General features: G+C 44.7%; 7 protein-coding genes across 22 annotated transcripts; 3 read left to right on the top strand and 4 right to left on the bottom strand.

The window, feature by feature from the left end:
* Window positions 1-15,040: 15,040 nt before the first annotated feature.
* On the bottom strand, window positions 15,041-22,226 carry LOC123818892 (histone H4 transcription factor). 7 transcript variants are annotated; one of them, XM_045839248.1, is made up of 13 exons: window positions 22,126-22,162; window positions 21,909-22,017; window positions 21,682-21,809; window positions 20,838-20,928; window positions 20,571-20,755; window positions 18,473-18,702; window positions 18,110-18,221; window positions 17,783-17,935; window positions 17,196-17,273; window positions 16,987-17,107; window positions 16,762-16,900; window positions 16,545-16,669; window positions 15,041-16,006 (listed from the first exon to the last, which is right to left on the bottom strand). In XM_045839248.1, the coding sequence occupies exons 5-13, from the start codon at window positions 20,743-20,745 to the stop codon at window positions 15,592-15,594; spliced, it is 1,548 nt and encodes a 515-aa protein (XP_045695204.1). In that variant the 5' UTR covers window positions 20,746-20,755; window positions 20,838-20,928; window positions 21,682-21,809; window positions 21,909-22,017; window positions 22,126-22,162; the 3' UTR covers window positions 15,041-15,591. The 7 variants fall into 7 exon arrangements, with proteins under 7 accessions (XP_045695204.1, XP_045695223.1, XP_045695195.1 ...); XM_045839267.1 differs by lacking the exons at window positions 20,838-20,928; window positions 21,909-22,017 and having other exon boundaries at window positions 15,041-15,252; window positions 15,795-16,006; window positions 22,126-22,143; XM_045839239.1 differs by lacking the exon at window positions 22,126-22,162 and having other exon boundaries at window positions 21,909-22,119.
* Window positions 22,227-38,442: 16,216 nt separating this feature from the next.
* On the bottom strand, window positions 38,443-48,177 carry C2CD2L (C2CD2 like). Of its 2 annotated transcripts, none has more exons than XM_045839315.1 (14): window positions 47,404-48,177; window positions 45,246-45,341; window positions 44,577-44,696; window positions 44,294-44,404; window positions 44,076-44,192; window positions 43,874-43,985; window positions 43,628-43,736; window positions 42,658-42,722; window positions 42,440-42,567; window positions 42,175-42,349; window positions 41,367-41,468; window positions 41,095-41,231; window positions 40,719-41,007; window positions 38,443-39,523 (listed from the first exon to the last, which is right to left on the bottom strand). In XM_045839315.1, the coding sequence occupies exons 1-14, from the start codon at window positions 47,755-47,757 to the stop codon at window positions 39,312-39,314; spliced, it is 2,127 nt and encodes a 708-aa protein (XP_045695271.1). In that variant the 5' UTR covers window positions 47,758-48,177; the 3' UTR covers window positions 38,443-39,311. The 2 variants fall into 2 exon arrangements, with proteins under 2 accessions (XP_045695271.1, XP_045695277.1); XM_045839321.1 differs by having other exon boundaries at window positions 41,095-41,228.
* Window positions 48,178-60,065: 11,888 nt separating this feature from the next.
* DPAGT1 (dolichyl-phosphate N-acetylglucosaminephosphotransferase 1) lies at window positions 60,066-65,198 on the top strand. Of its 2 annotated transcripts, none has more exons than XR_006785627.1 (9): window positions 60,066-60,418; window positions 60,749-60,869; window positions 61,041-61,254; window positions 61,501-61,647; window positions 63,160-63,244; window positions 63,687-63,875; window positions 64,205-64,311; window positions 64,460-64,615; window positions 64,694-65,198. XR_006785627.1 is itself a non-coding variant. In XM_045838702.1 (9 exons), exons 1-9 carry the CDS (start codon window positions 60,258-60,260, stop codon window positions 64,757-64,759), a joined length of 1,227 nt encoding a protein of 408 aa, XP_045694658.1. In that variant the 5' UTR covers window positions 60,066-60,257; the 3' UTR covers window positions 64,760-65,198. The 2 variants fall into 2 exon arrangements, 1 of the variants encoding a protein (XP_045694658.1); XM_045838702.1 differs by having other exon boundaries at window positions 64,205-64,292.
* A 683-nt stretch (window positions 65,199-65,881) lies between these two features.
* LOC123818840 (histone H2AX) lies at window positions 65,882-66,471 on the top strand. The gene has a single exon (XM_045839162.1). It carries the CDS (start codon window positions 65,965-65,967, stop codon window positions 66,394-66,396), a length of 432 nt encoding a protein of 143 aa, XP_045695118.1. The 5' UTR covers window positions 65,882-65,964; the 3' UTR covers window positions 66,397-66,471.
* Window positions 66,472-67,354: 883 nt separating this feature from the next.
* Window positions 67,355-74,507, bottom strand: HMBS (hydroxymethylbilane synthase). 4 transcript variants are annotated; one of them, XM_045839132.1, is made up of 15 exons: window positions 74,327-74,507; window positions 73,512-73,616; window positions 72,115-72,168; window positions 71,690-71,762; window positions 71,285-71,334; window positions 71,139-71,194; window positions 70,682-70,759; window positions 70,369-70,446; window positions 70,181-70,256; window positions 69,339-69,452; window positions 68,703-68,741; window positions 68,363-68,482; window positions 68,074-68,127; window positions 67,836-67,922; window positions 67,355-67,742 (listed from the first exon to the last, which is right to left on the bottom strand). In XM_045839132.1, the coding sequence occupies exons 3-15, from the start codon at window positions 72,148-72,150 to the stop codon at window positions 67,569-67,571; spliced, it is 1,035 nt and encodes a 344-aa protein (XP_045695088.1). In that variant the 5' UTR covers window positions 72,151-72,168; window positions 73,512-73,616; window positions 74,327-74,507; the 3' UTR covers window positions 67,355-67,568. The 4 variants fall into 4 exon arrangements, with proteins under 4 accessions (XP_045695088.1, XP_045695079.1, XP_045695107.1 ...); XM_045839123.1 differs by lacking the exon at window positions 73,512-73,616; XM_045839151.1 differs by lacking the exons at window positions 68,074-68,127; window positions 73,512-73,616.
* A 1,178-nt stretch (window positions 74,508-75,685) lies between these two features.
* VPS11 (VPS11 core subunit of CORVET and HOPS complexes) lies at window positions 75,686-86,092 on the bottom strand. 2 transcript variants are annotated; one of them, XM_045839102.1, is made up of 16 exons: window positions 85,889-86,092; window positions 85,152-85,300; window positions 84,919-85,054; window positions 83,526-83,689; window positions 82,701-82,948; window positions 81,762-81,963; window positions 81,220-81,371; window positions 80,275-80,461; window positions 79,674-79,820; window positions 79,358-79,546; window positions 79,089-79,250; window positions 78,717-78,856; window positions 78,425-78,627; window positions 78,118-78,289; window positions 76,969-77,191; window positions 75,686-76,837 (listed from the first exon to the last, which is right to left on the bottom strand). In XM_045839102.1, the coding sequence occupies exons 1-16, from the start codon at window positions 86,073-86,075 to the stop codon at window positions 76,673-76,675; spliced, it is 2,826 nt and encodes a 941-aa protein (XP_045695058.1). In that variant the 5' UTR covers window positions 86,076-86,092; the 3' UTR covers window positions 75,686-76,672. The 2 variants fall into 2 exon arrangements, with proteins under 2 accessions (XP_045695058.1, XP_045695067.1); XM_045839111.1 differs by having other exon boundaries at window positions 85,152-85,323; window positions 85,808-85,944.
* Window positions 86,093-94,310: 8,218 nt separating this feature from the next.
* Window positions 94,311-106,130, top strand: HYOU1 (hypoxia up-regulated 1). 4 transcript variants are annotated; one of them, XM_045838834.1, is made up of 26 exons: window positions 94,311-94,374; window positions 95,276-95,367; window positions 95,610-95,703; window positions 95,884-95,962; window positions 96,117-96,271; window positions 96,348-96,424; window positions 96,724-96,905; window positions 97,121-97,236; window positions 98,646-98,838; window positions 99,052-99,186; window positions 99,346-99,428; window positions 99,539-99,671; window positions 99,848-100,035; window positions 100,268-100,406; window positions 100,932-100,992; window positions 101,140-101,219; window positions 101,598-101,783; window positions 101,924-102,096; window positions 102,236-102,323; window positions 102,427-102,549; window positions 102,718-102,851; window positions 102,992-103,076; window positions 103,719-103,959; window positions 104,054-104,101; window positions 104,551-104,601; window positions 104,728-106,130. In XM_045838834.1, the coding sequence occupies exons 2-26, from the start codon at window positions 95,283-95,285 to the stop codon at window positions 104,787-104,789; spliced, it is 2,991 nt and encodes a 996-aa protein (XP_045694790.1). In that variant the 5' UTR covers window positions 94,311-94,374; window positions 95,276-95,282; the 3' UTR covers window positions 104,790-106,130. The 4 variants fall into 4 exon arrangements, with proteins under 4 accessions (XP_045694790.1, XP_045694798.1, XP_045694782.1 ...); XM_045838842.1 differs by lacking the exon at window positions 94,311-94,374 and adding an exon at window positions 94,375-94,504; XM_045838826.1 differs by lacking the exon at window positions 94,311-94,374 and adding an exon at window positions 94,381-94,511.
* Window positions 106,131-120,665: the final 14,535 nt, after the last annotated feature.

The following is a 120,665-nucleotide window of genomic DNA, read 5'->3' as shown; positions in this document are numbered from 1 at the left end:
CTAAGGGAAGAAATTCAAGGGGCTGTGGAAATGAAGGGGTGATTGACATCAACCCCTGCCCCCTTGGCTTTGTCAAAGCCTAAGTCTTTGTTCCTAGATGTGAGAAATCCAAGTCTGGCTGCCTCTGTCTTCTGCCTGCAGGGGCGGTGCAGTCCAGACCAGAAACGGTGGACCCCTGAGTGATCAGGCCTGGGACATAGAATATGCAAGATCCTGTGAGATCTGTTTGCTGGAAGATGTTATTAACTTGGAATTTAAAAGCACAGGCAGGAAACCTTTGGAACCTGTAGCCCTTTCATATGTTAAAGACCACAAACCTTGCCCAGAATCACAGCAGGAGTTCTGTCCCCACCTTTGTAAGTTGCCTACATCTTTTGATCTTTTCTGCCAGACAGTGAATCCACAAACTAAGTCTGTTTTCGCAATAAAAATCTGCTTGGGTATGGAGACGGGACACTCTCCCCACTAGAGAGAGAGGGTGGCCATTCTGTCCCTATTCCCCACAGGACCTGGTTGTCTCCGTGTATGTTTTTTTTGGTGTGTTTTGATGAACCATCCACAGCGTTCCGTGCTCACTGCAGGCAGGTGGGCACGCGTCACTGAAACATCCCTTAATGCCACACCCTCTTCCAACCATGTTTTCTGACAAGGTCCGAACGTGGAAAGAGGGAATTCAAGGAATCCATCTTCCTAGAAGAGAGCGTGGCATACAAAGGGGGGCAGTAATTTTCCTGGGGATTGCTCTTAATAATTTCCTTGCTAATATTGATCTTGGTCTTACTTTGTGCCCTGATTCCCATAAGAACAAACCATGAGAAGAAAGAGGCTCGAAAAGAGTCAATGATTGATTTTGAGGGAAATTCTGAAGGGACAACTAGTTCTCCCTAGACTATTGAATCATGCCCAAATTGTTTTAAACAAGGTGTTTATAAACCTGAGTAAGAAATTATCTCCGATCGTTCCCATAAAAGAATTCATGAATCAGTTACAACAGGCTGAATTATTGGCAAACTTTCCCACACCTGTTCCTTACCCATAGATACAAAGGGTCTCTCAAGAAAACAAGAAAAAATTATATAGACCCCTACCACAGCCCAGGGATACCCCTGGGTAGCATATTGGATTAATGGCAAATTATGGTATCCCCCAAGAGGAGCTAATAGTCTCCAGAGGGTTCCAGATTCCCCATTGCCTTATACAGGAGCATATAATGAGGATGGCATTAGAATGGTCAATAAGGATGGAGTCCAAGTGCCTTATAACAGTCTAAATTTCATGGAAAGGCTAGCTCGAAGCAGACCTCCCTTGTGTTTATTAACTAACAAACAAAAACATTTACTGTAGCTGGATTTCCTGTTTATCTCTCCTTACCTGTTTGTTTTGGTGATCCAAAGGTGGTGGGATTGTTAGACACCTGTATTTCAGGTTTATTGATTTGCATAATTCCAATGAAGTTGTATAAAATAATTTCTTGACCAGAGAACAAAATCCCCTCTAATAAAATAGCCCCTAAATGTCTAAAAGTTGTTGAAGTAACAGCCCCGCCTTTACCTTGAATAGGAATATATATCAAGTAGAATTAGACAGGCAAAGAAATAAAAAAAGCTGGTTAACTATTACAAACTAAGCATGTAAAAACAGTTACCAGGAAGTCAGATAACAAATTCTGAGAACTTTAATAAACAATAAGATATTCAAATTCTATACATACAGCTATTTCTAATTGTCTGATTTATGGCTCTCCTGGTCAAAACAATCTTTGTTTAATATAACTGAATCTATGGAAACTTTTGTACTTTTCCTGGTTACCTTTGTATTAATTTTTTCCTGCTTCACCTAATCGCAAATGTTAATCACTATCAAAAATTAAAGTATAAAAACCTGCTTGTACTTGCAATAAATGGAACAGAGCATCACTATTCTCTAAGGCATGTTGTCATCTGTCTCCCATCGCCGGCGCCTTACCCACCTTTCAGGAACCCCTGGACCCAGCTGCGGCCGGACCGCGGCACCTTAATATCCTACAGTGACACTTAAGGGTCCCCAAGGTGGTTTACCTTGTTCCTAGTTCAGAATGTCATATATACCACAATTTTTCTTTCTGTTTTTGAACTCTCATGTGTGAGATCTCTGACTCTTTCATGTATGTAGAGTTCTGATACATATGTATAAAATTAATTGGTAATTTTCCCTTGCTAAACTAACTCACATCTATTTGATTATTAGACCAGCTGAAAGAATCTTGAGGGTAGAGGAAAGTTTCTTCCTCCCCCACACTTGCAATGCTCCACTATAGACACCACAACAGTTGATTTTATTGAGCAAATACTATGAACATTATCTCACTTAATCTTCAAAAAATCCCTATAAAGCAGGTATTACAATCTCTCTTCAGAGATAAAGAAACTGAAGCATAGGGAGGTTAAGCAATATGCCCAAGGGGACACATCTGGTTGGTAGCAGAGTAGAGATTAAATCCTAAACTAATTCTTCCATGGGGCCTCTCAGAACCCTATTCCCAAATCAACTTTCTCCCTCCATTTTCTAGACAGGCTTTTCAGTCTCCGAAGATAATCTCCATACCTCAATGACTCCCCCCTTTATTCTCTGGCATAAAACTTTCCAGTTCTCAGTAAAATGTCTTCCCTTTTATTAAGAACACACACTGTCCCCCATTCCTCCGGACAGGCTCCTCTATCTTCAGAGACCAGTATTTCCAAGTCTTAGATCAGCTTTTTACAATGTGGAGTCACACCTCATGGCCAAGAGCAGTGGTCTTCAGCCTTGGATAAGAGTTAGCTCACTTGAAGAGTTTTAAAAGATGTCTAGATAGCACTCCAAAGCAGTTCTTTCTGATGTCTAAGATGGTTCCAAGACTTAGGTATCTTTAAAAGCTCCCCAGCTGATCCCACTGCATAGGCAAAGTTTAGAGCCACTACCCTAGATGAATATTCCATAACTGGGTAAGAACCCCGACCACACACCCAAAGATTAGATCTTCACATTTGATAAGACATCCATTCCCCATAACCTGAACTTGGAGTCAGAAGTTTTGCATTCTATTTTTTCAAAATATATCTTTTTGATTACGCCATTATAGTTGTCCCTATTTTTCCCTCTTTGCCCTCCTCCGCCTGGTATCCTCCTTCCTTCCAGCAAGCCCCACCACCTTAGTTCATGGCCATGGGTCATGCATATAACTTCTTTGGCTTCTCCATTTCCCATATGATTCTTAACCTCCCCGTCTATTTTGTACCTACCATTTATGCTTCTTATTCCCTGTACTTTTCCCCCCATTCTTCCCCTTCCCACTCCCCACTGAAGACCCTCCATGTGCTCTCCATTTCTGTGATTCTGTTCCTGTTCAGGTGTTTGCTCAGTTTGTTTTTGTTTTTTTAAGGTTTGGTTGTTGATAGTTGTGCGTTTGTTGTCATCTTACTGTTCATATTTTTCATCTTTTCTTTTTCTTAGATAAGCCCCTTTAAAATTTCATATAATAAGGGCTTGGTGATGATGAATTCCTTTAAGTTGACCTTATCTGGGAAGCACTTTATCTGCTCCCTCATTCTAAATGATAGTTTTGCTGAATAGAGTAATCTTGGATGTAGGTCCTTGCCTTTCATGACTTTGAATACTTCTTTCCAGTCCCTTCTTGCATGCAAAGTTTCTTTTGATAGTCTTCTGGAACTCCTTTGTAGGTAATTGTCTCCTTTTCTCTTTCTGCTTTTGAGATTCTCTCCTTATCTTTACTCTTGGGTAACGTAATAATGATGTGCCTTGGTGTGTGCTTCCTTGGGTCCAACTTCTTTGGGGCTCTCTGAGCTTTCTGGACTTCCTGGAAGTCTATTTCCTTGCCAGATTGGGGAAGTTCTCCTTCATTACTTTTTCAAATAAGTTTCCAATGTCTTGCTCTTCCTCTTCTCCTCTGGCACCCCTGTGACTGAGATGTTGGAACATTTAAAGTTGTCCAGGAAGTTCCTAAGTCTCTCCTCATTTTTTGAATCCTTGTTTCTTCATTCTCTTCTGGTTGAATGTTTATTTCTTCCTTCTGGTCCAAATTGTTGATTTGAGTCCCAGTTTCCTTCCCGTCACTATTGGTTCCCTGTACATTTTCCTTATTTCACTTAGCATAGCCTTAAGTTCTTCCTCTATTTTGTGAACATACTCAACCATTTCTGTGAGCATCCTGATTTCCAATGTTTTGAATTTTGTATCTGGTAGGCTAGCTATCTCTTCATGGCTTAGTTCTTTTTGAGCTTTGATCTGTTCTTCCATTTGGGCCATATTTCTTTGTCTAGGCACACCTGTTAAATAATAAGAGATGGAGCCTTAGGTATTCTCCAGGGTGGGGCAACCCACATAGCTGCTTTGTGTCACTCTATGTGGGGTGAGGGGGAATCCAAGAGAGTACAATGCCACTTGCTCAACTCTCGGCTGGCTTTCAGTCACTTCCCCAGCTACCCACAAGCAAAATTGGGCCCTTCTGGTGCTGTTTCCCAGGTGAGTGGGTTTGTGTATGTTCTAGGACCCTGTGGGTCTCTCCAATGAACTCTCCTGTAAGGCTGGGAGTTTCTCCTGCTGTGGCAACCCCCACAATTTTTTTACAGCCAGAAGTTCTGAGGCTTTATTTTCCCACACTGGGACCCTGTGTTGTGCAGCCTATCTCCCTTGGCAGTTGTTCCTTCTGGTTTTTCAGCAGGCAAATGTGGGACAGCCTGATCCTCCAGCACATCCTCTCCACACTAGTGCCTGTCTCTGCCCCTCCTACCAGTATGAAATGTTTCTTCTTTAACTCCTCAGTTATCGGACTTCTATACAGTTCGATTTTCTGGTAGTTCTTGTTATTTTTTGTTTTTAAATTTGTTGTTGTCCTTGTTTTGGTTGTGTGAGGAGACAGAGTGTATCTACCAAGCCTCCATCTTGACTGGATGTCATTGTAGGTCCTTGCTTTTCATCACTTTGAATACTTCCTGCCTGCAATGTTTCTTTCGAGAAATCAGCTGATAGTCTTATGGGAACTCTGTAAGTCACTCTCTGCTTTTCTCTTGCCACTTTTAAGATTCTCTTCTTTACCATTAAACTTTGGCATTTTACTTATGATGTGTCTTGGTGTGGTCCTCTTTGGATTCAACTTGTTTGGGACTCTCTGTGCTTCCTGGACTTGTGTGTCTATTTCCTTTGCCAAATTAGGGAAGTTTTCTCTCATTATTTTTTTCAAATAAATTTTCAATTTCTTGCTCTTCCTCTTCTCCTTCTTACATCCCTATAATTTGGATATTGACACTTTTGGAGATATCCCAGAGTCTTCTTATTCTCTCCTCATTTTTTCTGAATTCTTCTTTCTTCATTCTGTTCTGGTTGATTGTCTATTTCTTTCTTATTTTCCAAATCATTGATTTGAACCTCAGCTTCCTTTCCTTCAATGTTGTTTCCCTGTGGATTTTTCTTTATTTCACTTAGCATAGTCTCCATTTCTTCTTGTATGTTTTTGCCATATTCAAGTTCTCTGGGCATCCTTATCACAATTGTTTTGAACTCTGCATCTGTTAGGTTGGATATCTCCATTTCATTTAGTTCTTTTTCTGGGTTTTGTTCTGTCCTTTCTTTGGGGCCATATTTCTTTGTCTTCTCAATTTGGCAGCCTCCCCGTGTTTCTTTCTGTGTATTAGATCTGCTTTGATTCCCTGTGTCAGCTCACCTGTTAAGTTGTATGGGGCAAAGCCTTAGGTATTCACCAGGGTGGAGCAACTCGCTTCACCATTTTGTGGCTCTACATGTGGAAGAGGGGTCAGAGAGTGGACAATGCTGCTGACTACCTACTAGAGGCTTGCTCAGCACTTTCCCTGCTTCCAGTCATTTCATCTACTTCTTATATGCAACTGGTGCCCCTCTAGCTATTGCCCTGGTGTTGGTTACCAGGGTAGGTGGGTTTGTGTACATTCTAGGATCATGTGAACCCTTTAAACGCACTCATCTGAGAGATTGACATTTTCTTCCACTGCCCCAATCTCCACTGGTTTTTATAGCCAGAAGTTATGTGGCTTTATCTTCCCAGTGCTGGAACCCTGGGCTGCACTGTCTGCCCCAGGGTTGAGATTGCTTAATCCCCAGGTATCCTTTCGAATTTTTATCTACCACATGTGACTCTGGGACCACCTATTCCACCTGCCACTACTACCACCTTGCTGCAGCTATCACACCATGTTCTCTCTGCTCTGGCTCCCTGTCTCCACTCCTCCTACATATCTGGAAGAATATGGCTTCCTTAAATCCTTGGTTATCAAATTTCCATACAATTCAATTTTCTGGCAGTTCTGGCAGTTTTTTAAAATTTGGTTTTGTTTTAAAATTATAAGACTAAGTCCTAGCTGGTGTGGCTCAGTGGATTGAATGCTGGCCTGTAAACTGAAAGGAAGCTGGGTTCTGTGTTTTTGTTTTGTTTTGTTTTGAGGTTAGTTGTGATTCTTCTTATAGTTGTTCAAGGCAGCAAAACATGTCTATCTATGCCTCCATCTTGGTTGATAGTAGAAGATTTACATTCTAACCTTGGAATTATGGCTTACTAGTTTTACGCCCTTAAACAAATGTTTTCATAGTTTTCAGCCTCATCTGTGTAATGAGAGTGATAAACCCTGTGTATCTGTCTCAAAAGGTTTTTATGAGGTTCAAGTACAAACATTTAGCAATAGATAATGATTATTTTTATTCTAAAGAGTAGATCAGATGTTCTTACTCTTCAGGCCAGATTATATGGTTCAAGATTATTTATTTTCCCCCAGAAGAATCTCCCATTTCCTGGGCAAAGAGGGAAAACTATTGAATGCCTACTATATGCCAGATACCCAGAGAGTTATGAACTCTGGGGAAAGGGCTAAGTCTATATCTCCTCATATTCCCAAATCCTGTATTCAGAAAACACACTCAGTAGATATCTGATGACTCAGTGGTTTAACCAATCCTCATGACTTTATGAGGTTGGTATTTTCTTCCCGGGTTTCAGACAAGGAAACTGAAGTTCAGAAATGTTAAGTACGAGCATGACATCATGCAGTGAGTATGATGGATCTAGGGATCCAAATCCAAGTTTTAGTGACTCTAAATCATGGCTTTATCTATTATGTCAAACTTCTTCATTCCCTTGTATTGTCACCTTCCCATTTTATAAAGCAGATCCATCTCCACTCCCCTGACCTGACCTCTACTCATTCTAGGATATATAATCTTTTCAACCTTCTAAGGGTCCACTAGGCCAGATCCTCCCCATTCCGAGATACTCCACCACTCCCATGACATATCCCTCAGAGTGGACCTTTGGTTCCCTAAAACACACACCTTTAACTCTTAGAAAAATCTTGGAACTTAATAAAAATAGTTCTCAAACTTTAGCACACATCAGAATCACCTGGAGGGCTTGTTAAAACAGATTGCTGGGCTCTACTCCCTGAGTTTCTGATTCAGTAGGTCTAGGGTGGAGTCAGAGAATTTGCATCTCTAAGAAGCTCCTGGGTGATACTGATGCTGCTAGTCTGAGGACCACAACTTGAAAACCTTCACTATTCAGTCTAGATTTCATCATTCCCAGAACAAACCTATTTTCTACCATGGAATTTCCCTCAATTTCCAGATGGACCTTTTCCCCAAGTAGACCTCTTCCATCCCTTGAGATTGATCCTCTTCTTTCTCTAGGATCCTACCCAATTTCCTTCAACCACCAAGACAAAGCCTCCATCAGGGCAGGTTCCCTAGACCCAGACAGGTAAGGGTGGATGATAATTGGTTAAGGGGAGCAAGACAGAAGCAGAAAATTCCCATCTTAGCTTAGTACCAGGAGCTAATCTAACAGACACAGTCTGCTCTGGGCAGGTATTTGTGAAAGAAGCAGTTGGTAAGATTTATGGACCTATGGGAAACGAAAGGTGGTAGGGTCCTATGCGAGCTAGGAAGGAATTGTACTAGGGACTTTGGAATTGATCCAGTTCCACTGGCACTATGCCAGATCCTCATACACCATACCTGCCTTGCCCACTGTGACAGTCTGTCATCTTGGGACAAAATGATTTGAATGTACTTGTCAATGGAAGGACCCTCTGCTGGCCACTTGGAGACATGCAGCTAGGACTGGGACTGAGGGTATATGAAGGAGCCTGGAGGAGCCCTCTTCCTCAGGGACAGACAGTAAAGTTGGGCATGGGCACCTGAGAACAGGCAGTAGAGAAGTCCCTACTAATCAGAGACCCTGCTGTTGCTGTTTTAAAAATTGGTATTGTTTTACAATTGCAAGACTACATCCTGGCTGGTGTAGCTCAGTGGACTCAGTGCTGGCCTGTAAACCAAAAGGAAGCAGGTTTGACTCCCATTCAGGGCACATGCCTGGATTTCAGACCAGGCCCCTAGTTGGGGGCATGTGAGAGGCAACACACCGCTTGATGTATCTCTCGCATGTTGATATTTCTCTCCCTCTCTTTTTCCCTCCCTTCCCCTCTCTCTAAAAGTAAACAAATAAAATGTTTTTTTTATTTTTTTTTAAGATTTTATTTTTATTATTTATTTTTAGAGAGGGAAGGGAGGGAGAAAGAGAGAGAGAAACATCAATGTGCGGTTGCTGGGGGTCATGGCCTGTAACCCAGGCATGTACCCTGACTGGGAATCAAACCTGTGACACTTTGGTTCGCAGCCTGCGCTCAATCCACTGAGCTACGCCAGCCAGGCACAAATAAAATCTTTTTAAAAAATGAATAAAATAAAATTATAAGAATATCACATAATCAAGCAATATCAAAGTGTATTTTAGTATATGTGCTGCTGAAGCAAGCACTCAAAGTGTATTTTAAAATTTATCTCTCCATCTCTCCCCTGCTATATGGTGCCATTTTGTTTTTTAAAAGATTTTATTTACTTATTTTTTAGAGAGAGGATAAGGGAGTAAGAGAAGGAAACATCACTGTAAGAGAGAAACATCGATTGATTGCCTCTTGCATGCCCCCAACTGGGGACCTGGCCTGCAACCCAGGCATGTGCCCTGGCTGGGAAGTCATCCAGTGACCTTTAGTTTCACAGGCTGGTACTCAATCCACCGAGCAACACCAGCCAGGACTGCCATTTTCTTTGAATAGGTGAGATGCAGAATGCAGATTGCCAAGGTTCTCTGCCCAACAGTCTCTCTTTTTCTTTGGAATTCCACATACTTCCCTCCTCCCAGTCTCAGTTTGCTACCTTCTTTTCCCTAGAATGGGAATTTCCACCAAGCCCCTTGACCACATCATTTCCATGGAATCAGCCTCAGACCAGGTATTTGCCCAGCTTTGCTCTGTGGTCTATTCCCCTCCTCCTAGTACATGGCCTACTCCACTGGAGAGTGAGGCAGAAAGGCCTCTATTGGTAGGTGTTAAAAATGCCTTATTTTCCTTGGTCTCTTCTACTCCAATGACCTCTGTCTCCACTCAGCAATCCACCTCCCTGTGGACATAGTTTGAACTCCATTTAAAAATGTCCTTTCTAAAATGGAACGGGAACCAACCATAATGGGAAAACATATTTGCCAATGATACCTCAGACAAAGGTTTGATCTCCAAAACATATGAAGAACTCAACAACTCCACACCAGGAAGACACACAATCCATTAAAAAATGGGCAAAGGACCTGAAAAGACACTTCTCCAAGGAGAACATACAGAGGGCCCATAGACATATGAAAAAATGCTCAATATCACTAGTCATTAGAGAGATGCAAATTAAAACCACAATGAGATACCACTTCACACCAGTCAGAATGGCCATCATTTATAAATCAACAAACAAGTGCTGGCGAGGTTGTGGAGAAATGGGAAGTCTAGTACAGTTTTGGTGGGAATGCAGACTGGCGCAGCTGCTGTGGAAAACAGTATCGAATTTCCTCAAAAAACTAAAGATGGAACTGCCTTTCGATCCAGCAATCCCAGTGCTGGGACTATACCCTAAAAATCCTGAATCACCAATTCAAAAAAACCTATGCACCCAAATGTTCATAGCAGCATTATTTACAATAGCCAAGTAGTGGAAACAGCATAAATGCCCATCAGTAAATGATTGGATCAAAAAACTGTGGTACATTTACACAATGGCATACTATGAAGCAGAAAGAAAGAAGGAACTCCTACCTTTCGTGACAGCATGGATGGAACTGAAGAGCATTATGGTAAGTGAAATAAGCCACACAGTGAAAGACAAATACCATGTGATTTCACCTATAAGTGGAACCTAATTGACAAAACAAACAAATGAGCAAAATAGAACCAGAGACTTGGAAATAAAGAACAAGTTGACAGTGACCAGAGGGAAGGGGAAGAGGAGTAATGGGGAAAGAAGGGGAAGGGGCAAGCAAAGGAACACAAATGGAGGACTCATGGGCAGACAATGGGTGGGGGGTATTGACTATGGGAGTGTGGGGGATGAGGTAGAGGAGAGCAATGGGGAAGAAGGTGGGACAACTGTAACTAAACAATAAATTAAAAAAAGCAAAAAACAAAATAAATTTTAAAAATTAAAATGTCCTGACTGCAACCTTTCACTTCTGCCCACCTGTCTTCAGAAGTATCGCTGGAACCTTCAGTGCTTTGATTCTAACTACTATCTTCCAGTCTCCCAAGGCTATGCATGGGTCCAACCTGAATATCATGATCATTCTCCAGCTGCTCTAATTACCCTGTTCCTTGGCCCTAAGTAATCCATGTCCTGGCTGTCAGGCCACAGTTGTGGATCAACCCGGTGGTCCATCAAACTCAGTGGTCTGTCTTCTGCTCTTGCTCCAGAGGTGCTGGTATCTGCTACAAAAGTGTCTGGTTGTGCCTGATCTTTATCTTCAACCTCATCTGGGCTGTCAGATCACCTATCTCACTCCTATATCTATTAACGGCATTTTTTAAACTTGACAAATCTTTTTTTAAAGATATTTATTCATGTATGTATTTATTTTTAGAGGGGAAGGGAGGGAGAAAGGGAGAGAAACATTGATGTGTGCTTGCCTCTCACATGCCCCCAACTGAAGACCTAGCCTACAACCCAGGTATATGTCCTGACTGGGAATCGAACCAGCCAACACTTTGGTTTGCAGGCTGGCACTCAATCCGCTGAGCCACACCAGCCAGGGCAAAACTTGACAATTCTTATAAATCTCCTTAATCTAATAAATTACCCCTCAATAACCTTAAATTCTACTTTATCAATGAAATAGAGACCAGTAGGCATGAAACCACCTTAATGCCTTACACTTTCTACAAACTAAATCCTCATCCATTCCCGTTCATCTCTCCTTTTCTCTAGTAAAAGGGGTCTCTACTCCTTTCCAAGTCACATGTACCTATCTGTTCTCCACCCTCCTTGTCCAGTAAAAAAGTTCAAGATATTTAGAATGGTATGAAGTTTTCATTCTCCCCCAACCTTCCCTGTCAGCCTCAGCTCCCTCTGGTACTGTACATGAAATGGGTATGTTCCTCATTCCCAAAGTACAACCATGGGAATCCATATCTTAAGCAAAATTCATTCATTCATTTACCATTCATTGAGTACCTATATTCACTAGGTCATAATCTTACAGAAATTTTATTCCCCATACCCATTCCTCCTTTTTCTCATTTCAGACAATCATTTCTCTTTTATATCCACTCAGCAATTCTGCGCTCTGAGGTTGTGGACTTGCCCCAAGTCACAGAAAAGAAGCATTAGCTTCCACACTCATGGGTCACCTGCATTTTCTTCCTACTCCCACTCCTTGAAGACAAGGTGTCTCAATTTTTACATGTCTGATCTAACTCATGGTCTGAATCCCAATGAAACTTTAAACTAAGGCAGTCAAATTAGTGTTGTTACCCTCCTCCCTCCAGCAGTCTGCTCCCACCCACCACCAGCATATCCTTCAACAGGTCTGTGGCTGCTTGGACTATATAACCCCTCACTCCTGGTCTAGTGCTATCTAATCCATGCATGCTGACCCCACGATTCCCTCCTCCTAGAGAACTGGAATCACATGTTAGCAGGCCAGAATCTCACAGTCCAAATAAAGTTGGTGTGGGCATGACTGATAAGACTGATAGGGAAAGCCCTCTTCATAGGGTGTAGGCCTAAACCTGAAGGCATTGCTCAACCAATGAATGGATGGCAGCAGTAATGCTGGATTACTAAGTGGCAGCCCAAGTCAATACTTAGAGCATTAAGTAAAACAAAGGCACCAAAATTAAAAGCAAAAAAATTAAGATCCGTTTTTGATATATATTTTTAGATTTTTTAGAGGGAGAAACATCATTTGGCTGCCTTTTGCCCCAACAGGGGACTGAACCCACAACCCAGGCATGTGCCCTGACCAGGAATTGAACTGGTAACATTTCACCTTGCAGGATTACACTTAACCAAGCCACACTGACAGGGTAATATAATTTTTAAAAGCATAATCATGTTTGAAGCCCTTATGTTTCATATTTCCACTTTTGAGTTATATATGGATGGAGCACCAGTCTTTTTAGGGTTTATAGCCTTTAAAATCTTCATCTGGTCTTGGTTAGGTCTTTAGTGAATTGCCTTTAGGGTCTCTCTTTGGCCTTGTTCTATTCAACCTCAACCTACCACTTGGAGACAGCTGTCAAGATGAACAAGGCAAAATTTAAAAGGGACAAACATGAGGGCCTACTAGGTCCAAAGTGACAACTACATACATATTACAAAGTAAAGAAGCATGGATTGGGCAATAGCAAAACATGGAAAATTTAGAGGTTCCAGAGGAGTGATTCACAGTAAGCTGAGAACATGGTGTAACCACCAAAAACACAGGCCCAGAGGAGGTGGGGGTGAGGAAAAAATCCCAAATTACATGACAGGAGGCACAGATAAAACTGAGGGTACTCAGCCCAAAAACGCCTCAGTTGTTCTGGTGAGGGGATAGGGATTACTCATTTAATAGAGGGAGTGTATGGAGGCAAATTTAGCACAGGATCCTAGAGCCTGGAAATGTAGTGGCTTTGCTTGTGGAAATTTTTAATTCCTGTAGTCTCCCTCTTCCACATTGCCATTTCATGAAGAGGCTATTGAAGACACAAAGCAGACATCAATACTGTTTTACTTTTTTTTTTTATTCCATTGCTATAACTTGAAAATCGTTATATTTTGCCTGAATTGCAGCAGCAGCAGCAGCACTCTAACTTGTATGTTTGCAGTCTCACTCTTCCATTTATTGGGTTAGCCAAAGTTTGTTTAGTTTTCTTTCATAGGATGGCTCTAGTAGTGCTCAGCTATCTTTAACTTCATTAGACACAATTTTGTTAGACTGCATTCTGACAGCTGTCATATCAAGGTGCATTTAAAAAATTAGTTAATTTTGTGTGCAGCCATTTTTATAGTGAAGATGGAAGAAAATACACAACATTTTTGGCATATTATGCTTTATTATTTCAAGAAGGGTAAACACACAACTGAAATGCAAAAAAAAAAAAAAAAGATTTGTGCAGTGTATGGAGAAGATGCTGTGTCTGACTGAACATGGAAAAAGTGGTTTGCCAAGTTTGTTGGTACTACTGACATTTTAGCCAAATAATTGTTTGCTGAGGGGCTGTCTTATGCATTAGAAGATGTTTAGCAGCACCCCTGGTCTCTACCCACTAGAAGTCAATGGCAGGAGATAGCCAACATACTCAAAATACCCAAATCAATAAGGTTATTGGTGAAAATGAAAAATGTGTCTTATTTTGTGGAAAAAACTAAACGGACTTTTTGGCCAACCCAATATATTCCCATTATTACCAGAAATCACTACTCTAAAACTTTACATGGTCATTTTGGGTGGTCCTGCCTTCCTTTCCAGTCCTGGCTCTCTCCACGGCCTGATGCCCTCTTTGCCACACACCATAAAGTACCCCTTTAGGTTTGTTTTACAGACCTATTTTCTTCCATCAGGAATAACTTGCCCACCTCTTTGGAATGGTAGCTCTAATCACTTCCTTGCCCACATAATACTGTCTACACTTGTATTTTGAGCCTTTTATTATTGTTTCTTTTCTTGTTTTTATTTATTGATTTTGGAGAGAGGGAGAAAAACATCAATTTGTTGTTCCACTTTTTTATGCATTCACTGGGTGATTCTTGTATTGAACCTGCTACCTTGTTTTATCAGGGCCACACTCCGAGCTACCCAGCCAGGGCTATTTTGAACCTTTTAAATAAACCCTGATAGGCTTCTATCCCTCTACTTATTTAGATCTTTCCTTGTCTCTGTACTGCAAGTAACTCCAGGGCAGGTCCTGGTTTTATTCATCTTAGCACCTATCACAGTGCCTGGATCATAGCTAGAACTTAGTGAACAGCTGATGGAATGAAGAGTATTTTCTTTGTAAATTTCCTTCTGCAATGAGCAGTTTTTGTTATAAAAATTAAACTTGGTCTTTTAAAAAGGTCTAGAAATTAGAGCTACTTGAGAATATTTTCTTGACCTCCCCAGAGCAGCAGAGACCCTAAGAATGGACACAGGTTACTGTGAAGTGGTTGGACAGACCCAATTCTTATTTTGGAGGGTTTCAAACTCTTTGAGAATTTAATGAAAACCAGACCCTTTCCCCAGGAAAATGCACTCACACCCACAATTTTCTACCTTGGTTCCTTGACCCCAAGTAGCTACCAGTGTCTAGGGCATCCAAATCCACCTTCCACTGCCAGCTTCCTTCCCAGTCCCACAGGTAAAGAACCCCCTACCGCAGAGGCACTGGGTTCTAATCAGAACTCAAAGAGTGTAGGCAAGGTCTGGTACTGTATTTTCCTGGTTAGCCCCACTCATCCATTCTAGAGTGCTGCTAAAGCAAACTCATGACCTATGCCTAAGACCTCCAGGAAGATGGTAGATGCTGAAAAGAAATGAAAGTTTCACTAAAGAAGAGGAAGGCGAGCAGGAAACAAGACAGTTAAAAAACAGAAAACAACCCTAGCCACTAAAAGCGGTACAAGCCTAATTATTCAGTTTCTCTTCTGGGTGGCTACATCTCATTACATAGTTAACAGCCACCAAACATAAGGAAGAAGAAATGAGTAACAGCAGAAGCATTTCTTTTATTACCAAAAACAAGTGCTATACACACTCAGTGCCTCCAGCCTCATCCCTGAGGATCATATGGAAGTCCTTAGGTTGTAGGAGGAACCATTCAGAGGAAAATGAGTGCCTGGTTCACAATGCCTTGGCTGGCTATGATGAAAGGGCCATTGCAGGGACTAGTTACATGTCATCCCTGGGCTTGAGTAACCCTAAAGATGAGAATGGATGCAAGTTGACTAAGGATTTTAATCACTGTTCCAGCATTTCTAGGGGTTACGATTAAGCCTGATACTAGCTCTCTCTACAAGAACACACACAACTAGGGTGTCCCCCTCTAATGAAAATTCCTCAAGATCCCAAAACGTGGACCGGCAGAAAAGGAAAGTCCTTAGAGTCTGCTAACATGCAAGCTGGATTCAGAGTGGAGCACACTGCTTTCAGCATCACTCCAAAAGACATCCATTGGCAAGGGTTTCCCAAAGGGGCACTGTCACCAGCCTGGATGAAACCCTAGAATCTGGGTTAGGAATGGTCAGGCTCTAATGCCTTCATACCATCTGGACTTCTGGCTCCTCAGCTATTCCCTGAAGCTTTTCCATGATGCACCCTGAGGGGGACTTAGGGGCCTGGGGGGACTCTCCCAGGGCTTCAGATAGCACATAGTAGACAATCTCTTGGGCACTGGTCTGATTCACCACATGGATGATGGGACTCGAGGTGTCCTGAGAGGCTAAGAGGGCTGTCCCCTTACCACCTCTGCCTTCCTCTTCCTCTTCAGCCTCTTCCTGGGGTCCTGATTCCCCTGGCACTGTTTCTAGAATGATGCTCTGCAGGCTGCTCTCATTCAGTGATGCTCCCAGGCCCGATCCCTCTTGTGGTTGCTGTAGAAGTTGCTGTGTCAGCTCTACACTTTCATAGCGAACTAGCTGTAGCCGCATGTAGCCATCTTCATGCTCCTTGTACCTGGTGAAGTAGAAGTGCAAAGGTAGCAAACATGGGCAGAGGGCTGCAGGAATGACCTGCAGCGTGGCAAAGTAAGGAACAAATATAAGGAGTAGAAGAAGGCCTGGGAATATAAGTGATGGGAGTTGAAGACAAAAAAGGTCTTTATCAGAACATGAAAGGAAAAGCATCATTACTCAAAATGGAAATTTTTATGTAGAAACCAGAGAGGGCGGTGAGAGGAAGGGGAAAGAAATTATTTGTGGAGGGTGGGGGGTCACAGGGCTATGGACCTGGACCTGTAGGCTCTAGTTCTAGTTTTGGCTACAGGACTTTGGACACCATTAATTTGGTTCGATACTGTTGTGCCTTGGATTCAAAAATCAGAAAACCAATCTTTGCCCCACTGTTATTCTTTGGAGTTCCTTGAGCCTAAATGGAGATGAGACATCAAAGCACTGTCAAATTCAACCATTTTAACTTGTTGAAATAATATGGATAGAAAATGTTTTATAAATCTAAACAGGGGGTGAGATGGGGAGGGACAGTTGAGACATACCGAAAACGGGGGTGCCCTGAGGGCCACTTGAACTGGTGCTTCTTGCGAAGATGCACAGTGAGGTTATTGCCCCTTGTGAAACATTTGTCACACACATGACATTTATACCTTGGCTCTGAGTACCCCTGATGGAGAGGGGAGGGAGAGTGAGGTCAGCTTTTCACCCTGGGCTCCCCCACACTTCTGCTAGCCCTTTCCCACCACAAGCTCCACTCACTTCATGTACTTTTCGGTAATGGGACTTGATAGAGCAGAGAGCTCTGGCACTGAAGCTGCAGTTCTCAAAATCACACCTGTAGGCTGGCTCCTTGCTGTGGGTATCCAGGTGTTTCCGGAGGTCGATTAGATTCTTGCAGCTGCCAGGAGAGGTCAGGAGAGGTTGGAGGGCATGAGGTACCCTAGAACACGAGGCCTGTGATTTCTGGCCCCCGGTTCCCCTTACCTGTAGTCACAACAGTCGCATTTAAAGGGCCGGTCCTCGCTGTGGCGAAAGCGCATGTGGTTACGGAGGGAGGATGGCAGTGGACAGGTCATATCACATAGAGGGCACTTATAGTGGTTCACTGGGAAAAGCAGAGAGAAGGCTGTGATCTGAGGGCCAGTGGAACCTCGGAGGGTGGGCAGGGAGGTTGGTGGCAGCCAGCTACTTACCATGGTTACGCATGTGGTCCCGCAAAAGCCGCTCAGTGGCAAATCTCTTGGAACAGTGAGAGCACTGGAAGCGCTGCTCTGAGGTAGGGCAGGCAAAAGAAAGGGTGGACTGTGGAGGATGGAGGAGAGGTAGAAAGAAGGAGTCCCAGAGAGGGGAATCACCCAAGGAGACAAGGGCAGTTTAGGGAACTATGGATGGGTAGAGTATGAAGGAAAGAGCATAGGACTTGGCAATTGAGAACTGAATTAGAATCCCAGCTTGATCACTTATCCATGTGGTCTCAAGTAAGTGATTTTAAGCTCTCTTGAGTCTTTGTTTCATCATCTGCAAAAATGGGGGCGACAAACCTACCTCATGGGGTTGTTGTAAGGATTCACTGAGATAACGATAGGGCACACGGTAAGCCCTGAATAACAATGTCTCATAAGGCATTGTTACAAGACATTGAGTCGGCAGACTGTGGCAGATGATTGAGCCCTAAACGCAGATATAGCCAAGCTGCAGACACCTTCAGTAGACCCCTCCCCTGGGAATATGCCCCCAACCAGAACAGCCTGCACCCATTCCCCTTCTCCTGACAACTTACGATCCAATGAGGTCTGGCGACGGATGTGATCTAAGAACTTGGTGTTGTTGGCAAACATGCCCCCGCAAGTTGGGCAAGCTACCACCTTCTCCTGGGTATGGCTACGGAGATGTTCACGAAGCTTACAGTGGTCCTTGAAGGTACAGGTACAACCTGGGAAGGAGACCCAGTTCCGTTCCAGCAACAAACTCACAGAATAGGTTCTGGTAACCCCAAGTTTCTCCAGACAGCAGCCAACTTTGCCCCGCAGGCCCCATCCCTAGCTGCTCTAGCCCCTCAGCAATCCCAAGGTTTCTTTAGAGGCCAGAAATTAAGGAGTGGTCCTACCTTTCCAGCCACACAGCACCATGTGGTTGTCTTTACCAACTGCTTTGTATTCACAGCACAGGCTGTGCGCTTCTACATGCCGATAGAACCACTCAGGATTGTCGAAGGAGCTCTGTGCCAGGAGCAACTTGGGGTAAGGATTGAGGGTAGTTGGAGGGACTCAACCTATGTGTCCAAAGGGGGCTTCTTGGCTCTCCCAAATTAACTTGGTGGGGATGGGAACATTTGAGCAAGGGAGCTACCCAGAAATAAAGGAGAGATACTAGCAAGAATCTTGGGAATACAGGGGACTGTAGAGTCAAGGCATCTTGAGTTAAGATCCGCAACTTTTTTCCACCCCTATTACCAGCACCACCAACTGACCTCACAGTGCTCCCACAGACACAGGAAGTGGTCAGGGATGTCAGGAATGATGTTGCGGCTGTGGAAGTCCAGGATGCAGGGGCTGAGGTCAGCCTGGCTCTGCAGGGCCTGCAGCCCCCACTGCTTCAGCTTGGTGTGGTAGCAGTGGAAGTAGACATGGCGGACAAGATCAGCAGAACTGTCCAGAGAACAAAAGCCACACTCCTGCCATAAGCAGGAGAATTCTTCCTCTGTGGAAAGAGGTTTAGAAAGAAGAGTGATACTTTCCAATGTTCAGCTCTCCTTCCACCTGTGGTACTTAGCAGTAAGTGAGGAGGCTGGACTCTGACCAAATTACCAGGAGTTCATTCAGCAAATATCATGTAATGAGTAAAGAGTCCCAGTCTTTGCCCTTACATAGCTTTCAGCCAGGGAGAAAAAAAAATGCTAATCAAATAATCACATGGATAAATATAATACTGTAACCAGTCGTAGCAGTCGTATTACGGGGAAGCGGGGCACAGACACTACAAAATAAACAGAACTAATTTGAGCTAGACAGATGTCTTTACATGCCTGCGTTAAGATCTGAAGGGTGAGCATCTATAAACTAGGAAGGGAAGTGTGGTCTGTGCAAGATCCAGTGCCAAAAACTCAGAGGCAGCAGGTATGACAGGCAGGCACTATCCTGGCCCAGCTTCTACTGTTCCCTTAGGAGGATGCTGCCTCCTAACCTAACTACAAATCCTCCTTTTCCCCATATTCTATTCAAGATCTGTCTTCTCCAGAAAGGCCCATCAACTATTTCAATCCACTCCCTATCTCTCTAGCATCCCTCTCTAGGCACCATATTTTCAATCCTTTTTATGGGCATACTTGTTTTTGAAAAGTAAGCGCTTTTTAAAATAGAATAATCCCCTAATTTCTCTTTTGTGTACATATTATTACTTTCAAAACTATTAGTTATGTTGTTCAATCACTAGACTTTAAGCAGAATTTGAGGAGAGCTATCTCTGTACTTTCTATAGAACAGTTTTTCAAACTGTGTTGTGACCTATTAATAGGTGGTGAAATCAATTTATGGGATTGCAAACCACTGTTTTTCTTTTAATAAACACTTCAGAGAGCATTTAATAATAGGTAAATATTTTTTCAAGTACTTTTTAACTTTCGTGTACAGGGTTGTGATGTAAAATGTATTCCTAACTGGAGATCACAGTAAAGAGAAAGAAAGGGAAGAAACACTACCAGGGAATGACAAAAACAGTTACGAACATCTTGTACAATATAAACATAAAAGCAGGCACGAAGATCAACTGCTATCACAAACAATGCCATGACTCTCCAGACCAGGAAGTTCTTGACCAACAGACTACTTCAGTGGAAACAAATGGTCACTGACACCCTTCACCCTGGGAAGGCAACCTAAGACAGAAATTCAGAGAAAACTAGTCACCAGATGTCATCTTTTGTGTTTTGTTTTAGAATCCACTTTGGTGGTGACAAGACAACTGGTTTTGGCATGACTTACAATTCTTTGGATAACACAAAGAAAACTGAATCCAAACATACACTTGCAAGACAGGAAGCATGAGATGAAGGCCTCAAAAAAAACAACAACAGAGAAAGGCATGCAAGAACAGAACGAAGAAAGTTAGTGGACAGTAAAGATCCATGTTAATGCTATAAAAAGAGAGCTGGAGTTTGGACAACAGAAGGAGTAAAGATTCTTCAGTGACTTTAGTTGTGCTGATTATGCAGATTTTCATGAGAGGATTAATAAACTAAGAACTTTTATGTGTCTGGTTGTTTAAAATATTAAAAAAATAAAATCACAGTTATCTAATTTATGTATATACATACACGTAGAGGTCAAAAAGAATGTTCACAAAAGTACTGTCAGTAATTGCCTTTTGATAGGAAGATTGACAAATTCACTTTAAAAATCTTCGTCAAGTGAGTTTTCTATAAGAGGCCTATGTTTCTATAAGCAAAAAAAAAGCACAATTAGGAAATTAAACCACCACTCTCCCAGGCTGCCTTCTCCCTCTGCAGAAAGGAAAGTCAGATTTTCCATCTTCCTTGGGCTCTTTCCCCTTCCTATATCCTGCTCCCTTACCCAAGGGATCCTCCTCCTCTTCCTCTTCCTCCTCTGAGTTGTGCAGGTACTTCTGCAGGTGTTGAGTGACATGCTCACAGAACTCCTCCATGGCTGAGCACACAAAGGAGCAGGACCCCCACTCACACTGTAGCCCCAGTTTCTCCTTTCGGGGAACTTTCCCAGGGGGCGGCATGGCCTTCACCCTAGAAGAGGGGGAAGAAATCCACAGCTGCATGGATTATACCCAACTGTGGCTAGGGGTAAACACCTGGGCAGGCAGCCTACCTAGAACCAGCAGAGGTTCCTCCAGTGACCCATGAGAAATGCTGTGCTTTTTCAGTAAGGATGGAGTAACAGTTCTGCAAAACCCTAGAAGCTGTGTATTGGTTTTGGGAAAGGAGAGCACACACTAACATTATTTATAGCATGTGCCAGGTACTAAGCTAAGAATATGAAGAGACATTTTCTCATAAAGCTTCAGAACATTGTTCCAAGGAATTATTCATATGGGAGGCATAACAAAGCCCAGGTTCAAAGAGATGGCTTTGGAGAAGAACCAGAATTCAAAGTCAAGACTCCTGGGTCCACTACCTACTAGCTGTGTGGCTTAAGCCAATTAGCCCTTCTACTCCTGAACATCGTCAGCTTCAAAATGCGGTACCAAAACCTTTTGTTTTTAATTTCATACTACTACATGCCAAGCACCATACTAAACATTTTATTTACATTATGTCATTTAATCACCCTATGAGGTAAGCATTATTTTAACTTTAAACGCCTCAGATTCCCATGTAGCATGGGAATAATTATGCCCATCTCGTTGAATTGATTTATGAACCAAACATATTAAAATACTTAACACATAGTACATATTAAAACCCTTAGCATAACACACTGCTAGAACTCAACATGTGTTAGTTACACGTATCCACGCTTCTTAAGGTGAAATGATTTAAGCAGTAATTCTACAAAAAAGGTCAACCCGAAGGATCCTTAACACTTCATCAGGAATCATAATAAACAATCAGCAAATAGTTGAGTACACATAGTACCTCCAAGCACCGAATGAACCCTGAATGGTACTCAAGATTAAGGAGGGACCCAGGTTCTGAACCTCCTTAAGACTCACAATTTGGCTGAAGAGGTAAGACTCTGATGTGTGAAGACAACCACCAAAACAAAGCACCCAATGAGGGAAATCAGAGGAGAAATCCCAGTGGGCAGGCTAAGACGTAAAGGCTGGCCGGGACCTGGCCCCTAGAAAGACGGGTAGAGTTAAGAGAGAAGGAAGGAGACCGTCCCGGAAGGTAAACCCTTTTCCTCGCAGCCCCTCAGGCTTCCCGGGATTCTTTCTACCTAAGGTACCGCGGTGACCGACGAAGACCCAGAGGGAAAAGCAAGGACGTCCGAGTCAGGGTAAGGGACCCGGGACGCAGCGGGCGACAGGCCGACCAGCGCGATCAAGCTGCAAGAAGAAGCCTCGCTGAGACTACTCGGGAAGAACCTGGACTTGAAGCCAGCCCACGGATCAACCCCAGACGCAGAAACACCAAAGCCCGAACAACCAGCTTACAGGCGCAAGTCTCATCAGGTCTCCTTCCACTTTGCACCATTTCCGGAGGACGCTTGAGCGACATCAGCAACAGCCAATCGCCGGTCTTGTACCCCTCTAACAGCCAATGGCCGCTGCAACGGAGGAAACCAGTGAGAGCCAAAACACGGAAGGGGTGGGAGTAAGGGGCGGCAGTCGCCAGGAAAAGTAGCCTTGAGGCTGCTGCGGATTTCGCAGCAAAGCTCACGCAGGGATCAAAAGGACCGAATTCCCCCAACAGCGCATACTCAGCGCTGGGCCCCACAAGGGACAGCCGCAGAACTCCGGCTAACTGCAGAGTGGGGTCTACCCTCCTTCTCTGGCTCACTGAATGAGATGGCTGTGTGGGCAACGAGGACTGGTTTGCGAGCTGGGTCCCCTGTGCTGCCAGCCGTGCTCAGCCGAAACAGCATCCCACCTCTATCCTTCATTTTCTCTTAAATACTGGTATTCCTGTGCCAGCCTCTCTATGCCCCAACAACTCTGCCTCCTATACTAACAGGCTCAGTGAACAACTATGTTGTTCTCAGTGAGCATTCACCTGCTCCTTCAAGTCAGAAACCCGGCAGTCATCCCTGATTCCTCCCTTAGCGGTCACATCCAATCCATTATCAAGTCCTGTGAATTCTACCTTCTCAAACACTGGATCTCTCAAATTCATTCCCCATTCTTCATCTACTCTGTCTCTCTCTAGTTTAAATGAACTAGAAGTAATGTCTATACTAACCTAAACTAGCTCCTTTGAGCGCACTCTTGCTTCCCTACAAACCAGTGATTTTCAACTGGTATGCTGCAAGAATTTTTAAAATGTGCATTACCTGACTATTTAATTAGGGGCATTGACCTCTTTTCCCTTAGATTGTTAAAAAAAAAAATAATAATAAGACAATAGCTGCCCTGGCTGGGTAGCTCAGTTGGAGCAGCAACCCAATACACCAAGGTTGCAATTTTGTGCCCAGTAAGGGGGCATACATGAAGCAACCAGTGACTGCACAAATAAGTGGAACAACAAATCCATGTTTTCTTTCTCCCTCTTCTTCTCTCTCTTAAAAAATTAGTAAAAAATAACAGCCAACACAATAGCCACCTGGTGTGAATGAATCAAAATTAAACCTATTTTTGGTCAGATAGGCAAAAAAAATTACATTTTTTGGTGTGCCACAGAAATTTAGTGATTGTTTATGTGTGCCATGAGATAAGATTGAAAAAGATTGCTCCAAATGATTTTTGTTTCCCATTTCTATACTTGTGCCTAGAAATATGACAGAGATCTGCCCTGATTGTTCACCTTTGCAAACAAAACTTTGAAGCCTAAAGAAACTATATTAGGCCAGTTCTTTTTTTTTTACTAAATATTTTTTACAGATTATGCTATTACAGTTGTCCCATTTTCCCTCCCCTTTATTTCTCCCTGCCCTGCACACCCCCTCCCACCCACATTCCCCACATTTAGTTCATGCCCATGGGTCATACATATAAGTTCTTTGGCTTCTACACTTCCTATACTATTCTTAACCTCCCCCTGTCTATTTTCTACCTATCATTTATGCTATTTATTCTCTGTACCTTTCCCCCCTCTCTCCCCACCCACTCCCCTGCTGATAACCCTCCATGTGATCTCCATTTCTGTGATTCTGTCCCTGTTCTAGTTGTTTGCTTAGTTTGTTTTTGTTTTTGTTTCAGGTGTGGTTGTTAATAACTGTGAGTTCATTGTCATTTTACTGTTTATACTGTAATCTTTTTCTTAGATAAGTCCCATTATAACATTTGATATAATAAGGGCTTGGTGATGATGAACTACTTTAAGTTGACCTTCTCTGAGAAGTACTTGATCTGCCCTTCCATTCTAAATGATAGTTTTGCTGGATAGAGTCATCTTGGATGTAGGTCCTTGCCTTTCATGACTTTGAATACTTCTTTCCAGCTCCTTCTTGCATACAAGGTTTCTTTGGAGAAATCAACTGACAGTCTTATGGGCACTCCTTTGGAGGTAACTGTCTCCTTTTCTCTTGCTGCTTCTAAGATTCTCTCCTTCATTTTAATCTTGGGTAATGCAATTATGATGTGCCTTGGTGTGTTCCTCCTTGGGTCCAACTTCTTTAGGACTCTCTGATTTTCCTGGACTTCCTGGAAGTTTATTTCCTTTGCCAGATTGGGGAAGTTGTCTGTTATTTGTTCAAATAAGTTTTCAATTTTTTGCTCTTCCTCTTCTCCTTCTGGCATCCCTATGATTTGGATATTGTAACATTTAAAGTTGTCCAGGAGGTTCCTAAGCCTCTCCTCATTTCTCTGAATCCTTGTTTCTTCATTCTGTTGTGGTTGAAAGTGTAGTTCTTCCTTCTGGTCCAAATCGTTGATTTGAGTTTCGGTTTCCTTCCCTTCACTGTTGGTTTCCTGTGTATTTTTCTTTATTTCACTTTGCATAGCCTTCACTTCTTACTCTATTTTGTGACCATACTCAACCATTTCTGTGAGCATCCTTATTATCAGTGTTTTGAACTGTGCATTTGATAGGTTGGCTATCTCTTCATTACTTAGTTGTATTTTTTGTGGAGATTTGATCTGTTCTTTAATTTGGGCCCTTTTTTTTTTGTCTCAGTGAGCCTATTACATAGTAAGGGGCGGAACCTTAGGTGTTCACCAGGGCAAGGCAACCAACAAAGCTGCATTGTCACTCTATGTGGGGGAGGGGTCAGAGAGGGAACAATGGCGCTTGCTCTGCTCTCTGCTGGTTTTTCAGTCACTTTCCCCGCTACCCACAAGCAAATCGGGACCTTCTGGTGCTGATTCCCAGGTGGGTGGGTTTGTGTACATTCAAGGACCCTATGGATCTCTCCAATGAACTCTCCTGTGAGGCTGGGAGTTTCTCCCGCTGCCAGCTCAACTCCCACAGTGTTTTTTTTAGTCAGAGGTTCTTGAGGCTTTATTTCCCTGTGCTGGAACCCTAGGTTGTATGGTCTGTCTTGCCCCCCAGTTGTTCCTCCAAGTTTATCTGTGCACGAATGTGGGACCACCCGCTCTGCCATCCGCCACCTTGCCTGCCCTGGTTCTCCAGCTACTGCCTTGCCATAAGTCCTCTCCACCCAGCTGTCCATCTCCGCCCCTCCTACCAGTCTGGATGAGTGTTTTTTCTTTAACTTCTTGGTTGTTGGACTTACATACAGTTCGATTTTCTGTCAGTTCTGGTTATTTTTTGTTTTTACATTTGTTGTTTTTCTTTTGGTTGTGCATGGAGGCACAGTGTGTCTACCTACACCTCCATCTTGGCCAGAAGTCTCCAAATGATTCTTGATACAGTACTCAAAGTGATCTTTACAAAGAGCAAATCTACTTTGAACACTCAAAGACATTCTGTTGGTGTCAGAGCAAAACCCCAAAACCATACTGAGGCTTTCCAGACCCTTCAACATCTAGGTCCTGCATGCTTCTCCAGCATGTGTCTTGGGTCCTTCTCTAACCCACTTCTTGCTCTCCAGACCCAAATTTCTTTCATTTTCTCCAACACATTTAGCTAGTTGCCTCTTACCTCTCCTGCCTTGTAATTGCTGTTTCCTCTCCCTGAAACAACTTCCACTTCTCCCCTTCCCACATGTACTTTTCTGATTCCTATTCATTTTTAAAAATTTATTTTATTTTTGTAAAGATTTGTTTTAGACAGAGGGGAAGGGAGGAAGAAAGAGAAGGTGAGAAACATCAATGTGTGGTTGCCTCTTGTTTGTCCCCTACTGGGGACCTGGCCCACAACCTATGCATGCGTCCTAGACTGGGAATCGAACCAGTGACCCTTTGGTTTGCAGGTCAGCACTCAGTCCACTGAGCCACACCAGCCAAGGAGCCAAGGCAAGGTGCTTCTTTTTATATATATGATTTCTATTTTGTCCTTTTTAAAAAAATTTATTTGCTTACTTTTGGATAGAGGGGCAGGGAGGGAGAAAGAGAGGGAGAGAAACTTCAATGTGTGAGAGAAACATCTCTTGGAATCTGCAACCCAGGCATTTGCATTGATGGAGAATCGAACTGATGACCCTTGCTTTGTGGTACAAAGCCCAACAATCTGAGCCACAGTGGCCAGGACAATGAAGATGCTTCTTTTTCCAAGAAGTTACCCTTGACATTACTTCCCTGTATTTTCCCATTACTGCTCTATTGTTATTGTAAAACAGTCAGTCTGAGCACCAGGGAAATCTCTGCCCTTTGGCCAGTATGGCAGGGGGAGATTCTTATACTGAGCAGGCTGAAAGTTAGAAACAAGATTGGACAGGGCAAGCACAAGCTACAAAGATAAATGGATTAGGAGGGGGAAAAAACAACCCCCCCTTCCTTTTGAGAACTGTGGGCTTGAGCAGGAAGATTGAGGTGGCCTTTGAGACAGGAATCCACTATTTCCTAGGCTGTGTGGCACCTGAAGAACCTCTTTCCTTTTGCACCCCACCCGCCTCACGAGTTTGGCTTTTGTGGCAACAGGCAGCCGAACTTTGGTTTGTTTTTCTTTTTGTTTGGTAACAGTTTTGGTAACTCCCAAAGGGACGGAATGGACTTCAGTAAGTCCTGGAGGGCCCAGGCTTGTGACAGGCCAACCCCAGGAGACTGGGACTATAGGGATTTCCCAGCATCTACCAAGAGCTTTTCTGGGGGAGTTTCCCTGTGCTCCTGTTCAAGGCACCAGCCACTACAAAAACACCTGGCTGGTGAAACAAAACAGGCTGGGGAAGAGACAGACTCTAACAATGGGTAAGTCAAACTGGTGCACAGACTTGGATATCCTCTACCCCTGCCACTTGGGCCTTGTGCAATTTGGGTTTTGTGCCACTAGGGTCCAGTAAGGACCTTTTGCAGTACCACTTGGTTGACTATCCCTGCTGCTTGGGCTTTGTGCCATTTGGGCTTTGTGCTAGTTGGGTCTAGTTAAGACTATTTGCAGTACCAGTTAGTAAGCTATTCCTATCACTTGAGCTTCGTGCCATTTTGGTCTGATTAGGACCACTTGTGGCATCATTTAATAGGAGATAAGACAGTAAGATTTTCTTGTGAGCACCCATTTGGAATAATGGAATTGTGGATTCAAATTTTGTTTACATGTTCCCACTTTGTCTGGGGTCTTGTCATGGTTATGGTTTTGGGTTTGTATTTTCATGCCATCAGGGATTGTTCTGTTTTGACTCCTGAAGGGAGCCCACTGGGCCAGATTTTAGCAGATTGGTCTATGTACAACTATTATCCAATGTCTAAGAAGGAATTGGTTTTCTATTGTAACACTGCTTGGCCTATGTATATTTAGACTATGGGGAAATGGCCCCTAAATTGTTCCCTAAATTACTACACCATCATACAATTGGAATGTTTTGACCCTTGTTTTACCAAAGGTCAGGGAAATGGGACAAAATTCTTTTTATCCAGGTGTTCATGTCTTTACACAATAAGGATCTGACAAAGAAAGGGAGTCAATTAATGATGTAGAGAAAGATAAATTGGCTTCAAAACCCCTCTGCAATAGTAAGACACAGGAAGAAAAGGAAAAGGAGTAAATGAGTCTCTTTCAGGCCCTGAACCCAGGATTAGCAACAGAAAGATTTCCCCTACCACCACCCCAGCTGCTATATACCCCTGAAATAAGGCCCAGAGGGGCAAGAGCCCTACCCCTATATGAAGGAATGGTCTCCCCTTCAAAGACCCACAAGGGCACCCAATTTGGCCAGGGAGCATCCCTATCAGGAGCAGGACAATTCCCTTTGAGGCTATACCCTATAGGCCAGGTGTGTCAAATTCATTTTCACTGGGAGCATCAGCCTTGCAGTTGCCTTCAAAGGGCCAACTGTAATTTTAGGACTGTATAAATGTAACTTACTCCTTAACTAGGAGATAGGAGCTCAGCACCGCTGCAGGGTAGAAACAAGGTGCCGGGCTGGATAAAAGAAGATGGAGGGCCGGATTTGGCCCTCGGGTCTTGTGTTTGCCATCTGTGTTATAGGCGAAATAAACCAGGAAATACAGCCCATTGGCTACCATGGGACCCATACTCCATTTTCTACTTCATATTTACTGAATTGGAAGAACTCCAAGTTTTCATACAGGGAGGATCCTCAGAAAATGGCAGGTGTTATCACCTTCATTTTTGCCACTCATCATCCAAACTGGGCCAATGTACAGGCTCTCTTTACATCCTACTGACAGCAGATGAAAGGCAGCTGGTTATAAATAAGGCTAATGAAGTGGCCCAGTGTCTCCACCAAGAGAATCTCAACAGAATGCAAACTCAGCTGGAGTGACTCCCTTGAGAGATCCCAGCTGAGACCTGAATAGTGGGGATCTAGCCTTCCTAGAATATTACAAAAGATGCGTATTGGAAGGGCTTCAGAAAGGGGTGCCTAAACCAAAAAGCTTGAATATGACAGGCCGTTCAACAAAAAACAAATGAAGATCCTTCTGAATTTTTAGAAAGGATCTATCAGACCTATCAAAAGCACACTGATGTTGACCCAGAGGCACCAGAAAATGTCCAGATGGTAAACATGACTTTTATTGAGCAAAATGCTCCAGATATCAGAAGAAAGCTCCAACATTTAGATGGGGCATTGGGAATGAATCCCTCCTAGCTGGTAGACATTGCCTTTAAAATATACCATGCCTGAGAAACAATTGGCTGGTGGCAGGGTGCATGGGAAAATGTCATGCCATTTTATTAGACAACCCAAATGTTACCTTACAAATCACCACTACCTTAAACCCAGCCACTCCACTCCTGGACTCTGAGGGAGGCTCAGACCTCCAGCATGATTGCTTGGAAATCATTGACCAGGTTTATTCCAGCAGACTGGATGTATTGGACCAGCCACTGACAGAACCCGACTGGAAATTATATACAGATGGGAGCAGCTCCATGGAAAATGGTCAGCGATGAGCTGGGTACGTGGTAGTCACTATAGACAAGGCAATATTATACAAGCCCAAGCCCTTGCCAGAGGAACCTCAGCACTAAAGGCTGAACTGAGAGCCTTCATCAGAGCCTTAGAAATATGCCTGGAAAGAATATTAACATCTACACTGACACTAAATATGCCTTCATGGTAGTCCATGCCCATGGAGCAATATGAAAAGAAAGAGGGCTCTTAGCCTCTGGGAATAAGGACATCAAACATGAAAAAAAAATTTTTTAATTGCTGAAGGCAGTGAATATACTGACCCAGATTGTCATAATGCATTGCTCAGGATACCAGAAAAACAGTTCCCAAACAAGTCAGATAAATCAAACTGTCAAGAAAGCAGCAAGACAAGCCAGAGGAGGGCCACCACTTCTTGGGGCTTTAATTCCACACCTGAACTTATCAGAAATTAAACCCCATTACACAGAACAAGATGAGGGACAGGATTGTGAATGGGGATTCTCTAACACTGACCCTAATTCCACATGGAAGATCGACCCACATGGTATGATCTTATTCCCCCTAAAGCTTTAGTATATCCCATCCTCAAAATACTATATGAAGGGACCCATTATGGAAGGGATGCTATAATGGACCTCATTAGACCATGTTTGAAGGATCCTCATTTACAAGGTATCATCAGAAGATTATCCAAGCCTGTCAGATATGCACCAAAAACAATTCTAAGACAGAACATGCCCCAACAGGAAAGAAAGTACAATATAAAGGGATATGCCTGTTTAAGGACTGGCAAGCTGACTTTACACAGATGCCTAAAACCATAGAAAACTTTAAATTTTTGTTAGTTTTAGTAGACATTTTTCTGGATGGGTAGAGGCATACCCCACTGGAACTGAAAAGGCAACAGAGGGAGCAAGACTTCTACTCAAAGCAAGCAAGATAGCAGCACAGGCACACATGGCTTGCCTCTTTCCAACCATATCAAAATGACAACTAAAATACAGAACAACCATCACTCAGAACCATTAGAAATCGAGTTGAATGGAAGTCTGACAATTACAGAATTAAAGAAACCATATCCATCTAGATGGGTAGGAGGAGTGTAGCTATGGAATGGGTTGCTCCCACATCTATGTGTGGTGGGTAAAAATTCACAAGGGATGTCGTGGGAGCGAGGAGTCCCAGCCTAACAACAAGCCCCCTAGCCTAGTGTTCCAGTTCCAGGAACTTCTGGTTTCAAAAACCAGCAAAGATTCAGTCAATGGAAGAAACTGCTGGAGTCCCAAGGAGTTTCTCTTAAAGAACCAACACACGGCCATGGCTGGTGTGGCTCAGTGGACTGAGTGCCAGCCTGCGAAACGAAGGGTCATTGTTTCAATCACCAATCTATGGCACAAGCCTGGGTTGCAGGCCAGGTCTCCGGTGGGGAGAATGCAAGAGGCCACCGCACATTGATGTTTCTCTATCTCTTTCTCTTCCCCTCTGTCTAAAAAAAAAAATAAAGGAACTCCCACATGGACTCACCTACTCATACCCACTCCCTCTGAGCATACCCACTTACTCTAAGCTCCAACACTGGGGTATCATCTTGAAAGGCACCAGTGGCATACAGGGAGGAACTAGTGTTTGGCATCAAGGCGAGCAGAGACCATTGTCTCTTTTCTAAACCCTTCCCGCACAGAACTGGTAAACTGGTGCCATATCTGAGATTGGTGTTGGAGATCCCCAGAGACTCTGCCCCACCCAACTCATGGGCCCACCCATGCTGTTTTTCCATATGAATAGCTGGTTTTGGCTTATGCTTCACAACTTCCTAAATCCTATCAAATAAGCAACAGCTGGCCTCAGTGAGACCCAGGCCTGGCTGGCACTAGCAGCAGCCAGCTTAGATTCACAGCTTGGCTTCACATGGAAATCTCAAAGCCCAGCATAAGTAGAAGCCATCTCAGATTGCTTTATAGCTCAGGCAGAGTGCCCCAGGCAAAACTCAGGGGAGTGCTGAACTTGGTCTGCATCATCCAGGAAACCCTAGGGCCAGCGCACCCAGTGGACAGTGGTGGACCACATTGGAGCACCACCACCCTGCCCCTGCACAGCTGATCTTCCATGGAGTGTGGAAGTTGGTTATCAGTGGTCACAGCCAGTCCTTGAAGCTAACTGGCCTGGGTAAATCCCTCCCATTGACCTGCCAACAGCAACCAAGGCTCAACTACAAGAGGAGGATGTACTCAGCCCACACAAAGGGTGCACCTTGAATACCCAGCTTGGGTGATAGGGAAAGCTGTACCACTGAGCCCTACAGGACACCTACTACATTAGGCCACACTACTAAGACATAGAGTCAAAGAAGCTCTACTTAATACATAGAAACAAACACAGGCTGCCAAAATGAGGAGACAAAGATACATGGCCCAAATGAAAGAACCCATCAAAACTCCAGAAAAAGAACTAAGCAAAATGGAGATAAGCAATCTATCAGATGAAGAATTGAAAACACTAGTTATAAGGATACTCAAGAAACTTAGTGAGGAACTCAACAGCATAAAAAAGATCCAGTCAGAAATGAAGGATATACTGAAATAAAGAACAATTTACATGGAAACAACAGTAGAGTGGATGAAGCCGAGAATCAAAACAATAATTTGGAACATAAGGAACCAAAAACAACCAATCAGAACAATAGGAAGAACAAAGAATACCAAAAATGAGGATAATGTAAGCAGCCTCTAGAACAACTTCAAGAGGTCCGACATTCTCATCATAGGGGTGCCAAAAGGAGAAGAGAATGAGCAAGAAATTAGAAATTTACTTGAAAAAATAATGAAGGAGAACTTCCCTACTTTGGTGAAGGAAATAAACATGCAAGTCTAGGAACCACAGACTTCCTAGAGAGTCTTTCTAGAGAGTCCCAAACAAGACAGATGCAGAGGCCCACTCCAAGATACATCATAATTAAAATTCCAAAGGTTAAAGATAAAGAGAATCTTAAAAAGCAGCAAGAGAAAAGCAGAGAGTTACTTACAGGGGAATTCCCATAAGACTGTCAGCTTATTTCTCAAAAGACACTTTGCAGGCTAGAAGGGATAGGCAAGAAATACTCAAGGTCATGAAAAACAGGGACCCACAGCCAAGCTTGCTCTATGAAGCAAAGCTATCATTTAGAATACCAAATGTCTAGTATTCTCAAAGGACAAATAAAGAGCTTCCAAGACAAGAAAAAACTAAAGGAGTTCATCATCACCAAACCATTATTATATGAAATGTTAAAGGGACTTATTTAAGAAAAAGAAGATCAAAATTATGAACATAAAATGTCAAAAAATACAAATCTATCAACAATCAAATCTAAAAAACAAAGTAAGCAGATAAGAAGAACAGAGACAGAATCATGGATATGTGGAATGTTTTGATGGTTGCCAGCTGGGAGGGGGTGTGGGGTAATGGGTGAAGAGGTGAGGGATTAAGAAGTACAAATAGGTAGTTACAGAATAGCCATGGGATGTAAAGTACAGTATAGGAAATGGAGTAGCCAAAGAACCTATATGTATGACCGATGGACATGAAAAATGGTGAGGGGATAACCTGAGGGAGTGGGGCGTGCTTGGTGGAAGGGAGCAAAGGGGGAAAAATTGGGACAACTGTAATAGCATAATCAATAAAATATAATTTTTAAAACTATTTTTATTTATTTATTTTTAGAGAGGGGAAAGGAGGGAGAAACAGATGGGGAGAAACATCAATATGTGGCTGCCTCTCATGCGTCCCCTACTAGGGACCTGGCCCACAACCCAGGCATGTACCCTGATGGGGAACTGAACCGGCAACCCTTTGGCTTGCAGGCCAGTGCTCAATCCACTGAGCCACACCAGCCAGGGCTCAATAAAATAAAATAAAATAAAAAAAGAAATAATCCATAGGTTTGCACTCCCTTATAGCATTCACATTCCCATGGCTATTCTGTAACTACCTATTTGTACTTCTTAATCCCCTCACCTCTTCATCCATTACCCCACACTCACTCCCAGCTGGCAAGTGACAGTGGACAAACATTCCCTTCAGAAATCTCCCAGAATATAGGACTGGCAATACAGATTCAATAGAAACTACATGCATCTTGGAGACATCAATCTAGGAAAGACTGAGAAAATGAACCACACAATAAAGACGACCCTGGTGAAAGTATGCCAAGAAACACATTTGAAATGGGATCAGGCACTCCCTATTGCTTTGCTCTGGATTAGGGTAGCACCTGAAAGTGTGCTTAAGTTAAGCCATTTTGAAATAGTTTATGGGAGACCCTTCTAAGTTTCTGTTTTAGGAACACCCACTTTAGATTTAGAACATGAATCAAAAATCAAACCATATGTATAACCTCTCAGGCAAATATTAACAATTTTGCATGTTTGCTCATTGCAGGGCCATCTACCTGTCTGACAAACTCTTATATCCATTCCAGCTATGAAATTGAGCCTTACTAGAGACCTGGAAGACTCAAGGTCCTGAACAGCAGCTAGCTGAGCAATGGGCAAGCTCCTATGATGTCCTTCTTACAACATACTCTTCCCTAAAGCTCCCAGGAATCAAGCCTTGGATCTACCATACATGGATAAAATGGGTGCCATCTGAGAAGGACTTGGATCTTGCTGCTGCTGTTGATACTGCAAGGGAAAGTTGGACCTGCACTCCTGAAGATATAAAGTTCCTCTTTTGGGAAGTGACTGTGCCTCCCAAAACTAAGTGACAATGTTTCCTTTTATTTTTTAAAGAGATTTTATTTATTGTTTTAGAGAGAGTGGAAGGGAGAAAGAGAAAGACAGAAACATCAGTGTGTGGTTGCCTCTCACATGCCCCCTACTTGGGACCTGACCTGCAACCCAGGCAGGTGCCCTGACAGGGAATTGAACCAGCAACCCTTTGGTTCGCAGGCCCACACTCAATCCACTGACCTATACCAGCCAGGGCTATTTCTTTTTATTTTATTTTAATTTCCCAGACAGTGACTTCCTCAGCAAATTTACTCTGCTATTGGGTGTGCCACCACTCAGGGTTAGACCATAGGGATCCTTTAGTCTCTCCAGTTTCTGATTTCACAATTCCCCCTGCATTACTAGACATATCCTTCACTAAACACTTATTTTTCTTTACAATAGGTTTCACTTTGGAAGCCCATCTGCAGCACCATTTCTTGAATCATGAAGTAGTCTATCACCTTTGCTTGTTCAGCAGTGCCACCCTTGAGACACCTCACATGCCACCTTCCAAAGACAGCAATCCTTCTCCTTCACATAAAGGCTTCCCTTCATTCCTGACTCCCACTCTGTTAGACAGTGAGAATCTCTGGACCCAGAGATAGGCAAGACTATGTCCTTTGCCAGCAGGAAGTTACTATAGAAAAATGTCACCTTTGTCCATTTACCCTTGTAATATTACAAAGGTTCAGAATTTTGAAGGGGGAGATTGTTACTGTGAAACAGTCAATTGGAGTACCAGGGTAGTCTCCACACAGTGGCCAAGATGGTAGCAGAAGGAGGTTCGTACACTAAGCATGCTGAAAGCTAGAAATATGAATGACAGGGCTCAAGCCTGTGTGAAAAGTTAAAAAGATAAATGGGCAGGGCCCAAGCACATCAGAAGCTAGAAAGATGGACAGGGATTGAGTATGTGGAAAGCTAGAAAGATAAATGGATAGGGTTACGAGCACAGGCACCAAAAGGTAGAAAGATAATTGATTTAGGAGAAAAGCCTTCCTCTCCCTATCTATCCCTATAAGAACTGCAGACTTGAGCAAGATTCAGATGGTCTTTGGAACAGGAGTCCACCATTCTCCCAGGTTGTGTGGCACCTGGATAAATCTCTCCTTTTGCACCAGCACCTGCCTCACCAGTTTGGCTTTTGTGGCAACAGGCAGCTGAACCTCTGGGGTTTTTGTTGTTATTGTTCAATAACACTATCATGTATGGTATTTGCCTATTTACTTGTCTGCAGTCTGCACCAGACTCAGTTCAGTGAGGGCAGGGATGATATGTATTCTTTACCTTTATAATTCCATCACTTAGCCTAGTAGCTATAACTCAGTAGGGCTCAAGATATGTTCATTAAATTCTGTACCTTAATAAAGTTCATTTGAATTAATAGCTATTTTATTGTTATATTTTTCTAACCTAAAAATAAACCTATATAATTTATATAATCAGAAAACACATTAAATGTTAAAAATAAAATAAAGATGGCCTTGTCAGTGTGGCTCAGCTGGTTGGAATGTCACCCCATGCACCAAAAGGTTGGGTGTAATTCCTGGTCAGGGTACATACCTAGGTTGTGGGTTCAACCCCCTAGTCGGGGTGTGTATGGCAGGTAATCAATTGAAGTTTCTCTCTCTCTCTCTCTTTCCCTCTCTAAAATTAATCAACATAGTTTTAAATATTTTAAATAAATGAAATGAAGTGAAATGAAATAATAAAATAAAGATGCCATTAAAAATAGCAAAGTCAAAGACTAAGGTTGCAGATTTAATCCCTGGTCAGGGGACCTACAAGAATCAACCAATGAATGAATGCATGAATAAGTGGAACAACAAATTGATGTTTCCCTTTCTCTCTCTCCCTAAAAATAAAATAAAATAAATAAATAAAATAAAATGACAAAGTCAAAAATAGCCAAGTTACAGTAAAATCAGGAATTTGTACATGAAGTTCATTAACAACAGTGAATTATAGCTTTGTCCTTCTTTTAAAATATAATTCAATAATAAAATATATTTCATCAACTTTATTAATTCAAAAGTATGGTTATATTAATAATTCACAAGATACCAATCTTATTTTATCTCAGATTTATACCACTGAAGATGACTATTAGCTTTAATTTAGACATTTTGTGAAGAAAAATTTCACTCACAGAATTGTGTAGTCTCAATTTTTACAGAGCAAAAATTTCGAGATAGTTCTGGGATCCATGTTTCCTAAACTTGAGGCAGTGTTTTGCTGCCTAGCATACTTGAGTTCATCTCAATCTTTTTTTGAAAATAAGCCTCAGTTTTGGCTGGGTAATTCATATACATTCTAACATTTGTTCCTTTAAAGCTGCCACAAAAACTTAAAGTATAATTGACACTCATCAAAGGCTGTGGATCTGTTCTAAAAGTGTAAAATGAATAAGTTAGTTAAATTGTTTTCTCTATCTTTTGCATTTATTTTTAAAATTCCAATTTTTGTGATCAGTCTCTTCTTCACTACAAAATATGGGTTCCATTGATCTCTGGGTAACTCAGCACTGGAAGCTGAGTACAATTTCCAGTTACCACCCACTCAACCCACAGATCCAGTGGAAATCTGAATACCTGCCCTTCTATCAACAACTTTCTTGTGAAATTTAAAGTTCAGTGTGTCTGGCTGTCTGTCATATGGGTAAACAAATTGTTCCTCTGTGAACCACTGGGAGTTGCATTCCTTACATCAGGGGAAATAGCTTGATATATCTGAGTTTTCATGACTTAGAGTTGAGTATATCACTATATTCAAATTAACAAAATATCCACACAATGCCACACTTTCTAAATATCCCATATTCTGTGACCCGTATGAACAGCGTTATGGGGAATATTAATAGTTCCATGCTGCCTCCCAAAAGCATTTGCCATGAACCCCCTGTGACGTAGATAAGGTTGAGAGTGACCTGAATGATTATCTAGGCCACCCATCATTTTAGAGCCAAGGAAGCTGAGGACCAGAAAAGTGGTCTGCTGAAGGTCATGTGGTGTGTCTGTGGCACACTCAGGTTTTTTGTCCCTGGTCTAGTGCTCTGATATCCTGCAGCAGCTTGCCTGTTTTGAGTCCTGTGTAAGGTCCCAAAGAACAGGAACTGGGGACATAGAGTTTGCTAGTATCCATAACTCCCTGAAACTGGCCCACATTTAGAAAGAATTTTTATTATGACAAAACCCTTATAAGACTTCCTACTCCTGATTGCCAACTGAGGCTACCCCTATGGAAAACAGTATCCAGACTCCTCAAAAAATTAAAAATAGAACTACCTTATGACTCAGCAATTCCACTTCTGGATATTTATCTGAAGAAATTCAAAACACTAATTCAAAAAGGTATATGCATTCTATGCTCATTGCAGTGTTATTTACAACAGCCAAGATACGGAAGCAACCTAAATGTCCATTGATAGGTGATTGGATAAAGATGTGGTACATATAGACAATGGAATGTTACTTGGCCATAAAAGAGCATGAAATCTTACCAGTTGTGACAGCACTGATGGACCTATAGGGTATTAGGCTAAGTGAAATAAGCCAGACAGAGAAAGACAAATACCATATGATTTCACTTACTGTATTTTTCAGATTATAAGACACACTCCTCCCCAAAAATTTGGGAGGAAAGGGGGTGCATCTTATAGTCTGAATATAGCATTATATTTACATTGGTGAAATTTTATTTATGTTATTAAATATTTTACCACACTTTTTGTTTTAAATTTTTTTCCCTATTTTTCTCTTCTAAAACCTAGATGTGTCTTATGGTCCAAAAAAATATGGTATATGTGAAATCTAAGGAACAAAATAAGTGAACAAACAAAATCAAAACAAATTCATAGATACAGAGAACAAACTGATGGTTGTCAGATGGGGGGTTTGGGGGGATAAGATGAAAAAGGTGGAGGAATTAAGAAGTACTGATTGGTAGTTTCAAAATAGTCATTGGGGTATAAACCACAGCATAGGGGATATAGTTAATAATATTATAAGAACTATGTATGGTGCCAGGTGGGTACTAGACTTATCTGGGGGACAACTTCATAAATTATATAAATGTCTAACCACTATGCTATATACCAGAAACTAAGATAATATTGTCAACTGTAATTGAAAAATTTTTAAAAGACTTCCCCCTTCCAATCTGTCTCTTCTGAGGTAACAGTTAGTTCCTTCTCATCTACAACTAAATAATAGCTACTATTATCACATTACCCACTTTATCGATAAGAAAACTGAGGCCCTCTGAGGTTACACAATTTGCCCAAGGTCACAAAGGTAATTAGTGGAAATGGAGTCAAATCCAGGCAGCTAAGATCCAGAGTCCATGCTCCTCTGGACTCTCATATCCTGGAAGGAACAGCTTGTTCAAGAAAGGGAAATGAAGATGAAAATGCCTGTACTAGCCAATTTACTTTTTTCTTTTTTACTTTTTACTTTTTTTACTTTTTTTTGCTACAACTTCATCCTTCAAACACTCTTTCCATCCTCTTTCCACATGTTGCTTCCTCCCTGCAGGAACTTCTTAGCAGACCCAATATTTGTGTCACCTTCCCCATATCACTATATGGGCCCTATGTCTGATCCTCCCACTCCATCAACACCACAGCCTCGCTGTCCCATTGTCTTTCAAAGGATAAGCAGTTGTCCAGTTTATAAACTCCAATTTGACTTTAATAAATTAAATTCCAAGCCATCAGACAGCAATGGACATCATCATCTCCCAACACACCAAGGTGCAAACCTGCTCATGCTCCATCATCACACAGTCTTTACATAAAGTCCCCAAAGCCATCTGCCCAGGGAAGGATTCCCACCAGGCCCCTGAATCCCTCCTTCCAAAAGAGCCACTACTCATGGAGAAAGCATCAAGTACAAAAATGATAATAAAGGGGAAAGAAGGGATGAGGAAGAGAAGTGGAGGCAAAGAGGTGGGGAGTACCTGCCCCCCCATCCCGGGCACTGGCCCAACTTTGTATGAGCTGGCAGCATCCTCAGAGGGAGACACTAGTGCTGGTCAGAGTAGGGACCTAAGGAAGGTGTGGGAGTCCCATCCCAAAGGGAATTGCCTATCCTCTTGAGACAAAAAAGAAGAGTCACCTGGGAGAGATGCCCTCTTATCATCTGTTCACAGAGGGCCCTGAACCATACATATAAATAGAAAAGAGAATAAATAAGGGAGGAAGGATCAGCTGAGGACTTAATCACCCTGGGACTCTCTAAAGGGCCAGTGTCAACAACAGGCAAACAGTTCTGAGGAATGCCCACACATGCCAGGACAGAGCCCTCCTCTGATTCCTAGCCACCCACTCCATATCCTCAGCAACAGGTGCTCATCTCTCACATGTTTCCCACTGCAAGTATCCTTCCAACTGGCCATACAGCCCAGGATAAACAGGGCTTCCTGGAACCCAGAGGGTTTCCCTGGCCTAGGATGTTGGGAATGCAGGAAGGGGAATGGAATGGGATATGGGGAATGGGCTCAGAGGACTCCTGCCCTCTCCTAGCTGAGATGAGAAGGGCCCTCATAGCTGGGGGCTGGGGTTGCCATTGGCCTTGGGTTTGGATTTGAAGGAAAAGCGCTTAATAAGGCGGCGAGAAAAGCTGCCAGCCTTCTTTCGGACACTGGGTGTGGTTGACGTGTTGGAGAGGTCATCATGTGATTGGCTCAGACCAGCTTCCTTCTGTCGATGCCTCCGTCGGAAGATGAGCTTGGTGCCACTGCGCAGGAAACTCACTGTGGGGGAAGAGGGGAGGTTGAGGCACAGAGAGAGGGGCACGAAGGGGCTGTGGTGAGGTAGGGAGCACAGAAAAGACCAAGCATGGAGGGGTCAGTGATACAGAACAAAACAAGGCCCTTAGCCTAGAAGCCAGGCTTCCTTAAGAAAGAAAGAAAAGACAAAACCTATCCTTTATCCTTCCTGAGGAAAAAATGGTGATGCTCATGGGATTCTGTGTGCATTCCTGCCTACTGGCTCTGTGGAGAAATATCATGGGGCCAGCTGCTCTATGAAGATGGACTGAAAACTGGTCCTCTTTGAAATTGAAAGACAAAGGCTGAGCAGGGGGTGTTTTTAAAAAGATTATCTTCAGAAGCAGGCATGAAGAAACAAGGTTGGTTGAAACTGACTTACTGACAAAATTCCAGGATATGAGCAGGAAGGGGTGTATCTGAGAAACTTCAAAGAGGTAAATTCAAACCAATATACTGAGAAAGGTGCTTACACAGTAGGCTTTGAACTTAGAAATCACATAATCCCAGGAAGTGATACAGGCTTAAATCATAAACAGTTAAATACATTCGTGGTTGATAGACTCATTGACAGAGGGATGAAAATGTTTGGGGGCAAGCACTTCATCTTTAGAAGTTAGAAGAAGTACCACAGCTACACAAACTGTATCACTGCTAGATGGACACCCCTAGGGTTAGCCCAGGGTAGGATTTCTTATACACACAGAGGAAAGAGTATATAACAAAAGGGAAGAAAGAAAAGAACAAGGGAAGGGAGATATACACTTAAACACAGGGGGAAATGGTAAATGATGCCATAGGACCCAAAGCATCAAGTTCCCTCTCTCTAATTTAGCTTGGCTAAAACAGGCTAGGATCTCTGACAATACCTAAGGAAAGGAAGAACAAGGGGCTTGAGGCTTTCATGTTTCTAAGGGTACAGCAGGACCCAGGTCATGATACTGGGTATAAAAGAAGGTGGGGGAAAGCCCTGGCCAGGTAGCTCAGTGGGTTAGAGCATCATCCTGATTTGCGAAGACTGCAGGTTCAATCCCCAGTCAGGGCACAAACAAGAATCAACCAATGAATGCATAAATAAGTGGAACAACAAAATCCATGTTTCTCCCTCTCTCCCTCCCACTCTCTTTCTAAAATCAATAAAAATAAAAAAAAGAATGTGGGCCTGCCAATATCTCCCCACCTTTGTGATCCTTGAGGCTGCGGGTCTCTAGGGCACCAGTAGATCCTGTTTCTGATTCAAAATCATCCACAGAAGGCCTCTCAGAAATGTCCGAATGTGTTGTCTCATCTGCTTCCTGGACACTTGTGGGACTGGAGAGAACATCTAGGGGTACTGGAAACATGGCTGGTGGGTCATCTGAGGGAGGCGAAGAGGGACCTCTGCTGTTCCCTGAATAATCCTGCATTGAGGCTTCCAGAGATGCCGCATAGCCCAGGGACAGTGCCAACTCATCCTGAGCAATGGGCACCTGGCAAGAGGGACAAGTTTCAATGGATCATGGTGACCCATTAGGGCTTTCTCCCTGTCCCAGCTCCTTTCCCCAGAGGCCTGTTACCTTGGAAACACCAGAGATAATGAGAGTGCTACGCTTAGTAGGTGTCTTCTTGGCTGCTCGCCCACTGGGTTCAGTCAGCTGGCGAATTGCTGTCTCTGCTACAGGGTCCAAGCCGTTGGAAAGATGACTTTCCCCTGCTGGGTATACAGAGGGTAGACAACCTGACTCTTCCCTAGCTCCTTCTTGGACTTGAATTCCTGTGGCCTACCCAAAGTTTTTGACTCTGGGGCCCCAGTACCACCAACATTTACAATTCCCAGTTCCCCACTCACGGCTGCTGCTGTGGGAGGTATTGCTAGGGCCACTGCTCTCACTCAGCACAGTAGTAGTCTTCTCAGTCACCTCCACCTTGGACGGGGAGCGGGAGGGGGAGTCTGGTGGGTGGGGGAAGGTCAGTGAGCTGGGAGGTGCTTAGAGTGGCTCCCGCCCAGTCTTTTTTGAGATGTAGACTTTGGTGACTCATACACAGGGCAGGGGTGACTAAAAGATGATTAATCACAGGAGTGATTAAGACGATGCCATGGGGACAAAAAGACACCACAGAAAACAATGGGAGTATGTGAAAGTGCAGTGGGGCCCACTGAAGGTTTTGGGGAGATGCTATAAAAATACCGAGAGGTGCAGAGAGGGCAGGGATAATTCCATGGGACCCCTAGAGACAGGAGAAATGTCATGGAGGGACCCTTGGAGTAGGAGAAATACCACAGAGGCCACTGGGTGTGTTGTAGGATCCCACAGGATACTGGAAGGTTGAGGGTAGAGTGAGGGATGATTAGGCAGATAGGGCTGGAGAAAGAGAGGGGCACAGACCTGTGAAAAGACAGAGGGAACCCGTGGAGATGGAAGTGCGAGAGTCACATGTGAGGGGTTGGTGGATCCAAGATTGAAGTGAGAGGGGGAAAAGTTGGGCAAATGGAGGGATATAAGGGAAAGTTTGACAGAGACAAAGATAATGAGGAAGATGCAGAAAACCAGGGGTAGGTGGAATTAGGGCATTCCTTTGCCCATTCCCTGTCCTGCCATGGATCTGCAGTTCGGGGCCACTAGCTGGAGCTGGGCTCTCAAGCTCTTCCTTGTTACCTAGTTTGCCATCTACACGAGGCCGGGACTGGACAGTGGTGACTGTGGTGACAATGGTGCCATCGGGCATGATGGTCCGGTCCAGCTCAATCTTCTTGGTGGGTGTGATACTGGGGCGTGGAGTGGAGGGGGTGGGAGCACCCAGGTTCTGGGGTGAGCCCTCCTCATATTGAAGCTGTCAAGGGGTAGAAAAGCAAAGAGGTCAGGCCTCAAAGACTGCCCTCCCCTGTCTCCTCCCACCTTCCCCCAGGAATCAGGTTCTTACCTCTACTGCCATGGTAGCTGCTGTCCCCAGGGCTTTCCCTGGCCCAGGGGTGAGTGGGCAAACCTGTCTTCGAGACAGTGGTCTGGAAGGGGAGCCCACAGGCAGTGTGGCCTGGCCTAGAAGTTCAGCTAGGGAAAGGGGCAGCACTATGAGCTTGGCCCACGACCACACTCCACTCAGCGCCCACCCACAGGTGCTCCATCCTGCCTCATACTCACTGCCTCCACAGCTGCTACTCCTCAGCACTTTGAGGGCCAGCTCCCGGCTCTGGGGGCCCAAATCCCTGTGGCCAAAAGAAGGGGGGGGGGGCAGGGAGGGAGAAGGTTAGCAAAGGGAATCCACCCTGGAGCTGATCACAGGACAGAGGCAGAGAGAGCTATACATAAATAAGATGGTACAAATTTTCCAAACATTAATTCCTGCCCTCCAAATACTTTCTCTTCCAAGAGAATGGGACAGGGCTTGAGTGGAGGGCATTCTCCCCAGCTGGGCATTCAAATCTTCCCTGGTCCTGCCCCACCCTGCCTTCCAAGTCTCTCTCTGTATGTCAAACCACCATCTTTCCTTTGCTCAAGCTCTTCCCTCTGCCAGGAACACTTGTCCTCCTTCACAGTCGAAATCCTACTCTTATTCTAAGGTGAGGTTTTTGTGGGCTTTTAAAGTTGATTTTAAAGAAAGAAAGAGGAAAGGGGAGAGGAAGAAAGAGAAATCGATTTGTTGTTCTACTTATTTATGGTTGATTCTTGTATATGCCCTAACCAGCGATCAAACCAACAACCTTGGCGTATCAGGACATCGTTCTAACCAACTAAGCTATCTGGCCAGGGCTAAGGTATGGTTGAAATATCATTTCCTACATGAAGCCTACTCTGATCCTTATTCCCCTACAGGAATTAATCTCCCCCATGTAAGTGCTCCCATGAGCTTTTTGTAAACCTCAACTGGAGCACTTACACCATCTTCTCTACATATATCTGTCTCTGTCTCAAGACTGAAATCAAATCAGGTTGAGGAATGTATCTTGGTCATGTTTGTATCCCCAAAACCTAGGTTGGGGTCTGGCATATAAAAAACATACACCAAGGTTTAGTGAAAACAGCTGGTTCATGCCAGGGCTATGCTGGAACAGGGTGATTCTCAGTCTGCCCATAGGAGAGCCGGGGTGGGGGCGAGGGAGTCACTCCTTACAGTGCCAGGTCCTCAGTCCATTCCACCTCGGGGCCAGCCCTTGTGGGCTTGGTCCACTTCTGTTGCACGGGGTTGTCGAGCTCAGCTACACAGCACAACTCCCCTGTGCCTGTGAGAAAACAAATTAGATGTTCAGACCAAAGATGGGAAGCCTTTGAGGAAAAGAGAGGCCATACACTTGGCAGAAGGGCATGGAGCACCAGCAACCATAGCCTTGGCAGTCCCCCAGCCACTTCTAGCTCTCACCTTCCAGCTTGTTTCCCAGGTGTGATGCTCGAAGCTGCCGTAGGTATAACTGGGTAGGTCTAGGGGTGGCTGGCTGGGCCTGGTATACCATGGGTGGCTTCTTACTATGTAACTAAGAGAAGATGTAGATAAGATGTGAATTCCAACATAGTACCGTAGAGACAGTATGCCTGCAAATTATTTACTTTGAGGGCCTACTCACCAGACCTCCAGGGGCAGAGCAAGCCCTGAGGTTGACCATCATGGCTGGCTGGGTGCTGACTATGGCATCCTCAACCAGTTCCTCAATAGTGGAGAGCTCTACTTGTTCTTCACCTCTCTGCAGTGAGGAGAAAAGGAGAACAAATAGGTGGGGCCCCCTAGCTCTCCTGCCCCCTCCCTGTTCTGCCTCTCCCTACACCCCTAGCCCTGTTCCCTTACCTCTGTGGCCTGCAGCTTGGGAAACACTTTCAGGCTGAGATCTGGGCGATCACTGAAGGCCCAGGATATAAGCAGCCCCTCGCCAGAGATTTCCTCCAGATTGACTTCCAACTAGGGACAGGGACAATGGGGTTAAGTTGCTTTGCTTCAGTCATCTGACTATTCCCACTCCCCAGGACCCTCCCATCCCAAATTACATCTCAGAAAGGAACCAAACTGAAAAGGCTGAGGCAACTAAACCACCCCCCTACCTAACTCTGTTTCCTATGTCCCGCCCCCCTACCTGTGTTGGTAGCAGTGTCAAAATGATGTGGTAGGTCTCCATGGAGACAGCAGCTGGTGACTGTTGGGTCACAGAAACTGGGAACATCACCTCCTCAGCAGAGAGCTGGCAATGTAGCACCTGAGACAGGCAAGGCATGGAGGCAAAGAGGGTTAGGCATGGAGAAGGGATACTCAATCCTGCCCTGCAATGGGTCAGCAGACCCCCTCTCCACTTCAGTTGTCCTTTTTCCTTTTATATTTTATTAAAATTTTTTCATTGATTTTAGAGAGAGAGAAACAGTGACTTGTTGTTCTACTTATTTACGAATTCAATGGTTGATTCTTGTATGTGCCCTGACCAGGGACTGAGCCCACACCTTGGCATATCAGGACGATGCTCTAACCAACTCAGCCACCCAGACAGGACTCAGTTGTTCTTGAGACTTCACTTCCTGAGGCTACAAGTCCATAAATAAATTATATAAACACCAAAGCAGAAAAATGCATATATAAACACATGTACTACATTTTGCATGTAATTTTAGTGGGGTCTCAGACCTCCTGAAACCAATCCTTAGATTCCTACATTATTCATCAACTTCAGGTTAAGAATCCTTTGGCTAAAGGGAACTCTTGGAATCATCCCCCTATGAGACCCTAAAGAAAACATTGCCCATCAGACCCTTACCATGGTGTGCTCTGATTGGTCTACGCAGGTCACATGACTAATGTTGGCTCTGGATGGGAGTTGGGGCACCTCCTCAAAGGCGATTTGGATGGAGCTCTGAGGGAGTAATGTGGACACAGGATCAGGTCTCTGGAGTTATCCCCTGCAGGGCTGGCCTGCTCAGTTGCTGCCCAGGCCCTGGCACTGCTGAGGTCTCAGCTGCAGGCTGGCTTCTGACCCCTCCTTGGCTCAAGGCTTTAAAATAGGAAGTGTTCTCAAACCCCACATTTTCAAGGGGCCTGCAACTGCTAGGGATAACCAGGAAGCTAGACCATTCAAAGACTAGATCACCTTGAGCAGAAGACCCTATTTTCCTCTTGGAATACCAGGAGCCTCCCTCTTCTTCCCCCAACTTCTTCATCCTCTGCCCTATGCCCAAAGAAAGGGATGCATAGATGCACAAGGTCCCCAGTGGGGGCCACGTGAGAGGCAACCACACACTGATACTTCTCTCCCTCTTTCTCCCTCCATTCCCCTCTCTAAAAATAAGTAAAATCTTAAAAAGAAAAAGGGATGCATAGAAAAAATAATACAGGAGTTGATTGCCACCTATTTATAACAGCTGGGCAAAGAGAGACTACGCTGAGCTAAGGGTAAAAGCAATAAGGCCACTTACTCAAGACAAGCTGAAGAAACAAGGCTAAGCCTTCTTCCAGATGAATGGGATACGGATGCACAAGACTATGATTCTATCTGTATTTCTTGGAGATGAAGACAGCTCAGCATTGCATTGGGAAACTTTACCAGAGCGACTGGGGAGAAAAGCAAGCTCAAAGGGCTAAATTCCTCAAGGCAGACAGCAGGGTGGGATTATGAGCAAATATCTGCTTAGCTTAGGTCTTGAAAGAGCTTCCTAATTCTTCCACAGCACTGGATGCAAACTTACTGTGGCCTTATCTGGAGGGCAGGATGGAAAGAACTGAGCAGGGGGCACAGACTGAGCTGACAGCTCTTCCTTGGGTCTTGGGATGGGAGAAAATAAATAAGCTCCACAGAGCTTATTTGCCTGGCAAACCAAGGGAAGCCAATTTCACTGCTCCTGCAGTTGTCTCATTTGAAAGACAGAACCAGGGAGTCTCCTCACCCCCCGCCACGAGGAAGGCCAATGTCCAGCTGAGTCAACTGCCCTAGGGAGTCACTACTGACCCAGGAACAATGTACAGGGTGAGCCTGGTGGAGGTATGAGTTCAAGATGTAGATTGAAAGATGCCATCTGGGTTTTTGCTGGCCAACTGGACAGGAGAGAGAGCACTTGTTTCCAGGCATCTGGGGAGCTAGTAAAGCTCTCACACTAGCTGTGGCTGGAAACAGAGAACCTTCTGAGCAAGGGGCCTGATAGATTTGATGGCAAAGGGAGATTATTAGGCCAGGATGGGTGGGGACCCCATGAGAGGAAGACTTCTATCTCCCAACCCATCTCTCAGTCTTATGACCACACTTCCTGTTCCACTTCCTGGGAGCCCAAATGCCCATGGTGCAAAGGGAGGAAGTAAATTAGGCTAATTTGTGACTGATTCTCAAAGGGCAACTCTAGTCTCATCTACTGGGAGGAACATGGATTGCCAACCAGCTCTCCACCTAAACACCTTTCCCTCAAGACATGAGTGAGGAAAAAGATGTGTTGGATCTTGGCAATAAATTACTGAAGGGTGAGGGTGGGAGGTAATTAAGACTCCTGGGGAATCTACCTGATCACACCAGGAATTTGGGGCACAAAATGTTAACTGGGTGTGGTAGCAGGAGAACCAGGCAAATTTCTTAGGAAGGTGCACCTGTCCCCCTTCTACATTTGCCCCCCACCAACCAAATCTGCACCGGCTAGTCGGAAGTGCCCACAGGTACAGGGATTAGCGTTGCTATGCGAACAGCAGTTTGTGCAGGGGTTTGGAACAAGAGTACCTTGACCACAAGAATAGAGAATTTAGGACACAGCTAGATTTCTACCACCCCCAGCCTCACCTGCACCCTTCTCTCTAATCCCGGAAAGGAAGAGTGAGTAGCCATGAGGTTCCCCAGTTGATCCCCACCACCATATGGACCTCCTGGTATGAGGGAGCAGTCCTCCCCTGGAAGGAAAGGACGAGTGAAGGGACCACCTAGGTGTTCCAGTCCAACTCACCCCGTCCCTGCAGGCCTGCTCGTTGAGCGCTCGCACCCAAGCCCGCTGCCAGTTCTCCCGGAAAGACTTGAAGGCGAAAAGTGACGCCAGGAGGCCCCGGACGCCTGGCTCCTCCGGGAGGCAGGCCCGAAGGGCCCGCAACCTTAGCAGCGAGCGCCACACGCCCAGCTTCCGCAGGGAGCCCACAGGTTCGGCAGCTAAGGCGAGTCCCGGGCTCTGGGCCCCGGGGGCCCACAACAGACACAAGCCCCGGGTATACTGCAGCAGCCAGCCGAACACCGTGAGCAGCGAGGCAGCGAAAAGGATCAGCAGAGCCGCCCAGCCCAAATCCCGCTGGCCCCAGCCCGGATCCATGCTCCGTGCGGGCTCTGGTCCCAGTCTCAATCCTAGCTCGGGCTCAGCCGCTGCCCCGGGGGAGCATGGCCCAGGCGGGCCGTGCGGCAGGGGAGGGCTCCCCCGGGGCTGGGCGAGCGGGCTCTGGAGCTCTCCGGGTCTAAGGTACCCAGGACTGGTGGCTGCCACAGATCAGTAAGAGGTGGTCCTGGGGGTTGCGACGCGGGGATCCTTCTTTCCGTGGTCAGGTCACTCCTCGGTCCAACAGTCCGACTTGGATTAGTCGCTGGCCCGCGCCGGACTCCTTCAACCCAAGGCGCGGGCCCAGCCGGACCACGGTGGGGAGTGGGGAGTCGTCTGCAGAGACCAAGGGGCTCCGGGCCGGCACCGCTCCAGGAGAGCTGCGTGCGCAGAGCTGACACTGACAACACGGCCGGCGCCCCGCCCCCACCCGCTCTTAAAGGCCCCCCCCCACCCGGGCGGGGTGGGGCTTGGAGAGGCCCAACCTAAAGCTCAGGACCAAAGCGAGAGAACAGGGCTGGAGCGGAGGTGTTTCCCCGCGTTGAAAATAGGCGGGATCTTTGACCACCCCGCCCCATCCCGGAAAGGGAGTACTCCCTGGTCCCTGAGTTCACCCTAAGAGTAAACTTTAACTTACGTGAGATGCCCCTCGGCTTTCCCCCTGTGCTTCTCAGATTTCTATAGTTTAAAAGCCTGTGGGGTTAAGAAGGTGACTCCTGTGGACTGCATTGCTCTTTCTCCCAACACCCGCCCCCCGCCCCCCCAGCAGCTTCTTGGTTGCTATTTCCTGGTCGAAGTTAGGCCCGGGGTATGTAAGTGCAGACCACCTTCCTATATAGAAGTGCCTGGAAGAGATCCAGCTGATAACGACCAGAAGGCAGAACCTGAACCTTGTAGAAGTTGAGAATAGAACGTGGAATATTATTCCCCTGCTACCACCTCCATCCCTCTTCCCCTTGGAGCTAGGCCACAGGAACACTCTATTAACCTCCTTGCTGGTGAGAGCTTGTTCTGGAGATATTTCCAAGCCTGGACTTGCTTGGTTTTTATTGTTGTTTGAAGTATGAGGAAATTTTGTAAAACTAATTTGAGAGAGAGAGAGAAAAGAAGAGATAGAGAGAGGCAAACATTGTTTTTGCTGTTCCACTTATTTATGCATTCATTGGTTGCTTCTTGTATGTGCCCTGACTGCAGATCAAACCCACAATCTTGGCATATCTGGACAGTCCTCTAACCAACTGAGCTACCTGGCCAGGGTAGGACTGCTTATTTTAAAAAAAAATAATGTATTTCTGCCCTGACCACTGTCGCTTTGTTGGTTGGTTGTCTTCCAGCAAAGTGAAAGGCCATTGGTTCAATTCTTGGTCAGAGCACATGCCTGGGTTGTGGGTTTGATTTCCAGCTGGGGTGTGTAAGAGGCAGCCGATCAATGTTTCTCTTTCACATCAACGGTTCCCTCCCTCTCTTTGTCCCTTCCTTCCCCTCTTTTTAAAAATATATAAATAAAATCTTTTAAAATAATAATAATAAATTTCCATAGTAAAAGCTCCTGCCTATGGAGCATGTGTATAGGGACTCATAATAAGTGGGGATCTGGCAATGTAGCACTGAACTATCAATAAATTTAGCTAGAGGACCTGCCATCCAAATATCTAATATCCCAATAAGCACCAAAACTGGTTTTACAGGTACACCTTTTCCTAGAATTAAGAGAGTGGATTCCAGCCCTGACTGGAGTGGCTCAGTGGGTTAGATGTCAGACTCCTGCAAACCAAAAGGTCACTATTTCAATTCCCAGTCAGGGCACATGCCTGGGTTGCAGGCCAGGTTCCTGGTTGGAGGTGTGCCATACAGCCAAGTAAGAGATCAGTTTCCTAATTCAATTATATATCATTATATGGATGACATTCTAATTGCAGCTCCCTCACAAGATATTTTAGCAAAAAGCACTTCTTTTCTCAAGGATTCTGTAGCCTCTGCTGGACTAGTAATTGCTCCAGAAAAAATCCAGCATTCAGAGACTTGGAAGTATTCGGGCTACATCCTTTTTAATAGGACAATCAGGTCTCATACCCTTCGAACTAATCCTCCCAAAGATTTAACCCTTAATCGCCTACAACAGCTTTTGGGAGCAATCAACTGGGTGCAGCCTAGCCCTGGAATACCTTACCCAACAATTGACTAATTTATTTAACACCCTTAAAGGGGACTCAGATCTTAATTCCCCCAGAAAGTTATCTCCTGAAGCTTTATAAGAATTGACTATAGTAAATCAGCATATACAGCAACAACAGCTAACTAGGATTAATCCTCAGTATCCTGTCAGATTTTTCTGCCCCGAATTCTCCCATGGGATTGATTGGACAAACAATACCTCACTTAGCTATGATAGAGTGGATTTTCTTGCTCCATCAGCCACAACACACTATCACCACCTATGTGACTGTGTTGTGCCATCTTACTATAAAAGGACATGAGTGAACGCAACAGCTATTTGGATATGATCCTGCTTTTATTCATGTTCCATTAACTCAAATTTATTTACAGCATCTAACAGCTCAGTCTTTAGAATTTCAGTGTGCCACAGCTGACTTTGTGGGAAAACTAGAAATTAATATGCCCTCAGATAAATTGCTCCAAAATGTTCCTTTTCTTCAAATAAGGCTAGCAGAAAAAGTCAGCCCCACGCCAATAACTACAGCAAAAACTGTGTTTCTTGATGGGTTCAGAAAAATCAGAAGGGCTGCAATTACCTGGCAAGAAGGAGAAACTTGGAGGAATTTTGTATCTTCAGGACATTCCTCTACTCAAAGGGCTGAGCTTTTCGCTGCGATTATGGCTTTGCGGCAATGGCCCCAAGAGCCTTTGAATATAGTTTGTGACTCAGGATATACTGTTTATACTGTTCCGCATTTAGATCAGGCATTAATTAAGACTTCTATTGATTCTAATCTATTAAATCTGTTTTTAACTTTGCAATCCCTTCTGGATAAACAGGAACATCCCCTGCAGGGAAACGGGATAGGGGGCGCATGCTCCTGCGTCCCAAAACCCAATTGGAGCTTCCAATACAGTTACCAGCATCAGACAACTGCCAGCATCAGAGAGTGCAGAGAAATGCAGAGTCTCAGACCTTCACACTGCCACTTTTGGGAGCACAGGGCTGGACTTGTTCTCCTCTGAACTCCTCTTGAAGGAGCAGGATCAAGTAATTGTAGTTCCCACTGGAGTTTGGGGACCTTTACCCCAGGGAACAGCTGGTCTAATTTTAGGAAGATCCAGTATAACTATTAAAGGTATTTTTGTTCAACCAGGAGTAGTTGACTCAGATTATCAAGAAGAAATTAAAATTATGCTCAAGGCATCTGGTTATCATATTATTCCAGCCCAAACACGGATTGCCCAGCTTCTCCTCCTCCCCTATGTAACCCCTAAGACTCAGAATGTGGAGAGAGGTGAAGGAAACTTTGGTAGCACAAATGATCAGTCCATTTTCTGGACAGAATCAATTAAATTAAATAAGCCTATTTTACAAGTAAAGATAAAGGGTAAAGCCTTTCACAGCCTCATAGATACAGGAGCAGACATCTCTGTTATATCCAACCAGTTTTGGCTGCCTGATTGGCCTTTAATGGACAGTGGGACGTCTGTCACGGGCATTGGAGGAATTTCTCAACCTCAGATCAGTGTGTGGTCTTAGATGTTATGGGCCAGAAGGACAGATAGGAAAAATTCGACCATGTTTTACCAATGCCCCTTAATATTTGGGGCTGTGACCTTCTCAGTCAATGGGGAATGCAAATCTCTCTGCTGCATTTTCCCTAGTGGCTACTGTTGTTATGAATCCCCTACCCCTTACCGGGCTTTTTAACACGCCAGTATGGGTTGATCAATGGCCTCTTAAAGGGGAACACTTTGAACAAACCTGCTTGTTAGTTAAACAGCAGTTAGAAGTAGGTCATATAGAACCTTCCAAGAGTCCTTGGAACATGCCCATCTTCGTAGTGCCAAAGAAATCTGGCAAATGGAGGCTTATTCATGATTTAAGAAAGATTAATGAATCCCTCCAGCCTATGGGCCCTCTCCAACCAGGTATTCCTAATCCTGCCTGTATTCCAAAAGACTGGCTACTATTAATTACTGATTTAAAAGATTACTTTTTTACCATCCCCTTAGCAGAAAAGGATCAGGAGCGTTTTGCATTTTCCCTCCCAGTCAGTAACAATTCCCAGCGTTTACAAAGATTTCAATAGAAAGTTTTGCCTCAGGGTATGCTTAACAGCCCTACATTGGGAGCCAGCTGTCGCGTGCTCAACGGCCTGCAGTGATCAAGGAACGCTGCAGATGGCTTGTCGAAACACGAGAAAAACATACACAGAGACAACCAGGTCCTGTGGGGAAGTAGGGATGGAACGGCCACTCTCTCTAGTGGGGAACACCCCATTTCCATTCCCAAGCAGGTTTTTATTCAGAATACAGACTTAGTTTGTGGATTCACAGTCTGGCAGAAAAGATCAAAAGAAATAGGTGACTTTCAAAAATGCTGACAGAACCCCCGCTGTGATTCTGGGAAGAGTTTGGAGTTTTATCATATGAAAGGACTACAGGGCTCAAAGGGCTAGTTTTGGTTTCCTGTCTGTGCCTTCAAATTCTAATCTGATAACATCCTCCAGCAAACACATCTCACAGGACCTTGCATATTCTATGTCCCAGGCCTGATTGCCCTGGAGGTCTGCCGGCTCTGGTCTGGGCTGCACCACCCCTGCTATTTCCGCAGGCCTGAGTGGGGCAGAGGAGACAAAGGCAGCCAGGAGACTTGGATTTCTCACATCTAAGAACAAGGACTCAGGCTTTGACAAAGCCGAGGAGGGGGCAGGGGTTGATGTCCATCACCCCTCCATTTCCATAGCCCCGAGTATCTTCCCTGAGGCCTCCTCATGACCATGCCTGTCTTAGACGATCCCCCCCAATGGGAAATCTTACCCGTCATTGGCTAACTGATTGAGCCTAGGAGGCCAGGCACAGAACAAGCAGTGTTCATACCAGGGGAATAAGTTTTGTCTCTTTAGTGGCTCCTGGTCCGGAGGTCTTTCACTCAGCCTAAGTCATGGGGGGTTACAGCTTCCTGAGACCAGGCAGGGTGTTCCCCAACAGAGGTGTGCAGGAGGCAGCTGATGGGTATTTCTCTTGCATATCAATGCTTCTCTCCCTCTCTTCCTTCTCTCTAAACATAAATAAAATATTCAAGAAAAGAGAGAGTGGATTCCATCCATGTCATTGCTTTCTGGAGGCAGGGGAAGGAATATCCTACAAAAGGAGTCAAAGGACTCACTATTCCCTAAGTGGATCTTCTTCTCCACATACATATTGCAAGGAATTTAAAAAAATTTTTTTTAAGATTTTTATTTATTTTTAGAGAGGGAGAGAAACATCAATGTGTGGTTGCCTCTCATATGCCCCACACTGGAGACCTGGCCTGCAACCCAGGCATGTGTCCTGACTGGGAATCTAACCAGCAACCCTTTGGTTTGCAGCCAGGGCAGCAATGTCCTTTAAAGCGAAGAGTTGCAGAGCTAGGCAGAACCTGGCAGGTCAGCAACAAGGTACCTGAGCCTGGGGCATCCCTGTATTTCACTGTAAGGAATGATGGGGGTGAGAGGTAAATTTGTTGTGACCCTGCCCAAGCATCATTACTGGACTCCAAAAACAATGGAAGATTCTTAAGTGTGGGTTTCTACTCTTAAGGGAAGGGGAAGACATGAAATGAAGGGAGGAGAGAATTCAGGGCCAGAACCTAGGGATGCAGGAGGGGGCAATCAGTGGCAGAGCAGTTAGGGATAGGGGAGCAGGTTCCACAGGAAGTTATCCAGGTGCAAAGTTTCACTACGAAGACCCTCTTCTCCCAAGAACCTTTCTTCTGAAAACTCTGACCTTCCAGTGGTCTCAGTTCTCTGAGACCTTGGATTTATTTCAACTCCTCCACTGAGCACTTGCTCCTCTGCTACCAGATACTGCTTCACAATCCAGTCTTCCATGAGTCTCCCTAGTTAGTTCCCCACTCTTCCTTTCATTTGTTATTTAGACCTGTAGCACTTATTTCATTCTGCCTTTTAGTCTAGCTGTTTGTTTATATGTATGCTTCTCCCACTCACCAGGAAGCTGCTTAAAAGTGGGGAACTGTCTTAATCATCTCTCTTCCCTCATATTCAACCTAGGTGATTTAATAGGCTGAAATAGACTCCTTGAGGGAAACAACTGCATTTAGATCACTTTGTATCCCCATAGTACTTAAGAGTTTCCCATTCACATAGTAGGAATTAGCAAATTATTTGTAATTTTTTGAAATCTAATAGAAAATATTTCAATATACATATAAAACTGAAATTTTCTATATTGTTTCCATCTTTTGAAAATTCATTCACATTATCCCAGTGGAATAAGAAATCTAGGGCTTGATTTTAGCTAACAGTTTTGAAAAACTGATATAGGGGAGGTAGGAAAAAAAGGAAAAAAGAGGACTTCTGGCCAAGATGGAGGTGTAGGTAGATACACTTTGCCTCCTTGCATAACCAAAAGAAGGACAACAAATATAAAAACCAAAAATAACCAGAACTGCTAGAAAATTGAATTGTATGGAAGTCCGACAACCAAGGAGTTAAAGAAGAAATATTCATTCAGACTGGTAGGACGGGTGGAAACGGGCAGACCAGGCAGAGAGAAAGCGTGGCAAGGTGGCCTATGGAGGACCAGGGTGGGTAGTGGATGGCTGGTAGACCAAGTGGTTCCACATTTGCACGTTGATAAACTGGGAGGAACAACTGGTGAGCATGACAGACAGCACAACCCTGGATTCCAGTGGGGGGAAGTAAATCCTCAAAACTTCTGCTGGTGAAAACCTGTGGGGGTTGAGGGGGCAGGAGAAACTCCCAGCCTCACAGGAGAGTTCATTGGAGAGACCCACAGGGTTCTAGAACATACACAAACCCACCCACCCAGGAATCAGCACCAGAAGGGCCCAATTTTGCTTGTGGGTAGCTGAGGAAGTCACTGAAAGCCAGCCAAGAGTGGAGCAAGTGGCATTGTTCCATCTTGGACCCCTCCCCCAAAACAGTGCCACAAAACAGCTATGTGGGTTGCCCCATGTTGGGAAATACCTAAGGCTCTGTCCCTTACTGCATAACAGGTGTGCCAAGGCAAAGAAATATGGCCCAAATGAAAGAACAGATCAAAGCTCCAAAAAAAGAACTAAGCCATGAAGAGATAGCCAACCTACCAGATGCAGAGTTCAAGACACTGGTAATCAAGATGCTCACAGAAATGGCTGAGTATGGTCTCAAAATAGAGAAAGAAGTGAAGACTATGCAAAGTGAAATAAAGGAAAATGTACAGGGAACCAACAGTGATGGGGAACCAACAGGGAACTCAAATCAACGTTTTGGACCAGAAGAAAGAAATAAACATTCAACCAGAACAGATGAAGAAACAAGAATTCAAAAAAATGAAGAGAGGCTTAGAAAACTCCTGGACAACTTTAAACATTCCAACACTGGAATCATAGAGGTGCCAGCAGAGAAGAGGAAGAGCAAGATTTAAAGACTTATTTTAGAGGAACTTACGGCCAAGATGGAGGCATAGGTAGACACACTATGCCTCTTCGCACAACCAAGATAGGGGCAACAACAATTTAGAAACAGAATTACAACCAGAACTGACAGAAAATTGAACTCTATAGAAGTCAGACAGCCAAGAAGTTAAAATAGACATGTTCATCCAGACCAGTAGGAAGGGCGGAGTCGGGCAGCCGGGTGCAGGTTGAGGCACAGAGAGCGTTGGGACCGGGTGCGTAAGGCATCCGGGGTGCGCAAAACCGCAGTGGGTGGACCCTGATCCCGCAAGCAGCAGATGGCAGACCCCGGCCAAGGGGTGGCAATCAGCAGACCCAGCGAGGCAGGGATTGTGAAACAGGGCACTACATGCAACCCAGGATCACAGCACTGGGAAATAAAGCCTCAGGACACTGACCGAAAACACCTGTGGGGGTTGAGGCACAGGGAGAGACTCCTAGCCTCACAGGAGAAGTCCTTAGAAAGTCCCATGGGGTACACAAGCCCACCCACACAGGAATTGGCACCAGAGGAGACCAGTTTGCTCGGGGGAAGCAGCGGAAGAGACTTAGGTACAACGGAGAGTGGAGCAAGCGCCATTGTTCCCTCTCGGACCTGGCCCCCAAAATACAACGTCACAACCCAACGACTGGGTGCCCCACCCCGGTGAACACCTACGGTTCCGCCCCTCATACATAACAGGCGTGACCAAACCAAAGGAAAAAAAAGATGGCTCAAACAGAATTCAAAGCCCCAGAGCTACTACTTTTAAGCGACAAAGAGATAGCCAACCTATCAGATGCACAGTTCAAAGCAGTGGTGATCAGGATGCTCACAGAATTGGTTGATTTTGGTCGCAAATTAGATGAAAAAATGAAGGCTACAATAAATGAAATGAAGAAAAATGCACAGGGAACCAATAGTGATGGAATGAAAGCTGGGTCTCACATCAATAGAGTGGACCACAAGGAATAAAAAAAAAAACATACAATCAGAAAAGAATGAAGAAATAAGAATTCAAAAAACTGAGAAGAGGCTTAGGAACCTCCAGGAAATCTTTAAACGACCCAACATCCAAATTATAGGGGTACCAGAAGGAGAAAAGGAAGAGCAACAAGTGGAAAACTTATTTGAACAAATAATAAAGGAGAACTTGCCCATTCTGGCAAAGGAAATAGACTTCCAGGAAGTTCAGGAAGCTCAGAAAGTCCCAAAGAAGTTGGACCCAAGGAGGAACACACCAAGGCACATCATAATTACATTACCCAAGGTAAAAATGAAGGAGAGAATCCTAGAAGCAGCAAGAGATAAGGAGATAGTTACCTACAAAGGAGTTCCCATCAGATCTCAGCTGATTTCTCAAAAGAGACCTTGCAGGCAAGAAGCGGCTGAAAAGACGTATTCCAAGTCGTGAAAGGCAAAGACATACATCCCAGATTGCTCTATTCAGCAAAGCTTTCATTTAGAATGGAAGGGCAGATAAAGTGCTTCTCAGATAAGGTCAAGTTCAAGGAGTTCATCATCACCAAGCCCTTATTTTATGAAATGTTAAAGGGACTTATCTAAGAAAAAGATAAAAACATGTATAGTAAAAGGACAGCAAACTCACAATTATTAACAACCACACCTAAACTAAGCAAACAACTAGAACAGGAACAGAACCACAGAAATGGAGATCACATGGAGGGTTAGCAACAGGGGAGTGGGAGGAGGGCGGGTAAAAGGTACAGAGAATAAGTAGCATAAATGGTGGGTAGAAAATAGATAGGGGGAGGGCACGAATAGTATGGGAAATGTAGAAGCTAAAGAACTTATGACACATGGACATGAACTAAAGGGGGGGAATGTGGGTGAGAGAGGGTGTGCAGGGTGGAGGGGAATGAAGGGGGGGATGGTAATGGGACAACTGTAATAGCATAATCAATAAAATATATTTTTAAAAAGTAATGAAAGAGAACTTCCCCAATCTGGCAAAGGGAATAGACTTCTAGGAAGTTCAGGAAGCTCAGAGAGTCCCAAAGAAGTTGGACCCAAGGAAGCACACACCAACCCATGTCATAATTACATTACCCAAGAGTAAAGATAATGAGAGAATCTCAAAAGCAGCAAGAAAAAGGAGACAGTTACCTTCAAAGGAGTGACCATAAGTCTGTCAGCTGATTTCTCTAAAGAAAGCTTGCATGCAAGAAGGGGTTGGAAAGAAGTATCCAAAGTCATGAAAAGCAAGGACCTACATCCCAGATTACTCAATCCAACAAAGCTATCATTTAGAATGGGAGGGCAGACAAAGTGCTTCCCAGATAGGGTCAAGTTAAAGTTCATCATCACCAAGCCCTTACTATATAAAATGCTCCAGGGACTTACCTAAGAAAAAGAATATCAAAAATATGAACAGTAAGGCCCTCGCTGGCATAGCTCAGTGGATTGAGCTCGCACTGCAAACCAAAGTGTCGCAGGTTCGATTCCCAGTCATGGTACATGCCTGGGTTGCAGGCCATGACCCCCAGCAATCGCACATTGATGTCTCTATCTCTCTCTCTCTGTCTCTGTCTCTCTGTCTCTCTCTTTCTCCCTCCCTTCCCTCTCTAAAAGTAAATAAAAATAAAATCTTAAAAAATATGAACAGTAAAATGACAACAAGCGCACAACTATCAACAACTCAACCTAAAACAAACTAAGCAAACAATCAGAACAAGAACAGAACTACAGAAATGGAGATCACGTGGAGGGTTATCAGTGGGGAGGGAGAGAGGGAGAATGGAGGAAAAGCTACAGGGAGTAAGAAGCATAAATGGTAGGTACAAAATAGACAGGGGCAGGTTAAGAATAGTATGGGAAATGGAGAAGCCAAAGATCTTATATGTAAGACCCATGGATATGAACTAAGGTGGTGGAATGCTGATGGGAGGGGTGGTGCAGTGTGAAGGAGAATAAAGGGGAGAGAAAAATGGGACAACTGCAATAGCATAATCAATAAAATATATTTTTTAAAAAGCAAAAAGAGTAACTCAGCTGCCCAGAAAGAGCCATAGATCTGGCCCCGCAAGTGTCATAACCCCTGCACTATCCAAAGCTTTTTCATGGACTTTTTAGGTGCACACACACAATACTAGAGAAATAATAAGTGTTAAAAATTTGCTAAAGTAAATCGCTGAGCTCACTTCATGTATATAAAGTATATGGTTTTTTGTTGTTAATTAGAGCCACCTGCAAGTAGAAGAGATATTTGTATGAAACACTAGTTTTGAAAGAAGGTGGGGGCGGGGGGATGAAGGACTATCTTTGCTCAAACAAAAAAAAGTCAACCTGACCCTTCCTCCTCGAACTAGTCATATTCACAGTAGTGGACAAAGTGCCAGGATACTTGAGTCTTCCAAACTCCCTGGGGGTGATTTTCCTCCCAGGAATAGAATACATTTGTCGTCTAATGGGTGAGCCTGTGGGTGAGAGGAAAAGAATGAAGATGTTGGTGAATGGTTATTTGCAAGGAAACAGGTGCTGAGAAAAAGACACGGTGACCTGAAAGAAGAAACTGGACTTGGAGTTCCTCAGGCTCATAGGCAGCCGCGTATAGTTCTAGCTCTCCTGCTTCCTTAGCTATTTCCAGCGCCTCAGTCTCACCTCCCGGGCTTGGTAGCTGGGCGCAATGCAGTGATCTACGACCAAGGAGTGTCAAGTACCGGGTTAAATCCATGACTTCAGAACATTCCCACCCCCTTTGGCGGTAAATGCTAGTTGCCCAGGAACTAAGTGCCACCATAAGGGGCACAGGGTGGGTGGGACGCTTAAGGAAAAGTACTAAGAGCAAGGACAGGAAAAGCATGGAGACCCTGGCGGGTGTGGCGCAGTTGATTGAGGGCCAGCCTACAAACTGAAAGGTTGCGGGTTTGATTCCCAGTCAGGAAACATACCTGGGTTTGCGGGCCAGGTCCCCAGTTGGGGACGTGGGAGGGGAAGTGATTAATGTTTGTCTCTCACATCGAGGTTTCTCTCCCTCTCGTTCTACCTGCCTTTCCCTCTCTCTACAAATAAAAAAAAATTATAACAAGAATATTTTATAGGCTTACTATATTAAATACTGGAATTTATTAATTTTTTTTTAAAGAAAGAAAAGCACGGAGTAGGATGGGGCTTTTTAAGTCTACCCTTTAGAATTCACATCATATTCCAAACTGTAGCTGCGTTTCCGGGAACTTAGTTGTATTTACCTTGGCTTCCGACTACAGTAGGTACAGGTTTTCTACGAGGAGCAAATGCTGCTCTACATTATCGTCCCTCCTGCCTTTTCCCCTTGCTTCCAGTAGCCGTCTCCCCTACTCCAGAGGTATCCCATAGTAAGCTCAGGTTACTGGCCCTTTAAACTTGACCTGCGGAGACCGAAGGAACTAAAACTGACGTGGAACTTAGAGTAAGTGGAGTCAGACACGTGGTCAAGAGTCGTTCATCTTGGAACCGGGCAAGAGTTTTTCCGCTTTAGTTTTTACATCCTTAATGTGATAGGAAAGTACCTGCTTTTGCCTTTAATTGCTTTTCCAGTATCCACGTGATGACTCAGTTCTCGAGTAAAAAACGTAGTTTGAGATAATTCTATCCCAACTCTGCTGCCCATATTAAAAATGGCCACCTCCGCCTTCAGCAAGGATAGTTGCTCTGTGAACACGACCCGGGCGGAAACAGTGGGCTTGTAAATACAATAGGGCGGAGCTTAAGTTGCTATATAGAGGCCTGCGGGAGTGGCGAAGGAGACTCTTCAGAATTGTTGGGTTTTGCTCAGGCAGGTGTGGGAACACCAGCCTGTGGAGAGCGTCCTCTCCTCACTGCTGGGGGCTCAGGACTTCTTCCCTGCTTGAGCATTAGCTGAGGAGGCAGCAGAGTGGACCCCCCTGGTCCGTCACTATGAGGGCCTTCCCGGAGTTGCCAACGCCGTTGCTGGTGAATTTGATCGGCTCGCTGCTAGGGTTCGTGGCCACAGTCACCCTCATCCCAGCCTTCCGTGGCCACTTCATCGCCGCCCGCCTCTGTGGCCAGGACCTCAACAAATCCGGCCAGAAGCAGATGTGAGCGGCGGCACACGGGTCCCGGGCAGAGGACAAGGGCTGTGGCCCGGGTGGGCAAGGCAGGTGCTGGGACTAGGGTGTTTGACCGCGTGCGGAGATGCAGCTCTAACCCAACAGACACTCCCACCCCCACCCCCATCGGGAGGTGAAGGACAGAACTGCAAAGGGATGGTTAGTGAGGGGAAAGGGCAAGCTCCGGGGTATACCAGGGACTCCAGCCAGGGGTGCGTGCTCCCCACCCCCAATTAGGTTACTGTGAAGCATGGAGGAGTGAGTGACCACGCCCCCTTTCCTCTTTCCCCTCCACACCTCCTTGCTGCTGGGACACAGCCCCGAGTCCCAGGGAGTGATCAGCGGTGCTGTTTTCCTTATCATTCTCTTCTGCTTCATCCCTTTCCCTTTCCTGAACTGCTTTGTGGAAGAGCAATGTAAAGCTTTCCCCCACCATGAAGTAAGTGGGTTAGTGGGAGCGGTTGTCTGGTTGGGGCTGGGAGCTACTTGAGAGTTGGGGTTATTTGGGTTTGGGAGGAAGGGGCTGAGGAACGAACAAAAAGAGGAATTCTTGAAAGCAATGGTGAAGTGGGAATCGGGTTGAGCTGTGACTTGCCCGAGCCTCCCCCAGTTTGTGGCCCTGATAGGTGCGCTCCTTGCCATCTGCTGCATGATTTTCCTGGGCTTCGCGGATGATGTCCTGAATCTGCAATGGCGCCATAAGCTGCTGCTGCCCACAGCTGCCTCACTACCTCTCCTCATGGTCTATTTCACCAACTTTGGCAACACGACCATTGTGGTACCCAAGCCCTTTCGACCGATTCTAGGCCTGCATTTGGACTTGGGTGAGTAGCCCCGCTACTACTGCCCCTATGTCCCCTACTTCAGAGCACCCTTATCCCGTAAGATCCTTCCTTCCTGGTGCTCCACATTCTCCAAGTGTCCCTGATTTGTCTGTGTTTTCTCAGATCCTTTCTGTTGGCCCTTCATCCTATCCTTTGTCCCCACTTTTTTTTTTTTCCAAAAGAATATCCTTAAATCCTCACTCTATACGTGGTACTACTTCTTTTCTTACTATCTTCACCCCCCAGGGATCCTGTACTATGTCTACATGGGGCTGTTGGCAGTGTTTTGTACCAATGCCATCAATATCCTAGCAGGAATTAATGGCCTAGAGGCTGGCCAGTCACTAGTCATTTCTGCTTCCATCATCATCTTCAACCTGGTAGAGCTGGAAGGTAAGTGGGATTGGGGGTAGGAATAGAGAAGTCTAAGTGTTAAGGGAGTTGCCTGATATCTAGTTTCGGAGAATTTGGAAAAAAAGCAATATGTTAATAATTATAGACAATAAGGAAAGGGATTTACTTTGCAAATAACAACTAGGATTTATTAAATGTAAGAAAAAGAGCAGCCCCGACCTTTATAGTTAGATCAACTCTAATAGGTAGCCCATGGTCTTTTCTTACTGAACATAAATAATTTCACAGAACCCCCAAATCACTCTGTCACCATGATAAAGACATAAACCAGACCCTTCTGTTACTAGGTCTGAGCATAAACAAAAACCACAAGAACACTCTGAATTCCACAAAATGACCAAGATCCCCCTCTTCTAGCTAACATGAGTGATTGCTTCTTACTTCTAACTCAGTTCCTCCTACTTAGATGAAAATTAAGACGCTCATAGAATCACTCCTGTTGACAGCACCCATATGAGGGCAGAACTGCCTCCTTTTATCCTCAGAATTGCTTTTTTTTTAAGATTTTATTTTATTTATTTTTTTAGAGAGGGAAGGGAGGGAGAAGAGAGAGAGAGAGAAACATTAATGTGCGATTGCTGGGGGTCATGGCCCACAACCCAAGCATGTACCCTGACTGGGAATCAAAGTTTTCCCTTTGCGACACTTTGGTTTGCAGCCTGCACTCAATCCACTGAGCTACACCAGCCAGGGCTTAGAATTGCTTTTTTAAAAAATACATTTTATTTGTTTATTTATTTTTAGAGAGAGGGCAAGGGTCTATTTCAATGTTTGAGAGAAACAACGATCAGTTGCCTCTCTCAAGCCCCCAACCCGGGACCTGGTCTGCAAACCAGGCTTGTGCCAAATGAGAACCAAATGAGCGACCTTTTGGTTTGCAGGACGAGGCACAATCCGTTGAGCCATACGAGTCAGGACCTCCTCAGAACTACTAAAACAAATTCTATAACAAATCCTCTTATACCCCCTTACCAAGGAATCCCACAGTTCCCATGATATGTGGTTTCCAAAAGTCTCCTGTGTCACAAGTCAGTAAATCCAGCTTTGATGACAGGTGTGTTTCGTGGGTCTTTAGCTAATAGACATCAATAAGTGTTAAAGCTAAGCACTTTTAAAGCATCTCATTTAAACTTTGTAATAGCTCTCTGTGGTAGGTGTTATTAACTATATTTTACAAATGAGGAAAAGGAGGCTTTAGAGAGGTTAAATGTGTCATGATAAGGTTAAACAGTTCAGAAGTAAGCTCATATTCATTCAAAGTGAGGTCTGAAAGGTTTAAACCAATTTAAGACAAATAACTAGTTTAGGAAGGATTATGAAAGAAGTGGAATGTTGAGAATTGCCTGGGTGACATAAAAGGGGTAGTGAGTTTTTTAATGTAACTTGGGAAGGGTGGACAATAATAGCTTGGGATATAACTTAGAGACAGAAACAGGGTATGTAGCGGAAGTGGCTGTCAATTGTTCCTTTCTTTTCCCCCTGCTTCCAAAGGTGATTGTCGAGATGATCATGTTTTTTCCCTCTACTTCATGATACCCTTTTTTTTCACCACCTTGGGATTGCTCTATCATAACTGGTAAGTAGGCATATGGATAGAGGGACAGTTTTTGAACATGTGGCAAGTATGGTCCCGATCATGACGCATTTCCTGATGGAGAGGCTAGGCCTATGCATACCTGTTGAGTGTTTTCTGGGTCTTCAATGTATAGTATTCTTAAGTTGCTTTTTTAAAAAGTTTAATCTTTATTATATTTTTATTTCCATTATTATTTAGTCCCCTTATACCCTCCTCCCCCCTTAAATTGCTTTCTACCCAGCAGTGGTTGGGGACAAATGCTGTGGTGCCCCAGGAATAGATGAATTCAGGGCCTTGGGTCCTGGTGAGTTTCTGGGAGAGCTGCATGGAGTCTCAGAGTCAGAACTAGGGTTAGGGCTAGCCCTGTGCCCAAGATGTGTGATATGACAGAAAAGATTGGTAATGCCTGTTGCCACTAGCTTGGATCTTCTCCCCGACACAGGTACCCATCACAGGTGTTTGTGGGAGATACCTTCTGTTACTTTGCTGGCATGACCTTTGCCGTGGTAGGCATCTTGGGACACTTCAGCAAGACCATGCTACTCTTCTTCATGCCCCAGGTGTTCAACTTTCTCTATTCACTGCCTCAGCTCCTGCACATCATCCCCTGTCCTCGCCACCGTGTGCCCAGGTAGCTGTTTTGGGGCTTGAAAGGGGCATCATAGCTTTTTCACTGTAATGCATAAAGCAAGGCTTACACATTTGCTGTGCAAAGTGAGTGGGCCCAAAGAAGAGCTGACTGTTTCCATGTGATTAACATTTTACAAATTACAGAGCACATTTACTTACATAATCTCATTTACTGTTCACAGCAGCTCTGATCACAGTAGTAAGCAGCAGAGCCAGAAATATATCTCAAGTTGTTTGACTCCACATTCAGTGCTCTTCCATTACATAACAACACTGAGGATAGTTCTTTAAGTAGTGGCCCAGTTACATAAAGCTCTCTTCCCCCTGCAGACTTAATACCAACACAGGCAAACTGGAGATGAGTTATTCCAAGTTCAAGACCAAGAGCCTTTCTTTCTTGGGCACCTTTATTCTAAAGGTAACAGGGGAAAAAGGAGGTAAGGCTTTATAGGTCACAATCCTGAAATCAGGGAATGGGGAACCTAGGCTGCATTAGATCCAAGGGGAGTTTGGAAGCATTATGTAGATCCTCATTCAAAAAGCATAGGTATTAGCTGAAGTTCTCTCCACCTCTGGCCCTTCCAGATAGCAGAGAGTCTCCAGCTGGTGACAGTGCGCCAGAGTGAGAATGAGGATGGTGCCTTCATTGAGTGTAACAACATGACCCTCATCAACTTGCTACTTAAAGTCTTTGGGCCCATGCATGAGAGAAACCTCACACTGCTCCTGCTGCTGCTACAGGTACAGATGGGAATGGCATTTACACCTTCTTGTCTCCCTTTCTCCATGGTTCTCACTCTAGTCCATTCTACCTTGCAGATCCTGGGCAGTGCTGTCACCTTCTCCATTCGGTACCAGCTTGTCCGACTCTTCTATGATGTCTGAGTCCCTGGTCATTGCTCTTATTTCACATTTCCAGGATTCCTGACTCAAACCAACCTCATTCTAGAACAAGATTGCTTCTCAGCCCAGGCCCCTCCCACACCTCATTCTTCTTAGCATTTCCTTTCCCCTGTGGTTATTGACATACTGGCCCTTTCTTGCCCTCCAGTGACTATTGATTGGATTTTGCCTGTAGTTTTCTTCAGCTTACCACTCTCCCTATCCATCACATCTTTGCAGCCCCCTAGGTTGGAAAACTGCATTGACTTTCAAGGAATATGTTGGGCCTGGGGATAGAACCCTGGCTGGTAAGAGGGACACAGGCTCGAAGACGACTTCACATTAGACTATAAATTAAGTATTCTAATTAGTAAAATCAGGTGGGGGGTTGGGGAGACAGGTGCTCCTAGTGATAACAATAAAGTATTGTCTTGTTCTTGTAGGTGTGTTTACTATATGACCATTTTAGGGTAGATTGGGAGGGTTTGGTGGAGGCACTTCCTCCACGAAGATGCCTATCTCTCTGCTCTGGCCAACCCCCCCGCTCAGTACACCAGGCCCCTTCTAGCAAGATGTGAGCAGAACCAACTGAAACCAGACAAGATGTTTAATAAATATTGAAATCCCGATACTTAAAGTGGCATGAAGGGCCGTAAGATTGGAGTTTTCTCTGATATGGGATCGAAACTTTCAGAGGCTCTCATTTCTTTCCTTTTTCAGTCTGCAGGATAGGAAGAGGGAGTGACAAGACCTAGTAGGGGAGGCAGAGGTGGTTGTAGTACTAAGCCTTTTCCTTTACAAATCCCAGGCCCCACACATTTCCCAAAGCTTCAGACTCCACCCTCTTTGTCTTCTGGTTTAGGCCGCAGGCTGTAGCGTTTAAATCTCGCGCGCTTCCCACGGATTGGCTGGATGAGGGATGGTTAGCTGTTAGGTAGCCGCTGCTCCTCGCCATTTTCCCCGGGCAAAAGGTTTTCAAATTTGGCCAATCAGCTGTCGCGCTCCCTCAGCTGCACTACGTCACCTAAGGATTAACCGCAACCAACCAGAGGCATCTTTAGAGACAAGAGCCAATCAGGAGGGTAGGGAGGTGTGCCCTGGGGGCTTATAAGGACAGCCCTTGGGCGTTCGCGGCAGCAGTTAGACTGCAGCGAGCGGCTGGGTGTTGACGTTGTCAAGGCTGTCAAGGCTCTCTTAACTCGCGCACTATGTCTGGTCGCGGCAAGACGGGAGGCAAGGCCCGTGCCAAAGCCAAGTCGCGCTCATCGCGCGCAGGCCTTCAATTCCCAGTAGGCCGTGTTCATCGGTTGCTGCGGAAGGGCCATTACGCCGAGAGAGTGGGGGCCGGTGCGCCTGTGTACCTGGCGGCGGTGCTCGAGTACCTCACCGCGGAGATCCTGGAGCTGGCGGGCAACGCGGCCCGCGACAACAAGAAGACACGCATCATCCCCCGTCACCTGCAGCTGGCCATCCGCAACGACGAGGAACTCAACAAGCTACTGGGCGGCGTGACAATCGCCCAAGGAGGCGTCCTGCCCAACATCCAGGCCGTGCTGCTGCCCAAGAAAACCAGTGCCACCGTAGGGCCGAAAGCGCCGGCGGGCGGCAAGAAGGCCACTCAGGCCTCTCAGGAGTACTGAGCGGCGCCTGCTCTGCCCCCGCGGGAGCCCGAGCCAACCTGTGCTACCACAAAGGCCCTTTTAAGGGCCACCACAGCCCTTATGGAAAGAGCTGAGCCACGGCGGCCCGCTGCAGTCCCCGCCACCCCCCCCCCCCAACACCTGCCACCAGCGGCTGGCTGCCCTTCCCCCTGCGCGTGTTCGCGGGTCCCGCTCTTGTTTTCCACCGAGGAGCAACCGTTGAACGCCGCTCGCCCTGGTTGTCTCCGGAGCTGTGACTCAGCCATCCTGCCTTTTGAGTGGCTGATGGGCTGCGGACCTTCTGGAAGGCCAGGCCTGCTGCTCTGACGTAGGCTCACGTAGGCTGAGGTGAGCGGCGGCAGACCGGGAAGGTGAGTCGCCGGCAAAGCCCCCTCAGATTCTTCAGCTCGGTGCTTAGGTCGCGACCTCAGACATGGCTGTTGACTTCCAGGCTTTGGTGGAGTACACTTTGATCCTTAAATTTGTTCAGGCGTTCCCTTTACCACCTCCATCTTAATTGTAGATCTGGGCGGTGCAGCCAAGACAGATACCGGAATGTGCCCGCCTTTCCCCAGAGGTGGGAGCCTCCCGTGAGGATGGGGGAGGTGGGCAGCGACCGTGTGGACTGCAGGGCTTGTGCGCGCACGCCTGCAGCTGACCTGCAGCGAGGCCTCCCCACTCCAGCCGCACTGCTCAGCACCTAGATGTATACCAGCACAATCCGGTGACCCCATCTGGACCCAGTCTCCGTGGGCTTCTGAACTGGAATTTAGCATCTAACCCATTCAAGAGTAGTACCTTAAGTATTGGGGAGTTTCAGATGGACTAATTTTATTAAAGGATTTTTTTAAAAAATGTGTTGTTTTTGTTTTGCCCCAAAATATTAAAGGATGACTTTTAGATTGTTCTTCTAAGGGTAAGTGTAGTGGGGGAACTATCAGATACAAGACTGGCTAACTGGGGAAAACAAACTATAGGATTTTTATTAGTAGAGTTGGTTACATTCTAAGACTTGGACTCTCTGTAAAGAGTTGAAGCCCCCAACTTACTGAGCAGGCAAGGCAGTTCCTGGTAGTTAAATCCCCTGGGGTAATCATTGCACAGACAGGTACTGAGGGCTGGGGTGAAGGCATTGGACGGTAGCAACCAGGCACCTGTGCCCCATAGACCAGTTAGTGGGCATCGTTAAGCTGCCGTGCAACGTCTAAAATGTTCTTGGCTCCTTTGTTCAGCAACAAGTTGGCCAGGCTGATGCCCAGGTTCTCAGCAGCCAGCTGGGCTACTCGTGGAATATTCTGGGCAGTGATGCTCACCAGCTGTGGGTCATCTTCAGGGCCATCTTCATACTGGGTCAGGGAAGAAAGTAAGATTTGGTGAGTACAAAAGGGGAGGTGAGGCAGACTTGTTTCTTACCCTTCCCCTCACCCTTGTCTTGGCACCTGGGCAGAGATATGGATGGTGGCCTGCATGGTCTCTTGCATGCTATCTGAGCCATCCAGACTCCAGACTCCTCCAGTCAGGTATAGCTGGGGGAAAAAAAAATAAGTTACCTCAGCATATTCTGGGAGGAAACTTTAAAAACCTGGGCTTTTCTTGCTGGCAACTCAGGATGAACAGGGTGAAGCTACCACAGTCCTCCTTTCCCTACCTACCCTTCCACCCATCTTCCCTGCTTACTTGTCCATCCTTTATAGCTGTATGCACTGCTACTGGTACGCTGCAGCCTCCTTCCTGCAGTGAGAAGTTCTCCCTGTGAGCTCCAAAAACCCTTAACTACCCTGTGACCAGAGTCCTCTGAGATCCATAGGTCTGTGAGGACATAACTGGGCTAGGTGCCCAGGCCTGGGTCTTCTTTGTATACAACATTCAAGAATGAGTTACCACTAAATATAGAGCATTAACTTGAGAAATCTTCCCACTACCCTTTCAACTCCCAACCCCTCCACAGGTGGAACACAGGCCCTACCAGATGCTTCAGGAAGGCCCGTTCAGCGATGCAACAAAGCAGAGTCTCAGGGTCGTGCAACATACCCACCAGATCCAAGATGTCCTGATCCTTGGCTCGGACTTCCACGCCCAGGGCCCCCTGATGGAAGAACAGGCTAAGGCATCAGGCCCAATTTTTTTCCAACCAATGAAGCTAAGGATGGGAACCAGCCCACTTCCAATTGTTCCCCAAGGCCTTTTGGTATAGTAGGTTCCCAAGACTTGCCCCTCCCTAGGAACATTCATGCTAGGGGAAGCAGATGTACAGAAGGTTCTGCTTCTTGGACTTATTAATACATGGCTTCCTTGGTCAAGCATACCTGACCCACAGCATACATGCATTCCTCAGGACGCAGAATCTGTGGATGCACAACAGGCAGAAGCAGTGAGATGGGGCTTCCCTATCATGTAAAAAGCGTGGAAAGGCAAAAGAGGGATTCTGGCCTTTGATCACCAATCTTCCCACCTGGGACTGTTCCAGCTTTGCAGTGTTAGAGATGGGGTGTTCAAGAAGAGTACTGTATTTTGCTGTGTATAATGTACACTTTTTGGTCCAAAATTTTGAGGGAAAAATAAGGATGTGCATTATACATGTGTATAACAATTGCATGCCACAGGATAAAATAATCCCATGTATAATGCACACAAAACATGGGTGCACATTATACACAGCAAAATATGGTATATAGGCAGACCCTGACTGGTGTTGCTAGGTTAAGTGTCACCCCACTTGAAATTGCCCATTGATTCATGGTCAGGGCACATGCCTGGGTTGCAGGCCTAGACCCTGGCTGGGGCACTTGTGAGAGGCAACCTATTGACATTTCTCTCACACATTGATGTTTCCCTCTCTCCCTCCCTTCCCCCTCTCTACAAATAAATCTTTTTTTAAAAAGAATATATATGCAGGAAAGGGGATAACGATTAACTGGGGAGGGAAAAGGGGCAGCTCCTACCTGCCCTATACGGTTCTGCCAGCCCATGCGCTGCAGGCCAGCTGTAGCCAAGATGATGGCACTGAACTCTTGCAGCTCATCCAGCTTCTGAAGCCGTGTGTTGAGGTTTCCTCGCTGTCGAGAGATGCTAAGGAGCACTGTTCCCTCTACCTGGAACATTCTCTTTCTAGTTGACTAACTTCTCATCTTTTTGCTTTTCAGCTTAATGGAAACAGGTAACACTTCATACTACATGCCAGATACTATTCTAAAGTACTATTTAATTATCACAGAAACTCTATGAGGTAGATTTTATTATTATCTACATTTTACAGATGAGGAAAATGACAGCTAAAACACTTGCCCAGGGTTTCAAAGATCTCTAAGAACCCTTCCTTGCCCTCGAAGTCTGTGTGTACATGTTCCAGTTAGAAGGTTCCCCACTTTACATATTGGAGCACTTAGCACATACTATTTTATTTTAGTTTTATAAAACATACTACATTGTTATAAAAAATCAAAACTATATAGAACATAAAAATAGAAGTACCTCCATCCTTCTCTTCACCAACTCCCAAAGTATCACTCTGTATTGTCAATGCCTGTTTGTCTCCCAAACCAAAACATAAACTCTGTATGAGTAGGGACAATGCTGATCTTTGTCAGCATTATCCTCAGTGCCAAGCTGAGAAAATATGAAAAGATTATGAGTGGATGATGGATGGGAAGACAGACAGCCCACTGCCCCTATGGTCTACTTCCTCTGGAAGCCCCTTTCATTTTCAGGATTCTCAGGACCACTCTGGACCTCGTCTTCCACCCAGGCTGCTAGCTGCTGTCCCCTCCCTTCCCTTAAAGGATACAATACTCTTGAACTCCAGATGTGGAAACTTTCTCTGCAGCTGAGCTGCCCTCCGAAGGGAGCTGGTTCCTACCACACTGCTCAGAAAGAAGATTTAAAATGAGATTTAACCCTAGTCAGATACTTTTCCTTTCCTCCTCCTTCCAACCCTCCATCTTCCATGCACTTCCCTACCCAGGCCTCACTCACCTCTTTTCTGGCAAGGTTTCTAGCGTCTTCCCAACAAATTTTGGGTGAAAAACAACAGCATCATGGGGGTTCTCTCGTCTAAGAGTGGAAGAAAGGTTGTAGAATGAGAAATCTCAGTTAAGGTCTCTTCCAATTTCTCTTGATAGCCAACTAACTGGCATTTTCGGAGTTTTTCCGCCATGCTTAATACTCTTCAGAGCAAGGGAGACAAAACCCTAGAGGCAGAGGGCCAAGTCCCAAAGGGAAAAGCCAAGGTTAACATTCTGCCTATCCCCCCACCCCCAGCCCAGGCCCAGACTCAGAGAACACTTACTTGCAGATGGCTCCAATGGTGAAGCCCGGAGGAAGCACAGTGGGCAGGTCCTTAAGGGAGTGAACCACCAGGTCCACTCTAAAAGATGGGATAGGGAGGCAAGGAGAAGGTCTCTAGGCAGCAAGCCTCCACCTCTTCTCATCTACCTACCCCTGCCTCTATTTTAGTGACAAAACTAAAAGCAGTTCTAGAAGCAGGCCTCTCTCAGACCTCAGGACCCTGAGATCTGCTCCCTTTCTCCCCACTCTCTTACTTTCCCCCAATCAATCTTTCACTCCAAGGAAACAGATGGCTCAGAACCAGGACATTCTTTTTCTGACTCATGAAAAACACATATGACTCCCCCTCTAGCCTACCCAAGGGTTTAAGCCCAGCAGCCTAGCTGATACACAGGTCTGATGTACACTCGGGTCCTAGTAAGAGGCTGGGAGGGCCCACATTCTCCTGTCGAACTTACTCTTTCTTCTCTAATGCATGTTCCAGCTCCTTGGTAAACAGGCTCTTCTCTCCAATCTGCCATGCAAGAAAGAGCATCAGAATAAATCTCTTGGGGGAAAGAAAAAGGAGAAGGACTAGGATTGGGGGAGGGGGGTGGAATGTTACCTTAGAGAGTGCAGTATCAAGAATCCTGTCACCTGTGGTGGACATAGCAACTGAGGAGAAAGTCAATCACTCGATCAGAATTTATTGAGCCTCTGCTAAACCCAGCACTGTGCTAAGATTCAAAGTGGACACAAAGGCACATAAGCCCCAGTCCCTATCCTTTGGGAATGTACTATCTAGCAGGAATAGCAGACACCCTAAAAAAAAAACACCCAAAGCAGAATACGTTAAATGCCAGGCTAGCCCAGGTAGAAGAGGAAAGGGCCCTCCAAACTGGGAATAGCCAAGAATTCTTGGAGGCAACGGGACCAGGCTTTGGCCCTAAGCAAAGCCAGAAACACTGATCTCCCCTCCAGAGGGGTTAAGAACTTCCCATTAGCTTTGATTCCTGTATGGAAAACTCACTGATTTCAAACTGCAGGCCTGGGTTTAAGGCTTTCAGCGTTGCCACCACACTGTCCGTCTGTATGCGAGCCAGCTGGAGACAAAAATTTGGATTAGTCCTGTCTTTCCCCGGACACTGCTCTGAGCTCAGACACTCAGGGTTAGGGCAATCCTGAAGGGACTAGAATTCAGAGAGGGGTTTGAATGCCCACCTAAGAAGGAGAGGGGTCTGGTCTGGGACTCCTCTGTACCCCAACAACTTTCCCAGCCTAGAGACTATCTCTCAACAAATGCAACCTGCCATTCTGCATAAAATTCAACATACAGCCACCCCATTTCCTTCATTCCCGAGCTGCTGGGAACTAACCCTCAGGGGCCCCCCAACTTATAATACCGTGAGCACAGACTCTTCCAACAAACTTTCTCCACCTAGTACCTGCACTCACCTGGCTCTTGCGGGTACCCACACGAATCACTCTCATGTTTGGGCTATTTTCCTCCTGCCCAAAAAAAAAAAAAAAATTCCTTGGGTCACAATCCCCTCTATTCCTTGTGTTTCTTAAGACCTTGTCCAAGAACCAGAATCACTGGCTTGGAAGAAAAGAACCTCAGCCCCTGGCCTATGGCAACCTGAGTCTTGGAGGGAAATATCCCAAAACTGGTCCCTTTACTTTCCTCAATACCTTCTGCCCTCCTCACAGACTCAGAGAAGCAGAGACCAGAGGAAAATGATAGTAGGATCTTCTACTGCTGCAATAAACAGGACACTGAGCTCTTAAGCCCATCCTAGCAAAGGCAGTGGGAGTGCTGTACATAGCCAGGTGGGTAAAAAGATAAGGACTATCAGCCTTGCCACAAGCAGGGCAGGGCCTGTAGCAGGCAGGGGCAGCTGGGGCCACACAGGGGAACTTACACTGAGACACTGAGGACAAGTTCAGCATCCACAAAAGAGCAGGCTTCATGCCTGCTCTTAAGGAAGCTTCATGCCACCTAGGTCCAAGAGCTACCACACTATAAATCCCCTAGTCTTGCAGAATTGATACCTAAAGGACTGGGGACAACAGATCTGATATATAGTCCTGCTCGGCCTCTTGGTTGGATGACCTGGAGCACATCATCCCATGAGTACTTACTAGTTCATCTATAAAATGAAGTTTGGACCCAAATATCATCTGCTTTTGATGTTCTATAAGACTAAGAAGCATTCACCTAGAGTGGTGCCTCTGGTTTAACTAACAAGGAAATACTGGGACATCAAAAATCAAGCCAAGAACTCAAAAAACTCTGCCTCTTCCCAGGACAAAGGCGTTCAGTGCTAGGCAAGTAGAACTGGGTTCTTCAGTCTGAGGTCCTATTTCATTCTAGATCTGACAGTAGCCACTATACAAACTTTCAACTTCCCCTGTTCTGGCATCTTCATCCCATGGAGCTCTTTTGCAGGCAGGCATCTGAAGAGAAGGTGACAGCTGGTTTCTCCTGTACTCTAGTCTATTCCATTACTATCACTCCTGGGGGGTGATAAAAAAAATAAACCCAGGGGGGCCCTGAGCAAATTAGGCAAGGCTCGGAAAGCTAAATATGGCCACTAAAATTCTGGGCCTCAGGAAGACCACAGATGGCTTCTAGAAACTGCTGGGTTCAAACAACCCTTTCATTTAGTTGCTTCTGCACAGCATATTCAAGTCAAATTGTTCCATTAAAAAATTATTTAGCCCATATATACTAGAGCTATCACTTTTAATCTTCATAACCACCTATCAGGTAGACAGGGCAGGTATCTTTGGGACCGTGTTACAGAAGCACAAGCTGGCTCTGAGGGGTGAAGTGACTTGTCCAAACTCACACCACTAGTAATGGGCAGAGAACTGGAGCTGGAATCCAGATGATTCTTCTAGTCCAGTGCTCAGGATGTCTGCAATGTCAAAGAATCCCTCTCCTCACAGGCAGGCTGGACAGGGAGAGATAAGCAGCTGCTCAATCTCTTTATCTTAGGATGGCAGTGGCCTCCACCGGCTCTGTAGTTTGCATCTGCACCAAGCCAGAGCTCCCGCGGAGCAGGCCAAGAATAGGAAGATCCGAGGGTTTTCCCCACTCTTACGGTAGTAACCCAGTGGTGTTTCACCTGGAGATTTCGAGAGCAGGATGGGCCTGGGTGACTGCTAAAATGGAAAAGGGGCAGACGATGCACTTCCAAGATGTTTGTGTGCAGTTTAGAGACTTGGAGGTATGCTCTCCTCTCTGGATGCTAAGTGGAATATTGACCCAAGATGGCGAAATCCCATCTCAGCCCTGTCTCGTGTGAAAGGATCTCGGGAAATAGCACCTTGTCTTCTGCAGATGAACTTTCCTGGGCTGGGTCACTAAACCTAGAGTCTTGGATACCAGCCCTGGAGGAATCCCATCCAGATCCCCGCAAGAATGGGGGTTCCGTTCAAGATAATCCTTCCCTTTTTAACCCCATCCGCACAGCTCCTGGATTTCTTCTACAAATACTTCTAAAGGGGAATTCAACTACTGGCCCTTTAAAAGGTATTCGGAAGGGGAGAAAGACAGATAAGAATTATGACCAATAGACGACAGAGGGTGGCACCCCGGGGCCAATCATTGCACCACTAGCCCGGAAAAACCGAAGTTCTGAGTCACCAGTTCAGGACTCACCGCCCTGGCGGCCGCGTTGCCGTTACCGGACATGGCTGTGTTCGGGGAAGTAGGGGCCTGCCGCAAGGCTTCTGACTCCGGGAAACCAGAAGTACCAGCTGGTGGACACAGGGACCTCAAAGGGCGTGAGCTCCTCCGGCACCCTGCCGGCTCTGGGTCCAGCTCTATGTCACTTCCGGTGTCTGACCTCAGAGGGGCGGTAACTCTCTCCGGGCGGGAATTAAAGACAGTTGCAATAGACCCAACCTTTCATTTCCTGCCCCCTACTGTGCCTGACTGACGCCGGATGGGAATTTCTCTGCCTGTCTGCCTGGTTGGGACTCAGGCCTGTGCCATGTTCTGAGCCAGCTGTAAACATGGCCAGTGGCTAAAATACCTCCCCAAATGAACCCAGCTGCTCCCCTTGCAGTCTCCTCCTACCACCAGTCAAATGGATAGTCAATTAAGCCAGTTAGCCGCAAGAAAAGGAGACCACATTAACCCCAAAATGCAGCAGTGGAAGTAGAGGATCCTTGAGCAATTTACAGTCCCCTAGGCTGGATTCAACAATTGCAAATAAGAGTGCTCTGTAAAGCTAGTCAGCCAGAATTTTACAGCTTTATCTCCTTAGCTGTGGCACAGGTAATTAGTGTAGCTTAAGTGGCACTTCCTTTGCTCTGTTCAAAACAGCTCTGCTATGACCCTGAAGTAAGCAACTTTTCTATTTTTAACTGAGGTTCAGAGATTATAGATGATGCCTGAATACAAGTAACTGTGAAGTGGGAGTGCCAAACATATGGAGAAGGGATTTGTTAGAAAAAGTGCATTACCCACTGTTACTACTGTTCTTTTTGGACTATAAGATGCCCCCTAGCCCCGCCCCCAATTTGGGAGGAATAATGGTGGTTAATGCTACTGTTGTTTACATTTACACTGGTGAAATGTTATTCAATATTTTACATTATTTGCTTCCAAATTTTTTTTTCCTATTTTCCTCTAAAACCTAGGTATGTCTTATGGTCCAAAAAATACAGTAAGCACCTGTAGTGAGCACCCATGTGCTAATCACTATACAAAGAACAAGACCAACACCCCTTCGTGTCATAGGCCTTCATAGTAGCCATAAAACAAAGATGTTATAATTTCTAATATACAGAGAAGGAAACTAAAGTTCAGAGAAATTATGAGTATTTCTAAGTCAAACTAGGATTCAATCTCAGGTCAGCTGATTCAAAATTTTAGCCACTTCTAAATACTACCTTAAACCACAATGTCCAAGTTGTTTCCTTCAACTAACCCCATAGGAGCAATTTCTGACAGGCAGTGTAAACCTGAATTACATGCAAACACCGACAACATAAACTTCAGCAGACAACTTGAAAGAGGGAAAAAAATGTTTTAATACAGGCCCTTTTATCCTATCATCTGATATTGAAGACAGCAAGACACCAGCCTATTCATTATGCAGGCAGTAGACTTAGGCTCAAGGATCCCCATCAGAATATGTCTCCTGCCTAAACGCTTCGTCCAAGAGCCACAGTATAGACTTGACTAAAGAACAGGAGCTGTTTGGGGATCTCGGGCCAAAAGGCTCTTGGAGATCAGGCATTAGGTCTTTGAAGAGTTCACTACGCTGAACTCTATTTGGTGCTATAGGTCCCATCCATTCCTTGAATGAGGTCAAATCAACCTTGCCTGGCCAATGTGTCTCAGTTGGTTGGAGCACCATACTGTAGATCAGGAAGTCACTGGTTTGAATCCCAGTCAGGGCATATACCTAAGTTGTGAGTTCAGTCCCTGATTGGGGCATGTGAGGAAGGCAACCGACTACGATGTTTCTCTCGCATCAATGTTTCTCTCCCCTCCCCTTCCCCTCTCTCTCCCTCTGGAGTGAATATATAGGTATATATATATGTGTATACACATATACACATACCAATGTGACCTTTAAGGAGCTCTGTAAGGGAAGTGGAGCTCTTAGGGATGCATGCAAAGAGAGAAGTACACTCTACAGTTAAGAATCATTGGCAGGTCCCCAGAATAAATTTAACAACCCTAAAATCCTATCATTTTATTTAAAGACTCTAGGAGCAAAGACCCAACCACAGGGTGGTACTCCTGGATAGAAGATAAAGCAGCTATTGTCCATACTCAGAAGTGCTGAGGTGCCCTCCCCCACTAGTCTTGAATAATCTACTGTTCAAAAAGTCAACAGGAGAAACAGTGGACTGGCCAAAGAGAAGGCAGGAAAAAATCTTTAGTCCTGAAAACTATAGCATCAAATCAGAGTGGAGTCCTGCACATGTCTGCCTGATTCCCGTGTTCCTAATGCTGTGGCTCCACCATCACACCCCTTCCATGAGCTGCTTAAGTGCCCCTCCTGGAATGCACAAGCAGGTCCCGCTGCAGCCCGGACTCCAGACTTCCAGTCAGCCTGACCATGGGAGGGTCGGTCAGCAGAGTCAATTTGTTGAAAACACCTCGACCAAAGTAGTCAGCAATCACAGAGAAGCTGTCATTGGAGCACTTGAGCTGCAGGGAAAGAGGAGAAGTAGGAATTAGAACTGAAGTGCTAGTTTCCTCAAATGAGGGGAAGAGAAAAGCCCTACAGTGTCCCCCTGACTTTCTGTGAGTGAGTACTCATCTATCCAACTCTTCCCCACCTGGTGCTGGAACTGATCATGGAGGTCTCGCTTCTGTTCTTGGGCCCGGATCATATCCATGACCTTCCGGTTTTCAGGGAGGCAGGTGGGGCAGTCAGCATCACTTTCCGAGTAACTCTCAAAACAGTGTTGGTGGAAGGAGTGTCCACAGAGAAAGTGGACTGAGGGCAACTCCAAGGCACTGTTACAGATGCTGCACTTGGTCTTCTGGAAAATCTTTGGACTACAGGCAAGGGAGACCAGAAAGAAGTGGCAAACAGTGAGGGCAGGGCCGGTAGCCAAGTGAAAAGAGAAAGCAGCTGGAGTCATTAAGGAGAGATCCAAGGCCCTGCTCTTCTTACAACCTAAAAAAGGTCAGAAGAGGACAACAGCACTGGGCTTACAATGAGTCTCAGTATGCTTCCAGAAAGTCCTATTAACCCAGGGGGATATGGTTCTATTTCAGTTTTCACAAGTGCCATAAAATTGTCTTTCAGGTTTTCACTCAAATATGACTCTTTCAGAGAGGCCTTTCCTGAATACCTTATAAATTCTCTCTCTCTCACACACACACTCCTCACCCTACACCCCTTCCTCAATTAATTTTCCCCTTAGAACTCATCACCATCTAATATACTATATTTTACTTATTTAACACGTTTACTCTGTCTCTACCTCTACAATGTAAGCTCCATAAAGGCAGGGCTCTTTGTGTTAAGAACAGTGCCTAGGATATAATACGAGCTCAGTAAATGTTTCTGAAATTATTGTTCTCTAATAAATACTTTACAATGTTAAGGGCAGATAAGACTTAAGGGTAGGCATTAATGTCTGCTATACATATGCGTAAATTCTCCAGATTTTGTATTTTCTAGAGCAAAATTTTTACCTCTGAATGGCCTGTAACCATACAATTTAGGTGTGTGTTTAGAAAATATAAAATACAGGCATATACAGAAAGAAAAGTACCTGCCCTAGATAATACCCTCCAAAGCCCAATAAATAATGATCTATATAATAAACTCTTCTTTAGAGTTTCTCTTTAAAACAGATCTTCAAGCAGAAAATGCTCAAACACACTCCATCTTTTGTCTTTGAAATTATTTAATGACACAGTGTAAAGAACAAGGTTATCCCCTGGATGCCTCCACTTAACAAGATGCCAAGTACCTCGTCTTGAGCTCCAGAATCTCCTGGCGGATGCGGGTGGTTTCCTCTCGGTACCGCCGTACCCGGAGCTCGTCCTGTGCAATCTGCTGGCTCTGTTTCTGCAGTTTTTGGATGAGGTAGTCCCGGATGACAGACAGGGTGGCTGTGGAGTTGTGGGCCAAGGTCTGCACCACTGAGATTGGGGTCCAGGAGGAAACAAAACAATGAACCAAGCAGTGCCCTCTAGACAGAGTTGAAGGGCTCCTACCCTAGAGCCCCTGATTTTTAGCAGCTGACACCTGCCCACCCACCCTGTCCTTCCAAGTACCTAGAAGGGGTGGCATGAGGTTCTTGTTCTCAATATGCTTGAGCACAGCTGCCACATACTCCTTGCAGTCCTCCTCCTTGCGGGCAAAGTAGCTGAGTGCCTGTTCCCACAGGGAGGGTTCCTGCTCCCCATGGCACTCACACACAGCGATCACCTGCCGGTACTGCTCATGCTGCATGTGGTAGTGCATAATCTGCTGATACCTAATACCAAGGCAAAGCAAACCTCACTAGCTGCTGTTGGAAAATTACTTGGATCCTTCCCCCTTCCCTGAAATTCCCCAAACCCTTACAGCTTCCCCTGCTCATAGAGGTAAAGGACCCCATCCTGGAAGTCATGCATCTGGCATAGGACCAGGGCCTTGTCAAAGACATCACAGAAGCGGCCACTCTTCAGAAGGGAGATAGCCTCTGCATGAAGTTTCTCTTTGACCTAGGGAAGGAGGAGAGTAGAACTGCTGGACAGAAGAACAAAAACAATCACAAGGCCTCTTTGGACAAGGCAAGTCAACTATCTCTTCCCCTCAGTCCAATTTCCTCTTCATTGAGGACATTTAGGCACCAACAGTGAGATGTTCTTGATCTACAGAAGGCAGCAAAAAAACATATAAGATGGAAGAACTGTCTTTTCTCCAGTACCTCCTGCAGCTTTTTCCAGGCCTCACCTGTGGATCCTTCTCATGGGCCCAGTTCTGTAGTCGTAACTCAAGAAGTGTGTCATAGATGCCCTGTGGTGAGTTGGGCTGCACTGCACTCATGTGCTCTAGGAAAGCTTTCAGCTCTCGTGGATTGTTGGCAAAGATGGGGATAAACTCCTCTGAGTTGGCCTAAGATGGCAAGGGAAGAGAGAAAAGGCCAAGGGAGAGGGCTTGGTATCCATGAGGCCCGTATGGTGATCCCTGGTGTAAAACAGGCATTTTCCCAGAGGCCTCACCCTGCAAACTGGAGCCTCCTTGTCACGCTGGCCTTCCGGGCTAGGCTGATAGTTGGTACAAAGTCCCTTCAGCAACTGGGTCATCTGCTCTGGAATATGGTGCATGAGGATCTTGCCATAGCGTTTCATATTGCTTTCTGCCTGCTCAAAAGGCAGCTTGCCAATGTACCTAAGGGCTTCCTGATAGTTCTGTAGAAAGGTAAAGAGCAGAGTAAAAGTGCATGCTGCTGCCTCACCCATCAGGAAGCACTGTCATCATTCTAGGATGCCCTAGGAAAAAGAACAGAACTCTGAGCCAAGGTAGAGTCTCCTCTACCTTGATGTCCTCTAGCTGGATCTTCAAGTACCACTCATGATGTGCATGGTCCTCGGCCAAATAGAGGGCTTGAGAGTAGTAGCCAGCCTGCCGGAGGACCTTGATGGCTGTCTCCACATCAAAGTGGACTTCACTCTCACTCTTTGTCTGCCAGGGAACATTAGATAAAATCATTCAGAGAGGTTATGGTTAAGGAAGGGAGAGAAAAAATGTGGCTGATTCTAAAACCACTTTATTAAGATAATAATAAAGTCACGCTTTTAAAATGTTATCTTGACTCTCAGAAAGTTTCTAAGAGCCAAAGTCTTCCTCTGTCCCTACTATTCCTTCCCTCTACTATTTGGAGGGACTCCTCTGAGGACAAAGGGCTACCCAAATGCTACTTCCCTGGGCTTGGATACCATGGGAAGTTCTGGCATCATAAAACAAAAGGGGATATGGGAGAGAACTAATGGGAAAGGCTATTCCTCTTTCTAGTTTATAAACCAGAGGGTCCAGATTCCCAAATAAGGTCAGCTTTTTCTTTCCCTGCATCCTGCTGAAGGGCAAGCCCTGGTGAAGCTGCCTCAAGGAATATCCCACCACCACTACCACCCTGCACCTTGATGAACTCCTCCAGCTTCAAGCTATCCTTGAGCTTGGTATAGCAGTTGAGCAGCAGGGTGGTGTGGTCGGCATTGGCCAGGGATTGCCGATGCAGAGTCTGCAGGTAGGCAGTCAGGTTGTGGATACGCTGGGCATCCAGAAACTTGCGGATCACATATGATGGCTCCAACTTCCCGATGGTTCTAGGGAGACATGTACATAAAGAAGCATCTGGATTAGTGCACTTTTCAAACTGTCATGTGCATGGGAATCACTTGCAGTTCTTAAAATGCCAATTCTATTTCAGCAGGTATGGAGTGAGGCCTGAAAGCCTGGACTTCTAACAAAGTCCCAGGTGGTATTAATGCTACTAGACTGTAGACCACATGAGTAGCAAGCCTCCAGAGAACTAGTTCTTTTTTTTTTTTTTTTTTATTGATTTTAGATAGAAACATCAATTTGTTGTTCCACTCATTCATTGGTTGATTATTGTATGTACCTTGACCAGGGATCAAAACCCACTACCTTGGCATATCGGGATGACACTCTAACCAACTAGTCTACCTGGCCAGGACCAAAAAACTGGCCCTTAAAGTTGGCTTAAAACAGGAATTGTAGAGAGTTAGGGAAAAAAGCTAGAAAGGTTGCTAAAATTCCCAGAATTAATATCAACGAAAGAAAATGTGGAAGTATTAGGTCAAAATGAGTAACAGGGGTCAAACTATAGTTTAAAATAATGGGTATTCATTAGTTCAACTGCATACTGGTCATTAATATTTGACCCTGAACATTCCCTTTCCAGTAAGGTATACTGTCTTCTCACTCAAGCCATCACAGTTTCTGCAGAAAAAAAAGGACAGTTGCTGGTGGAGTCCACTCCCTTCCCCAAGCACAGGTTTTAGCCTCTCTGGTTGCGTGTCTCTGCATTAAGAGCTACATCCTCAAGCACCTCCAGACTAACCTGATATACTGCTGGACAGCCCCATCATGATTACCCTTGCTGTAGAGATGATCCCCATACTGCATGAAGATATGGGCCAATCCATCACTGTCCAGGTGCTGGCTCTTGGCCAGGTTAATTGCCATCTCAAATAGGTTCTTCTTAAACAGCATCTGGAAGCAAAGAGATGAGAAAATTGGTAGATGCAGTCCTGAGGAGACACCTTCCCAGAATGAACCCACAACATGCCCCACAGTCCTAAAGTTTCAATCTGACTATATCCTAGACAGGGTGAGACCTCTCAGATACCCTCAAGACCAACATCACCTTACCTACTAGGGTTCTCTGCAGAGTGGACCCTGAGAGCGGGCTCTGGCCCCCAGGCATTACTTCCCTCTAAGGCTTCATGCCAGACCATTTACTTTGTAACTCTACTCTAAGGGAGCTGAGTAGGGCTGTGACCCAAAGGGAAGGATATAATCTGGCCAAGGTGACTTGGGGAGCCTGTTCCTACAGCTCTGTCTGGGTGCATATGGCCAACTCTGGGAATCTGGTGGCCTTGCCTCCAGTTTGGTCTGTGTGTCCTTCTCTTGCAGTGCGTGGACCCGCCCATCCCGCGTCAGCACGTACAGGGAGCCCCATTCAGCAAGCACGTCCACTATATCCTCAAAAACAGCACTATAGGCTATGAACTTGTTACACAAGTCATAGATGTTGAGAATCTGCTTCTCAGAGCTCTGTGGGTCCCCGCTGGTAAACTCTGACCTGTATGGGAAAGAAAAAGCACCAGATATTGTACCCCCTCTACCTCAGCTTCCCCTTTATTTCTTTTCCAATGACAACTTTGGAGCTACCCATTTCACCCAAAACAAATCACCTGTTGGCCCCTCTAGTAGCTCAGCCCATAATATGCAGCATTGTGCTGGCAATTGTAGAAATAGAACATATAAACCTGACCTTACCCTATAAGATTCTATAACTAACACAAGCAACATATTAAAAAATTTAGTACATTCAAACATCCATTCATTTAACAAATAATCAGTGCCTGGTGTATGCAGAACATTGTGCTTAGCACTGAATGAAAACAAGTTAACACCTGACAGGGATCACTTCGACCATGCAGAAGACCCTACCACCTCTTTCAGGTGGCTCAGAAGAAAAATACTGGGTCCTGCATTTCCCAATTTCTCTACTACCCAATCCCTTGTTCCTCTGCCCCAATTTATTTTGACTAAAGAGTAAAAAAAACAAAAAAACAAAAAAACAAAAAGCAATACCAGGTTCAAATTGCCTGGAGTGTTCTAGTGCATCAGGGCTGCTCAACAAATGTCTGTAGCAAAACACATCTTCCAGTAAAAACATAATTAAGTCTATGCATAAGCCAAATCTACATAAAGTCAAAGCAGAAGATTGACGGGATCCAGGCATTAGGGTTTTAAAATCAGGTTAATTCTGGGAAACAGGTCCAGCCCTCTCCCTTTCCCTTTTGGAATCCTTACTTGGGAGAAACCTTCCGGTCACGAGAGACAATGACAAGGTAGCCTCTAAACCAATGAGCAATGAGTTTATGGCCCTCAAAGGCGAAGCAGGGCCCACGTTCATCAGGCTGGTACAAGTAGACACACTCATCCCCGGCCACTATGAACTGTAGGTCCTGAGAAGGGTCACTTAGAGCTGAGCATCGTAGGCCACAACCATGAGTATCCAACTCCACACGAGGGCAGTCCTTTCCAGAAACTATATAGGACTAGAAAAAGTAAGAAAGGGTTATCAGGCTCCCTCTGAGGAAGTGGTATCTAAGACTTCACAAAAGTATTCCCATCTCCATCTTAACTCTTTTTAATTCTTAGCACCTTAAGACTTTTCCTGGCTGCTTGCCTTCTCCATTAACCACCACCCATCTACTAAATGCATAAGCAGGGACCACATTTCTCTCCTCTGTACATACTAACACTACCTACTATAGGAATTCTGCAAGTAAGAAAAATGCAGTGACCTTATATTACTTTATAAAAAGACTATTCTTGAGAGTAGGCTGTTAACAGGACCAACAAGAACCAGAGAAGTAAAGCAACTTATCCAATGTCACCGATCAAGTTAAGGAAAAAATTCAGGTCTTTTGCTACAAGTCCAGTTCTTTTCCAAACTCAAACTCTTCCCAGTCTCCTAAGTGAAGAAATAAAATATTAAGCTGAGCAAATGATTCAAGGGTATGTGATGAAAAATGTGAGAATTCTACCTCTCTTACTAGTTCCTTAAGCTAGCTCCCTAAGGAGAAAGAAGCGTTTCTTGCTCACCCGTATGAGTGGAGGTCCTGGTCATACCTGAACATTCTCTGTTGTCACAACAAACAAATGAGTGGTCTTTCCTGCTTGGCGGAAGGCCAGTCCAGTAACAGGATAGTTGCCCTTGTGCAAAATCTGGGTCTTGCTATGCCGGTCCCGAGTGATGTCTCCTTTGTTCAATGTAACACTGCCATCTGTGAAACCTGTACAAGAACAGGAAACAACACTTAATTGAAGCTGAAAATCAGGAAGCACAAAATGGCAAATGGCCATTTGAAGTATTCATTAGAAGTGACACAATTCCTCCTCATACGCAAATTCTCCAAAGGTTAATATGAAGATAGGTACTTACTGACTCGTTTTCAACGAACAAAACTAAATCCTAACTCCAAATTTAATAACCCTGAAAAAATGGTCTCATGAGTCCAGGCTGGTGTGGCTCAGTGGATTGAGAGTGGGCCTGCAAATCAAAGGGTTGCTGGTTCAATTCCCAGTGAGGGCACACGCCTGGGTTGCAGGCGAGGTCCCCGGTAGGGGACATGTGAGAGGGAACCACATGTTGATGATTCTTTCCCTCTTTCTCCTTCCCTTCCCCTCTCTCTAAAAATAAATAAAATCTTTAAAAAAGAAGTATAAATTTTTCTAAATGGTCTGATGAAAACAATGAATGTAAGCTGAAGAAGCAACTCTCGAAGGAATCTATAGCCCTAACTGGTGTAGCTCAGTGGATTGAGGGCTGGCCTGTGAACGAAAGGGTCGCTGGTTCAATCACCAGTCTATGGTACAAGGCTGAGTTGCAGGCCAGGTCCCCAGTAGGGGGTGCAAGCAAGGTAACCACACACTGATGTTTCTCTCCCTCTCTTTCTCTCTCCCTTTCCCTCTCTATAAATACATACATACATACATACATAACTTTTTTAAAAAAAGAAAGAAAATCTATAAAGAATTCTGGAGCTACCCTGGTTGGTGTGGCTCAGTAGACTGAGCACCAGCCTGTGAAACAAAAGGTCACCAGTTTGATTGCCAGTCAGGGCACATGCCTGGGTTGTCGGTCAGGTCCCCAGCTGGGGGTATTCGAGAGGCTACCAATCAATGTTTCTTTCCCACATTGATGTTTCCCTCCTTCTCTCTAAAAATAAATTACCATGGGGAAAAAAAGTCCTGGAGCTTTAGTTTTCACTTTCTTTAAAAAAAAAGATTATATTTATTAATTTTTAGGGAGAGGGGAAGGGAGGGAGAAAGAAAAGGAGAGAAACATCGATGTGTGAGGGAAACATTAATCAGATGTCTCTCACATGCTTCAACTAGGGGCCTGGCCCCGCAACCTAGGCATGAGCCCCAACTGGGAATTAAACCAGCGATCTTTCAGTTTGCAAGGCACTCAATCCACTGAGCCACACCATCCAGGATACTTTGCCTTCTTTCTGCTTACCGATGGCCATAAAGTTGAGATTTTCATGGACAGTCAAACAAGACACAACAGTCGGCTCTGATCCTGGAATGGCAGGGAAGATTCGAGTACAGAGTGGATTGCCACCATCTCTCTTCTCCAGGTTCCAGATCTTCACCTGTGGGCAGACCTCAGATGGGTGAATGCTAGTCTCCCTCCAACAAACAGCCATTCCCAGGCTTCTGGGTCTTTCCTGTTACCTTTCAAGGACTCACCAGGGGGTTGATGCCCTGTTCGTCCTCACCTACGGATGCTAGAATATTGTGCTGCTTCAGTTGGTACAGGTGTGTCACCCGTAGTTTGTAGGCTTGGAAACCTGAAAGCTGTAGGGAGCGTGGCAAGAACCAGATCTGGCCTTCCATATGTGTAGAGTAGTCAAGGAGCCTCCTTTCCAAGGAGAGATACTTATATTTAGACCACAACCCAGATAACAACATACATTTAAATTTTGCACAGATTTTCCCACACATTATTTCCTGGGACTCCATATCTTAAAAAGAGTGAAAAACAAACAAGCAAGCAAACAAACAAAAAAAGGCCCAGAGTTTAGAGCCAGCAATATGAAAAACAGAGCAGCAAACTCCTGGTTTCATTTACCTTGTCACCCACAATACTAGCTAGAGGAAATAATGACACCTTACATATGCAACTTTTAAAGTCAGCTTGCATTCTTTATTTTGATCTTAAAATAACCCTACTACGAATTGGTATTTTATTACGTAAGAAAACTGAAGCCGGGAGAACTTAAATGAATTGTCCAAGATTACTTGGTTATCAACCAAGTTATCTCTAACAGGTTAGAGAATAGACTTCTTTCTCTCCTGTGACCCAGTGGGCGTCCATCTAAAAGAAAGTGGCATGTAACACTAACCCCTCTGACGGAAAGATTCCATCTCAGGAGCATCTCTTCAGGGATCCGGAGAGGGAAGAGACAGTTTCAGAGCAAGGATATCTCCAAAGACTATGCTCCCTCGGCCTGAGTCGCAGACAGTGATGCCAGGAGGGAGGCAAAGGAACTTGGAAGCAGCGGATCCAGAGTTAGGCGCGGCCCCGGGAGCGGGACCATCATTGCTCAGAGGTTCCTTAATCGCCTCCTTGTCGAAGAAAACAAAGCGACGCCATTGAAGGTAGGCCGCCATCTTGGTCAAAGGTCCCAAGTCGCCCAGTTAGAGGTCACGTGAGAAGCTCTGGGGATCACGTGACTCGACAGCTTCCCGGAGCCTGGTTGCACCTGCGCTCTACAGTTGGGGGTGACGGCTTCCTGCTGCTGGGAGAGTAGGCGGGGCCGCGTGAGGCACGCCTCCCCCGCCCATCGCTTGCAATGTAGTTTGCGAATTGGCTGCGTCAAACTGGACTGGCTAAAAAGGTTGCAAGAGCAGGGCCCTTCACCTCTTTGAACACCAGTTTTCTTCTTTATTTAAGTGTACGGGCGTTGAAGGATCACGGTGAAGACTGTCACGCGCTTTGAACTATAACCTGCTGTGCCTTAATTATGTTGTCACCTCACAGTACTGTTTTGAGGCATAAATGAACCATTTGTATAAAACTGTTTTTTCAGTGTAGGAGAGAAAAATAAAATCGGAAGTTTGTGTCTTCTTCCAGATACAGACGTGAACACAGTCAGTATCTTATTTTTCGTGTCCGTCTGTTAGAGTGTGTGGCTCGTAACAGATATTTAAAATATGTTTCTTGAAGAATTTGGGAAATACCGATAGGGAGGGAACTCCCAAGAACCTGGGCTTTCTCTCTCTTTTCATAGCGGCAGGGTACGGGGCATAAACACAACACAGCAAAAAGCCTGGGAGTGGCAATTCTGAGAGCTGAATGATTTAACAAGTGTTAAGTGTCTAAGCTATTCTTTGGCCACCCACAATCCCCAACTATGGCAAAACCAACTGTCCACGTGGAAAACCGTAGGTGTGTTGTGTATCACAAGGAGCTATGTACAGAAGTGACATAGTCATTCTGAGAGTATGTGCAAAAAAGTGGCCATATGGTATTTGTGAAGTTTATTTCTGCACACGCGCGCACACACACACACACACACACACACACACACTGCCTTTTAGTTTTAGAATATTTTACTCATTCCTACCAGCCCAAGTTCCCAGAGAGCAGGGGCCCTGTCTTGTTTACCATGAACCAGGCCTAACAGGGCCTAGTAGTTGCTCCATATTTGATTGAAGGAATGAATGTGGATGATTTTCCTCTTATCCCCTCCTCTCTTCAATCTAGTTGACAGGAAAGGTAGTGTCCATTTATCTAAAGAGCTAAATGAGGGGAACAAATTGGCCACCACCAGTCATACAGATTTTCTAATTTCCATTCCAGCTTCTAGTTCTTTTATCACGCAGGTATTGGAGCTATTTCAGGATCTCAACCATAGGCAGAAAGCTCAAATGGGGAGTAGATTGGACCCACTTTCACCTGCTGAGCATACTCTGTACTACTCATTAGAATTTTTAGATAGTATGTCAGTTGTTAAGACTATGAATGTTAAAAGAAGCAATATGAAAACAGATGTGAACAGAGTGGCATCTTTGTTGTTGACTTGGGTGTCTCCTATACTGTCTAGTGGCAGGGACCCAGAGTCTTCTGATGTGTGAATCTGGTAAGGCCTGTGCTCATTGATGAGGGTACAAAAGCAGAGATTGACCTGCCAGAACAACTCACAACATCTCTTCAGACCTACTGCCTTCCTTCCTTTCCTCCTTTGACAAAAGTATATTGAGTATACACTATTGCTGGAATTGTATTAAATGCTGAGAATATAAATATGAGCAAGACATGATTCTTGCCCTTTAGGGAGCTCAACCACCACTAGAATGGGCAGACATAAAATGGACTGACAGTAACAGCCCTTAATTTCATGTAGTGAATTACATCTAACAAAGTGCTTTCACTTTTTGTGGACTCTTCATAGGAACCATCTGCAAAAGTGTCATTGTCTTTGATGAGAAGTGGAGTGTCAGAGAATTTCAAGTGACTCTGGGCAAAAACATCAAAGTTCTTTGGAAATAAAACAAGTTCTTCAGTTCCTTAACCTTTAATTGGTTTGCTCGGATGTAAAGTTAGGCTGTATTTGTCAGAACATACACCATGGTTTTTCTTTTAGCTATACTTGTCTGAATCCAGGAACTTCAGGATAGTGAGGAAGATAAACAGTCATATCACACAGAAAATGATTATGTGTACAAATTTATTTAAAACTGCATATTAAGAACTCAAATTTGAAGGGACTAAAGATATAGAAGCAATTCAAATCTTTAGCTTGAAACTAGAGATCACAATTCTGAATCAAGAATTACCTAGCAGCCCTGGCTGGTGTAGCAAATGAGTGCGGGCTGCAAACCAAAGGGTCATTGGTTCAATTCTCAGTTAGGGCACATGCCTGGGTTGTGAGCCAGATCCCCAGTGGGAACCATGTGAGAGGCAACCACACATTAATGTCTCTCCCCCTCTTCTTCCCTTCTCCTCTCTCTAAAAATAAATAAATCTTTTTTAAAAAATTGCCCAGCAATCCCTTTTTTCCTTTCAGCAAATTGGTCCCTTGTGATGTACAACAGTCATATCCATTGGAGCACTTCTTGTTCCAGCTGCAAACTTTTATTTTCTATGGTTGTGTTTTTTTCTCTTTTGGCTCCCTGAAGAGAAACCATTTTCTAAAATAATGAAAAGCCTGGGTTTTTTCTCTTAGCTCCTCAAAAGGGTAGCAGCAGTTTCCACTTTAGGAGCAAGATCAACCTAAAATAAACTCAGGGGTCTTATAGTGTAAGCGAGTCCAGGGACCCAAGGCTACAGGGAAAATGGAGAAACAATTTGCTGGTTTTTGATTGTGAAAATCTGGCCTACAAAAAGGACATAAATTTCCCATGAACTTATCAAAGCATGTTACATGCTTTTAACACTGTAATATCACCTTTTAGTTTTACTTCTCTAATGACAAAAACAGTGTTAAGTAGGGTGTGTTTAGTGCTTAGTATGTCCCATGCACTGTGCTAAGCATTTTACCCTTTTTAAAAATGTTTACACCAACCTTGTGAAGATATACTAGCACACCTCTATTATTGATGTGGAAACTGAAGCTCAGGAAAGCTAAACAACTTGTCTGGAGTCACAAAGGTAGGAAGTGGTGGAGTTCGTAGGCAAATTCATGCCTGTCAGACTCCAAAGCCCTGTGTTCTGGGTGCTCAACTTAATTTCTTCTAGAATATTGAAGTCCATAAACTTGTTCTAAGTCTGAATGCTTTTCTGTGAATTTTCAAGAACCTTGAAAGTCTTGTTTTCTCTTTTGGACACACAATAATCCCAATCTCAATGCAAGCTGGGAAATGTTCCCAGTCCTTTGGCTCCTCACCCCCCACCCCATATCCTACTCAAATTCACAAGAGTTTCAAAATGTTCTAAAATATCCTAGTGTCATAAAAGATACCGGGGCTGTCACACTGCTTTTGGGGAGTGCATATTGGTAAGCCTTTCTGGAGGGCAATTTGGCAATGACTAAAAAATTAATTTAAGCCTGTATTTAACTTGTAGAAATTTATCCTAAGTAGGCTATAAAGGATTGATTTGCATAAAGAGTTATCAAAAAAAAGCATTTATTGCAATTTTATAATAGCAAAAAGAAACAACCTGTCAAACAGCAATTTGGTAAATTATTGTACTTTTCTATGCTACAATTCCATAAATAATGCCACTGAAAATTCTGTAGAGGAAAATGATATAGGAAAATTTTTGCAATAAACTAAATGAAAAAGTCACAAAATATCATCTCCATGAAAGTTGAGTTGAAAATTGATTATATCACAATGCTAAAAGTGATTTAATCAAGAAAATGAAATTCTGGGTGTTTTTTAAAATTTTATTCTTTTTTCCCCTATATTCTTCCAGTTTTCTTCAATGACCACATATTTCTTCTGTAATTCTAAAAACATTGTTGTAGGAAGTAAAAAAAAACCCTCATGCTGGTGCACCTTCTCTCCTGCCAAAGAAAATGAGTTTTCCCCTAAGTTTACAGCAAAATCACAAATGCAAAATACTTTTAAAAAAGATTTTACTTATTGATTTTTAGAGAGAGGGGCAGGGAAAGAGAAAGAAAGAGAGAGAAACATCAATGTGTGGTTGCTTCCCACATGCCCTGTACCAGGGACCTGGCCTGCAACCCAGACATGTGCTCTGACTGGGAACCAAACTGGTGACCCTTTGGTTCACAGGCCCACATTCAACCTACTGAGCTATACCAGCCAGGGCACAACAAAATACTTTTTTTTTTTAAGATTTTATTTATTTATTTTTAGAGAGGGAAGGGAGGGAGATGAGAGAGAGAGAGAGGGAGAGGGAGAGAGAGAGAGAGAGAGAGAGAGAGAGGGAGGGAGGGAGGGAGGGAGGGAGGGAGAGAGGGAGAGAGGGAGAGAGAGGGAGATAAAGGGAGAAACATCAATGTGCGGTTGCTGGGGGTCATGGCCTGCAACCCAGGCATGTACCCTGACTGGGAATCGAACCTGCGACACTTTGGTTTGCAGCCCGCACTCAATCCACTAAGCTACGCCAACCAGGACAAAATAATTTTTAAATTTTTATTGAAGTATAATATATATACAAAAAACCTATATACTACAAGCTGTTGAATTTTCACAAAGCCATGGCAACCAGCACTGTAAACAGAGTACTGCCAAAACCCCAGAAGCCTGCATTTATGCCCTTTTCTACCCACAAAGGTAAGCACTATTCCAATTTGTCACTACAGCTTAGTTTTGCCTGTTTTTAAACTTTATATAAGTAAAACATACAGTGTGCACTCTTGGCTCCTGAGATTCATTTGAGTTATCAAATGTAATAGACCATTCATTTTCATTGCTACATCAAATTCTATTATGTGAATGTACTGCAACTTATTTGTCCATCCAGCTATTGGTGGGCACTAGGTTAGTATTAAATTTTGGCCATTATGGATAAAGATGTTACAGTCTTTTGGTAAACATATGTATACATTCTTTAGATATAAATCTAAGAATGAGGCTGCTGGGTAACAACTAATTTTTTTTTTATTTTTCAAGATTTAATTTTTTTTTAGCACAGGTGGCAAACACAAGGCTTGAGAGCCGAATCCAGCCCTCCACCTTGTTTTATCCAGCCCGTGGCACATTGTTTCTACCCAGTGGTAGTGCCAAGCTCTCACTTAACTGTTAAGGAATAGTTATATTTATACAGTCCTAAAATTACATTGGGCCCTTTGAAGGCAATCGAGAGGCGGATGTGGCCCAGGGTTGACAATGAGTTTGTCACATCTGTTTTAGAGAGAGGGGAAGGAAGAGAGGGACAGAAACATCAGTGTATGAGAGAAACATCAATCTATTGGTTGCCTCTCACAGGCCTCCAACTGGAGACCTGGCCCGCAACCCAGGCATGTTCCCCTAATGGGGAACTAAAGAAATGACTTTTTGGTTTGCAGGACAATGCCCAACTCACTTCGTCACATTTCCCCATTTTTTATAACTCGTTTTTGTGAAATACTGTTCTCTGGTCAGAGAACAAAACAGGTGACTGCCTGGAACACTTGCACCTGCTGCACCTCCCACAGGGACAGATACACAAGTCAAAGCTGTAGCTGCAGCAAAACTATGCTCCCACCAAGAGTATTCCAGGATGAGAGCTCATTCAGGAACAGGGAAGACTAACTTTCATAGCTTCCCAATTTGCAGTCATTCAATAGGTTTTTAATAAGTGCATGAAACCATTAATATACAGAATTCGTTTCTGGACAGACTGACTTCTCTGAAGGGCAAAGTCATCCCCATCTCTGTAACCCCAGCACCTAGAACAGTGCTTGCATGTGACAGAGGCTCAATAAATGTTAAAATGTGTATGCTGGTCCTGGCTGGTGTGGCTCAATGGACTGAGCACTGGCCTGCAAATCGAAAGGTTGCCAGTTCCATTTCAAGTCAGGGCACATGCCTGAGTTGTGAGTGGGTCCCTAGTTGGGGGCAGGGGAGAGGCAACTGATCAATGTTTCTCTCACACAAATGGATGTCTATCTCCCTTTCTTTCTCCCTCCCTTCCCCTCTCTCTGGAAATAAATAAATAAATTCTTAAAAAAAATGCATACTCTAAAATGGATGGTAAAAAATCTACCCTACAGGATAGATGGCCAAAAGTAGACAAAAGTAGACTTAGTCATTGAGAAACAAAGTCTTTCTCTGTAGAACCAAAATGACAATTTATATGTCCATCATTAAGCTAAACAATACCCATGCTATAGAATGCTCTATGGCTGTAAACAGCAATGAATTGAATCTTTACAATAAATTATGGAAACACTGCATGATTTATTATGTTACCCCACCCAAAAAAGGTCAAGTTGAAAAAAAATCTAATTGTATAACATTTTATCATTTATAAAAAGGCAGTAACCTACATGTTTCAAGAGATGTACATGACCCTGCCCAGGTTGCTCAGTTGGTTACAGCATCATCCCAATACACCAAGATTGCATGACATCAATGAAATCTGGCAGCCAGGGCGTGGACTGAAATGCACATGGGTGAACAATGACTTTACTGTATTAGTCAGTGGGGGTGGTAAACACCCTTAGTGAGTATGTGTACTGTGTGGCCATCGCATTCAAAATGACTGAGCAACTACAGCAAAGAACCTACATCCAATTCCGTGTTAAGCTTGAACATGCTTCTAGTGGAAACTATTCGGATGATTCAGAAGTCCACAGCTATAAGGCAACTGATAGCTTCATCACAACACCACGCCCACTCACGCATCACATCTGAAGAGTTTTTTGGCAAAACATTAGATCACCCAGGTAACTGAGTGACCCAGGTGTGGGGGTGACTTGGCCCCTCTACAGCCCAGATTTGGCACCATGCGACTTCTAGTTTTTCCCAAAACTAAAATCTCCTTTGAAAAAGAAGAGATTTCAGACCATCAATGAGATTCAGGACAATACAATGTTAGCGATTGGGAGAACTGTGTGAGGTCTCAAGGTGTCTACTTTGAAGGGGTCTGAGGCATCATTGTCCTATGAACAATGTTTCTTGTATCTTGTTCAATAAACGTCTCTATTTTTCACATTACGTGGCTGGATACCTTCTGGACAGACCTTGGATATGTACACTAACGCAAAGGAAAATGACTGGAAGGCTTCACACTACACTGTTAACAGATACACACTTGCAGAGGGGAGAGTGAGGTTGCAGATGGTATCAAAGGGATTTAGCTTAATCTAGAATATCTGAATGTTTTCAAAATTATATTTGTGTAATTAAATTGTTAAAATTTTAAGTGAATTTCTCTTTATTTCTAGAAATTTCTCTCCTACCTTAAGACTGCATTATTCTTAAAGGAAGAAATATAGACCTCTCCCTGGTACTCCCAGTAGGTTTATCTTCTAAGCCTAGATACCGGACTGCATTCTCTCCTTAAACATTACAAGAAAGTAGGGAAAGGAACAAATAGAAGTTCCTTAAACAAGTCCTGGATGTCACAGCTGGGTTCTTCAACAGAGCGTCTGTGAAGGAAGGCTCGGAGTCAATACCAGAAAAGAGGAAAAGGGGGATTCATTTCCACATTTAAGAAAAGCGTGCTCATCTCAAATACAACTGGAAAAAATAAATGTGAGCTCGCTAAGGGCTGTGCACATTTCGGTGAGGTTGTAAGGGTCAGAGAAGAGAGTGAGGACAGCCAAATACCTGCCCGACGTGCTTTAAAGTACAAGATTTAATGAAACATTAAATACATATGAGGTGGTGCATATATGCTCAACTAATTACAACCTCACAAATAAGCGTCTTGTGTGTAGGGCTTTGCAATTTGGAATACCCTTTCTTACAAATTGGGTTTAAGTCAAATTCTGCCACTAATACAAGTGTTATTATCTCCAACCCATCCGCGAACATCTCTTGGTGGTGGTCTTTTTTTTTTTTTAACTGCGTCCCCCCCCTTGGTGAAACAAAGGGAACTGGGATGGATTAAGCCTGAGGCACAGCCATTCTCCTGATTTCAATTCAAAACCCAGGGGAGTTCAATACCAACCAGCATACAAGCGCTTGGCGCAGCTAAGATGCCGGTCGAGAGTCCACCCGTCTCAGGCACCCTCACTCCCTACCTCACCAGTAAAGTATTCAGCACCTCAGCCACCAACGTCCCGCGAGCGAACCGGGACCGGAGCCCCAGTGATGTAGCCCCACCTTCTGCGGGTGCCCGTAGAAGTTTCCCCCCAATAGAGGATTTGCCCCTCCGCCGCAGTCAACATTCGAGGAGGAGTAGCAAACTGAGACTGAGGAGCGATGGGCATAGCACGTGGCCCAATGGGAGCGCGCCCGAGCGGTGGGGGCGGGGCTGGAAGCGCAGCGCAGGGCGGGGCAGCGGAGGCTCCAATGAGCGTGCGCCGCGTCCGGAGCCGGCGTGTGCGCGAAACGCCGCTGAGAGGTTGGTAGCTAATGTAACAGTTTGCAAAACGGAGGGGAGTTGTGAAGGGCGCGGGTTGGGGTCGTGCTGCTAGCCTCCTAGTTACTCCTGCCACCGCGTTTGTCTCAGAGCTGGTGCCACAGAAGCAGAGGCAAGAGGTAGAGGGGGTGGGGATGGCGATGGGAGCTGTCCTTCCCTCCTAGAGGGAGGCAACCTGCTAGTTCTGGGCGTGGGTCGATAGTGGGAGTGAGGGCCGTACAGACACCGGGACTCTCGGCTTCCCGCAGCTTGGTCCCGGGGCGCCTCCACGCCTTAGGGGGGGTTGGGCCGGGACCCATTTCCGGGAGTGGGAGACGCCGCCTTTGTCAGGTGAGACTTAGGTGAATGCCGGGCACGCCGTTCTCGCGGGGCAAGGAACCTTACGTTCCCGATATAGCATCTATGTAGACAGCAGAGGTGGGGGCACAACCCAAAGGGATGTCGAGAATTAGACAGGCCCTTCTTCCATTCCAGCCTCCCCCGGTATCACCATCTTTCAGTTCCCATCCAGGCCCGGCCTGGCCTGGTTTTCCGTGCGGGCCGGGGAGCTCTAAGTGTGGGGAGGTGGTTGAGCCCTGGGCGGGCATCCATGGCCACAACCCGAGTATCTGACAGAAGGACCCAGTGGTGCGGCAGTTACTGCCTGTGCTATAGGAAGTGTCTGGTCCCCTTCTCCTGTCCTTGCTGTTTCACCTGGGCCTTTGTGGGGGCACTTCCGGGGATAATTCGAGGCTTAGTTTCTTAAGGAGTAGGCGAGAGATGTAGGCTGCTCTGCCCTGGGTGAGAGTGGAGCAGGTATGAATCTTAAAGCTTCTCTGTTTTGGGATGAAGTTCTGTCTCTCACTCATGGCATCTAATTAACAAGTGTTTTTCTCCTCCCCAGGGGCACAATGGCAGCCACTGTCAGGAGGCAGAGGAGGCTAGTCTGTTGGACCTTAATGGCTGTACTCTTGGCAGACCTGTTGTCGCTGAGTGGTGTGTACTCCAGCAGAGGGGTGAAAGGAGGAATAAATGAGTGAATGATGAATGATACATGATGGGAAGAGGCAGAGAGTCTTTTGATTGGAAGCCTCTGGACTCTTGATTTGCTGGACTCTGGGCTTTTTCTTTGTCTTTTGCTATCTTACCTTTACCATGGAAAATGGTATATTTTGATGAGAGGAACCTCAGGAAGGTGGGGAAAGAGGGGCTAATTGACAGATCTATTTCCTCTTCAGATATGCTGGCAGTGATGTCTGTGGACCTGGGCAGTGAATCCATGAAGGTAGCCATTGTCAAACCTGGAGTGCCCATGGAAATTGTCTTGAACAAGTAAGGGCAGCCACAGTGCCAGGGGTGGGGAAAGAGGGAATCTGGTCTCCAAGGTGCTGTGTGCTCTTGGAAGTGCCCACAACAGACTTTGGTGTTTGGGTGATGGATTATATGTGTGGTGTTGAGGCTCCTGGGTCCATATCCTGCCAAAGGCACCTGGGCCCAATGTCTCTTCCTCAGGGAATCCCAGAGGAAAACCCCAGTGGCTGTGACACTGAAAGAAAATGAAAGATTCTTTGGAGACAATGCAGCAAGCCTGGTGAGCTACCAGCCCACCCCCTTCCCAGATGCAGTGAGCAGAGGAAAGGAAGTGACAGACCCAGATTCTGTTCCCTTATCAATCTCTTATGTAAGAGGTAGGTGATGGTGGGCTTGGGAGTCTAATCCTCTGTTCCTTCTTTCCATCCTCTCAGGCCATCAAAAATCCAAAGGCTACTCTACGTTACTTCCAGCAGCTCCTGGGGAAGCAGGAGGATAACCCCTATGTGGCCCTTTACAGAGACCGTTTCCCAGAGCACGAGTTAGGCTTTGACCCACAGAGGCAGACTGTGTACTTCCAAATCAGTCAGTGAGTGCTCTGCTGGAGAAATGTCCTTCCTTTAATGCCTGGGTTTCCTTGCCTCTAACTACCTCCCTTCCCCCAGGCAGCTGCAGTTCTCACCTGAGGAGGTACTGGGCATGGTTCTCAATTACTCCCGTTCTCTGGCTGAAGATTTTGCAGGTGAGCAGCCAGGGTGGAGTCAATGGTGGCCAGGTTCCCTAGAGTATCAAAATGGGGGAAATTTTACCTCCAAGGGAATATTTTACTGTGTCTCAAGACATTTTTGGTTGTCCCAGCTGAGGAGCTGCTATTGGCATTTAGTGAGTAGAGGCCAGGGGTGCTGCCAAACATCCTGTAATACACAGGACAGCACCTAACACAGAGAATTATCTGGCCCAAAATGTCAAGAGTGCCAGGACTGGAAAGTCCTCATCCAAGGTATGGAGCAGGTGGGAACCCTGTCCTGTTGTCCTCTGTAGAACAGCCCATCAAGGATGCAGTGATCACTGTGCCAGCCTTCTTCAATCAAGCTGAGCGCCGAGCTGTGCTGCAGGCCGCTCGAATGGCCGGCCTCAAAGTGCTGCAGCTCATCAATGACAACACTGCTACTGCCCTTAGCTATGGTGTCTTCCGTCGGAAAGATATCAACACCACTGCCCAGGTGAGCCAGGGAAGAACTTCTGACCAGACTTGCAGGGTGACTTGTTTTGAGGATGGACACCACTTGGCTCATTTTGCATCTTGTTGGCACAGATCGCCTCCTCTCAGCCCATGTTGGAGCCATTGGGCTTTCAGTTGAGAGTTGGTGCAGCCCCTTGGAAGCAGCAGGCAGCCTGGAGTTGAATTCCTGTGACAATTAATTTGATGTCTCTACAGCACATCATGTTTTATGACATGGGCTCAGGCAGCACTGTGTGCACCATTGTGACCTACCAGACAGTGAAGACTAAGGAGACGGGAATGCAGCCACAGCTGCAAATCCAAGGAGTGGGGTAAGTGGGGGTTCAGAGGAAGGCTGCTTGCTGAGAGAGACCCATAGATGGGGATGTCTTTTTGGAGGGGCAACTGCCTCACTTTCCCACTCCCTGCAGGAATGCTGTCCTGGTTAAAGTGCCATCAGTTATTGTAGTGTACTTCTGCCAAAAAGCAAGGGGAAGATGGGGGGAGAAGACAGTTTGGGAATATTAAAAGGCAGGGAACCTACTGAACTTCTAAGAAAATTCACAAGACTACAGACCATATGTAGGATTTCAGATTCAGTCTTTTAATTCACTATCTCATCAATTCCAGTTTACTTAAATAACTTATCACTGATATTGTCTTAGTTCCTGACCCCATCCTTTTCCATCCAACTCTACTGCTACCACCCTAGTTAAAGTTACTATCACCTCTTACCTATAGAATTTCAAAGATCTCTTGCTTCCAGTGTGGTCTCCCTCGAGTTCTTTCTCCACATTGTAGCCAGAGGATTCCTTTCAAAATGCCAACCTGATCATAACCAGTTTCTTTCAAAACCCTTCAGCACTCTCCCTCCTGGGAGCATGCCCTTACCCTTCTTCCTTCTCAGGTGTGTATTTCCTAAACTCTAAGGGCCCCCATGAAAATTGCAACCAGGGAAGCAATGGGCAGTGGCAGCTTGTCCCAGGCTAACCTCCAGAACCTGTCTCTAAGGCCTCTTTTCTCTGACTTTTCAGTGAGCCAAAGCAGCCCTGACTAGGCTTATTTCTTTCCTGTAACGTTTCTGGAGAGCCAAAGCATCCCTGCCTACACTCTCTCCTGTTGCTTCTGTCTTAAACCCTTCTTTGTTTCACTATCACCAGCTTTAATAAACATACTCTCAAAATAATAAATACTCTTATAGGCTAATAAATAGCCTATAAGGCTGTGCCCATGTGCTTGTCTCTAATCCTGAGCCTCTTGCTTTTTGAGCTTCAGCCATACTTGCCCTCATTTGGAATATACCATGCTTTCTTTCACTTCAGGAGCTTTATACATATTTTCTCTGTCTAGAATGTTTTTCCCTCTTCACCTAGTTAACTCCAACTCATCCTTCAGGTTTCAGCTTAAGTACCCCATCACAGAACTTTCCCTGACATCTGTAAATAGCTGAAACTTCTCATGTATAGGTTCTAACAGCATTGTTTACGTCTCCTTTATAACACACGGGGTGGTTAAAACTTTATGATTACTTGATTGCTAGATTGTAGACTCCTTATTTTTTTTTTTCCAAAATTGTATCTCCAGGGACAATACAGTTGATGCCCAGTAATTACAGTTGAATGGGTGGGTGGATGAATTGTCACTGTGAGGTGTCACCATGTGGGATGAGAGTCAGGTTCCTGTGTAGGTGAAGGGGCTCTATGTGTTCCTTACACTTGTCCCTGTTACCTTTCCTAAACAGGTTTGACCGTACCCTGGGGGGCCTGGAGATGGAGCTCCGCCTACGTGACCACCTCGCCAGGCTTTTCAATGAGCAGCGCAAGGGCCAGAGAGGGAAGGATGTGAGGGAGAACCCCCGTGCCATGGCCAAGCTGCTACGTGAGGCTAATCGACTCAAAACTGTCCTGAGTGCCAATGCTGACCACATGGCACAGGTGCCCACATGTCATTGGTTGAGGGCAATATTCCTCAACCAAAGGGTGGAGGACCCCAGTATCCTGAACTAGGCTACTCGGGCCTGGTGTGGCCCATCCCTTCTTCCTGTTCCTCCTGCCATCCTTCTGAAGTCCTGTTCTCTTGGTTTCTGGCCTGCCCTTTCAGGGAGCAGGACTTGGGTGAGAACTCTGACACTCTTTATCCTCCCCCAGATTGAGGGCCTCATGGATGATGTGGACTTCAAGGCAAAAGTGACTCGAGTGGAGTTCGAAGAGCTGTGTGCAGACTTATTTGAGCGGGTGCCTGGGCCTGTGCAGCAGGCCCTCCAGAGTGCCAAAATGAATTTGGTGAGTGGTAGTCAGAAGTGGGCTCAGGACAGGAGACAAGTGGGATAGAAAGAGATTACATGGCAGGAGGAAGGAGCGGGAATGTTAAAGGAAGAGTCAGTGCTGAGGAGGAGGGTCAATTACATGCTGTTCCATCTCACATTCTTTTTTCCTCTGCAGGATGAGATTGAGCAGGTGATCCTAGTGGGTGGGGCCACTCGGGTCCCCAAAGTTCAGGAGGTGCTGCTAAAGGCTGTGGGCAAGTGAGTATGGGGGCTAGGACTCCAAGGCTGAGCAGCTAGATGGCTGATGGGAGGGAGGCCAGGCTGGGAGCTACAAAGTAGTCTGTGCTAAAGCTTGGAACTTTTAACAGGGAGGAGCTGGGGAAGAACATCAATGCAGATGAAGCAGCTGCTATGGGGGCTGTATACCAAGCAGCTGCACTCAGCAAAGCCTTCAAGGTGAAGCCCTTTGTAGTCCGAGATGCAGTGATCTACCCCATCCTGGTGAGTTAGCCTGTCTGATCAGGTGATAAGTTCCCTTTACCTCTCCAAGTGTGATCTCCCCTTTTGTCTTCTCTAGTCTGTCTCTTTTGTCTTTCTGCCAGTTGATGTTACTCACCCACCCTTACCCCAGAACCTGTTCTGGTTCTCCAGTGTGCCTCCTTTGCCTTGCTGTGTAGGTTGAGTTCACAAGGGAGGTAGAGGAGGAGCCTGGGGTTCACAGCCTGAAGCACAATAAGCGTGTTCTCTTCTCCCGGATGGGGCCCTACCCTCAGCGAAAAGTTATTACATTTAACCGCTACAACCATGATTTTAATTTCCACATCAACTATGGTGACCTTGGCTTCCTGGGGCCTGAGGAACTTCGGTGAGGGGGTAGGGACGGGCAGGATGGAACTCCAGGGAGGGAGGAATTGGGGCCTACAGGGCTAACCCAGGAGAAGCAGTGGGTGGGGTTGGGGTGGGGTAAGCATCTTATTTAGAGGGTGCTGCCCTCCACCTAAGGGAGGGCGTCAACACCTCATGCCAGAAAGCTGTGTAGTCAAGTGCTAGGGGCATACTGGGTGGGTTCCTCTGAACTCCTCTTTTCTCTCAACCAGGGTATTTGGCTCCCAGAATCTGACCACAGTGAAGCTAAAAGGTGTGGGTGACAGCTTCAGGAAGTATGCTGACTACGAGTCCAAGGGTATCAAGGCTCATTTCAACCTGGACGAGAGTGGTGTGCTCAGCTTAGACAGGGTAAGCTCAGAGAAAGACCCTGTGTAAAGGGCAAGGGCCCAGGCCCCACCACCCTTTTCCAGAACATGAGAAATGAAGAGGGTTTTGAGGTTGGATAAATCTTGGCTCTAAACAGAGTTAACCAAGGATTTGTTGTGGTCCTTCTTGTAGCCTGTAAATGCTTAAGAACATTGTAAATTTCAGGAACCTTACAATGGCTGAGGAACCCAATTTTGAAGAACAGTTCTGAGGATTAATATCTTTTAGAGTACAGTCTTGGAAATAATGGCCCATTCTATTTTGAGTAGAGAAGTACAGGGCTCTGAGGTAAAAAAGGAGCTGTGATCTTGTCCTCAGAGGGCTCATAATCAAAGGAGAGAGGGTGACTTGATCCAAGAGCTTTTAGAAGAAGGCAAGTGAGAGAACAAGCCAACACAGCTGGGAGTTATGTGGATGTGCATAAGCAGACCCCACCATGGCTGGAGGTTTTCGGTGAAAAGGTGAGTTTACATGTGCATTTCTTCACCTTGAAACTCTTGTTTTCAGGTAGAATCTGTGTTTGAGACACTGGTGGAGGATAGCCAAGAGGAAGAATCGACTCTGACCAGTAAGATGCGCATGCATGTGTGTGTATGTGTGCACGAGAGAATATACTTGAGTGCATACTGAGGAAGTGAGCAGGCTTTGCCTTTGAGTTAGGAGGTGGAGTCACCCCTGGGATCCTGTTTGAGTCTTTGGGCTTTCTTACCCCTAGAACTTGGCAACACCATTTCTAGCCTGTTTGGAGGAGGGACCACACCAGATACCAAAGAGAATGGTACCAACAACATTCAGGTAAGCCCAGAGTGGAGCCAGGAGAGCCTAGAAGATGGTATGTGGGGGCAGAGAGTTGGGGTGGGTGTCCCAGCTGCCTAAGATTTAATAGATCTTCCTCTCGGTCCACAACGAGTAACCTTACCTTCCTCTGCACTCTGAGCTACTCCTGTGCTCGAGGTTCAAGGCCCATTCCCCTTATCTCCAGACTCTTCTTTTTTGCCTAACTAGACTGCTGCAGTCCAAACAACCCACTGCCCATTTCTGTACAGTTGCCTTCTGTCTATCTGAAAGCTGTTAGCCCCTTCAAAGCAGAGCCGCTGGACCTGGCCTTGCTAAGCTGGTCTTACTACATAGGTCCTAACCATCCCCTGTGGTGTGTCTGTGATTGTGTCCCAGGAGGAAGAGGAAAGCCTTACTGAGGGGAGTAAGGATGAGCCTGGAGAGCAAGTGGAACTCAAGGAAGAAGCTGAGACCCCAGTAGAGGACACCTCTCATCCTCCACCCCTTGAGCCTAAGGACGATATAGCCCCTGAGGGAGAAAAGGCCATGAACAAAGAAAATGGGGAAAAGTCTGAGGCCCAGGTAAGCTATAGGCAAAATAAGGCCAGACTGGACACAGGCTAAAGAAACAGATGCCTGCCTTGTTTCTCATCCCCTCAAGCCCCTCCTGTGGATAAGAGAAGGACCTAAGCTTTTCCTGACATCCTCATCTCTCCACACAGAAGCCAACTGATAAGAGGGAGGCAGGGTCTGAGGATGTCTCTCCAGCCTTAGAGGAAGAAAAGAAGCAGAAGCCTTCCCGGAAGCAGAAAATGGTAGAGGAGATTGGGGTGGAGCTAGTAGTTCTGGACCTACCCGACTTGTCCGAGGACGAGCTGGCCCATTCAGCACAGAAGTGAGTAAAGACTGTGAGGGTGTTTGTGGGTGTATACATATAAATGTATATATGTGGAGGGTGGCGAGCAGGATGCACAATGGTACCTCTGGCTGTGCATTCCCTTTCCCTCATGTCTGTCTCTCCTTTTGTCCCACAGACTTCAGGACTTGACAGTCCGAGATCTAGAGAAGCAGGAGCGGGAGAAAGCTGCCAATAGCTTGGAAGCTTTCATCTTTGAGACCCAGGTTGGTAGAGTGGAGGCACACTTGCCCTGGGACCTGTGTGTGACTCTGTGAGCCTTGCCCATAGGGGCTCGCTGCTTGCTTTTGCTTGTATGTACCTCCCTAGGACAAGTTATACCAGCCTGAGTACCAGGAAGTGTCCACTGAGGAACAGCGTGAAGAGATCTCTGGGAGACTCAACACTGCTTCCACTTGGCTGGAGGATGAAGGTTTTGGAGCCACCACAGTGGTGAGGGGTGTCCCAGTATATGGTGGGTGGAATGGGAGCTCTCTTCTAGGATCAGAGAAGGTGAGAAGAGCTGGGGTGTGAGGCCCTAAAGACGATTGCAGGGCTGGCTCCAGGGCTGTCCTGTTATCCTTTGAATTCCTCTACATATTCTCATACTATATCCATCAGATGTTGAAGGAAAAGCTGGCTGAGCTGAGGAAACTGTGCCAAGGGTTGTTTTTTCGGGTAGAAGAGCGTAAGAAGTGGCCTGAGCGGCTGTCTGCCCTTGATAATCTCCTCAACCATTCCAGCATGTTCCTCAAGTGAGAAGCCCCTTACCCTTTCTTTCTTACTCAGTCTTGTCAAACCCACCAACACTCATTCCTATCAGCTTCCCATTCCCCATACCCACACCTCAGACCCCACTTCCTCCTGAGCTGATTGTCTCCCCTCTGGCTTCCAGGGGTGCCCGACTTATCCCAGAGATGGACCAGATCTTCACTGAGGTGGAGATGACAACATTAGAGAAAGTCATCAATGAGACCTGGGTAATCACTGTATAGATACTTAACTAGATACTTACCTGGCTAAGTGCCATTTTAGGTAGCATGGGAGATGCAGAGAAGTGGAGACTCAACATGCCTCTGCCTCCTGGATTAGCAGTTAATTGGGATGGCAAAAGATGTTTGTGTTTGAGGCCATGTCTGATTAGTCCCAAACAAGGGTCAGAGCCTTGAGTGGTCAGACTGGAGGAATAACATCCCTGTGAGGTTAGAGAAAGATGCTTTGAGAAGCTGGGACATGAGCTGGACTCAGAAAGTGGCCCAGAGTTTGGATAGGTGAGAATGATATGTCATGTGAAGTGGAAACTTTTGGATGTGAGGGGGCATTTTTAAACCAGAGCTCAGAAGTGGAGAGACAAGAAGGGAATGATCAAGAGGTTCAGCTGTATTTAGTCCAAACTAATAGAATGTCTATCAGAAACTTGTAACTTGAGACTCCCTTGTGGAAAGCCTTGAATACAATTCTGAGGAGTTTTCTTACCCCTGTGGGGCTGATGACTGGAGGTTGGAAAATAATTTGAAGTCCATGGGAAGAGTCTGAGGCCAGTTGGGGGTGAGTTTCATCTGGGACAGAGATGTCTGCTATCTCCATTGTTAGCTCTGAGCCTGTGCTATCCTTACCCACAGGCCTGGAAGAATGCAACAATAGCCGAGCAGGCCAAGCTTCCCACCACAGAGAAGCCAGTGTTGCTCTCAAAAGACATTGAGGCCAAGATGATGGCTCTAGACCGTGAAGTGCAGTATTTGCTAAATAAGGCTAAATTTACCAAGCCCCGGCCCAGGCCCAAGGACAAGAATGAAACCCGGGCAGAACCTCCACTCAATGTCAGTGCCAGTGACCAGGGGGAGAAGGTCATCCATCCACCAGGTGAGGGCAGGGTGCCTGGCTCCAGGTGCTACTGGGCAGGAAGTATGCCTCCTTTCCCTTCTGGGACTACATTTTACTCCTGGTTTCCCTTCAGGCCAGAATGAAGATGCAAAGCCCATCTCAGAACCTGAGAAAGAGACTCGTGAGTTGGGGAAACTGAAAATATGGACATTGCTTAGCCTAGGGCAGGGGTGTCATATTCATTTTCCCCAGGGGCCACATCAGCCTCACAGTTGCCTTCAAGGGGCTGAATGTAATTTTAGGACTGTATGAACGTAACTACTCCTTAACAGTTAAGGGAGAACTCAGTGCTGCCACAGGGTAGAAATAAGGTGCCCTTGGGCCTTGTGTTTCCCACCTGTGGACTAGGGGTTGGCAAACTGGTAGGCATAGCCTGTTTCTGGACAGCCCATGAGCTATGAATGATCTTTACATTTTGGAGGTATTTAAAAGAAAAAAAGGATATGCAGAGACTGGATGTGACCCATAAATCCTAAAATTTTTACTCTGACTCTACAGAAAAAGTGTGCCAACCTCTCTAGTCCCCGTCTTCCCTTCTGCAGACACTAAACTATTCCTTCCCAAAAGCAGAATCTGGACCAGCAGATGCTGAACCTCTGGAGTTAGAAGGTCCTGGAACAGGTGAGGGTGGAGCTAGGGGTATGATGTGAAGCCTAGTAGGGAATGGGGGAACTGTCTGCACATAATTGGGGCCAGGTGCCACCATTTTACCTGTTATTGTTTCTTTGTCTCCTCAACTCTCAACAGGACCTGAACAGAAGGAGCAGCCAACAGGACAGAAGCAAACTTTGAAGAATGATGAACTATAGCCCTTGCCTTCCAGTTCCCCATTCCTTTCCACTTCCTTCTACCACCTCTATTTATTAAACATCAAGGTTTGGCAGGAGGGGTTATTCCTGCCCTCAGAGGCTTGAGTTCCTTTTCTCTCACCTGTGATTGGATGTGTGGATAAGGGGAAGGGACAGCTTACCAGTTTCTTCCATAGTACTGTGGTTAAAACTGGAATTGTTCTGTTCCCACTTCCATCCCCTGGTTCTGTACCTACCCAGGCCATAAATTGGGAAGAGTCACTTCTAGGTCTTAATCTTTGTGGGTAAATAAGAGGATGTCCATCACTGATTGGCAGACCTGGTAGTAGGAAGGATGTCCTCTGTTTTTAGTCTCCAGTTTTCTCTGGTCATCATCCTTTTCCTCCTTTCCTCTTCCACATGAAATCAATGTCACATACGAGCCAGTGTCTACAAAGCCTTGGCTACCAGGTTTGATTTCTGAGTGCCTGTTTATGTTATTTTTTCCTCCAAGCTCTTTCCCTAAACCTCCGTCCTCATTGACTCCTCTTCCTATGGGTTTCCCTGGTTTGCTATTGTAAGTTAGCCTCTTGCCCAAAGCAATTCCATCTGGACTGGCTGAAGTAAATCAAAGTTGATTCATACCCATCCACACAATGTCTAGTGGCCAGAGTAGACAGAGAAAGTGAAGAAAGTCCAGCCACTTGTCCAGGAGTAAGCTATGTGAAATTCTACCTGTGGACTCTTGGCCCAGGAGTGTCATGTGGAGTGGCTGGCATGGGGTGCCAGCATCCTGCAAGCGCTATGCATTAGCCTAGTACTCCATGTCCTTGTGACCACCCCGTTTCTCTCCTGCTGCTCTGCCCTCCCAGACATCTTCTTCCTTACCCCCTGACCCTGGGCTGACCAAAGTGTGCTTTATAATTTGAGACTGTAACCCATGGCCATAGGAGAATGAGAGAGCATGGTATGAATGTAAAAATGCCACTTCACTTTGAGGCAGGCCATGTGGGTAAAGGAAGAGGCTGGCTTACCTTCCTGCATTGTTCTGCTAGGATGAGGGTCCTGCACCCACTATGCTGATGTTGGGGAGGCTGTCCTCCAATATTCTGCCTGTAGCAGGAACCACAGCTGCCACCCCAGTTCCTAGTGTAAGGGGAAGCCTGTTTGTGTTTTTCTTCTCTTTTCTTTTTCTTTTTTTTTTCCCCACATTGGCAGAAATGAGACCTAAGGGTCCCCGTCCTGTTCTGTATGTTTGAGTTCTTTAAATAGCAGTTGAGACTGGTTGGGCAGGTTTGAGTCAAATTGTACTTTGCTCCATTGTTAATTGAGAAACTTTCAATAAAATGTTATTTTCTAGTTTTTGTGCTGTGGCCTTTAAGAATTTATTTCCTGAGTATAAATAATAGATATGAATTCTAAGCTATTTTTTTCTTTTGTCAAATGTGATTTAATTCTCCCAGAACTTTTTTTTTAAAGATTTTATTTATTTATTCTTAGAGCTGGGAAGAGGAGAGAGACAACTTGGATGCCCCCCATTGGTGACCTGGCCTGCAACCTACACATGTGCTGTGACTGGGAATCAAACTGGCAACCTTTTGGTTCACAGGCCAGCACTCAATCCACTGAGCCTCATCAGCCAGAACAGGGTCTTTCTTGTATAGAATTTGGAAGATAGAAGTTTGAATAATAAATAATAATAAATTTGAATTACCTCCCTGGCTGGCATAGCTCAGTGGATTGAGCGCGGGCTGCGAACCAAAGTATCACAGCTTCAATTCCCAGCCAGGGCACATGCCTGGGTTGCAGGCCATGGCCCCCAGCAACCGTACATTGATGTTTCTCTCTCTCTCTCTATCTCCCTCCCTTCCCTCTCTAAAAAATAAATAAATAAAATCTTAAAAAAAATAAAATCTTTAAAAAAAACAAACATGCACTTTCATGTAGGACAACTCAGAAAAGTATAGTGAATGGATGGAATCTACTGTATGATAAAAATGTTACAAATACCATTTAGTTGCCATCCATAAGAAATTTATTTGTTTTATTAATTATTTTTTAATCCTCACTGAGGATATGCTTTTTTATTGGTTTTAGAGAGAGGGGAAGGGAGAAAGACAGAAAGAAACATTGATGTGAGAGAAAAACATCTACTGGTTGTCTCACATACATGTCCCCACCAGAAGTTGAACTCACAATATAGGTATGTGCCCTGACCAAGAATCAAATCTGCAACCTTCCTGCATGGGATGATGCTCCAAACAATTGAATGACCCAGCCAATGCAGAAATTTACTTGTTTTTAAAAAATTCAAATGAGACCCTGGTCAGGTAGCTCAGTTGGTTAGAGCATCATCCTGATACACTAAGGTTGTGTGTTCAATCCCTAGTCAGGACACATACAAGAATTAACTAACAACCCCTGGCTGGTGTGGCTCAGTGGACTGAGGGCCTGCCTGCAAACCAAAAGGCTCCCAGTTTAATTCCCAGTCAGGGCACATGCCTGGGTGTGGGCTAGGTCCCCAGTTCAGGGCATGAGGGAGGCAACCCATCAATGTTTCTTTTCCTCTTTCTCCTCCCCTTCCCCTCTCCCTAAAAATAAATAAAATCTAAAAAAAAATTTATATTAACTAATGGTTACATAAATAAGTGGAACAAATCAATGTTTCTCTCTCCCTTCCTCTTTCTCCCTTCCCCTCTTCCTCTAAAATCAATAAATAGCACTAATTGGTATGGCTCATAGTTGGTTGGGTGTCCTCCTGCGAAGCAATCAGGGCATATGCCTGGGTTGTGGGTTTGGTCCCCAGTTTGGGGCTCTTACAAGAGGCAACCAATTGATATTTCACTCCCTCTCTTTCTCCCTCCCTTCCCCTTTCTCTAAGAATAAATTTAAAATATATATTTTAAATAAAATAAAATCAATAAATACTTTTTACAAATCCAAATGCCTACATTTCCCAGAAATTTTTTTCTTTTTTAATATATTTTATTGATTATGCTATTACAGTTGTCCCATTTCCCTCCTTCACTTCCCTCCATCCTGTACACCCTCTCCCACCCACATTCCCCTCCTTTAGTTCATGTCCATGTGTCATAAATTCTTTAGCTTCTACATTTCCCATACTATTCTTGCCCTCCTATTTTCTACCTACCATCTATGCTACTTATTCTCCATACCTTTTCCCCCTCTCTTCCCCTCCCACTCCCCTGTTGCTAACCCTCCATGTGATCTCCATTTCTGTGGTTCTGTTCCTGTTCTAGTTGTTTGCTTAGTTTGTTTTTGTTTTGTTTTAGGTGTGGTTGTTAATAATTGTGAGTTTGCTGTCCTTTTACTATACATGTTTTTTTTAATCTTCTTTTCTTAGATAAGTCCCATTAACATTTCATAAAATAAGGGCTTGGTGATGATGAACTCCTTGAACTTGACCTTATCTGAGAAGTACTCTATCTGTCCTTTCATTCTAAATGAAAGCTTTGCTGGATAGAGTAATCTTGAATGTAAGTCCTTGCTTTTCATGACTTGGAATACTTCTTTCCAGCCGCTTCTTGCCTGCAAGATCTCTTTTGAGAAATCAGTTGACAGTCTGATGGGAACTCCTTTGTAGGTAACTGTCTCCTTATTTCTTGCTGCTTCTAGGATTCTCTCCCTCATTTTTACCTTGGATAATGTAATTATGATGTGCCTTGGTGTGTTCCTCCTTGGGTCCAACTTCTTTGGGACTTTCTGAGCTTCCTGGACTTCCTGGAAGTCCATTTCCTTTGCCAGATGGGGAAGTTCTCCTTTATTATTTGTTCAAATAAGTTTTCCACTTGTTGCTCTTCCTCTTCTCCTTCTGGTACCCCTATAATTCGGATGTTGGATCATTTAAAGATGTCCTGAAAGTTTCTAAGCTTCTCATTTTTTTTAATTCTTACTTCTCCATTCTTTCCTGTTTGGTTGTTTCTTTCTTCCTTCTGGTCCACTCTATTGTTTTGAGTTCCAGTTTCCTTCCCATCACTATTGGTTCCCTGTGCATTTTCCTTCATTTCTCTTATTGTAGCCTGCATTTGTTCATCTAATTTGTGACCAAAATCAACTAGTTCTGTGAGCAACCTGATCACCAGTGTTTTGAACTGTGCATTTCATAGGTTGGCTGTCTCTTGGTCGCTTAAAAGGATGGGTTCTGGGGCTTTGATTTGTTCTTCTGTTTGAGCCATCTCTCTCTTTTTTTTTTCCCTTTTGGTCTGGTCACACCTGTTACAGTAAGGGGTGGAACCTTAGGTGTTCACCAGGGTAGGGCACCCCAGTCGCTGGGTTGTGACATTGTATGTGGGGGCGGGGTCGAGAGGGAACAATGGCAGTTGCTCCTTTCTCCGTGGGACCTCAGTCCCCTCTGCTGCTTCCCCCAAGCCAACTGGGCTCCTCTGGTGCCAATTCCCATGTGGGTGGGCTTGTGCACACCATGGGACCCTCCAGGGACCTCCCCTGTGAGGCTGGGTGTCTCTCGTGCATCTCAACTCCCACAGGTGACCTCAATCAGTGTCCCAAGCCTCTATATTTCCCAGCACTGGGATCCTGGGTTGCGTGCACTGCCTTGCTTTACAATCGCCGCCTCACTGGGTCTGCTGGTTGCCACCCCTGGGCCAGGGTCTGCCAGCTGCCACCTGCGCATTCAGGGTCCACCCTCTGCGGTCTTGCATGTCCCGGATGCCTTATGTGCCCCCAGATGCCTTACACGCCTGGTCCCACCATTCTCTGCTCTCCAAGCCATGACCTGCACCTGGATGCTCATCTCTGCCCCTCCTACTGGTCTGGATGCATAGGTCTAATTCAACTTCTTGGTTGTCCAACTTCCATTCAGATTAATTTTCTGTCATTTCTGGATGTTATTCTGTTTCTAAATTGTTGTCCCTATTTTGGTTGTGTATGGAGGTATGGTGCGTCCACCTATGCCTCCATCTTGGCCCAGAAATATGTTTTATTTATAATTATATAAAGTTGAACTGCTAAAACTCGTTCACTGAAACATTTTGACTTGCATTAATGCTCTATGTTCCTGCATTAATATTAAAAAAATTCACACAAACATGAAGATGAAAAAACTGCCTGATTTCCACTTGCCCCTGTTTTCCACTTGCAATTATATACTTAGATACCTTTTGACCCCATGGGAAAAAAACCAAACCTAATATTCAGAACTTCCAATAACAGAAAGAAGTGACATTTTTTTTAAAGAATGAAATGTTTCTGATCATAGTGGATTCTTAAGCACATTCTCCATGTATGTGGCATGCTAGCTGGATGTCATTTGGCATAACTGTTAATGTTTGAAATGACACAGGTTGGTATCTTCACAAAGGCCAACAAGATAGGCCTCATTGCTTTCTGCAAAGCACCAATATCTGCATTCTGGAAGCACAGATCTGTTTTAAGTCCTGAGTAATTTCTCATACCAGATGCTGGAAAGGAAGTTTGTGAAACAGTTCAGTGGACCTCTGATAATTTCATGGGGTACTACAGTACCAGGCCTGAAACCATGAGGTTTCTTTGCCCTCCAGTACAGAGGGTGCACTCTTGCAAGCAGCTTTAGTAGGCAATGGCTTGCTTCTTGCATGCTTTACCACTGGTGGATTTGTGGCAGTCTGCTTTGTAGGAGCCATGGAATACAGACCTCTTTACTTACCACCTTCCCCTTCTGCTGGAGCTTTGCAAACTAGAGGTGGTGCTGGCATTGGAGAGGGGTGGCAGTGCAGTCACCAAAAATGGCTGTGCACACACCATTTTTTTAAAGGAATGTTTGGAAAACATTCCTTTTTAAAAATAGTTTATTTATTTATTTTTAGAGAGGGAAGGGAGGGAGATAGAGAGAGAGAGAGAAACATCAATGTGCGGTTGCTGGGGGGTCATGGCCTGCAACCCAGGCATGTACCCTGACTGGGAATCAAACCTACGACACTTAAACACCATTTTAAAAAATATTTTTAGAGTATTTTCTATTTTTAGCTTTTCAGTATATCTTTGTTACACTATATTGTAGTTTGTTTTCTATTTCATTGAATTACCTCTATAACAAGGTAAATTCTTTAGTCTAAAATCCTCTAGTTACCACCCTTATGTTGATATCATCTATAGTTTTCCTTCTGGATTGTTATTGTATTTGTCTGGGTTCTCCAAAAAAAAAAATAGAACCAGAGGATGAAGATATATATATATATATGAAAGATTATTATAAGGAACTGGCTCATATGATTATGAAAGTTGGTTTGTCCAAAAACTGCAGTTTAGGCTGGCAGGCTGGAGACCAAGGAAAGTCCATGGTGCAGTTCCAGTCCAAAGACAAGCCAATGATACTAATGAGGTCTCAAGGCATTCTGCCGGAGAACTTCCTCTTGCTTGGGGCCTACCAAGCAGTGAACTTTACCCAAAGTTCACTGATGTAATTGTTAATCTCATCCAGAAACACTCTCCAAGTTGACCCATGAAATTAATCATCACAATTATAAATACAGTGTTTTGTTTATTTGGCTCTTGCTTTTTTTAGACAAAAGTAAACTTAATTATTTCCCAATTCTTATTTATGTCTGATCTCTTAAGTTCTTATTTTAAGTTACTGTATTTTTTCTGTTTAAGAGTATCCAAGTGAGTCTTTTTTATAGTTTCTGGATTCCTACTGGTCACTTGACTTCATGGATGTATTAACACAATTCTTTTAAAATCAGCGTTTGGCCCTGGCTAGTGTAGCTCAGTGGATTGAGTGCCAGTCTGCAAAGCAAAGGGTTGCTGGTTCAATTCCCAGTCTAGGGCACATGCCTGGGTTGCAAGCCAGGTCCCCAGTGTGGGGCGTGTGAGAGGCTACCCCACACTGATGTTTCTCTCCCTCTCTTTCTCTCTCCCTTCCCCTCGAAAAATAAATAAATAAAATCTTTTTAAAAAAATCTATAACTTTCTGTCAAGATGGCAACATAGGTAAACACAGCTTACATCCTCACACAACCACATCAAAATTACAACTAAATTATAGAACAACAATCATTCAGAGCTGTCATAAAACAAGTTGGTGGAAGTCTTACAACTATGGAATTAAAGAAACCACATACTCTAAGACTGGTAGGAGGGTCAAAAGACATGAAGTGGGCTAATCCCACATCCACGTGTGGTGGATAATTCTAGCGGAATAACTTGGGAGTGAGGAGTCCCAGCCCTATACCAGGCCACCCAGCCCAGGGTTCCAGTGCCAGGAAGATAAGTCCCCATAACTTCTGGCTGCAAAAGCCAGTGGGGATTGAGTGAGTGGAAGAAACTTCTGGAGTCCTAAGCAGTTCCCCTTAAAGAACCTGCATACAGACTTAGACTCACTCCTTCTGAGTTCACTCCCTCCAGTACCAGGGTAATAGCTTAAAATGTACCTGTGGCATACAGGGAGGAACTGAAGTGTCTGGCATCAAGGTGAGAGCTGGGGACAGCTTTCTCCCTCACAGAAAGGTGGGAAGAAGCAACTGTCCCTTTTCTGAATGCTCACCACACAGAGACATAGAGCCAGCAGATAGGTGCCATATCTGAGACTCTATCAACCTGACTAACACTGTTTGACCCACCCTAGAGTTCTCCCGAGGCCCCACCCCACCTAACTTACAGTTGTTTACAGTGGCTTTTTCAAATGAATGGCTGTTCTTGGCTCATGCTTCACAACAGCCTAAATCCTCTCAAACAAGCAACAGCCAGTCTCAGTGAGTCCCAAACCCCCATAATTCTTGCTAAATGGCCCAGACCTGGCACTAGCAACAGCCAGCTTAGATTCACAGATTGGCTTCAACTGGGAATCTCCAAATCCAACACAAGTGGCAGCCATCTCAGATTGCTTTATAGCTTAGGCAGGGTGGCCCCAGACAGAACACAGGTGGGGCTGACCTTGGCCTACAGCACCCAGGAAACCCCAGAGCCTGTACACCCAGGGGACAGCTACAGGCCATATCTGAGCACCACCACCCTGCCCCTGCACAGCTGGTCCTCTATGGAGGGCGGAGGTTGGTGGTCAGTGGTCACAGCCAACCCTTGAAGCTGACTAGCCTGGGTAGATCCCTCCCATTGACTTGCCAACAGCAATCAAGTGTCAACTACAAGAGGGCAGTGTACTTAGCCCACATGAAGGGTGCACCTTGAGTACCCAGCTTGGGTGATAGTGGAGGCTGTACCACTGGACCCTATAGGATACCTCCTACATTAGGCCACAGTACTAAGACACAGAGCCAAAGAAGTTTTACTTGATACATAGAAACAAAGAGAGAGAGGCTGCCAAAATGAAGAGATAAACATGGTCCAAATGAAAAAAAAAAAAAAAACAGATAAAAACTCCAGAAAAATAACTAAACAAAGTAGAGATAAGCAATCTGTCAGATGCAGAGTTCAAAATGCTGGTTGTAAGGATGCTCAAGAACCTTAGTGAAGACCTCAACAACATAAAAAAATCCAGTAAGGAACGAAGGATACACTAATTGAAATAAAGAAAAATTTACAGGGAAACAACAGTAGAGTGGATAAAGCCGAGAATTAGATCAATGATTTGGAATATAAGGAAACAAAAAACAACCAATCAAAACAATAAGAAGAAAAAGAATCCAAAAATAAAAAACAAGGATAGTGTAAGCAGTCTCTGGGAAACCTCAAGCATTCCAACATTCACAGCATAGGGGTGCCAGGAAGAGAAGAGAATGGGCGAGATGTTGGAAATGTATTTGAAAAAATAATGAAAGAAAACTTCCTTGATTTGGTGAGGGAAATGGACACTCAAGTCCAGGAAGCACAGAGAGTCTCAAACAAGATGGATGCAAAGAGGCCCACTCCAAGACACATCATAATTAAAATTCCAAAGCTTAAAGATAAGGAGAGAATCTTAAAAGCAGCAAAAGAAAAGAAGTTAGTTATCTACAGGGGAATTCCCATAAGACTGTCAGCTGATTTCTCGAAAGAAATTTTGCAGGCTAGAAGGGATTGGCAAGAAATATTCAAAGTCATGAAAAGCAGAAGACTACAGCCAAGATCACTCTACCCAGCAAAGCTATAATTTAGAATTGAAGGGCTGCTAAAGAGCTTCCCAGACAAGAAAAAACTGAAGGAGTTCATCATCACCAGACCATTATTATATGAATTGTTAAAGTATGTATTTAAGAAAAAGAAGATCAAAACTATGAACAATAAAATGGCAATAACTACATATCTATCAACAATTGAATCTAAAAAAAAACAGACTAAGCAAACAAGAAGAACAGAAGCAGAATCATGTCTCCATGTTTGGATGGTTGCCCTATAGGAGGGGGGATGTAGGGTAATGGATGAAGTGGTAAGGGGATTGAGAAGTACAAATAGTACTTCTGGCTGGTGTGCCTTAGTGGGTTGAGCACCGGTCTGTGAACCAAAGAATTACCAGTTCGATTCCCAGTCAGGGCACATGCCTGGGTTGTGGGCCAGGTCCCCAGTTGGAGGTGCATAAGAAGCAACCACACATTGATGTTTCTCTCCATCTTTCTCCTTCCCTTCCCCTTTCTCTATAAATAAATAAAACCTTTTTTACAAAAGTACAAATAGGTAGTTACAGAATAGCCATGTGGATGTAAAGTACAGTATAGGAACGGGAGTAGCCAAAGAACTTATCTGAATGACCCAAGGACATGCTACCCTGGTGCTGGAGCTCAGAGGGAGTGTGAGTAAGTCCGTGTGTGGGTTCTTTAAGGGAAACTGCCTGAGACTCCAAAAGTTTATTCCACTGACTCAATCCCCACTGGTTTTTGCAGCCAGAAGTTATGAGGACTTCTCCTTGTGGCACTTGAACCCTTGGTTGGGAGGCCAGGTGTGGTTCTGGGATTCCTCGCTCCCAAGATATTCCTCTCAAATTTTTATCCACCACATGTGGATATGGGACCAGCTCATTCCAAGTCTCTGCCCCTCTTACCAGTCTGGATGGATATGGTTTCTTTAATTCCATAATTGTTAGATTTTCATTCAACTCAATTTCTGATAGTTCTGAGTATTGGTTGTTCCATATTTTAGTTGTAACTTTGATATGGTTGTGTGAGAAGGCAAGCCATGTTTACCAGCTTCCCAGCTGAGCCCCTTCCCAGCTGAGGAGAAAGTCATTACAAATGGGGAACCAGGCCAACTGGCTCTCTGCCTGGGCTAGGTGAATATCTCTTCCAAAGACTCACATTCAAGTACAACTAGGAGCCACCAGAGCCCACTGCCTTTGGGAGGTCCCCTCTGCATCCCTCTGTATCAGGGCTTCTGCCTGAGCCTCTCCCTGCAGCCACATTTTTTAAACAACTTGCATCCTTTAAAAAAAAAGATGTTATTTATTTATTTTTAGAGAGAGGGGAAGGGAAAAAGGGAAAAAAACATCAATGTGTGGTTGCCCCTCCTGCTCCCCCTGCTGGAGACCTGGCCTGCAACTCAAGTATGTGCTTTGACTAGGAATTGAACCAGTGACCCTTTGCTTCACAGTCTGGTGCTCAATCCACTGAACCACACCAGCCAGGGCCCCAATGTCACATTTTGACTGGAAGTCAATATTGTTTCTTGTGCTTAGCCCCTTATTGCTAACCAACCCTGAGCTCTCAGAATTATCACAACTATTCCTTTAAGATGAAGACCACTGTTTACTGCCAGGTCAATTTGCATCTGCTGGCCTCCAAGTCCTCCCACTCTCTAGGCTTCTATTTCTTTGGCAGCAGTGTAACTTTGGAAGATGTGGGCCACTTCTGTGAGTTGACCAACAAGAAGAATAAGAACACTGACCATCTCTAGAAGATGCAAAACCAGCTTGATGGCCATGCCCTCTTCGAGACTTGCAGAAGCTGTCCCAAGATGAAGGGGTAAAACCCACCATGCCCTGGGAACTGCCATGGCTCTGCAAAAGAATCTGAACCTGGCCCATTTGAATTTGCATGTCCTGGATTCTGTCCTCACAAACACCATCTTTGTGACTTGCTGGAGAGCCCTTTCCCAGCTGAGGAGAAAGTCATTACAAGATGGGGAACCAGGCCAACTGGCTCTCTGTCTGGGCTAGGTATTTCTTCCAAAGACTCACATTCAAGTACAACCAGGACCCACCAGAGCCCACTGCCTTTGAGAGGTCCTCTGTGCATCCTTCTATGTCAGGGCTTCTGCCTGAGCCTCTCCCTGCAGCCACTAAACAGATTTTTACCACCCTGAAAACTTCTTCCAAGCCATGGACCAAACAGAAATGATAAGGCATTTTGCAGATAAAAAGGAAAAACATTTTTTATAGTTCATTGTTAGTATATAGAAACAGAACTGATTTATGAGTGTTGATTTTGAATACTGTAACTTTACCAAATTTATTTATCATTTCTAACAGTATTTTGGCGGAGTCTTTAGGGTTTCTGATATATAAAATTGTGTTACCTGAAAACAGATCATTTTAAGGGTAGGGAAAGGTCATCTCAATCCAGTGATCTCAGGACCATTTTATCTTCTTAATAATTACTGAAGACTCCAAACAGCCATTGTTTATGTGACTTATAGCTATCAATATTTTCATATTATGAGATTAACACTGAGAAATTTTTTAAATATTTATTTATTTATTTATTTTTACAGAGGGGAAAGGAGAGAGAGGGAAACACCCTTGTGTGGTTGTGTCTCATGCGCCCCCTACTGGGCACATGGACCACAACCAGGCATGTGACCCTCTGGTTCACAGACTGGCACTTGATCCACTGAGCCAAACCAGCCAGGGCAATTTTTAAAAAAATACATTTTAATGTAACACTAATATGTTGACTACTATATGTCAACATAAATAACATTTTTGTGAAAATAATTATTTTTACTATTTGTGAGAACAGAGGGATTGTTTAACATGTATGCAAATTTCTATAATGTCTGGCTTTAGAAAAGACCACTATATTCTCATAACTGTTTCTGTAGTCAAGCTGTTGCCTGTGTTGTTTTGGTTGAGGTATATGAAGGACCTCCAGTCTCATTCAGAAATGTAACTGAAGAGGGAGTAGTAGGTTAATAGCCTTTTCAGATATTTGTGAATATTCTTTGTTGATACTACATTAAACTAGATAAGTGGTAGTTTTTTAAAGATTGGTTGCAAAGAGGAATCTGAAACCAAAACTATGACCTTTTCATATGCTGTTAAGTTAAAATCTATTGATCTGTCCTGCACTTTGAATGGATCTTTTACCCATATGTGATTTTGTAACATCACACATTGATCATTTGGAAAATGTTGGTTCACTGAATTGTGTAAATCTTCCAAATGTTAACATATTTCACTACACAGTGCCAAAAAAATATATGGTAATACCATCACTAATGTCATTGGAAATATGTTAAAAGATTAGAAGGCTGTAAAGCTCAAATTTTAAACTTTTGGCAACAAACACTGTTAGTTGTCCTTGATATGATGGGATTACTTTGTTCATTTTGGAGAAAATTTCTGCCAAATACCCATACCTGGATAACTATATCTTGTCTCTCAGTTGTTCTTTCAAGTAAAAACAATGTTCCATGAAAGAAAAGGCTAGTTTAGCTCACAACTCAAACAATTGCTTAGGTGCTTTTTCTCAGGAAACCATTGTACTTCCATAAGCATATAAGTAATTTAGGCATACTTCACATTTTATCACACAAAATGTTAAAAAGATGAGTGCTTGAGTTCAAAATTAATAAAATTAACATTTTTTCCTGCTTAATCAAGGGCAGTCTTAAGTGCAACTGGCTTTTCCCTTTCCCTTTTTCTTTTTAAACTTTGAATGTGTGGTAGTGAAGAAAACAGTGATTACTAATATGGTTTGATGCCACTGCCTTGATTCACACCAAGGGGCCAACAGCCAAATCTTTCATTTGTTTTTACATCATTAGTGCAGGCGTTAATATCCTAAAAAATAATCAATTATATCTCAGTATTATCATAAAGATCATTTTGACCTTCCGGATCCCTTAAAAAACCGCAGGGGTCTGAACATTATACTTTGAGAATCACTGCCGTATTCCAAGCAAGTTTTGAGCTGATTTGATTGTACTGTAGTCTTTGTGAAAGTTGTATATTTCATGTTTATCCTTAAGTACAGCCCCTCAGAGGTCCTCAGTGCCTGGGATGCCTCTCAGAGTGCTTTCTCTTTCGTGAACCTTGAACTTTAATTTTTGCTACCCTAGTCCTATCAGACTTCTGAAAGCCATGGTGAACTTCCCTTCCTCCCAGCAGGTTCTTCTGAATTGGCAAATGCCTTGGTGATGCAAACACCACCAAATTATAGGCTCACTTCTCTGTGCTTCTCTTCACTCTGGGATTTTAACATCTGTGGCAGATTTATTCCAAAAAAAAAGACTACAATTCTTCATCTACAACTTTTGCAGTGTTATTTTGCAGCTCATCCCAATAGACATACAGTCTATTTCCCCATGCCTTGAATCTTGTTGGTCTTATAGCCTGCTTTGGCCAATAGAAGACACAGAAGCAACAATGTACCACATCAGGAACTAGGCATCAGGAGGCTTACATGCTTCAATTCTGTCTCATATCCTTGCCTTGGGAACTGCCATGAGAATAAACCCAAGTTACTCTGCTGGAATATGAGAGACTGTATGAAGCAGAAAGGGATTGTTTTATCTGGGTCCATCTGAGATCAGTCAACCACCAGCCAACCCACCTGCTGACTCAAACACATCAGCTGAGCCTAGCTTGGATCAGCAGAACTTTCCAAGAACTCACCCAAGAACTGACCCAAGAACTCATGAGCCATAATAAAATATTCATTATTGTTTTAAACAACAAAATTTTGAGGTGATTTTGAAACCTGACACAACCCAAGTTTTTTTAAAGTATATTGCAGAATACAGCATGAGGCTCTTCCTATGTCCCTCTACAGAGACAGCCATAACCAACTACCATTAGCTGAAACCAGTCTAGCTAATGTGAATTTTCGCAGTTAACAAAATTCCCAATGTGTCCCTGTGGAACCAAAATTCACACTACTACGGAACCAACATGCAGAGATCTGGTCCTCGTGGACCCATTTTTGAAGCAGGAGGTGCCCAAAACTGTTGCTCAGCTAAGATGAAAACCAGATATTATTAGGAATGTATGACTCCAACCAATCAAAATCAGAACCAAAAATATGTATAACCTTGCCCTGCTGGGGTGGTTCAATTGGGTAGAGCATCATCCTGATACTCTAAGATTGTGGGTTCCATCCTGGGCTAGGACACATACTAGAAGAAACCAATGAATGCATAATAAGTGGAACAACAAATTGATGTTTCTCTCACTCTCCCCCTTCCTCTCTCTAAACACACACATATGTATATGTATATATATACATATATGTGTGTGTATATATGTATATGTACATATATAAACATATATATGTTTATATATACATATATATACGTGTGTGTGTGTGTGTGTGTGTGTGTGTGTATAACTTCTTCTTACCCTCACTTCTTAAAACTCATCTCAGGCCTTTGTTTAGGGAGACAGAGATCTGAGCCTTGTCTCCTGTCTCCTTGTTGTAACTGCCTTACAATTAAATCTTTTCCTCTGCAAAATACCATTGCATCAGAATTTGGCGCACTTGATCAGCTCAGTTATACTTTTGTTATATAATCATAGCTGACAGCTAAAGCCATTTGATAACTTGCTGCTCTTGTTGCTCTTTGGTACCTTCAATAACTTATTTCATATTTTGACCAGCAATTCCTTTGTTATTGACAGGAGTATTGATCTAAAACATTACTAGATGCAAACTATCTTTGATGACACTGTTTTTCCTCTATTTTCATGAATCTTTTTGAGGATATTTCATGTGTTTATTTTAATTCCTTGGCCTACCAATTGGCCTTGTCTATTATAGGTTGTTCAACGTGTTTAATTTATTCTTGTATTGATTTCTTTCTTAAGTTGTCTAGAATTTCACCTCTTGAGCTCATATTTCCTGTGGATGTTTGCCATCTTGGCTGGCCAACTTCTAAGGAAGGGTCCTAGCATATGCCCCTCCTGATGGGGTCAGGCATGTGTCTGAAAGGGTATGAGATGTAGAACAGAGATCTTTCTGATGGTAAAGTTATTTAAGGCACCTACAGCTCCCTTTTAGGGAGCTCCCTTCCTCAATTAGAATCATTTTGCCTTTCAGGTTTTTTAAAATATAAACTTTATTGATTACACTATTATAGTTGTCCCATTTCATCTCCCTTTTATTCCTCTCCACTCTGCATCCCCTTCCCATTAGCATTCCTGCTCCTTAGTTCATGTCCATGGGTCATTCATATAAGTTCTTTGGCTTCTACATTTCCCATACTATTCTTACCCTCCCCCTGTTTATTTTCTACCTACCATCTATGCTACTTATTCTCTGTACCTTTTCCCCCTCTCTCCTCCTCCCACTCCCCTGTTGATAACCCTCCATGTGATCTCCATTTCTATGGTTCTGTCCCTGTTCTAGTTGTTGGCTTAGTTTTTTCTTTTTGTTTTAGGTGTGGTTGTTAATAATTATGAGTTTGCTGTCATTTTAGTGTACATGTTTTTGATCTTCTTTTTCTTAGATAAGTCCCTTTAACATTTCATAAAATAAGGGCTTGGTGACGATGAACTCCTTGAATTTGACCTTATCTGGGAAGCACTTTATCTGCCCTTCTGTTCTAAATGATAGCTTTGCTGGATAGAGTCATTTTGGATGTAGGTCCTTGCCTTTCATGACTTGGAATACTTCTTTCCAGCCCCTTCTTGCCTGCAAGATTTCTTTTAAGAAATCAGTTGATAGTCTTCTGGGAACTTCTTCGTAGGTAACTGTCTCCTTTTCTCTTGCTGCTTTTAAGATTCTCCTTATTTTTAATCTTGGGTAATGTAATTAATAATGATGTGCTTTGGTGTGTGCTTCCTTAGGTCCAACTTCTTTG

This window comes from Phyllostomus hastatus, unplaced genomic scaffold (genome assembly GCF_019186645.2).
Source record: "Phyllostomus hastatus isolate PE091 unplaced genomic scaffold, TTU_PhHast_1.1 phas_contig_113, whole genome shotgun sequence".
Classification (NCBI taxonomy): Eukaryota; Metazoa; Chordata; class Mammalia; order Chiroptera; family Phyllostomidae; genus Phyllostomus; species Phyllostomus hastatus.
This window is presented reverse-complemented; position numbering and strand designations above follow the sequence as displayed.

Excerpts from the sequence above, each read along its gene's own strand:
- VPS11 (XM_045839102.1), bottom strand. The coding sequence starts at position 86,075 with ATGGCGGCCTACCTTCAATGGCGTCGCTTTGTTTTCTTCGACAAGGAG. Across the intron at positions 79,547-79,673 it reads TCCAGCTAGAGGACATCAAG|AACTATCAGGAAGCCCTTAG; the intron begins GTAGAGGAGACT and ends ACCTTTCTACAG. Across the intron at positions 76,838-76,968 it reads ATGATCAGTTCCAGCACCAG|CTCAAGTGCTCCAATGACAG; the intron begins GTGGGGAAGAGT and ends CTTTCCCTGCAG.
- HYOU1 (XM_045838834.1), top strand. The coding sequence starts at position 95,283 with ATGGCAGCCACTGTCAGGAGGCAGAGGAGGCTAGTCTGTTGGACCTTA. Across the intron at positions 95,704-95,883 it reads ATGGAAATTGTCTTGAACAA|GGAATCCCAGAGGAAAACCC; the intron begins GTAAGGGCAGCC and ends TCTCTTCCTCAG. Across the intron at positions 98,839-99,051 it reads ATGCTGACCACATGGCACAG|ATTGAGGGCCTCATGGATGA; the intron begins GTGCCCACATGT and ends ATCCTCCCCCAG.
- LOC123818840 (XM_045839162.1), top strand. The coding sequence starts at position 65,965 with ATGTCTGGTCGCGGCAAGACGGGAGGCAAGGCCCGTGCCAAAGCCAAG.
- DPAGT1 (XM_045838702.1), top strand. The coding sequence starts at position 60,258 with ATGAGGGCCTTCCCGGAGTTGCCAACGCCGTTGCTGGTGAATTTGATC. Across the intron at positions 63,245-63,686 it reads GGATTGCTCTATCATAACTG|GTACCCATCACAGGTGTTTG; the intron begins GTAAGTAGGCAT and ends TCCCCGACACAG. Across the intron at positions 64,293-64,459 it reads TGGGCACCTTTATTCTAAAG|ATAGCAGAGAGTCTCCAGCT; the intron begins GTAACAGGGGAA and ends TGGCCCTTCCAG.
- LOC123818892 (XM_045839235.1), bottom strand. Across the intron at positions 17,936-18,109 it reads GGTGCTGTGTGGCTGGAAAG|GTTGTACCTGTACCTTCAAG; the intron begins GTAGGACCACTC and ends TCTCCTTCCCAG. Across the intron at positions 16,901-16,986 it reads TGCGACTGTTGTGACTACAG|CTGCAAGAATCTAATCGACC; the intron begins GTAAGGGGAACC and ends CTCTCCTGGCAG.
- C2CD2L (XM_045839315.1), bottom strand. The coding sequence starts at position 47,757 with ATGGATCCGGGCTGGGGCCAGCGGGATTTGGGCTGGGCGGCTCTGCTG. Across the intron at positions 41,469-42,174 it reads TCGTGTAGATGGCAAACTAG|ACTCCCCCTCCCGCTCCCCG; the intron begins GTAACAAGGAAG and ends CCCACCCACCAG. Across the intron at positions 41,008-41,094 it reads TTATCTCTGGTGTTTCCAAG|GTGCCCATTGCTCAGGATGA; the intron begins GTAACAGGCCTC and ends CCCTCTTGCCAG.
- HMBS (XM_045839123.1), bottom strand. The coding sequence starts at position 74,359 with ATGTCCGGTAACGGCAACGCGGCCGCCAGGGCG. Across the intron at positions 72,169-74,326 it reads GCAACGCGGCCGCCAGGGCG|GAGGAAAATAGCCCAAACAT; the intron begins GTGAGTCCTGAA and ends TTTTTTGGGCAG. Across the intron at positions 69,453-70,180 it reads ATCTGGAGTTCAAGAGTATT|CGAGGAAACCTCAACACACG; the intron begins GTATCCTTTAAG and ends ATCTCTCGACAG.